This window comes from Pseudoliparis swirei, chromosome 20, assembly GCF_029220125.1.
Source record: "Pseudoliparis swirei isolate HS2019 ecotype Mariana Trench chromosome 20, NWPU_hadal_v1, whole genome shotgun sequence".
NCBI classification, from domain to species: domain Eukaryota; kingdom Metazoa; phylum Chordata; class Actinopteri; order Perciformes; family Liparidae; genus Pseudoliparis; species Pseudoliparis swirei.
Genome location: NC_079407.1, coordinates 13,164,648 through 13,308,106, shown reverse-complemented (window position 1 = coordinate 13,308,106; position 143,459 = coordinate 13,164,648). Strand labels below are relative to the sequence as shown.

At 43.7% G+C, this 143,459-nt stretch overlaps 6 protein-coding genes and 1 long non-coding RNA gene across 12 annotated transcripts; 3 read left to right on the top strand and 4 right to left on the bottom strand.

The window, feature by feature from the left end:
* Positions 1-33,042: 33,042 nt before the first annotated feature.
* LOC130211024 (uncharacterized) lies at positions 33,043-40,357 on the bottom strand. Of its 2 annotated transcripts, XR_008834913.1 has the most exons (5): positions 35,021-40,357; positions 34,573-34,688; positions 34,433-34,490; positions 34,062-34,124; positions 33,043-33,971 (listed from the first exon to the last, which is right to left on the bottom strand). It is a non-coding gene; the product is annotated as an uncharacterized LOC130211024 (long non-coding RNA). The 2 variants fall into 2 exon arrangements; XR_008834912.1 differs by having other exon boundaries at positions 34,573-40,357.
* Positions 40,358-40,364: 7 nt separating this feature from the next.
* si:ch211-151h10.2 (uncharacterized protein LOC567699 homolog) lies at positions 40,365-43,354 on the bottom strand. Its single transcript, XM_056441260.1, has 6 exons — positions 43,217-43,354; positions 42,216-42,334; positions 41,954-42,128; positions 41,471-41,554; positions 41,300-41,395; positions 40,365-41,227 (listed from the first exon to the last, which is right to left on the bottom strand). Exons 1-6 carry the CDS (start codon positions 43,352-43,354, stop codon positions 40,856-40,858), a joined length of 984 nt encoding a protein of 327 aa, XP_056297235.1. The 3' UTR covers positions 40,365-40,855.
* A 1,959-nt stretch (positions 43,355-45,313) lies between these two features.
* prdm10 (PR domain containing 10) lies at positions 45,314-57,600 on the bottom strand. 4 transcript variants are annotated; one of them, XM_056441637.1, is made up of 23 exons: positions 57,539-57,600; positions 56,298-56,409; positions 55,838-55,999; positions 55,477-55,536; positions 55,289-55,393; positions 54,807-54,981; positions 52,847-53,088; positions 52,291-52,491; positions 51,520-51,592; positions 51,060-51,177; positions 50,854-50,974; positions 50,488-50,754; positions 49,795-50,139; positions 49,499-49,654; positions 49,226-49,405; positions 49,026-49,136; positions 48,741-48,941; positions 48,478-48,621; positions 47,633-47,803; positions 47,398-47,535; positions 47,128-47,302; positions 46,929-47,026; positions 45,314-46,504 (listed from the first exon to the last, which is right to left on the bottom strand). In XM_056441637.1, the coding sequence occupies exons 2-23, from the start codon at positions 56,349-56,351 to the stop codon at positions 46,316-46,318; spliced, it is 3,486 nt and encodes a 1,161-aa protein (XP_056297612.1). In that variant the 5' UTR covers positions 56,352-56,409; positions 57,539-57,600; the 3' UTR covers positions 45,314-46,315. The 4 variants fall into 4 exon arrangements, with proteins under 4 accessions (XP_056297612.1, XP_056297613.1, XP_056297614.1 ...); XM_056441638.1 differs by having other exon boundaries at positions 47,122-47,302; positions 47,642-47,803; XM_056441639.1 differs by having other exon boundaries at positions 47,122-47,302; positions 47,651-47,803.
* A 4,478-nt stretch (positions 57,601-62,078) lies between these two features.
* On the top strand, positions 62,079-113,614 carry aplp2 (amyloid beta (A4) precursor-like protein 2). Of its 2 annotated transcripts, XM_056440526.1 has the most exons (18): positions 62,079-62,368; positions 89,450-89,623; positions 91,022-91,154; positions 96,432-96,544; positions 97,995-98,227; positions 98,437-98,624; positions 99,288-99,455; positions 100,890-101,023; positions 101,577-101,651; positions 101,991-102,149; positions 102,942-103,070; positions 105,293-105,392; positions 106,117-106,290; positions 106,924-106,959; positions 108,565-108,647; positions 109,729-109,806; positions 111,202-111,357; positions 111,609-113,614. In XM_056440526.1, the coding sequence occupies exons 1-18, from the start codon at positions 62,297-62,299 to the stop codon at positions 111,708-111,710; spliced, it is 2,307 nt and encodes a 768-aa protein (XP_056296501.1). In that variant the 5' UTR covers positions 62,079-62,296; the 3' UTR covers positions 111,711-113,614. The 2 variants fall into 2 exon arrangements, with proteins under 2 accessions (XP_056296501.1, XP_056296502.1); XM_056440527.1 differs by lacking the exon at positions 106,924-106,959 and having other exon boundaries at positions 62,080-62,368.
* Positions 113,615-115,194: 1,580 nt separating this feature from the next.
* On the top strand, positions 115,195-127,024 carry st14a (ST14 transmembrane serine protease matriptase a). The gene is made up of 19 exons (XM_056441769.1): positions 115,195-115,555; positions 117,975-118,134; positions 118,703-118,833; positions 118,940-119,010; positions 119,267-119,433; positions 119,562-119,597; positions 120,151-120,385; positions 121,363-121,505; positions 121,597-121,700; positions 122,384-122,496; positions 122,582-122,718; positions 122,801-122,905; positions 123,003-123,110; positions 123,203-123,319; positions 123,497-123,619; positions 123,806-123,989; positions 124,943-125,214; positions 125,603-125,739; positions 126,088-127,024. The coding sequence occupies exons 1-19, from the start codon at positions 115,514-115,516 to the stop codon at positions 126,244-126,246; spliced, it is 2,544 nt and encodes an 847-aa protein (XP_056297744.1). The 5' UTR covers positions 115,195-115,513; the 3' UTR covers positions 126,247-127,024.
* A 1,290-nt stretch (positions 127,025-128,314) lies between these two features.
* Positions 128,315-136,361, top strand: dhx34 (DEAH (Asp-Glu-Ala-His) box polypeptide 34). Its single transcript, XM_056441605.1, has 16 exons — positions 128,315-129,324; positions 130,066-130,377; positions 130,677-130,931; positions 131,036-131,138; positions 131,410-131,627; positions 131,728-131,902; positions 132,059-132,252; positions 132,355-132,456; positions 132,567-132,830; positions 133,036-133,209; positions 133,330-133,435; positions 134,129-134,235; positions 135,001-135,267; positions 135,482-135,661; positions 135,773-135,920; positions 136,055-136,361. Exons 1-16 carry the CDS (start codon positions 128,632-128,634, stop codon positions 136,195-136,197), a joined length of 3,441 nt encoding a protein of 1,146 aa, XP_056297580.1. The 5' UTR covers positions 128,315-128,631; the 3' UTR covers positions 136,198-136,361.
* Positions 136,362-139,455: 3,094 nt separating this feature from the next.
* Positions 139,456-143,254, bottom strand: spred3 (sprouty related EVH1 domain containing 3). The gene is made up of 6 exons (XM_056441767.1): positions 143,244-143,254; positions 141,477-141,642; positions 141,145-141,313; positions 140,995-141,056; positions 140,755-140,913; positions 139,456-140,457 (listed from the first exon to the last, which is right to left on the bottom strand). The coding sequence occupies exons 1-6, from the start codon at positions 143,252-143,254 to the stop codon at positions 139,456-139,458; spliced, it is 1,569 nt and encodes a 522-aa protein (XP_056297742.1).
* Positions 143,255-143,459: the final 205 nt, after the last annotated feature.

The window sequence follows — 143,459 nt, the reverse complement described above, 5'->3', positions numbered from 1 at the left end:
TTATCTATTGTTTATATATTATATATGTATTGTGCCCCTACTTCAAACACTTTCCATCATTTGTAAGATATATCTCCTGTGTTAAATCTGTTCGAAAAGTAAAAACAGTGTGGTTGTGTGCTCCTCTCATCTACCAAAATGTTGATGATCTATTTATTAAATGATATATAATGTTGCAAGTTACACGGCAACCGATGTGGCGCTTATGATTCTAAAACATGCCAAGTTTTTCAATGATGGGTTGGGCAGTCACATGATCTTACTATTTGCACACATTGTTGCTGAAAGGTTATGTTTTAACCTCATGACAATCGAACCCTTCACGTTACAACATGTGTGTTTATGAGGTTAGAAGGGCAGAATAGTGAAACTTGGCAAAGGAAATGAATGATTAATAGAAGTTTGTAGGTTTTGACATTTTCACAAGGCCATTATTTTGTTGTGAATTATACTTATCTTGTTGTGTGTATTGCATCTTCTATAATAATAAAGAGAAACATGAAGAAACAATACAACACTGAAGAAGATCAGTCTACCTCTGTCTGCTTTGTTCTGCCTCCCTCTCCGTCTCCTCCAGTCTCCAATCAACAGCAATAAGTGTTGTGACCTGCATCCCCAGGTGTGGAGGTGAGGGGTCAGAGCTTTATGGTGGAGCGGGTGGGGGTCGGGACCTGTGCTCTGTGGAATTCTGTGGAATTTGGGTGTCACCATGGCAATCACAATGGGGTGGTGAGAATGACAGGTAGCCCCTGGGGGTTGTAAATAACAGATATGCTCCCATACTTATGTGAGGGGGGGGGGGGGGGGGGCTAGAAGTCTGGCGTGGCTCAAAACAGGAAATGAGTCCAAGAGGCAAGGACGGGGGAAACAAAAACAGACAAATAGGAAAAGATGATTGCATTTGAGGAGCAAAGGAATGCCACCGGCCAAGGGCAGAATCTCCTGGTCATTAAAAGTATAAATTCAAAAGTGTATAAGGACTTTTCAGCTCCAGTACTATAGTCTGTCAAGATTTGAATTAGTCTGAGATCTGTTTGATTGCTCTGTTTAGGCATGAATCACAAAACCGAGTATAGGAGAAAAAAGATGAATTGGCACAAGATACTTTAAAGCAAACAACATGGAAGTGAATTTGATAAAAATACGTCACAAAAAAGCAATAGGCAACATCAAAACAAAAACTCATGGTCATAGGAGTGCGTATGAGAGCACAATCATACGCTGTCTGTTATTTTTGAGGTCTGAATTCATCTGAGAAAACTTTCCTGAATCAGGTAACGATGGTAACACTTTTCTTTAGGATGTGGACGACTTAAAGAGATTACTACTAACGAGAAACATATTCCCGAAAACATAATCACACAAATGGACGTAATTCAGTTATACACAGGCGCCATTATGGCCATTAGATTTGTAAACTTATTTCCAGCTCCATAATTAGCGAACTTTCAATTGTTTCCATTTCCCCCTCTTTTGTTGGCATGCACAATGACTCCACACAACCGACTGTGGACTTCTTATTGATCCGTCTGAACTATCCAAAATAGAGCTGGAAACTGGATACTGCAGCTCTTTCTGCACTCTGTCAGTTGATCTAAGAAAGAATAAGGGACTCAGGTGTATACAAAATAAAGAGATGGGGAGGAATGGCCCATCTCTCAAAGAAGGGAGGGAGGGGTGAGTCCTTCACCCACCCCCAGGGGAGGTCACAGTCCCTGGCCTCTGACCTCCCTCTGAAAGAAGGGAATTTAGGGGAGGGAGAGAGAAACATGTTTGAGCAGAGCGAGTCGGACCAGAGGGAACAAAGAGTCGACACAAGCAGCACGTCACCTAACACATCTACATTTAAAGCAGGGCCATCAGAAGTTGGAGCAATCCTCAGTGTAGGAGATAATAACTTTGCAATAAAGCCTGAATTTAAAGCTTGGGAGTCCGATTTTTGCCTCATATCACAAATATAACCACAGATACATGATGTGTGTACAGCAGGAGTGTTTCTGTTAGTCCTGACAGCTCCTGCAGCCTCTTTCCTGTCTTTTTGTGAAATCAAGCCACCTGTCATCACATGTAGAGCTGAGCGATGCTGATCAGAGTATCGCTCTGTGCTGTCCAGCCTTGGAGCCACTTCAGAGGTTTGTTCGTCTCTGTTGTTCTTCCCCTTTCTTCTTTAATCTGCATTAAAGGGCCCGGGTGACCCCTGACCTCTCACTCATCTGTCTCAGAAGGCATGTGCCTTCCAGATGTGGACGTACCTGACTTTTAGACTGCAACGGTCCAAGCAATTCAATGAGGCATCAGTAGATGGCAGCACACAGAGTAGTGCAGAAAGCAGGCCATTGTTTGAAAATGTGCAATTCTTCCAAGTCGCTTGGTGCCCGGCTGCTCCGAAGGCGTGTTCAGTGCAAGGAGAATTTTAGAGGCTGCACTTTTGCATCAATAGATGCAAATGTGCCGTGGGCAACGCAAACTGAGGCGGAAACACATCCGCAGGGGTTTTAAATGTGTGAATCTGCTTCATAAATAAACAGAGACGAGAGGAAAAAGCAGAACGACTGGAAGGAAATAACAGAATCTACTGGAGTTCCTGGTATAAGGTCTGAGAAACACACACAGGCACACACACACACACACACACACACACACACTATTCACACAACGTCATGAACACAACACTGCTGCCTTGAACTTGTCTCAACCTTTCCCTCAAAGAATAAAAAGAATAAGGCTCCTCACTAATGTGGGCCTAAATAAGGCTCCAACCTTCTTCCTGCTTGTTCTTCTTCTTCACCCCGTGCTTCCCCTTCAGCTCTGACAGTGGATACAAGACGTCTGAGCTTTGCTCTCTCTCACGGAGGAGGAATTTCAACCCATCCTGATCTGTACATTCACCATACATGGATGACTTTTTCCTCCTTCCTCCCTCCTCCCCATCACCTCTCGTCACTCTTCATCGGGAAGCGGGTGCACATCTTCTCAGTCCCAAAGCTATCAGCGCTACAACACACTCTTCCCCTGTCCGATTAAGCACACTAACAAGCTTAGCCAGTGTGTGAAAGCCAGATTTACCGCCGTTCCTCTATGCCGGTAATTATTGGCAGAGACCACTGTAACAATTCTGGTTATAAAAGCGCTGACGGCTCGGTCACGGTCCACCTCCCCACTGACCTCCCAACCTCCATCTCTCCTTCACACCCTCTCTCTCCCTCTCTCTCTGGCCTTCTCTCTTGATCTCCTGCTCCCTCTCTTCCAGTTTAACTCCGGCTCCAGGCTTCTCAGCAGAGCCAGAGAGCTAAGAGAGCCAGAGAGAGAGAGAGAGCCCTCTCTTTATGGAGGGGGAGGGAGGGGCGGGGGGGGGTGCTGAGAACAAGTCAGAGTGAGAAAGGAGGCCATTGTAGGAGGCTGGCCTGGGGACAAGTCACCCATTCAGATGCGGCCAGCCGTGTACAATGGCTAAACTAACATCATTGACATTTAGAGTTGCCCAAACTTTAGAGTGAGAGGAAAGGGGAGGAGTGGAGGGCTTGCCATCAGGAGCGATGAGACTGGCGAGAGGAGCCGTGTTGGATTGGTCCTTCAGATGGACCAGCCATTTATCAAAAATGTATGTTAGCGACTGGGATCAGACCAGCGTGCCCTCTTCAAGCTTTCATGTCCTGGAGAAACAGGGGGGGGGGGCAGAAGAATGATATGGAGGAGGGGAGGACATCTGAGATAGTCACCTTTTCTAAACCCTCTCCCTATTGACCAGGCAGGGCCGACAACATAGGGCCACCCAGGACCCCCAGGGGCCAACTGAGTGATAGAGAACAGGCCGGTGCTTGATCAAAGCACTCAGATAGCGCTGCTTGTTACACACTATTGGTTGCCATGAGAGACACAGGGCTTTGATTAATGATAAAGTGGGCAGCCAAGTGGCCTTCATCTCCTAATGAGGCATTCAACTGCCCTGACTGATATGGATATGGCCTGGTATCAGTGACAGTGGTGCGCCAGAAGGAGATTTTCTGCTGTTAAAATTCCTGTGAAACGGTTTCAGCTAGTCCTGTTCTCAAGAGATAAAGTGCAGGTCACATGGTTCTGCTGATTACACCATTTGTCTGGAGATTTCCAGAGATATGTTGAAAAGTAAATCATTTTATTTATTTATTTAGTTACATTGTTCCGGCTGTTCCGTTACATTGTTATTTTATTATTATTATTACACAAACAACCATTTGTCGAACCCAAACTTATGCAGAAGTTTCACAACGTTAATAACCATGTGGGATTGTGCATTTCTGCAAGCGTGACTCAGGAAAATTTGAAAAGTATTTTGGGTTCAGAGACAGCGACATTGCACGTATACCGGGATTTATACAATGCCAAAATGATTTACAAGACTGGCCATAATATCTATATGTTCAGGCTTGCAACGAACAAAGATAAATATTTGAAGGTGTTTTTTGTATCAGGATTGTGTGGGTGTGATTGACATCTACTTCACGTTTCTGTTTTTGTTTGCCTCGAGGTTAAGTGTTGCTGCACCTGTAAAGGTTGTTTTGATTGTTATTAGATTATCACGCATTCCTCTCGTCAATGTAACCCAGATATTAATTAGAATAAACAATATATTTGCAGATCCTTTAGGTTTGATATTTAAATGATGAGATCTTTTTGGGAAATTAGGTTGCTCAAAATAATTTTAAACCCTTTAGCATTATTTTTGTTAGCCCTTTTTTCAGTTAAAATATTGAACTGTTTGTCACAATAATTTGGGTTATATTGGAGACTTTTATTATTGTTGGTTGCAAAACTATTTTACAACTTTCCAAAGCTTATAATTAACATGCTTCACATCCTTTTCACACTTTCGAGCATGATTTCAACAAGGATCACCTGTAAGCAACAGGTGATGGAGTGTGTATACAGTGATCCCAGAAAGAGCCGGCAGTACTGCGGAGTAAAAGAATGTTGAATCGTTGGCTGGAGCGTTTGACTTGAAGCACCAAATATTAATCAGGGCTTCCACAGAGCCAAGATTTTGATGCATTTCCACTATCTCTTTGGCCCACAGTTATCTGGTCAAACAACTGGGATGAGGGGTGCTGTGGTCTGAGTCCTGCAGCTGCAACATCTCTCCCTATCTGGAGGACACTGTCGATGTTCCTCCAGGGAAAGGCCAAATCAACACGCGCCTGCCTGATGACGTCCACGGGCTGAGGGAAAGCTTGTGAAGGAACCCACTCTGTTTAAACAAGCCCGTGCGTACGGCTGAAGGGGTAAACAGGGCTGGACCACCTAGCCTTTGCTGCCTTGCTTGCCAGCCTGAGACAGCTTGGTGTGGGCGTGGTTTGAAGAGAACGTAACCCCGTCTGGGTCGGGTTGTGGTACGTCGTGAAGGTCCTGAATCGTGTTCTGCGTGAACGCTGAGTCCCTTGAGGGCAACGACCCCCTCCCTCCACTCATGCCTGTGATTCAGCAGGGGCTCAGTCTCTTAAATGCAATAACAGCTGGTAAAAGCAACAAACTGTGAACCTGATATATACTCTGTAGAACTGACCCGTGCTCATGAATCAGCCCCTGGACAGGAGGTACTTTAGCATAGGTCATGAACAGAGGGAACCTTGCAATGCCCTATAGATCCCCTTGCCTAACCACTTGGCTATTTTTGGGTCACTCTCCATGCATCAAAAGGCCGCCAAATGTCTTTTCGGTGAAGAGAGAATGTCTTCGGGTTGATTCAAAGCAGATGATGTTTTGTGGGGGGTTTTGGTTCTGAAATTATATTGTTTTATGTTTTCATGTTAATTTTTGAATCCAGTCATTTACTGTTTTATGATATATCACAACAGCGCTCGGAATGCCTTGACACAACATCCCAGACCGATGCTTTCATATGACAGTCGAAGTACAAGATGAAGCTGTTGATGTGCTGCTATAGCTGTTGGTGTGTTTGGACAAGAAATGAGGCGTCCGCCCATATTACACTCGCAGAGATGAATAGACATATGCATGCTGCGTGTGTTCGGACATAACACACACTGCAACCCGCACGACGAGGGCCTGCGGTTCTTTCGTCATGCATTCCCAGGGTGCATCGCTTTCTGACAGCTGTGAGGGCCTGTTAACACCCCGATCGCCAATGTGATTATGACTCTTTTAAGATACTGAACCACACGCAGCTCCTGTTGGACAAAGACGGGCTTGTCCAAGCCGCCCGGGAGATCCTGACATAACCCCAGCTGGAGCAGGCGGTACGTTTATCTGGGCCGGTGTCCAGCTCACCTTCTGTGTCCTGGGAGGTTAGGGGCACGGGGAGCTGTGTTCCCCTTGGCGAACAGAGGAGGGGGGTGTTACAATTGATGCTCATACTGTATACAATCATCACTCATACCATGCCACGGTGGGCCACCCCCTGAGCAAAGGCCACCCAACGGACTTGACTTCTGGATACAGAGATTCGGGCTGTTATATGTTTTTTCCATTAGTTTGGTGTGTTTTTAAATGTCGGCAATCTGTGTGTGTCCTGGAGATTTCAATGTGCATTTTCAATTTAATATCAGTGAGTCCACATGGGTGATGGGAAATGGGTAAAACATCCCTGTCCTTCAAAATCAACGGATGTCTTGCCAACACCTCAGTGCATCTGGCAGAGACATTTCTGCAGCAGTGATTGAATGTATTAAGAATCATGGAGAATGTGGCCACAGAGACGGGGAGCGATTCCTCCTGAGCATCTCTTGTGGTTTATTGCACCTGAGACATAACTGAGGGTTTTATCTGCTACAAATGGAAAACAATGTGGGCTGCTCTCTGCTCTGATGGCCGGTCAACACTAACAGCATGAAGTCATTGACGAAAACTAAGTAGAACAACCAAGAAACAGTCTGTTCGAAACAATGAGTTCCATTGCATTCTGGACATGAAATACACACCTGAGCACAGTTGTTTTCTCAAAGCTCAGGTCTCACCTTTGACCATTAGCTTTCACGACATCTCTGGGAATATCCGCAGCCTTGAATGCATCAGCCCTTCACTTTCTGTGTTTCGGCACATAGAAGATATCGGAGAAACAGGAAGTCGCCTGGAGCAATCCGAGAGATCAGACATATCGTTCTATCTGTCCTCCTCTCTTGTCTCAGGTTCATGCAGACCATCTGTCCTGAACTGCACTCGCCTTGGCTGTTCCAACAACATAATTCAATTGTCTTTTTATCCACAGGCGATGAATAACCTCTGAACAGTTAATCATTGCTGTGGCGTCTCGCCTCTGGACCAGAGTCCACAGGGCTCAGATTGAGAGAGACCGAGCAGGCTCCATTACATCCTATTTGTGCAAATCGAAATAATAAGCTCATCCAAAAGGCTCAGCATGTGCTCAAGTCATTTGAGGCCCTGTCTAGAAAACACAACCCTGAATCTTATCCATTAATTGACAGACAGACCAATCAAAGGTATCTTCCCATCTCAAGCACAGCTTCTCAATCTCACGGTCACTGGTTGCACAATGTGTGAAGACAATGGACGAGCCAGTCAAACGTGTGTATGTTTTACATTCATCTGTCGTTGCATTAACGCATGAGAAACGTAACGGGCCAGTGAGAGGGTAACACACTGCATTTCAAAAAAAGTCAAGATACAAGAAAGTGGCATATCAAAATACAGTGCACATACAGAAAGGCTTAAAACTGTAAACACCACAAACCAAAAGGTCTTGGCCACCGTAAGCATACGTGCACCGATAACTCTAAACAGAGTTGAGCCTCTATATGTAAATGAGCGTGTTTGCATATGTATGTAATGAAGGGGCGTGTCTTCCAGCAGCAGATGTTGGTGTTTTTAAAAAAATAAATTGGGGAGGGGAGGTTTCATGAGCTGCACAAGACCACAGCTGGGTTACAGGTGTGGAGAAGGGGGAGGGGGGATTGGGGGTAAGAGTGAAACAGACAAAACCTCGGTCTGGGCCAAAAACAGCCAAAGAGTTAGAGGTGAGTTTTTGATGATGAGTTTATGTTCTTCATCATCTTATGACCTGTTACAAATAGCAATATGGTCTGGCTACACTCAGAGGCTGCTCACCGTCCGTTTTTCCTATGTTTTCAATTGAAAGCGTGGACACTGACCAGAATGTACTCATGCTTAGAAAAAAATAAAACATAATTCTGTTCAGCTCTGTTTTAAAGTATATGAGGCTACAAGAGAGAAAATACATTTTAAAAAGCAAGCCATACGGAGTGGCAATTACCTCAGCTCTTGGCATGGGCTCTAATTAAAACCAAGCTTGTTTCCTTCAGTGAACAAACATGACAGGCGCTGAGCAGAGGAGCTTTTTTTCCACTCCTGCCAAAATATTAAGTGAGTGCAGGTGCTCAAGGAATGTCTTCAAGGGAGGGGGCAAGGCAATGCTGACCCTTTTCGCCCTCTCTCTATTGTGTATGTGAGTCTACATATGTGTGTTGACTTGTGTATTTGCTTGTATGTCTTCTCCCCAACCCTGACTGTTTTCACGCATGCAGCAGTGTGTCTTAGCGTCTCTCTGCAGCTTCGCTGTGGTAGAAAACTGGAGCAAAAGCAAATTATTGTTTAGTTATTCGGGAGAGGCTGGGGGCTGCCCTAAGCAGGACCAGATGCAAGGGTCCTGGCGGCTCCTGGACCTGATTTAAGGAGACTCGGTAGCCCCAGTGGAGCCTCTGACAGGATTCACAGAGGCTTGGCAGGCGGGACAATTTCCTCTCTGCACCTTTTACACCGCAATGAATACAACAGTACCTGATCACAGTCCCACAAAAGGATTCTCTGAGAAAGATATGCATCTAAAAAGACCATAAAGGGACATATGAGTAACACCTATACACCTTTTGAGATATTTCCATAGAGGAAGAATCTCATTATTTTGCTCAAAACTACAAGGCCATTAAAGAGGCCATCAGCTACAGAATGGCACCCCAATGAATCTTACTGTCTAACGTGATTAAATTCAGGGCTTTCTAATCACTATGCCACCCCACTGCCCTAATAATGCTTCAGGATTCATTATTAATATCCGTTCAAGGCAATAACTCCTGCTCATTAGCGAAGTTGGACAGTTCCGTTCTTGGAAGTGTGCGGTCACTGTAGCATATCTTCCAGCCATCAGGGGTGGAGGGGTGCAGGTTAGAGGGAATACAGGCCTCCAGTGCAGGTGGGGTGTGATATGTTGGCAACTTCCTGTAGATCAGACAGGTAGAAGGGGGGTTAAGGGACACCTGGTCCAGATTGACACCTTGGCCTCAGGCGATCAGGTGAGCTGCATGAGGACAACTGGCTAACATTTGTTTGTACTCTTCGGTTCAAGAGGAAGAGACGTGATTGGAGATTTCTATCTGTTGAGCAGATGAAGATGGGTTTTTGAAGAAGCCTTTTAGAAGCTACAGGACAGCCAGAAAAGTACCAGAGGGACAAGGGACAACACAGTATTTACATCTGACACTGAAGTCAAAACACCAAAATGACATTGGCCTCTTCCTAACCTTCAGACTTGTTTTCAGATATTGACATGCATACTGACTACAAGATAAATGCATGCATACATTTACATTCACTGTTGACTTCAGCGAAACATTAATTGGAGGATTATAAAAATGCGTTTTTGGTAGTGAATTGATTTTACTCTTTTTAATTTCCCAGAATCTATTTTGGTGAAATTTGGCCACAGCCAACATCAACACACCTGGTTGCATTGAACTATGATCCAGCATAAAAGTTTCTTATTCTATATTTCAAAGAAGTACTGTTGCAATATGTGTGTTATGCTATTGAGTGACACTTCAGTTGTTGAGTCAGTAAAATAAATGTAATATCCTGGATTTTTACATATAGGTTTTATTGACTTTGATGGAAACATCACACCTTTTTTCATCACAAAGAGAAACCCTTGGATTGAAATGGAGCGCCCCTTCAGGACGTGCCCCCTCTACCCTCTCTGGCTCTCTGGCTCTGGTTAAATGCTGGCACTCCTGGTCACGTCTGCCTCTCACATTCCTCCTGAGTCCCGCCTCGTAGGGCCAGGCCTCTTGGCACAGCACTGATGGGGAATTTTCCACAGGTCGACAGTGGAGGGGGCACACAGGCCTACCTTTGTCTGTGCCCGCGCTCTGCCTCCTTCTCTGCAGACCCGGCTCTCTCACAATCACACACACACACACACACACACACAGTATTTGCCATCATTCAGACTCATAAATACACTGGCACACATAGCAAACAGTGACATTAAGTCAGGTCCAGATGTTGGCATTCTGAGTCTACTGCAGCTTGGCCTCCAGCTGTGTTTTGCAGCCATGAAACACAAAGCATGGTCATGAATGTGCTTTCATAAGACTGCACCTCAGCATCGCAGTAAAAAAAGCTAGAGTCTCTTTGTAATCACAAAAGACAATGCACAACGTTAAGCGCATAAAATCAATCACGGTTACAGCTGTGCTCTCATTGTGACATCAAAGCAAGAATACTCTTTTTTCTGTCCACCTGCTAATGATCTGTCAATCATTAGCAGGTGGACAAGAAGATACACATAATGTAGAAGTAAGCAGACAAAGAGATGTTCCTCTCTCGAGCACTGAGGTCTGCTTTAAACAAAAATGGTGTCACTTAGGCAACAGACAAACAAACAACCTGTGATACAGTTACACTCAATCACTCACTCACTCACACACACACACACACACACACACACACACACACACACACACTAAAAATACTGCTACGTTCAGTACAATGTATTCAAGTAACATTAAGTAAAACTGTTAAATAGATACAATATATAGCACCTTATGCACCACATAATCAGCAACAGGACCCATTATGTCCAAAACCTCAGACCAGTCCAACAATTGATTATCAATAAATATGCAACTGACTTTGTTGTATCACACAGATTAAACCAAAAAGAGACCAAACTCAGCTGCACTATGGTGTAGTGGAGAGCACTGTCGCCTCACGGCAAGAGGGCTCTGGGTTCGGACCCCGGTCTGAGCGGTCCTTCTTTGTGGAGTTTGAATATACACTTTTATTAATCCCCAAGGGGAAATTAGTTCTCTGCATTTAACCCATCCTTAGTTATTAAGGAGCAGTGGGCTGCGGTGAAGCGCCCGGGAAGCAACTGGGGGTTCAGTGCCTTGCTCAAGGACACTTCGACTTGCAACTAATGGGGAGAGCGGGGATTGAACCCACAACCCTGCGGTTGCAGGACGGCCCTCTTACCCCACTGAGCTAAAGCCGCCCATGTTCTTCCCACGTCAGTGGAAACACATGCAGGTTAGTTAGACTCTAAATTGCCCGCAGGTGTGAGTCCTAATGGTCAACTGTCTCTCCATGTGCTTTGATGGACTGGCGCCCTGTCCAGGGTGAACCGTACCTTTGCCAAATGTCAGCTCCAGCGCCCCACGACCCAAGAAAGGGTAAACGGTTTGGATAATGGAACGGAGACCAAACTCAGACAATTAGAAGACAAGATGGGGACATTGTCTGAAACTAACATGAAATAAAAGACCAAATGAGCCAACGTGGACATGTAAAGAATATAAACTCAATCGAGGCTACGGCAACAAACACACAATCAGCCAAATGTGCCCCTCCTCAGACCCTCAACCCTCAACCCTCAGGACTTCAATGACTTCACCTGGTAAATGGTTGAGTATGAGAGGCTGACACATTCACTTTGTGACATAGCACGTAATCTCACAACATGGTGTGTACAATTGTGGGTTCTTACTTGATATGTGTTACTCCCTGATTTGAATGTATACCAGGCTCTTGTTTTAAGAGATGAGATGTAATTATCAAAGAATCAATTTACCAGCATGCCTCGACTGTACCGCTCAGGATGAAACACTTTTAAAAACTATAGAAATATTGAAACAATGTGTTTATGGAGGGCTTAATAGAAAGTTGTGTAACAAAATTACGTCAGTGACAAAAAAGAGTTCAATCATTTGTTTTCAGTTTACACGGTAATGTTCTAAACCTTTTAAAATGTTAACAAACTAACGTGCAGTGTGCACTAAAGCCGAGCAGTCAGGGTTCAAATGGGTCGTCAGTGGTTAGTACAACTTGACCTGAAGAGATGGGCTCAGGGATTATTCCCATGTAAAGAGAGAAGCTTTTCCCCCGTTCCCCATTTTTTAACCGCTGGGCCGCTCTGAGGCCCCCTGGTGGTGGGGTAATTAAAGTACCATAGCCCAGCCAAGCTGCAGTAACACTCCCAAATCCAGAGAGAATGACCGGAGCCGTGGGTGCTCCTAATCCTGTTTGCGGCCATCGGGAACCACTCCAGTCCCAGCCGGAAGGTCGAGGACAGTGGACAATAGCCCGGCAGAGGGAGAGGCAAGGAGGGAGGGTGGGAAGTGGTGTGAGGGACAGCCAACCTGTATTCACCCTCACTCCACGTCACCCTCTGTTTCACTGCTTTTGTTGATGAAAGAAAATCTGCAGAACCTCCCTCTTTCCCATTGATGCATATCTAAAAAGCTCAACATCCATTTTCTTTTTTATTTATTTGGTTAATTGAACAGGAAAGAGAGGCCGTAAACAGCGCTGCAAATGAACTAGCCAAGGAAGGTTAATTTTCTTGTTGCAGTCGACTTTAGTCCCGCAAGTGTTTCATAAATTTCATGTCATAAAAATCGTATTTGTACAATTTGTTAGCACTCTTTCAGCGAGCAGAGATTTACCTTTGAGAATAACTTTGCACGAGTTCATGGACGAACGTAATGGATATTGTGGTTTGAATAGCAGCAGCTGACCTACACTAGATTATCCCATTTCCAGTCGCTTTCAAAGCAGAACGTGTGTAACCTTGCATGACCTGCTCTTTATCTCAACAAGCTGAACTTGTGAAATGCTCTCTGACCAGCCTCCCAGCTCATACGGACAATAATCCTGCCTTGAGGAGACAGAGCAATAGAGAGAAAAGGGCACAGTGGTAATCCAGGGCCCAGGTTTGTCCTCTTCATCTCTCCTCTCTTCAGGGGGTTCAAATAAGCCCCACCCTTTTCCTGAACGCCCCGGCACCAAACCATAAAATCCAATTTGACTCCTTCGTTAACAAACCCAGCGGGAGAGTTACAAACAGGCTCAGACAAACACATGGACACACACACACACACATTGGGATTTGCACCTGTGTGTTCACCCACATTGTGAGGTGCAGACAGGGCCGAGGGTACGACAAACGCTTTCTGGAGTATTTTGACTTATTTCCGACAAAGGCCTTTGAAAACTTTACAAGATGTCCAGCTTCGTACAGGCATGAGCTCTGTGCTCTGTTTTCCATGATGCAATGCTCCCCAATGGACAGACCCAACACTATGTCTCACTGTGACACCCGCTGACATCATGTGCACTACCTCACTGCTCAGGAACCCGCTGCTCAGACTCTGACCACCCTCTGACTGACTGGACTAAGAGTAACCAGCAGCAGGGTGGTTAGAGTAAATCTGTGCTTGGAGAAAATCTACACACAATTGCATTATCTCATTGACAAGCTTGCAATATCTCTGCTCTGACCAACAATGCGGCTTGCTTTTATATATTCTACTGTTGTTTTAATATATTCAATGATGCTTCTTAACTATCAAGGCCTTTGGTCAGTATTGCTGGCTCAGTTGTTAATCTTGGATTTTTTGTGTGCACTGGACTGGAGCTGCAGGGAAAAAAAGGCTGAGGCATGTCAGTAAGTTCAACCAAAGCGCTCTCACCCTTCACTCTTAAGTCCAGCCTTTACGCTCTGGTTCTTCTGGTCAGGAGAAAAAATTACAAGCATCAATTATTTCAACACCAATGTGCAATAACGGGAAATCCAGTGTAATTTGTAATAAATGTAACTTTCTTAATCACTTTCACTGAACCATGACCTGTATCTCTCATGTGTATAGTTTTTTATGTTTTGTTTTCTATTCATGTCGAATAAAGATAATTCCCTTCTTGAACCTTGAGGCTTGCATTCTCATGATGAGGCGTTCACTTGGCCAGCACCTCGGCTGCTCCTCTCGTAATCCTGCAGTCTACGTCCAACTTTGGCCCAGGAGAGTTATCAGGGTGGGGGAGGCTGCCGGTGAGATGGCAGCTTGGCAGTCGGCTTTAGGGTCCCCACAACTGCAGCTGGCCAGAGTAAACAGGGCCTGCAGGCAGCCAATCTCCACACCCTCGGACACCCTGCTTTCTCCTTGTGTCACATTTTGCTGACACTCCAAACATTAATGAAAAACATGTGGTCACATGAGGAGTCAAAGGGGAGAGAAGTGTACATCGGGCGTTATTGTTCCCACAGTGAAGGATACATAATGCTTCCTGCCTTTTCTTCAGACTCAGCCCTTAAATGCAAACTGATGCATCCCTGCGAAAACACCAGGGAATATTTTTTCTGAAGTTCCTGATTAACTGTCTGTGGCAGCTGTGTCTGATTTGGCCTCGGCTGCTGGTGATTGGCAATCACTCAGCAGCCGAGGCCACCCTTATAAAAGCTCCCACTCGAGAGTGGAGAGGGAGAGGTGAGCAGAGACGCGTGATTTGCGGTCTGCTCGGTGTCGTGTGTGCGGAATAAAACATGTCTTTGAGTGAAACCTCCCGCTGTCTTGCGGATCCTTGGTGCTGGTGGGGGAAACCCACGGGTGGCGGCCTCAGGCGTGCTACACTGTCACATAACTAGTCGAGCCCGTTATGGAACCTCTCATGTATGTCTAAGAAAATATAGCGGCTTTGTCTGAGGGGTCACATTCGGTCAACTTCTGAAGAACTTCATAGCTCTACATGTTTGATTGCTCCATTAAAGTAATGTACTCGGGTTGACACATACAATTGATCACATTTTGAAATAATGATTACACGCATGATGATAATGATAATAATAATAATGCACATTTAAAGTGCTTCACAATAACAGCTAACAAAGAATAATATATGAAGAAATTAAATATTAAACTGATGACATTCAAATGAAGTGTTTGTGTGTATTTCCTTTTTTCTGCACACTTCAGAAACACTGTTTAAAGTATTCATTTCACTCCAAACCAAAATAATACATTTGAGGAGGATATTAAAGCAGAACTTCTTCCTCATGAAGAAGCTCAGCCTCTCATCCCTTGAATCTCTCTGCGTCAGAGCACAGAGACTTAAGATAGTCCTCCATCTGAGGAGCTCTCTCTCTCTCTTTCCCTCTGCAGCAAAACCCATATATTCCAGGAGAAATCGCAGAATCAACAGGCATGAAATTCATTTCTCACATGGTCGCATCCGGGCCTCCTAATTATAACCTGGACTGACAATTCTATCCAGCACTCCATCGCCTGCTCCCTCCTCCCAGTCCGGCTTCCCCACTCACTCACCCGCTCTGTCACCCCGAAACGCCCTCACCTTCAACCTCCCTAATTGCATTGCTCCAGCCACCCCCGCCTCATTAGGACCACCACAAAAAAATAAAAATGAACAACGCCAACTTTAATTACAGTAATAGCCATAAGGTAGCTAGTGACCTGGTTCCTTGCCACAACTCCATCTAGCCAACCTCCCAGCAGCACACCCACCTTCAGGCCTGTGTGCTGTGGAGCAAGGTGTGGCGAGGCTGGGGTACCGGAGGTAGAGTCAGGGTGTCTGAACTGACTGACTAACGGCTGGTCGGAGCTGGTGATTAGTCTGGAAGGCGCTGGATGGCGAGTCTATTTGGTCCCAAAGCAAAGTGTGTTTTCTGGGCTGTTACAGCAAGGGGGTCGAGGGGGGGGGGAGACAAACACTCCAATTCATCATCTGTGTGCCTAGAATTATGTAAGTGATGAATGTGTAAAGTCAGGTAAAAGGCTGAATTAGAGAAATGGCTCATGACCGATGACAGCAATGTACCCTGAGCACTGCTAGAATTATATATTACAGGTTGCAGCACATGATGCAGGCGGATCCCAGATGCCTGGGCCTGCGTATGAGTGAAGGGGTGAGATGGGAGTGTGGCAGGAACTGGTCTACGAGAGCACGACCAAGGTAAGAACTCTTGACTTGATGCAAAACACCAGAATAGGGATGAGGGAATAGAAATTGAAGGCCCAAGACCAGAGGTGTTGACTGAAAAATACCAGAAGGAAATAAAAATGATATGTAATATATTAAGCATCTCTGTGATTCAAAGCCATGATATTAAGAACTACTTAAAAGATAATCACCAGAGTGTGGTCCCGGAGACACTGGCTGTACCATGACCGACCACAGACTTCTAATCTGTGGACAGACTTCGTCACTGCGATAGACTCTCAACATTGTAGGATGTTGTCAAAAAGCTTTACAGGTATGTAGTTTTGATCAAAATGAAGATCGAGTTCGAAGATGGGTGGTGTGGTCAGAGCAAGAGCGGTAGAACTTAGGGGGTAGGAAGTGGGGAAGGGGCCATAAGCCCCCCCCCCCACTTCAGGTTCTTGGCCCGGATGCTCTCCAGTTGTGGTTTATTACAAGATAGCTCTCATTTTTCCTTACGTAATCTTTGAATTGAACGAAATCATTGGAATTAGCAAAGTGATTCGTAACTTCCATCTTTCCTTGCATCTCGACTTGCACTCTGCGTATAAAGATGTGTCGCGGTGTGATGTGTGATGTGTGATGTTGCTCATGCTAAGTCAAACCCATGCTGTACACTATGAGTCTGTTAGTGAGTCTGTACGGTGGGTGTAGTGTAGCGGGCGTCAGTTGAGGGCGGTCTGGCAGCACTGTGCTCCAGGCCCCCTCGCTCCCTCGATTAATAACGATTGTTTGGGAATGACTCGGAACTCTGGACCACACAAGGAGAGCGAAGGGAACGCCGACCTGCTTGAGGCGGCAGGAGAGGGGAGCAGAGGGGAGTCCGCAGAGAGATTCTAGCAAGCTCCCTGCTTCCTCTCACTGTCTCTTCCATCACCGCACACACTAGTACACACTCTCTTTTGTCTAGCACTCTCAATCTGTGTGTTTCCTTTTTCATTCACCCTTTGAAAACCAATGAGCTGCACTCGTGCCTCTGCTTTCCTGAGGTCAAGATGAAAACGCCACATCCCTACCTGCCCTGCTGTGCGTGTGTGTATGAATGTGTGCGTCTGTGTTTGTTGTGTTCTGTTGGAGGTTTGAAGCTCAGTGTGGGAGCGAGACGAAGAGGACAACAATTCATCAAAAACATAGGCGCTGAACTCCTACTATGTGCTTCGCTGGATTTTGGTGGGAGTCAATAGAGAGGGCCAGAGCTTCACAGCAGAGTATATGCCTGGCGAAGATTGCTTTGTAAACACGGGGGAGCGTACCAAATATATTTCTTTGCTACATAATTAGTTTTGTCAGCAAGTAAGCAAAAGTCTCCCACTTCCTCCAACAACAAAGGAGGATGCTGACGGGGAGCGATCTGCCTTATCAGCCCGAAAGATGAAATTATGTGAACGAGGAGAGAAAATAAAACACGAGAGCTGGCAATGACAGGAGACACAAGACTGGCAGCTGTGTTTGGAGAGCAGGGTGTGGGAGGCGGGAGCCCTGCGAAATCACTGCATCCAGAAAATGTCTCTCATGACCTTCCCAGATGCTCGCTGCGACTGGATAGCGTTCATGCGAGAGCGCCTTATAAATCAGGCAGGAGCTTGATATCAAATGCTTTTTATTCACTGTCTGGAATGACTAAACTCACAGTCTGGGATGGTCGGTGTTGGGTTCCCAAAGGAGGGACTAAGTACAGTATGTGTGTGTATGTACATCATTGGGTCTCTTGATGGAGGTGGATGGGGTTAATCTGGGGTTGAGCCACAGGTTTTATTTTAACTGTGAGATGAACACAACACAACACAGGAAAGTCTCGAGGGTGTGAGTCAGTGAAGTTTTGGGAGCGGGGATGAGAGGGGTTTCAGCCGGAGCAGTGTGTAGTGTCTGAGTGTGTTCCTCTACATGCCCCTATAGAGAAAGTATAGTGGCTCCTGCTGTCTCCATGTCCAAGTGTCTTTGAGCAAGACATGACCCCAAGTTGCTCTCCATTTACACACTAGACATTTACACTCAATAAAAGAAGCACAGGTATTACTCAATGGCTCTGTTGTATCTAAGTGTCCTTGTAAGCTGTGTGTAACAGAGCAGAAAAGTCAGCAATCATTTTATTATTTACTCCTGCAACTTTTCTAAATTTCCAAACATCTTCTTTGACAAAGGCAAACTGTGTTTAAGATATACATTTCTTTTTTTTTATCAGTGTGGAGGTTTTTACTTTTCACGGCAGGAAAATCGCAGGATTAATAATTCATGTTAATTAAAGGTGTATTCCCATGGCTCATTTTGAATTACTTTACCAGAGCTATTGTTACTGTTATGAAGTACTTACATTTTAATTAATTAACTAGTGAGCATGTGGTTGGTGGAGACACCGATTGTGGACCGAAACCTGAAAGGGCCTCTGCAGCAATTTCTATAGTGATTGAGAACATTTGGCCCAGGTGCTCCCCGCCAGGCCAAATGGATGGCCCCGCCTACCAATTACATGCACCTGCAAGAGAAGAGCAGACAAGGCCCAACGCATCGCAAACATCCAGTGCATCGCAAACAACAATGAGAGTTCGAAGTGAAAAAACAAATGTGATTTGATTTGTTATTCTCTTTTTAGCATCACTGTCTATTCATGTTAATACACATCCCAAAAATATTAAATGAAGAGTTGGAACACATTATATAGGAGAAGCAACTTGGTATGAAGCATAAAGCCTGTGGTGTTCCCGGCAGGAGGTCTGGTCATGGCTGACGGACTGACACTGACACCCTGCCTTCCTTTCACAGATTCCACCAACCGCAGGATGGGCTCAGTTCTCTTCTGCTGCTGGTAGTGATTTTAATCCTACAGCTGTGTAGCAACAAATGCAAGTCCCCAGTTTTCTTTTGCCCACATCCCTCTTTCCTCACTCCTTCCATCCACCTCCCTCCTCATCTTAAGGTGACTCCCCCTGCCTCCCCCTTGTACACAACCCCAAACACATCCCATCTACCCCATAGGCTGCCTCTCTCGGCTGCAGCTGCCAAGAATAAGACGTGGGGGCCCTGTGGGGGAGGCCCCGCGCTGGTGAAGTAGTGATTCTTCAGCCTGAGCACTCACTCCGCTGAATTCATCCACTTGGCTCTGTTTATTTAATATTCAGTCAGCTGTGGGGAGTGGGGTTAGCCACAGCTTATAAAACTCAGTCAGCATGACCAAGATATAACCCCTCCCTCCTCTTTCTCCAACAACCACATGCACCCTTGTGCGGACACAGATACATACATGAACATGTGCTCTGTAACCTACGAATACATTTTCTCCCATAGGCTTTATCTTTATGAGCACAAAGTGTAACAACACAATCTAAGACCTCCTTGGTTCGATATACTGTATGAACACATTCCCATGCAATGACTATAATAATAACTTTTGTTTGAATGGCACTTTTCAAAGTAAAGTGTTTCACAGAGAAAACACACCTGAAACATAAACTAATCAAATGGGATATAGCATATAGAGCACACACAAAAACACTTCATTCAGAAATTGCACCTTTCTTTAAAGGAAGTTACTGAGGTAGAAAGTCTGGCTCTGACAGCAGATGTGCAATCTCCTTTAAATTCAGGACTAAACAATAAATATATGCAACAATAACACAAAACAGTAAAGCTTGAAAACAAACACCATACATGGCCAGACCGCTGAGAAGAAACAAGCAGAGAAAGAAGTAGCGGGTTGTCCTTTTATTGCATACTCATAAGCTATCACACGTTGTCCCCTCTGCACATCAAAGCTGAACTCAGAGATGTAATGAGTTTAACTCTTTGACTGGTATTAGGCCGACTGAACAGAATCAAAGCAGGAAGCACAACTTCAGCTCAGAAGTGCATGAAGTGGTCGACTATGGATTTGTGAATGAGAAAGGGGGGAGTGATGTAGGCCTTAATAATTCTCTCAGCGGCCCGTATTCATTACCCTGTTGTGAGCAATCCCAGCATGCTCCATCTATGCCTCGACTGGAAGGCTCCATGGCAACCTCCGGGGTCAGGGGTGACAGGGAGAGGTTGCTTTTATCTGCTAATGAGGTCAGTACCTGTGGCTCCGTGGCTCCCCGCCTCTGTCTCTCCGCCTCTCCCCCGTGCAGTCCGAGGCGGGGGAGCGGCGGCTATGAATGCCTGCCAAGTGACACCAATGCCATCTTCACTCATCTCCGCCCGGGCCTCCGAGATGGGGCGCGATGTTGCGAGGGTGGGGAGGGGTTCAGGCGTATTAGGTTCTGCCCTGTTGGGAAGATAACAAACGGCTCCTCATTGCTGTCCCCCCAGCCTGGCTCCTCATTGTGAAATAAGTGTTCACATGCAAATCAACAATCGCCCACGAGCCCGGTGGATGCTCGTCCCTGAACCTTCACTCTAGGAGTTTGATGGATCGCCTTCGCACCAACATGGTTTGTGTAGCGCCGTGCGTCCTCTTCAAGTGGCTTGTGATTGATGTTATGTTGTTTTTCTTCTTACACACAAATCAGCTGTGCTGAAAGAGTCTTGACAGGACAGTGCAAACAAACCATGTGATTAACACTCACCTTTTTTAAATCGCTCACAATCCATAGAAAGTCAGTTCGTCCTCTGAATTACGCACTGCTCAAAACAAATAGGTATTGAACGAGACACTGGGCTTTGAATGGTGAAGCGGTTTAATGCCCATGGAAAACCCACTTTCAAGGCCAATCTGCTCACACTATATCACACAAGGCTCATTGGCCCATGTGCCCCTTCAATGGGGCAAACAGGCACCCTCAACAGCCCCCGTCCCTCTCCCACTCCCCTTTACTCTCTCACACACGCCCCCTGTCATGTTCGCGGGACTGAGGAAGGAGTCCATTAACTCTGATTTAGTGGCAGTGTCATGCGGTCCCCTTTGTGAGGTGGTGACATTCGGTGAATAGGAATCAGAATTTGCTCCCCCTCCTTCTCCATCTTTCCTTCTCTTAGCTCCATGCTCAGGGCAGCCTATGTGTCGCTGGTCGGAGTGTGAGGCGTTCAGAGTTGTGCTTGGGTGGAGGGGAGGGTTGGGGGGGGAGGTTCTGCCACATGTCTCTGAGTGGCGGACTCTTTGTGCCTGGGCCAGCCTGTTTGTTTAGCCTTTCCTCAGAGAACTGCTTCACACATCGGTGCCTCACACAGAGGACTGAAGGGACGAGCTCCAGTTTTGAGAGGTGAGGGCTCAGAATGAGACGGGGAACCAACAACAACAAAAGATCAGTGTTTAAAAAGCTGGTCCATTTTCACAAAATCTGACAGTTACATTGCATTTGCTATTAATGGTCAATTAATTGACGGAAGTCAATGAACGGAGAAGATACATCAGTATTTTAAGAGTAACCTTAAAGTCAAGATTAGTGCAGAATGAGTTCAGAGCCACAGCATCTTTGTTGCGGATGCCGGCTTAGAATATGCACAAAAAACTGTTTTCCTAAATCAAACTCTCGGTACACTTGGTAACTGTACATTACAAATGAAAGATGAAAGCCAGGGGATGCAAAAGAAACTGAGATTTTGAGGCCATCGTTCTAAAAAGCTAAGAAACATACTGGGCTGGAAGATTTAGCATGTCATATTTCAAAGTTGCAGACAGCTCTATCTGGAAGAGGTTTGTGAGATTTGAAAGTGAGTGTTATTCTTTTAAATGTATAGTGTCTCTCATTTTTCAAATATTCACTGCAACTAAACCTTATCAATCCATGATCAAATGGAATATTAGCAAATAGATTATATCTGACAGAAGGTATTTTTGTCTTTGCTTGAAGTTTAAACATTGGCTGTGCTGAGTCTAAACTGGCCCCACAGCTGTTATCCATTGGTATCCAGGCAGTTGTTCATGACCTTTGGAGGGTCCATCCATTCCTGACTAACCTCTCCCACCAGCCAGCGACGGGTCACAACGGGCTCCTATCTCTGGCCTCCGGCGTGTCGACGCAGAAGGTGAGCCACCGCCATGTGATGAATAGGAAACAGGAGGGCAGGGAGGTCAGGCGTGATTATTTTAGCCTGCTCTCTTGGAAAAACAAAATAAGAAAATGTTTACACAAACAGGAAGCTTAGAATTTGCTCATGATTGGAAACATGTTGAGCCTATTTGTGTCTCACTTAGATTCACTCACACACACACACATACACACACACACACACGCACACATATGCACATGCACTGAATGCCGTAAGATTTAGAACAAGAAAAAGTGAGTCAAGCTTTCTTTGACAGTAAATTCTGGATAGTGGAATGTTTCAACCCAAACTAAAAGCCCATTAATGTTGTTGAGTGTGGGCTCCCCTGCAGCAATGTTAGATCAACCATAATAACATGTGAGTTTATGGACCTTTGCTCCCCAAATGTCTACCATGTTGCTAATTGCGTACATCTGTGGCTGGTGTTTTGATGTTTTGTCTCAATGTGCAGCTGTCCGTTCGTTTTCCAACAGCCTTTGGTTGAAAGTGGCATGGCCCTCGGGTATCTGTGCCCAGCCCTCCAATAGAAGGGACGCGTTTGGTTTGTGATTCACCGGGAGGTAAAGTCGTAAATATATATACAGTTCTTATCAAAATAAATGAATTTGCAGACATCCAATGGTTTTATGTGGACTATAGTGTCGACAATGTGGTGTTGTTCAAGTTGGACACAAACATGTTTCACAACGAGATTTTTTATTTCTATTGAAAGCAATTTCCTCATTAAAATAAATGTGAATCCTATTTGTTAGTATCCGGTGGACTTGTACATGAACCATATGTTAGAACAATATTTTGGTTCTCTATTCAGCATTTGGTACCTCTTGCTGATATTACAGCCCCTTAAAACCATCAAAACATAAATGTACACATGAACAAAATTGTAAAGAACAAGATTTTCATCACAAACACCTTTTCTCCTTTTGGTTATTGTTGTGTCAAACTGGTTTGCGACACAACACAACATCTCATTTGTATTCATTTTTGACGATCTAATACAAATAGACTGGTCAGGTGTATTTTTCTTTAAGTTACTATGTTGACGTATATTGAAAATCTGTAAAACAAAGGAAGTTGTCTCGAAACAGGATGTAAAAAGATATTATTTTATCACTTTATGTGTTTAGGTGTTTTCTCTAGTTTTACTAAATGTGATTGTGACAATTTTAGGTCAGCTGCTTTACATCTAACTGCTGCACACACACACACACACACACACACACACACACTTATTTGTCCACAAACTACCTTTCTACTCAACAGTTTGTTGAATAAAATTATGCACATTTACACTGTGCATTTACAATGTGCATAATTTTTAACTAGCATTTAAAGTGGATTATTTAACAGCGCTCTCAGGTTTTGTGACACGTTCCATGGGTTTGTTTATATCAGATAGCAGCCGTCCACACTACTGTATGTGTCTTGCAGGGCCATCAGAGGAGGGATCAGCACAAATGTGTGCTATGTGTACACCAGTGAAACCTGATCTTGAGTAATTGTCAGGATAAGGCAAGGGATTGACCTCTGCCATGAACCATATTTTCTGAAACAACACACACTTGAGCTAGCTTTGAAATGTCTTCTCCTCCAGGACTAGAGTGGCCCACGAGGAAGCTAGTCATCAATGTTTTAGTGTAACTAAACAAAGCATGTGGTAATTTCATTAGCGTACTCTTACATTCAGAGCGAGCAGATAGCTGGTGGGCGCCCTGCTCTCCCAGACGCTGTCCCTCTGCTGGTCATGACATCACACGCCAGCAATGTAAGCAATGAGTTCATCTGGACAGGGCCGGGATGAGGCACTGTTTTTCATTCAAATGTAATAGAATTAACTCCTAATTCTTCTCGTCATTTATCCAAACACTTAATAAATCAATTTTAAAAGTTCAGTTGTTGTCTTTTGACTATTGGACCTCAAAGCAAATGTGGTCACTGTTATTCTAGGTGGGCCCCCCAGCACTATTATGTTCTGTGTCTTTATAACTGATTTGTGAAAAATTTTACATATTCATGTAACATAGATTTTTGTTCATGAAAAGCTCTTGTCACTAACTGCGCGTTACCAAACACACATCATCTTTCCTCCTACAGTGTTTATCTGTCCAGACATGGTGTGTTTATGTCTTTGGTGTTGTGACAGCTCGAATCCTGCAGCGTTATGCTTGCATTCCTTTCATCCCAGATTCCCCAGTGGTCTTACCCACCTCTTCCAATCACTGCCCCAGTGTGAGGGAATTGGACAGATGCAGGATCAGGCAGATGGTCAGCAAGTTCATGGTCAAATATACAGACTCACTACAATTAGCACATAACGGCCGCAAAGTATTAATTGATTTTCTACCAGAAACTCTGTTCCGTGCGTCCAGAAAAGTCAGGATATGGTTAAGAAAGCAATGTCGACTTCTATGCCATCAGTTTCGGAGCTGCAGGGTAATTGAATTTGGATCAAAGACATTCATGTCTTTCAAAAAAGTCCAAAGGGCTGCTAAGTTTTTAGTAATAACAGAAATGCTTCCGGCATTGACCTCCACTGCCCCCTTCTACCTTCCTCTCCCCCCTCTGCCCAATAATATCCCTGCTCTGAAAAGCTCAAGCCATCACAACCACTCGAGATAGAATTTTAAAAATTGTTCCGGAATACTAAAAAGTCTGGGATTTCTTAACCTGACACCTATTCCCAGTGCACATTAGAAGAACATGTTTCTTAAATGTATATAGCATGCTTCTTAAATGTATAGATGAATACAAAAACTTGTTTTCACTTTCACAACATTGATTAAAAGAGTGGCACCATAACGAAAAAAACACATCATCAGATGGATGATGCAATTAATAAGTAAATAAAACATGTCCAAATGTCATTTAACATGTCTTCAGACACAAGTTTTGTCTGGCTGTTCCAATCTTGGAGAAACACATGGACCATATGGTTGAGAGGGCTGTCCAACAATGTCCTCAAATAAAGTTGATTAAAAGGAAAAGGTCTGGGCAACGGTCCCTTATTGCAGACAGAGATTATATGTTATTACGGTATATGAAGCGTTTGATATCATGATAAAGTGTGTTGAATAGGTGACGTGAGATGACAGTTCATGTTTGTCATAACAGGTAAAAGTGTGCCCCCTTGTGTTTGAAATATTCAGTGAAATGAATAAAGCTGCACACTGTTTTAAAAAATAAAAAAGATAAAGCAAATACATTTTTACCTTCGCATTGAAAATGCGAAAGGTTATGTTTTGATCGCCGTGTATTTGTATGCGTGCGTGCGATCGGGTCAAAGGTCAAGATCAAGGTCATGAAAAAGGTCAAAATCTTCTTGAATCGCATGAAATGTGGTGGGATGATTGGTTGTTATCCGGGGACCATTTGATTAGATTTTGGGATCGACTAGGTCAAAGGTCAAGGTCAAGGTCATGAAAAGGTCCAAATCTTCTTTTTACCATAGCGCAGTCAATTTATATCCAATTGGCATGCAACTGATGCCAACATGTTCATAATTCAATGCCCAATCTTGTGATATGCGAAGGCATGCACTCTACCGAGTGCCCGTTCTAGTTTAATTTGTAAGCATGTATCTGGCCCTCTATCCTTATCTGGCTGACTAACTGTAACTAAACCAAAATACGTAACTTTAGTTTTACAATATTGTACTATGCAAACCGTGAAAGAATATGAAGGCCATGGGTGGAGTGGGTCCGTGGGTATTTCATTATTTATTATTATTATAATTTGTAATTTAGTTGTGCCTTTTTTTTTTTTTTTTCTTTTTTCCTGTTTTCTTCTTTACAATTGCAATCTGATTGAAACATACACACACAAAAGGAAAATACTTTTTATTTGATCACTGTATCTCATATTGTGCATTATCAATAAAGTATATATAAAACACATTTAAAAAAAGGTTAATATTTAGATGCATACGGTTTACCACCAGGTGGTGCATTGTCGATTGTCGTGTAAGTGAGGAGATTCAATCTTTTACCAGAAACAACAAAGATCACAATGAGATAGTGGCTCTTGTGTGTGTGAAAGAGAGAGCCAGCGGAAAAGGGAAGAACTTACTGACAGGGGCAGGACCTTTTTTGCCAAATTGGGACTTGAAGTGATTCCAGAGGAAGTTGGTTTCCTATTGCAACTTCAATAAAGAAGTATAGTTTCGGTTTCCTCGTCCGTGAACCATCTCTTTTATATGGCTCTGATTTTGATATTCCAAGTCACGATATACCTGACGGACTGGCCGAGCTCCGCCAGTGAAACATGTTGAAGAATTGGAAGACCTTCTTTCTGTCCACTCAACAACATCTCTCTGATACATTAAATGTCATGGGCAGCACCGTCCCTTGTTAACCCTCCTATTACCAATGGGGTCAATTTGACCCCATTTAAAGTATAACGTTTCTAAATAAATAAATGATTGACTTAATTTTTTTGCTTTTCATGACTTTTCCTAATTTATTGGGGACAACTGAGTAAACATAAAATTCACATGATGATATGTTTTCAATGTCCTGTACATATCTTGTACACATCGGTGTTCTTTGGGGTCAATTTGAGCTCAGGCTGTTTTTCACTGTGTAAAACATATTAGAAATATTAACATTTTACACACATTGGTTTTGGTTGTTTTGGATGATATTGAGGTTATTATATCAGAGGGCCCTAACCTTACTTTATCAAGTTCAGTCAACATGAAATTTGTGATTCTTGATTTTTGTTTTTACGCAGGCCATTGGACCATTAACATTTTGATGACTCTCTAAAGGGACGGATGTAATATGAGGCCTTTTGTTGTTGTTGTTGTTGTTGTTGTTGTAACGACTTCCCTACCGGATGACACATGATGAAGTATAGTCGTTGAAAAAGAAATATATATATATATGGCAGGAATTGGAGGGACACCATATGCTAAATGGGAAGTTGTCATTTTCACTTTTTATGCGGAGTACACAACAGCTGTTTAAACGTGGTAATTAGTGAGCATCACAGGTGCAGGGAGGCTGACTCTGTTACCATTGGTCAGAGCCTTCACTGTAAGAAAAGTACGTAGATTTTACAATGAAAAACCGTTAAATCACTACAGTAAGACACCGTTAATTGACAATAGGTTATATTCCGTTTTTACCACATTCAAACACCATACATATATATACCAGCCAAAACAGTAAATTAAGCATGTATTTCTTGTAAAAAACACAGTTTGTTGTTATTAATTGTACTAAACATTGCACTGATAACGGAAATACATCGTAAAATTAACAACAATCCATACCGTAATTTTTACATTCATAACTTTTTTTAAATACATTTTATCACCGTTAAATGTACAAACCACCGGGCTCAGAACGGACATAACCTGAAGATCTATTTTGGATTTGTTGTCTTATTTTCTGTGGCTCATCTCTAAAACCTTTTCACTCGTCTTTGTGTTACTTTCAAGTAAATGCATGTGGAGGTATCGCCAAACTTAAAAATCGGTATCCCAGCGATCTATATTTACCTGCCTCTTGTTTAAAACACTCTGTGTTTGATTTGGTGTGCTAAACTTGCAATCTATGCGAAAGCAAGCATGATATACTCATCAGGCAGGTCCTGGTGATTGTCAATGTCTGATTGTTATTGGCATACCCAGCACGTCATATGATATATCTGTCTTCACGATCCCCGTCTCCAGTAGTCAGCTGTCTTTGCTTACGTTGCATGCGAGATGTTGGGAAATATTTTCGTTCCAGATTTATTTAAACGGTTGCTTAAAATCACTTTGGATGGTAATTTGACCGCCGAGGCCGTCGGCTGAAGCTCGGCTCGTGTCTTGTGTCCTGACATGTTCTCTTTGACTAACATATTTTCTGTGGCTGAGACAAGTCTAACATGTGTGTGAGTAGGCGGAAAAAAACGGACTAAAACTAGGACAATGTTGACTAAATATGACAAATCACCACATTCCCTAATCAGAAGCCATGGATGAACAGGGAGGTCCGCCTTCTGCTGAGGGCTCGCGATACTGCGTTCAGATATGGTGACACCCAGGCCTACAGTTCATCCAGGGCTGACCTGAAGAGGGGCATCAAAAAGGCCAAGCTTAGCTACAAGCTAAAGATTGAGGAGCACTTCAAAAACAAGTCTGACCCTCGACGCATGTGGCAAGGCATCCAGGCCATAACGGACTACAAACCCACCAACACATCCCCCCAAACCGGCGAAGCATCATTTCCTGATGAGTTAAACAGCTTTTATGCACGCTTCAACAGGGACAATCAGGAGGTGGCCATCAATACTTCCCTCAGTAACTGGATCCTGGACTTCAGAACCAACAGACCCCAGTCTGTCAGGTTAGACAACAAAACCTCCTCAACCCTCATCCTGAACACTGGTGTCCCACAGGGCTGCGTGCTGAGCCCTCTCCTCTACTCCCTCTTCACCTACGACTGTACAGCTTTGCATGGTTCCAATACCATCGTAAAGTTTGCAGACGATACAACGGTGATTGGCCTCATCAGCAACAAAGATGAGTCGGCCTCCAGAGAAGAGGTCCAGCATCTGGCAGAGTGGTGTGCCAACAACAACCTGGCTCTCAACACCACGAAAACTAAAGAGCTCATTGTGGACTTCAGGAAGACCAAAGGTGGCGCATTCACCCCGATCTGTATCAACGGGACGGAGGTGGAGCGTGTCGCCAGCTTTAAATTCCTGGGTGTACACATCTCCGAGGACCTCTCCTGGACCCTCAACAGGCAGCAGTAGTCAAGAAGGCTCACCAGCGTCTCTTCTTCCTGAGGAGACTGAAGAAGGCCCATCTGTCTCCTCAGATTCTTGGTGAACTTCTACCGCTGCACCATTGAGAGCATCCTCACCAACTGCATCTCAGTTTGGTACGGCAGCTGCTCTGTTGCGGACCGTAAATCACTGCAGAGGATAGTGAAGACTGCCCAACACATCACTGGTTCCCCACTCCCCACCATCGAGGCTGTTCAGCGCAAACGATGTCTGCAGAAGGCGCGCAGCATCGAGAAGGAACAGCTCCCATCCCAACCACAAACTGTTTGCCCTCCTCCCCTCAGGGAGGCGCTACAGGGCCCTCCGCTCCCGGACCAGCAGGCTCAGGAACAGCTTCTTCCCTGCGGCTGTCATCCTGATGAACTCTGCACCACGGTGTTAGCCCCCCAGTGACTGCATTCCCCCCCCTACCCTGGCCTGACTGCCACTGAACATTTGCACTGTATTGTTCATTTATTTAACCCTCCTGTTACCTTAGGGTCAATTTGACCCCATTCAATGTTTAATGTCGGTGTTCTTTCGGGTCAATTTGACCCCAGGCTGTTTTTCACTGTGTGAAACATATAAGAAATATCAACTTTTTTATATATTTAAAGAGCTATTTAGGTAGTCAACAAACAAACATAAGGTACCTCACACTTAAACTTGGAAAACAATATTAATTCTAATAATTTTCTGGAGGTTTTAATTGCTGGGGTCAAATTGACCCCAAGGGTAAAATGTCAGTAAATATAAAGGTAACAGGAGGGTTAAACATTGAATGGGGTCAAATTGACCCTAAGGCAACAGGAGGGTTAATACTGTTGTCCATATTCATAGTATTTATATCTTATGTCTCCTACCTCATCTATAACTTCATAACCTCTACTGCCACCTTCACCTGTACTTCACCTGCACTTTACACATATCACATATCGATGTCACACCGGCACTTTTATCTATATTTATATTACCACTTGCACATACTCTGCACTGTTCTGCTTTGCACTTCTGGTTAGATGCTAACTGCATCTCGTTGCACCAAGACTTGTACTTTGTGTAATGACAATAAAGTTGAATCTAATCTAATCTAATACCTCCATGGACTTTTGATCTGAGGACTGTGTGTGAGCGTCAACACTTTCATCAGCACACTATAGAAGAGAAGCTGATGTGCTTTGGACCACCAACAGAATGGCAGCTCGTCACCACAGTGGTCTCCACTGGGCGCGGCGCTACTGACCTGGACGTTCCTATCCGCGGTGAGTAAATGAAGCTCGCCGTGCTACATGGTTAAGCCCAGCTGGGTAATTTAAAGGAGAGCGTGAGATCCAAACGTTCTATTCGGTCTCTAGTGAATTGTAGGCCATAAACAGCAAAATGGGACACAAGGAAGTGAAACGCAAAAACACAATGGTTCTCCACGCAAGATGTAAGATGGGTTTTAATGTTTTTTTTCTTCTATCGTAGGCCTAGCTCCATTTGTTTAGATACAATCAGGTGATACATTGTTTAACACCTACACTTTCCCAAAAAACAAAAAAGCTTCATCACAAATGCTGCAATAACGGCTTTTTTATTGTCCAAATGTTGTGTGTGTGTTTAAAAAAAAATGATTTTATGGTGTCTTTTTGGGTGGAAAATGATCCTAGTAACGGTTTGAACAAAATGAAAATGAACTGGGAGTTATGTTTGAATATCTTTTGGCAAATTATGTAAAGAAATGCTGTGAAAATCCTACATTATGAAGACAAAACCACGCCATCTGTAATACAAAGACGTCCATCTGGTTTGGGATATTCTTCATTTGCTATCTTCTGCGTTTTGGTGCAGGCAGAATGAGCAGCATCCAGCGTATGATTTATGGACACCATAAACTGATGAGAATGAAACGCTGCAGGGAAAATAAGTAGGCTTGTAAAAGAGAGACGCAAGCTCTTTTTTCCCCACTATTTCCTGAACATCGTCTCCGGCGTGGAGCAGAGGACATTGACCTTGTAAAATCTTTAGGTTTACTTTTGTGCAAAACTATTTTGTTGCCAGCGGATACATTAGATTAAACGGTGGTTATTAATCTAATTCAAGATTTGTGTTCAAAAATAAATTTAAAATCATCTGTTTGGAAGGTGAGTTATAATCCTAAGTAGCTAAAAAGAAACCGACTTATTCATCAAACGTTAAAAGTCTCTCAAATGTATGAGCATGGATTAATATAGGGATGCATGGTTATGGTAAATACATTGGATTTAATGTGTCCTCTATAAACAGCGTGAGACGCCCACTCAAGTTGTTCCTGAGTGTGTTAACTCCTTTGCTCACTGAGCTTTACAATATCACGGCCAACACCAACAAGCCTCTCCAGATGTCAAGGCCTCTGGGAGAAATATACCGTCCCCCCTCCCCCACCACCACCACGGGCGGCCTACATTCACGCAGCATTGGTATTGGGATGTGTCTGGATCTGCCTGCATGAATCAATCGTTGTGGAAGAAGCTCACTGCACGTTGCTGCTGCCCCCGTAGGCACCATGCAGAAAAGAAAAGTGTGTAGGTCGGCTTTGCTCCAACAAAAAAAAAAACCTGCATTCATAATGCCGTCCGAATGCAAAAGATGCACTCGGTTCCCACCGTGCTGTGCGTGCTTTGACACGATCAAAGGGCCAGCACATGTGCTCAGGATAGACAGATGTAGCCGTATGAAGAGAAACGAAACAAACAAACAAACTGCAGGAGTTGAGGATGAAGCTTGATAACGATGATAAAGAGGGACCCGACTGGCTGCGGGGGGGGGGGGGTCTGATTACAATGGTTTAAAAAAAGAGCGTCAAACATGTTTGTTCAAAGTTCACTCTTACTCTTACATGAGCAAAAAGTATACATTATGCAAAAGTGGGCAAAATCAATTCCTAGTTAAAATGTAACAGAGGTTACCAAAAACAGGGACTTGGTTGACTGGAAATTCAAAAAAGAGTAACGTCATTGGCGAGTCTGGGACGTGGCTCCTGCACTTAAATCCAGTTTAGAGGTACTTGTGCTCTTCTTAAATAATTCCATTCCCACTTTTTATTGGACAGCTTTACTTTATTTTTCAGATTGAGAATAAGAATACCAACAAATAGGTAATTTTTATTTTTATAAATGAAGTTGCAAAATTAAAGTGATTCTTACATAAATGCATTGCGTTGATATAGTGATGATATAGTGATGATATAGTGTTGATATAGAGTTGATATAGTGTTGGTATTGTGATGATATTGTGTAGATATTGTGATTATATTGTGTTAATATAGTGTTAATATAGTGTTGATATTGTGATGATATAGTGTTAATATAGTGTTGATATTGTGATGATATAGTGTTGATATAGTGTTAAAATTATGTTTATATAGTGTTAATATAGTGTTGATATTGTGATGATATAGTGTTGATATAGTGTTGATATTATGTTAATATATTGTTAATATAGTGTTAATATAGTGTTGATATAGTGTTGATATAGTGATGAGATATTGATTACTTAGACAATGATTAATAATACAGGTGCTTATGTGAGAGCTGTGATTATATTGGAGAGTGTTAAAATGCAGTGAGCGCTGGTTGAGTTCAAGGCGGTGCAGAATATATCTCATGCAAAGGGACTGGTGCTCTGCAGAATGACCTTTGACCTCAGACAAATGGGTTTCAACTAGATAGTCTGCAGCAAAAAGCTGAACACCAACATTTGTCTTTACCTTTTTCCAGCAGTGCAGCCTCGCTTCCCTTTATCCCCAAGGCTTCTGATTCATCAGTATTATTATATGTTCCTGAACTTGTATTACCATCATCACAGAGAGTACCTTTACCAACCACTTCTTTGTAAGGATTTGTATAATGTTCCCGTGGTTCAGTTCCATATGCATGTTTTACCTGAACATTTCCATCACGTCAGCTTTTACTTCACTGAATCATACTGTAGCTTAGGTGTTTTTAGTCATTGGAAAAATGGCATTGAAAGCGTTAATCGCCATCAAGCGAGTACAGCACAGCATTATGCTGTAACAACAAATGCATTCAGGAAAACGCCAGTCACTGTCTAAATAAAATTCAGATTTTTATTTTAAAACTGGTAAAAGTTGTTTTTATATATATATTGGATATATATTATGATGTTACTGTATATTGGCATTTTAGCAGAAAATGCCTTATTCATTTATTTAATATTATTATTTATTTGGTGCAGAATACTGTTTTGTATTCAAACTAAGTTTGTATTACGGTTATTGTTTAAATCAGTTACACAAATGTTAATGTATTTCCAATAAGGGTTTGATTTTACTGTCATGTATGTTGTGCATATCTTTAAGTTTAATACACGTGTTTTTAAACAAAATAATCAAGAGACAGGAAAAGACTTTAGTGCAGGGAACAATTTAAGATTTATTGGACAGCCAATGGCTGATGTACTTCCAATAAAATACATCCATCCATCCATCCATTAGGGTCGCAGGGACAAAAAATACAATTACAGGTAAATACAATACAATACAATACAATGACAGAAGAAAACAAAATAATACAATACAATACAATGACAGAAGAAAACAATACAATACAATACAATGACAGATGAAAACAATACAAAACAATAAAATAAAATACAATATAAGATGCATTTGAAATACAATACAGTGAAAGATCTTTTTACAATACAGAAAATGGAAGATGTATTTCAAATTCAATGCCATGTAAGATCTATTGCAAATACACTGGCTGATGTAATTGCAAGAACATACAATGGCAATGAAAATGAAATACAATACAGTGGAAGATCATTTCATAATACAATAAAATGGAAGATGTATTTCAAATGCATCACAGTACAAGATTAAACAAAAAAATACAATACAATACAATACAATAGAAGATGCATTTGAAATACAATACAGTGAAAGATCTTTTACAATACAAAAAATGTAAGATGTATTTCAAATTCAATGCCATGTAAGATTTATTGCAAATACACTGGCTGATGTAATTGCAAAAACATACAATGGCAATGAATATGAAATACAATACAGTAGAAGATCGTTTCATTATACAGTAAAATGGAAGATGTATTTCAAATGCATCACAGTGCAAGATTAAACAAAAAATACAATACAATACAATACAAATACAAAACATTAAAATATATACATCCGGTCCATCCTGGGAGTCGATGTTCTTCTTGGGGCTCTCCTGTCAGGTCCTGGGCTGTTCGGGCTGTTGCATGAAACAAAAAGTAGTTTGAATCTTTGAATCTTGAGACTACCACAGTAAATCATTCATACAGGGAAGTGATGCACCACCTACCTTATATGAGACGTCCTCCAAAGCCCTCTTCGTCTCACGTCGTGGCTAATGTGCAGAATGAGTCTGAAAGAGGGAATTTGTTGATACACTTACATAAAGCTAAATAACACGTACATTAAATGTATCATGTAGTTGAATCAAAGGATATTCAAATCCCCATGTGTAGAATGATAAACACTTATTTAAATAATGTATGTTATTACTGCCCCTGATTTCAAATGAAGTGGCATTTATCTTGTTTTTGTGGAACACCTGAACACATTGCTACCATTGTACATGTTGTCTGTTAGCCGACTGCATTGATACCTTTTACAGTTATGTAGAGGCTGAGACAGATGATGACAACTACATTGATATAAGTATAGACTCACCACTTGTCCCACGTGTTCCTCTGTTTTCCGCTTGTTGGCTGGTCCGGGGTTGTTTGGGCTGTTGCATAAAACAAAAAGTTGTTTAAATCTCCAGACCATCACAGTAAATCATCAATACAGGAAAGTGATGCACCACTTACCGGCGAATACCCTGGAGATTGACGTCATTATAGGTCCTCTTGCACCCAGGTGTAGGTGCAAGAGGGGGTCTGGCTGTAGTCTGGAAGCTGAAGCGAGCCGCAACACTAATAGGAGTCTAAAAGAGGACATTTTTCCAACATTTTTAGACTGTCTTTTATTTAACCATAAACAACTGTCAAATAACACGTACATTAAATGTATTACTTCGTTGAATCAAAGGATATTCAAATCCCCATGTGTAGAATGATAAACACTTAGTGAAATAATGTCTGTTATTACTGCCCCTGATTTCAAATGAAGTGGCATTTATCTTGTTATTGTGGAACACCTGAACACATTGCTACCATTGTACATTGTGTCTGTTAGCCGACTGCATTGATACCTTTTACAGTTATGTAGAGGCTGAGACCAATGATGACAACTACATTGATATAAGTATAGACTCACCACTTGTCCCACGTGTTCCTCTGTTCTCGTGCGCTTGTTGGCTGGTCCGGGGTTGTTTGGGCTGTTGCATAAAACAAAAAGTTGTTTAACCCTCCTGTTACCTTTAGGGTCAATTTGACCCCATTCAATGTTTAACGTCGGTGTTCTTTGGGGTCAATTTGACCCCAGGCTGTTTTTCACTGTCAAACATATAAGAAATATCAACTTTTTTATATATTTAAAGGGCTATTTAGGTAGTCAACAAACAAACACAAAGTACCTCACACTTAAACTTGGGAAACAATATTAATTCTAATAATTTTCTGGAGGTTTTAATTGCTGGGGTCAAATTGACCCCGAGGGTAAAATATGTTAGTAAATGTGAAGGTAACAGGAGGGTTAAATCTCCAGACCATCAAAGTAAATCATCAATACAGGAAGTGATGCACCACTTACCGGCGAATACCCGGCGGATTGGCGTCATTATAGGTCCTCTTGCACCCAGGTGGTTGTGGTGTAGGTGCAAGAGGAGGTCTGGCTGTAGTGGGGCTTGGACCACCAAGGCCGGGGCCAGCCGCACCATTGATTGTCGCCTGAAAGAGGACATTTTTTAATACATTTGTAGACCATCTTTTATTTAACAACTGCCAAACACAAAACATACAGTCTAATAACACTCAAATTAAATGTACTATTTAGTTGAATCAAATGATATTCAAATGCCCATGTGTGGAATGAATACACTTAGTTAAATAATGTATATGTTACTGCCACTGATTTTAAATTAAGGGACATCTTGCAACATTTTGTGAAATACCTGATCAAATTCCTACCATTGTACATTATGTACATTGTGCTGCTAGCATACTGAATAGTTACATTGTTAGCTTTTACAGTTATGGAGAGGCTGAGAAAAAAGGCCAAGAGATCAATCAGGGTTTGCATTTTTTAAATAAACATCGGTTCAGGGCCGGTTTACGCACCTGTATGTTTTAAAAGTACCGGTTTAGCACCGGTATCGGAAACAAGTATCAACTGACTCTAATTTATATGTGAAATTAACCGTAAGTAAACATTAAAATGATTTTAAATGTACATTGTGAGCAGCAGTTTGACCATGACATTTTAGAAACTATTTCAATGAGTTTGTCCTTCGACAACAAATACATCCACACATTAATCAACATACCATTTGGGCTCTTAACTTCTTCAAGTTCAGCATATTTATTCAGAATAGCGGTCTGAAGACGTGTGGTTGAGTGTCTTGGCTGGTGTCAAGGTCAAAGTGAAGTTAAATGTAAAGAGGTTTACATGAAGGAGTTTGATGGAACATGATGACATCACAAGGTTCTGGGACAGGGATGTCTACGGCAACATGATGACATCACAAGGTTCTGGGACAGGGATGTCTGTGTACATATTGTAAAGCCGTCTGAGGCTAATTTGTGAGAATGGGCTATACGAAATAAACTGAATTGAATTGAAAATCATCACTTGTGGGACTCAGTGACTTGTTTCTACAACTTCTCCTAATATTCAATTGGAGAAAAAACAATAACACAAATAATCTACATACAACCTTCAAAGACACAAATTGTCTTTCGTGAACATACCTGAGCAGGATTGTATTAAATATCAAGACACCACTTGTTTGATTTAATTATAACTGTAATACTTCTTCATATTTGGTGTATTCTGATTGCACCTCTCAGCCGGGCTGATAAAATAAAATGAATCAGCCTCCTAAGCAGGACTGCTTAATACAATGCTTAATTGTGTGGTGCTCATATTGTTGTTATTCAGCTCGTGTTTGTGTGTCTGGTGGAAACATGCTGCATTACATTTCATTTTATTAAGTCAACACAATCAATTTGATGTTAAAATATTGTGGCAACACGGGGGACTTGGAGGCAAGATTTTGAACAAAATCAAGAGATCCAGAGACAGTGGTAGAGTAACATAAAGTGACCTTTAATAAAACGGAGAGGGAAAAGGGGGGATGGGTGTTGAGTCAACAAACGGTTCCTCCTGGTCGGGGTCTTTGGCCTTCGGTCTCACGCCTGGCGTGACACGGCTCCTTTCTCCTGTCTGGGCCGAGCAGAGGAGAGTGTCCATCCTGGAGAGGGATCCTCCTCTGTTGCTCTCCTGAAGGTCCCTTCCCTTTTTTCCCTGTGAAATGTTTTTTCTATTTTTTTTCCTGATCCGATGTGAGAGGTCAAAGGTCAGGGATGTCGTATGTGAACAGACTGTAAAGCCCTCTGAGGCAAATTTTGATTAATGCCACCAAAAAAGAAAAGCGATATCCAAAGTGTCTTCACCACCCAGAGGAGAGGCTACATGTAGCTATCAAGTAGCCCAGGTCGTTAGTTAACATTAGCGAGTAACGTCAGAAGGCTAACTGCCCACACAGTGCGTACCGGCGTCATTTTGAAATGCATTCAGGAAACTCATAAATCCAGAGCAGATGTAGTGCAGGCTGAGGAAGCAGCAGCTGGACCATCAGAACTTAAACTGATTGTGTGTTTTCATCATGTCTGACAGTGTCATCATTGTCTACCTGCTTAATGTGAATTATTATGATGTTAAAACATGCATGTGCAGACTAGGTTAAGTTATCTTTGCTCTTTCGGGAACAGTCGGTTTAAGCCACAGAGTGACTGTCATGAAGTGAGTGCAGCAGTGTCCTGGACGTGGGGAGTGACCAGTACCAGCCTGATCCGAAGTTCATCCAAGTACAGCGCCTTCAGCACAAGAAGTTACGCTTTCAGGCAAAGTGGTACAGTCAGTATCTGTGGCTGCACTACAGCCCTACATTGGAAAAGGTACTTTGTTTTGAGTGTGTCAAAGCATACACACCATCAAAAAGACCACTCTGGAAAAAAAGAATGACCCAGCCTTCTGCTTAAGGATGAGCAGCGTTTGACCTCAGGTGACCTTTATATGAGTCTGCTGAAGACAACCTCCATAGTGATGTCTTACTCAGCTCTAACAGGTATTATACCAGCAGTTCAATATAATTGACTTGTATATTTGAAGTGAATGGTGTAAAAGCTGCATGGCGCGTGTCTCATCAGAAGCTCATTTATTATACGTACATTTATATTATTATTTCACATTAATAACAAGGTGAGGTTAATAGTAGCCGTCTTATTAACACGTCACATGACGCTGTGTTATTTGATGAAAATACACAAAAGGACAAAGTGGCCCTTTCTTATTTATGTGTAATTATCTGTGTGTGTGTCAGTTTAGTGTCCAAAGCTGATCATGATGCTGAGACCTTGTGCGGTCGACTGTTGCTCCACCTAATCTTTTTCCAACCAAAACAAAGGGCACCCATCGGCAAAATAATTTGTATATTGATCGCTGTAACTTGAAGTTAGCAAGTAATTGAAACACATTGTGTCGTGAGAAGACATGAGAGCTAAACAAAATGAAATGTTTTCTATTAACAATTACAATTAGTTTTTATTTACAAAATGATGAGCGAAAAATGCCATATAATAAACAACTTACCAACCTCGAACGCTCGGTCATGCCGTGAAATATCAAACCTCTGTAAAAAAGTTATAAAGCCTCAGTCTGTTATTTCCCGACATGACCTCACTCTGGGTTAGTTATTACAAGTGTTGTTTTTTCTTGCGTTTACTCTTTTCACCCTCTGCAATGCTCATACAAGATTGATCTTTGTAAAACTGGAACAGACAAAACAAAGAGAAACATACCACATAAAACAATGTGGTACAAGCATGTCGGGGCGAAATTCTCACAAGAACTCAAATAAATGCCTCGTCGGATATCAAAATACATTTGGGGGGACTTGATGACAGAGAGTCATTTGTATTCCTAAATGCTGATGAATGGAAACAAAAGGGGCTCCAGGGCCCTTTTCTCATCCAGGGCAAAAGGGCTGGTGCTTGAGCACCACTAGGGCTCTATCTGAGCACGTGAGGCTCTCCTGACATGTCCTGCTATGCCTTCATTTACTGGAGCAACATGTCCAATGCAGGACCCTCACTTGTAACCTACTTCTTCCACCGCTGCTCGTCTCGGCGTTTCTCTTATATTAGCTGTTACATTCAGAGGTTTAAAAGGAAGAAAAAGGAGAGAAAAAAAAGCAAAGTATTTCCTGATGGTGTGCCCTCTGGGATAAAAAAAGTCCAGTATGAAGCACATCGAGGAGGCATGTGGCACATATTCACAATAACCTGGAGATCACGTGAAGCATTTCGATGACCTGTGTGCTTCAAGTTCAACCCCATGCAGCGCCTTCAGGTTTCAGCTTGTACTTTTTATTTAAAGGCATGGAATTTGGATCTGTTCTCTCCAGCGCGCGTGCCCACCTGCGCATGCGTCGCCGCGTTGAGAGAGAGAGAGAGAGAGAGAGAGAGAGAAGGATACAAACACAGCCCGGGCCTCAAATTGGACACACAAACACTCCCGCTGTCACTCTGAACCAACTACTCCCTAATTCAGAACGCAGCAGTTTCGTTTGTTGTGAAACGTTGTATTTTTCAGGACGGGGCTTGAGTGGTTGCATATTGGGGATTAAAAATCTGCAGAGCATCCCTGTGGTGGTGTTAATCGATCACATGGTTTCCGCTCCTTCGCTGTCTCCAAGTCGGGGCGTGCATGTTCTACTGGTAGATTTACTGCGGTATTACGTTACTATGTTGGAATGGATCAAGTGCTGATGCACACACACACACACACACACTCAAAATAGCGATTCAGCTTTGCACTCCTTCAGTTCACTATTGATTTTCAGTGAGGGTCCGGCCCTGAAGCCGTGTCATGCATAACGTCTGTACAACTTTTTGGGTGCGTTGATGCCTCTGGTCTCCCTCTGAAAATCATGAATCAGGAAGACAGCGGTTAAGATGTGCATTGTGCATTAAGTAGTCAGATATTTGTAATGTTACAAATGCCTTTTAATCTGGTTTTAACTCTCCGAAGTGGGATTTCACATATCCCTCATTTCAGGGAACAAGTGTTTATCAGTCAAGCATGATCCTCTTAAACTGATCTGCCTTCATCTGCTGCCCTACTCTCTCAGCTTCTCTCCCTCTCTTTTCTGTGGCATCTCGGTTTACTCCATCCTCATCTAAGCCTTGTCAAGGCATCTCATCTGTATGTGGGTGAGGGTGTGAGATGATTACAAATGACTTATCAGCTGTGCATTTCATGTTTCGGAGGTCCCATTCAAATGAGAGAGATCTATTCATATGATGTTTGACAGGAGGTAGTGTTCAAATCATTCTTCTTCCTTTCTCTATCCATCACCCAGGATAACCACATGCACTGTGTAGACATGAGAGGACCCAGGAGCACGTGAAGATGTCCCAGAAGACAACTAAAAGTAAGCTCTTCCACCATTTGTATCTGATTATTATGAATGGGACTTTCCCTCTCTTGGTATTCGCACTAATCTGATCTGTTATTACCTTCACATTGAAAATGCGGAAGGTTGTGTTTTGATCGCCGTGTATTTCTTTATTTATTTATTTGTATGCGTGTTACTCGCATAACACAAAAAGTATTAAACCAAATCGCATGAAATTTGGTGGGATGATTGGTTATTGTCCGGGGACCATTAGATTAGATTTTGGGATCAATCGGGTCAAGGTCAAAGTCATGAAAAGGTCAACATCTTCTTTTTACCATAGCAGTCAATTTTTATCCAATTGGCATGCAACTAATGCCAAAATGTTCATAATTCAATCTTGTGATATGCGAAGGTATGCGCTCTACCGAGTGCCCGTTCTAGTTTTTTTAAATGTCAATGATGCAACCAGCAAATGATCTCCATTGTTAGTTCAAACCTTCTTTTTTTTAACAAACTTTCTGGGGTAAATATCAAGTATAGTCCGGTAAAATTGACTTCCTCCTTACAGATTTGCGCAGGCGTCCAATGGTGGAGGTGAACTGCAGAGCCGACCTCTCACACAGTGAGAGCGGCCCGTCTGTTTCTGTGTCTGTGTCTATTTCCATTGAGGACACAGATGTGGATGCGGAGGTGGAGTTACGGTGCTGCTCGTGAGTTGCGCTTCCATTCTGGAGACGTTTGGAAATCTGTGGAGAAGCTGAGCTGAGTGAATCGGCCCTGTCGGCGTGATCGAGAGGTCCCGAGGGTCCCACCCGATTCTCCTTTCCAAGTCCCTCCAGGTGAGCCCGGAACGTAGAGGTCTGTTGTTCCAGGGTGATAAAACTCTCCTGCACCTTGTCAAACTGCAAAGGGAGAAGACGTCTTTAGTCCTAGCAGGTTGTTAAACCTGTGAACAATGTCGGAGTTATTTGTACCTGCTCAATGTTGGACTGAAGCAACAGCTCTGGCCAGACCGACTCACCGCTGCTGCTCACGCTGCTGCTCGTTTGCGTGTGACGCCACATTAGCTCCTGTGGAAGGGATTTCTGAGTGAAGACAGCCGACCATATCAGAAGTTGACTCTTCTTGCATGAGGAGAACTTTACCTGCAGTAATTGTGTGCTGTCCTTCAGGTGAGCCTGGCAGCACTGAAGTGTGTTCCCGTAGTGACTCAAGACTGCAAACAAAGTCTTGTCCAAAGACGTAAGAGTGTGACAAATAACACTCAAGGGCAAGGAAAATGTCAAAGATTCATGGTTCTTAAAAGAAACTCAAACAAGGAAGACAACTGTTATCATTGTAGGATTATCCGTACTTTTATTTATACTTTCTTCTTGCTTCATTTTGTACCACTTTACCGCTCTGTGTAGGATAATGTGTTCTATAAACAGAGTTGGCTAAGGCAAAACTTAATGTGAGAAAAATGCCTAAATATATTTATTGGTTAAATAAAAAGTAAACAGCACAACATTTAAGAATTTACCAGTGCCTGAAAAACAAGATTTTTGAGGGGGGTGTCTCCCCAACAAATCTAATGCACTATAATGCCAGAACCACACACCTGCAGAGCGAGCTTCACACCTGCTTACCTCTGTGTCTGTCTGGGTAGAGGCCAGGTCTCCGTGACTCCCCTCTTTAGTGAGGGTGACCCCAGTGTGGAGGTCCTCCAGCTGAGCCCAGAGGCCTTCTAGGCCTAGCAGCAAGTCCTTCACTCTGACGTCAAACTCCCCCTGCACCTGGACCAGTCTACACAGGAAGCTGGACCTGTCAGAAGGAACTGTCTGATGTTAATCCGACCGAACAAAGTTTCCAAGAAAGCCGCTGGCATGTACACTAGATGTGGAACCTTACCTCTGCTGCAGGTATGTGTGGACGCGCTTCACTTTGTCTATCAGTGTAGAGTCTCCGCCCACATCCTCCAGCGCCACCTCTGAGCCGATATCAGCCTTCTCAAGTGTGTGACACACCAACTACAGCAAGAAATAGAGAAGTGAGCGGGCCGGATGTAGTTTTGTGGGTTTGGTCGAGGTACTTGACTCTCACTTTTGCAAAATTAATTTTCATTTATAATTCTGACAGATAAAAATGTCGAGAGATTGGGACAGTGTTGCGGAATATACTTGTTGGATTGTAAATACATTTTCCAATGAAACATCTGTTGACACATGCAACTGTCCAAATACATATTTTCATACAGTAGAGAAATATTCCCAAACAGATAAAATCAATACTCATTTTGCAATCGTCATTTAAAGAATAAATGTTTGGAACATTTAAAAAAATGAAAAAGGGCCGCTCCATCTAGTCAAAAGGTTTTGAGTCTCACTATAGTGGCTTTTTGAGAGTTTAATGTGCATGGCACAAAAAGGTACGCCTGAGGCGAGGACGCGGTTCTTAACCCAATATGACAGCACCTGAGCGAGCATTAAACTCACAAAGTTTGAGCAGATTTCGGTCATTCGTCTTTGATCAATTCTACCACGAAAAATATTGACCTGCAGCCTAAATTAAATAGCATTAGACTGACGAGCTAACACACTTGCTGACGCTGCTATCATACAGCCACATTAATGGTAAGGGCTAAAATGCAAAATAATACACATTAAAATGTCTCTCCTCTGCCAATCTGGTTGAATTGGAGTGAAGACGACAGCAGCAAGGTGTCACCTCGGGCTAGAATATACAAGCTCTGATATAATACCATCAACAAAGACTTCACACTAATCTACATTTAAAGAGGGTGTGAAAATCCTGGAGATGACAGGTATTGCTGGAGGCTGCTGTGTGTGAGAGAGGGAGAGAGAGAGAGACAGAGATTTTTTGCTTCTTCAAGGTGGTTTTCTCCCTCTTACCTCCATCCTGGAGAGGAGAGCCTGTATGTGGAGCACACTGGGGTCTGACAGGGGCTCCTGGAGCACACACAACAGCAGGCTGTCCACCAGGGCAAGGGCCAGAGGAACGTGGGGGTCCCCACTCCTCGACTGGGACATCCTGTAAGAATAATGCAGAACTGTGATCCTGCCTACAGATGTACTCCAATTGTTTTTAAACTGTACATATTAGCACCTTTCTTCTTGTATACACTACTGCCTTCTGTATAGTGTATTTGTTTATATTTTGTATTTTTTCTTTCTTATTTCTAATCTGATGACTCAGAGAGCCCTGCACAAGATTTCCAAATATATCTGGACTGTTGGTCTCGCCACAAATGCCAAATAAAACCTTGAAACCTTGAATTTTTGTTTTGTGCTGTGAGCTCTTGGCCAATGTGTGGCTCACTTGGGGCAAAGAAATGCCTGATGCTTACAGTGTTCGTAGATAATGTCTGGCCTATATGGTCTTCGGTGCTTTTTACACCATATAAAGCAGGATTTTACTTTAAAATGAAGTCCTACCTTAAATCATGGTGATTGTTGTTTTCAGTAACAACCTCCTGCTGGATGCTCAGTGGAAGCTCCTCCTTGAAATAAAGCAAACTCACCACATAAACACAGAAATCCGACAACAGGGTCAAGTGATTCACATCATGCCGCTGCGCTCACCCGGTTCTGTCCTGCCCGCAGGCAGCACTTCAGGGCATGGACACAACCTCCCAGAACCGTCCACAGCAAACACATCCACAGGAGCCTCCAGAGCACATCCACCAGTAACAGAGAAGGGTGCAGCGTCGCCTCCACCTGGCAGACTGACCACACTACACCTACTGGAGCAAATCTATACCAGCCTCGTCTCAGTGTCCTCAGAGTCTGGAACCGAGATGTTTGTTGTGGCTGATGTCCAACTGGTGATTGGCTGGAACAGCTGGCGTCATGGAGCAACTGAGAGGTGGACAGCAAACTGTTCAAAGAGCAACACAGAGGAGTGAGAACTGCTTTTTTGGAAATTAAAGAGAACACGTTTCATTGTTTGTTATAGCAACACTGTGACATGAGGTGGAAATTACACATCGTTTTACTTTTGCTTCACTTTTCATCCAGTTTGGTCAATTCTGGGATCCACAAATAAATATAGTTTTGAGCAACACTCTGACCGGCAACATTCATTTCTAATGACGGGTCAGCTGTTTGTTGCATCCAGCTGAGTCACCGAGATGTCTCCCTAGTCAGTTCAGTTCTTTTTGCTCATTTCTGGTAAGCAGGTGGATGTGAACCCAGAGGTGTACCATGAAAAATAATTAAAACAAAAGCATTGCTGTCAACATAGCTGAGCAGATTCCGTTCACACGCTAGTGAAAGGTAAGTTGAATGCCACAGATCTACCGACCTCTGCCGTGTTTGCCGCCTCCCCTCGTCCATCCATCTACAGGCCAGGCCCGGGCCCCCGTCTCCCTGCTTGTCGACTTTTGGGATGGCAAACTGTCAACCACGGCATGGGAGCCACAAAGAGCCAGACCCGCCGTTTGGAACTGCTTCAGAGTAATTCGTTGAACACTCTACACCAGACTGGTATGTGATTAGTTCAGCTTGTTAAACTGGTTTTATTGGAGGATGGGTTGAATCTAGGTGACGTTTTCTTTTTTCTTTTCCCACCTTCCATCCACAAAGGAATGTGTGAAACATACTGATCACAATTGTGTGCTGGACAAGCCCTGCTCCACCCAGGTGCACCAGGAGTCACGGAGCTATTATTAAATCACACCATGTGATCAACCATGTTAACAGCTTATTGAATTGCATTACAACCACTAGTTAACATTTAGGTTTACAAATGGATTAGAGATCGTTTACACACAATTGAGGTCGACACTCATCTGTTGGAACGTTTTAGTCACTTATAAGATGAGGTAAACCTCATTTGTGTTTTCTGTGGTCATGCTGCCATCTAGCAGTGTGAGGAGGAATAATATACCGACAGATCAAGACCGCAATAGTTTCTAGAAATTAACCTGAATGGGCATCGCTTGCCCCCTAATTTCAACACCTTTGGAATTAATATAAAAGAAAACAGTGGGCAGATATAAATAATTTAATTTCTCAACACATAGACAAAGGACAAAATCGCCACAGTCTCATAATATTCCTGCAATATTTTTTCATTGTACAAGTCTATGGACTAATATAAATAATGGGCACATTAAAAGCATTTTACAATCGCTTACATTGTGTATTAACCCATGTTGTCTTTATAGGTAACTTACGTACTTAATGAAAATCTAAGTACCAGAAGTAATGTAATACTATAAGTTCCAGCTCTGTGCCTTGCTCATGAACACACAGTAGCCAGGTGATTGCTATCACAAGGTTTGAGCGCTTCCTTCTGAATAACTTCCTCTTTTCTCACTTCATTGAGAAGGAAATATGAGTGCCGAGTAGCAGTATCCCCTTCTTTACCCTCGGACACTGTGCTGTTCTTTATCACCAGTCCCAAATGAAGTACTTGTAATATTGTCTGTATTTTAATAAACAAATACAATGGAAGCCGTTTAGACCTAATAATAATATAGTATTTTTCAGTTCTGTATTTCATTACAAATACAATACTTAAGAAATTAACTTTACAAATATGTAAAATGGGCACTCGAATGTGTGTCAGGACTGAGCAACAAAACAATTCCATTCGCTTCGCTCACACAGCACGACTGTAAAATATTTGCTTTTAAGGTCCATACTTCCAAAATGTGACCCTGTATTTAATACAATGATATAATGACCCTGTTTTCAGCAGTTTCAATGGAAATGTTTTCCAGTGCTGTTTCTTTAAAGCAAGTTCAGTTCAGTCTTTGTTCATATAGTCTGTTAAAAACAAAACTTTGCATTTCTCTCTCCCGTAACTTTGTTTTCTCACAAAGTTCTGGCAGCTTGCGACTCCTTCATCATCTTGCAGACACATAAAACTGCGCTGGTCCTCAAGTCATCCCCCATTTAGCGCTGCATGTATCCATGTGCGTGTTCGTTAATGAGCATACGAGCTGCTGAGGTGTACATGCTAGATCAGACTGTGGTTGGTACAGTTCAGGGTTTTGTGATGTGGACTTCACTCGTGCCGCTGCCATTGGTGGTTGTGGTGATGATGTACTGAGTGGTGGCTTGCTGATTGGCCGGTTGCTGCTCCAGATGTTCCACTTGGCCCTGGGTTGTACTCTGAGGAGCAGTCTGTTTAGTCTCCAGCTCAGTCTGACCCTCGGAAATAACGTAGTGGGTCTGCAGGACAGGGATGAAAACGTCTTTAGTTCCACAATTAGGGGTTCAGTTGGAACCATAAGCCGCCATGTTCAATTCAGAATTTCTGCTAATTTCTCATTTTTATTGGATGAGATTTAACACACATCTGGCAGCACACTTGGTTTTCAAAAGATGTTTATGCAGAGCAGGGGCCAAACATGGCCAACATCTTCTATCCCAGTTTCTGTCACGGTGACAGTGTACATAACAATGTTCTGGAGGTTCAGTTAAGAAATCATTTAAAATAGCCGTACTTCATCACATTTGATTATTGCAGTTGCAGGCTAAGCTTTACCTAGAAGAAAACATGGTGGGAAAAGTGAAACGGCATCACAGTGATGTCATCAATAACAGCCTAATGGACACACTTTAATCAAACAGGTATCAGACAGCATTCACTCACCGTTTTCACCGGGTTGCTGTTGACTCCAGATACAGGAGTGCTGGCCTCAGCGATCACATATTGCGTGTGAGGTAGAGCCATCATCTGGATCTCAGACGCTGCAACAGGAAAGAAGTTACATATTAACCCCAGAGTAAAAATGTACAAGTCGTACAGTCTGACAGGACGACATGGGAGCATGTGCCGGACTCACAGTAACCTCGGTAGTTCCAGTTCCCCGGGATGTAGGCATGCTGCACAGTCCCCTGCTGCTGCTGCTGGGTGCTGCTGGCCTGCAGGGTGTGGCTCTCAGCTAAGGGCACAGGGGTCAGCTGGGTGGGACTCAGCTCCTGACTGGGCTGCTGGGAGGTGGGGCTTAGAGGCTGACCGGTGACCTAAAGAGAGTAAAGAGATGCAATAGTCCGTTATGAAGCTTCACATTATGGGACCCACAACACGTGTTATCAGAATCAGAGGGTTGAGGATTTACCTGGCTGGCTCCTTGTCCAGTGCCTGAGGCCTCGTTGACCTGGATGTGTTGTACCTGGATGGAGTGCTGGCTGTAGCCATGAGGGTCATGCAGCTGGCTCACATCGACTGTCGCATGTTGGGAATGTGGGGGGGAAGCCTGGGAAACACAGAAAACAAGTACTGCTTTCTCGCATTCACCTCAATCTACCATGGAACAAGACGATCTAAGTCCTAGATCAGGTCCTGGATCTTACTGGAGCCACCTGCACCACCTGCAGCTGAATGTGTTGCGGCTGGGACAGGTTGCCTCCTGCCTGAGACACTGGGATGTACTGGATCCTCTGGTAGTCTCCCTGCGCCGTGCGGTAGTCTGTGGTCAACGTTTGAGAAAGCTCAGTCATTGCCTGGGTCAGCAAATCTGTGGTCTGTGAAGAAAAGAAAATCCTGAAGTTATATCTGATGTATGTTAGTTGATCTTTCTTCTTTATTGATTCTGCTGCAAAGTCCAGTTTTCTTTGATATTTACATACACTACCGTTCAAAAGTTTGGGATCACTTAGAAATGACTTTATTTTTCAAAGAAAAGCACTGTTTTTTCAATAAAGATAACATTAAATTAATCAGAAATACACTCTCTACATTGTTAATGTGGTAAATGACTATTCTCGGTGGAAACGTCTGGTTTCTAATGAAATATCTCCATAGGTGTATAGAGGCCCATTTCCATCAACTATCACTCCAGTGTTCTAATGGTACATTGTGTTTGCTAATCGCCTTAGAAGACTAATGTCTGATTAGAAAACCCGTGCAATTATGTTAGCACAGCTGAAAACAGTTATGCTGGTGATATAAGCTATACAACTGGCCTTCCTTTGAGCTTGAAGTTTGTAGAACTAAATTAATATTTCAAATATGAATCATTATTTCTAACCTTGTCAATGTCTTGACTATATTTTATATTCATTTGATAAATAAAAGTGTGATTTTTCATGGAAGACACGAAATTGTCTGGGTGATCCCAAACTTTTGAACGGTAGTGTATATTGCCACACATTTTAAGAACACCACTGAGCTTTGGTAATTTGTTACTCTTTCTTACCACGATAGCCTCAGCTGTGGTACCGTCTGCACTGATGACGGCAGGTACACTGCTGATGACAGCCGTGGTCAGAGGAGCCTGGATGGTGTTGACGAGTTGGGCAAACTCTGGATGCTTCTTCCTGATGTGCTGAACCATCTTAGTCTGAGACACAAGCACAGAGAGTTATCAGCCGATGTCTTGGACCGTCCTGGCATCCAATTTTGAATGAGGCGATCTTTGTAGAAGTATTCCTAATATTTCTGACAGTGCTTCATCCTAACCTTGCTGCTGTACTGTTTGGCACAGTGTGGGCAACAGACCGGTGCAGTGGCGATGGTGCCAGTCAGCTGTGTGTGTGTGCTCAACATGGGGTCTGGTTCACCAGGAGCAGCCGGACGCAACTTCCGGATGCTGGGAGGCAGTTCTGCCCCGGGGTGGTTCTTCAGTATGTGTGCTTTCCTCTTACTGGCACTCTTATACACCTGCACAGAGATCCATCAGATTGATTCATTGATCGACTGAAAGCTCAGGTTCAGAGTTTGAGGTGAAGCGGAAGTTTGACGGACCTTGTCACAATACTGGCAGAAGTAGTCCCTATTGGGCTTGATAATGGGCAGCGTGAGCTCAGGCACGTCATCGATACGCATCTCCGGGTGACGCTTAGACAAATGATTGACCTGGAACCAGAGGAATAAAGCAAAGGTTACCGGAATATCTCCAACTCCTTTATCGACAAACAAAAAGCATTCCGTGTCTTGTAGCTCACCAGCATTCCTCTGCGTCTGAATCCCATCATGCACACTCTGCATTTGAACATGAAGCTCTCGAAGTCTGTGGTGGGCACCTTCAGTTTGAGGGTTTTGGAGCGGTGGATTCGGTCTGCCTTCTTGGCCTCTCTGTCGGGATTGTGCATGCGTTGCATGTGCTCCCTCAGCTTATCTTTTCTCTTCATGCCACAGGAAGTGAATTGTCACATTAGAATTGAGAGCTCTATTTACTAGGTCATGTTATCTGTCAATGCTCCATCTATTCATATTACCTTGAATTGTTTGCCACATGTTGAGCACAAGAAGTCCTTGCGGTCAGAGTGGCGTAACATGTGCAAACGGAGCTTGTCCGGCCGGCAGAAAGCCTTTTCACAATCTGGGCACTGAAAGACCTTCTCTGAATGGAAGCAGCGGATATGCTTCTTCACCTAAGGAAGAGTAAATAAGTCAATTACTATTTAAAAACAGAATGTTGCTTTGTTTAATTCTAACCAGCTGTATTGAAGAAGACTCGAAACTAGCAATTGAGACATAAACTCATCTTTACACTTGGGCATTTAGCACTAACCTGGATGAAGTCAGTAAACGTCTTCTTGCAGGAAGGACAGGTGAAGCAGCCGTTCACAGCATGCACCCCGACGTGGTCTTTGAGCAGGTCCAGCCTCTCAAAGGTATCCGGGCATAGGAGACAAGAGTAGGAGCGGTTTTCCGTGTGCACCAGCAGATGGTCCTCCAGGGCCGAGTCACTCGTGAAGCTCTTGCTGCAAATGTGGCAGGAAAAAGCGTAGGCGTCCCGGCCGTGGACCCGCAGGTGCTGCTCCAGCTTGTCTTTGTCCCGGAAGGCCTTTCCACAGTGGGTGCATTTAAACGGACGGAAACTCTTCCTAATGAAAAGGTGCTGCAGTGCCGCATTCTGGAGGTGGACAAAAGAGAGGGAGGAACTACTAGCAGGATATCCCAACAGTGTTTACTGACATGGCTCTGCTCTGACATGGGGTGAGGCTAATGGATGGAGTGTGCAAGGAGGTTCAGAAATGTCACATGAATATCAACACCATGGAAAATGACAAAAGGAATCTTTGAAGCACGTCGATTTTTTTCTGCCATCCCCCTGGTCCTACCTACCTGCACATCCATCTTTGAGGGATGCATGCATTTAGGAAAAAAGACACACTGTTGTGACGCAAACGTGGCCACTAGCACACCGAATAACTAATTGATCTAAAACGCCGATGCATTTCGCTGAACACAGCAATCTTACCCGTATCCTCTTGGCACGCCGCATGTCCTGAGTTGTGAGGTGGGCGTCCGATTGGCTGCTCTGTCCTTGATCCTCTTTTAGTGGAACAGGCAAGTACGTGTCGGAGGGCAGGGTGCAGGACTCTGAAACCGGCTCCTCTGCGGGGGGGATAAGCTGTCCCTCTGCCTTAGTCCCCGGCGCTGCCTCCGACTCCATCTCCACCACCTTCAACCCGTTCTGAGCTCCCTCGATTCGCTCCTCCAGAGGCTCTGTCAATTCCAGCATCTCCTGATTAAGAAAAGGTAAAAAAAAGAAGGTCCATCACAATTTTTCAGAGCCAATCAACTCATCAATAATCAACACAGCGCACATTAATGCGTCTCTTACCGTTGTCTTTTCCCCACCAGTGTCAACTGGTGGATCAAGACGTATACATTTTGGTGGGCGTCCCGGTCTTCTTCCTGTCCCAAATCTCTTCCTGCCTCTTCCTCGACCCCGGCCTCTGGATCTGAGAGAGGAAAGAAACAGTGAATCTGGTCATTTGGGCTCGGATATGAGAAAATGTTAAATAGTATGAAGAAAGGGGGATTTACCTAGTAACAGAGTTTAATTTGTCATCATGCATGTTGAGATGTTGCTGCAGTTGTTCAGAGCTCACGAAGCGGCGGTTACACTCATAACAAGGCCAGTTCTTCTCTTGCTCCCGGAGCACTGAAGGAACAACATGAAGTGAGAATCTTACTGTTGGCACAGTTTGTAATGGGACACAAGCTCAACAAAGGGTTGCTACAGGTTAAGGCAAGTTGCATTAAAGGCTTTTTAATGCTTAATCGAAATCATTCTAATAACTAAATTTAAGAAGAAAAAAATTGAACCACTGGGAGTTTGAAACACCACCATGCCTTGTAATAACAATCTTAGACAATTGTAGCCAACATACAGAGCTCTGCTCTTAGCATTATGGTTCTGATCTGTGATGTTAATGTGAGAGACATTCAGTAAATACGTAAATAAACAAGAGATGGTGTTGATATATGATGTGCAGCGACTCACCTTTTCTCTCTTCTTCTGTAACATTGTGGATCTTCTGGTTGACAAACTCTGCATACGATGCCGCATACCACACCTGCAGAAGGAAATATCATTCAAAGACACAAATCACTACAGACTATTCAAATATCCTTTATTCACTCTCCTTTCAGCTCTGAAAAAGATTCAACTAAACTAAACGTCCTCACCAGCTTGTCTGCTGTTTGATGCTGGGCAGGGAGCAAACAGGAGTTACAGCTTTATTTCATTACTTTGCGCACACAGCCAAAAGGGGAACGTACTACATATGAAGCCAGAGATGCACTGATCGATTGGCCACCGGTCAAAACCAGCTGCAGCCGATCGATCATCATTTTAATATAGCAGATTTTTTGCCGGTCAAATCTACACACATTGTGCTGCATGAGCGTTTTAAGTCGTACACACAGCAGCAAACTGTAATGTCTCACACACACACACAGATTCGCACACACACAATTTGTATCACCTGAAAGTCAAAAAAAAAGCCGTGGAGGAACAACTTTTAAAAGATCATATAACTTGTGCATTTTGAGAAAATGTAATGCCTATTAAAAAAGGTCTTTAACTGGCAATGTTATATTACGAACTTTCAATTGAATTTAAATGTTCATACATATCTAAATATATTTTTTTTAAACTTACAATGTGAATTACAGCAGGTCAGACATTGTAATCAAGAAAATGCCATTGTGTGTATCTCTATATTACGCAGGACAGACGCACAACGCTCAAACGGCCCGACCCAGGACTGACCTTGAGCTCTTGTTTGGGTTGGATGTTTTTGATGGATGTGTAAAAGATCTCCGAGCCGTACTGGTAGGCCACCAGGTTCTGCTCCAGGTGGTTCTGAGCAGGTCTCACAAACATCATCCAGTTACAGCCGTCTTCATCAGAAAGGTTCAACCACATGTCATCAGACTTCTCTCCATCTTTCTCTGCATCCAGCATGCACAGCTACGACAACAACAACATAGAGACCAGAGAGAGAGAGCACAACCTTAGACCACACAGTACACGATGTTTCCCTCGGTTCTCACTTTCCTAGAAAACCCTCTCATTCGCAGAAAACTAATATTACAAAGTCTACCTTTTTATGATAACTTTATTCAGCAACAAAATGATGAGCGACACAAAGACAGTTTGGTTTCCAATATCAGAATGTCCTTTTTAAGAGCAAATATTCTCTTCTTCATACAGAAGGTGCCAGGTGTACATGAACATTTTACTAAATACCAAAATAAAAACTACACAACCACAGGGAGCTGCAAAGCAATCAAACAGAGATCCGTCATGCAGAGTGCCGTTTTACTTTGAGATGAATGAAGTGGTCCTGCAGTTCACCCTGAGAAGCCAGGGGTCCCTCCACAGGACCAAACTGTGTGCGCTTCGGGATGCGCCTCTTGGTGAACACTCCGCCCAGGAAGCGATCAATGTAGAGGACCAGAGGCAAACTGGCCCGGGCCTTGGACATCACAGGCCGGTTGGGGACGGGGTGCAGAGGGCCGTGCAGAGGGCACACAGAGGGGTTGGCAATACTACACTCGTCACACCCTGAGAAGCCAAAAAAGAAATGAGATCAATAAGATAAAATCAACACATCAGCTAAATATTAGGGCTGTGAAACGATTAACATTTTTAATCGGGTTAATCACAGGATTTTGTGGATTAATCATGATTAATCACATATTACCGATATTCTCGGTATATTTTGTGAGAACATAGAGATTTATGACAAAAGACGGATATATACATTTATACATTCTTCAATACAATGGTGCTGCAACTCAGCAGTTATTTAGCAGTTTTCTTCCATATGGAACATTAATACATCTTCATCCTAAACAGAATGTTTAACCCTCCTGTTACCTTTCGGGTCAATTTGACCCCATTCAATGTTTAATGTCGGTGTTCTTTGGGGTCAATTTGACCCCAGGCTGTTTTTCACTGTGTCAAACATAAGAAATATCCACTTTTTTATTTATTTAAAGGGCTATTTAGGTAGTCAACAAACAAACATAAAGTACCTCACACTTAAACTTGGGAAGCAATATTAATTCTAATAATTTTCTGGAGGTTTTAATTGCTGGGGTCAAATTGACCCCGAGGGTAAAATATGTTAGTAAATGTAAAGGTAACAGGAGGGTTAAACAGAGCATTTTTCTCTTGTTTGTCAACCATTAACTCCACCATGATACAATCTAAAGGCCTCTAGTCTTCCTCTAGCAGCTGCTGAGGCAAACTGACTGTGTGGGTTTTCTTCATGAACTGGGCCATGATGAAAGGGACGGCGGGGACACCGCTGCAAAGCTGAAACCTCACCGACACGGACACGGACAGGTGGACAGATTGACAAGTGACATTTTTTGCTCGGTCGATGCGCGCGCACGGAGCTCTGTGGCGCGAGGCGGAGATCGATAAGTGTTAACGCAACGAAGAGACAGAAATGACATGCTGCTGTGGAGATACGATCAACAACAGATGTTTAGTTTAATAAAAGAACAAAGACGTGCTATAGAGAACATGTCAGGGGGCGGGCCAATCTTTTAATGTCATGCGATCTACCAACACTACGCCGCGATCGACTGGCAGGTCGCGATCGACGTGTTGAGACCCCTGATCTACAGGAAGTAAAAGTCGTAACAAGGTTTCCGTAGGTGAACCTGCGGAAGGATCATTACCGATGAACAGACCGTCTGCATGAGAGCGGACAGAGTTCAGATTGAAGTGGTGTATTGGAAGCTCATTTTGCAAGTGACTTTTTTTTCGTCCCGACGACCAACAACAGACGGATTGGAAGCTCATTCTGCGCATGCGTTAAATGCGTGAAAAAAAATAACTAGTTAAACCTGTAATTGAATTAACGCGTTATTTTTAACAGCACTACTAAATATATACAAAATGAATGGATTATATATGGTCATCCTTGTTTTTCTATTTAAAAAAAAGTTTCCACAGCCACTGGACATCGAATGTGTGATTTCGGAGGGCTACGATCATTTCCATTGTTTGAATACATTTTCCATTTGGCAGATTTGCCACTTGAAAATTATAAACCCATCAGATTACATTGCTTATCAAGAAAATAACTCTGTAGGACAGAACTAGATCAGTTCTAATATTCTATATAATGACTTGTCATGTTATGTGGTTTCTGCAAGTCAGTGAGTGAATAAAGCTTCATTTCAAGTGAAGACACGGAAAGAGACTCAACATCCTCTGCTGTCTGCTCTACATGAGTGACTCCTGACAGGCCGGACGACTTCACTCACAGAGGCTGTGAGGGTTGAATGATTGAGGCAGACGAGGTTCCCAGTCATCCATCTCAGAGTCTTCATCCTCATCTTCATCAGAATCATCTGTGGAGTCTGTGGCCCCGAGGGGACTAAAGGGGGGGTCCGCAACGTCCGCCATGGAGGAGAGCGAATTGGACACCGACAGCTGCTCCTGTGTTTGACCGTTTCACAGTTTCAATATCACTCCATTTATCTTTACATGAGAAACACTAATCAGTCCTCATCGCCAGGTCCACATGGAACAGTGCGATCAATATGTGAACAAAGGAAAGATAAATGTATCCGGCAGAGATTATATATTCCCTTATATTCTGTGCATGCAAAAACAAATGTTGCAATTGTCAAATCAAGGAACATTCATATATTAGAGTGACATCAATCAAAATGTTAACCTCTGATATTTCTGAAGACTATTTTTCTTCATCATATCACATGCCGTTGTCATGCCATGTTCTCACCTGGGAAACTGGCTCCAGGATAGCTTGGGGAGCCTCGGCTACATTACTGAGAACATGCAGATTGGCTGCATTTATGTTCTGTCCACTGGGCAGCAAAACTGTGACCTACGAATGAGATCACATTGCTGAGAGGCTGAAGAAAAGCAGGTGGCACACAGCAACGACATGACGGCACCTGGTAAACTTACCTGTTGCGTTGTACCATCCTGCTGAATGTAAGCCACTTGTGGCTGGTCAGCAAATAGAGTCTGAAAGAAAGTTTAATGCCGAGCTGTGATCAACTCTTGCGAGGCCAAGTGCATGCTAGGAATTGTATATATTCATTCATGAATACGAAGCACATTTGAACCAAGACAGTGAAAATAAATCAAACTCTTGAGAGAGTTAATGCTTATTTTGGGAAAAATTTGCCAAACATGTGGTCAAGAATGACGATCGGGGTCGACACCACACAATGTGCCACGGCATCCTTAAACACAACATTGAACCCCGGCCGCCCAGCAATGCATGCTGCTCTTTTGTCAGTAAAAAAAAAAGATCTGTTGTTACCTGAGTGCCATCTGCAGGGTGTATGTAAACCAGTGTGTGCTCTGCAGACTCTACAGAGGTATAGGAGTTCCCGTCTGCTGTATAAACCACCTGCTGCTGTGCCTGGTCCATCTGATCGTCACTGTACACGATCTGGGCCACTGTGCCGCCTTCAAAATGCACCTGCAACACATGTGTGGTACACAAAGCCCCATTAATCCTCCATATGAGTGTTCAACAAATGATGGTGCATGTTTGTCCTCAAGTCCTTTCTGAGGGTAAGGAATCACAACTTGGACAATCACACTTTATTCTATCAACTAGAACTATGTTTTTTGATAATGAATGTTGAGATACAGTAGAAACTATGGGGAGTGGGTAGAAGGATGCATCTGGTCAGTGTGTTGAACTTCTGATGTATCAAGTTTGCTGTATTCTGCAAATGACTGGTTGAATATAGCTTTTCAGGTAGAGTTCAGACCTGTGTGCCAGAAGTCTGACTCCACACAGCCGATGATTCCTGTTTGGTCTCCATGGCAGCAGTTGCCAGGTCTGTCGCCAAGACACGTCACTCTTGAGGCAGCCAAAGAGGCCTGTAATGCACAGACAAGATACAAGATGACTGGGGATGATAATAACTATCATATCAATAATAATAATATTAATAATGATACATTGTGATAACAGGTAAGGCAAAGTCAGATATGGCTGACTTGATTTCAATATGTATTTGAGACTGCCAGGTGATGTATTATCTCAATAGTCATGGCACAACACTGTGATTTCTAACAATGTAAGGGAGCATTACATTACAGGTTCATCAAAGTCATGTTATGCACTCAACACAGAAAAGCTTTTTAGCTGCAATAACGAGGCTTTGCAGAAGCTTCTCTTTCAGCAAAGTGACAGAGTTCAGCCCCACGTCAAATATGCAACACGGATATTTGTGGGTTCTCCAGACACAGTTATACTCGGCTGACAGGAGGTTCACGCCAAAATAAAGCAGCGTGACACTTCGGGCTGTGAGCGGTCACACAGGACTCTCCGCGGGGGTACGAGGGGAAACCAGCTCAACGTTAGCTCACGAGGCCGCCCGGGAAACGGGGTCTAAATACAGCCACATGTCGGCACAAAAAACACCGGGGGAAATCATGGCTCTGTAAACTCATTCAGAAATGGTGTTGGTATAATCAATAACAAATTGAATTCCCCCCTATTTTAACCCCGCAGGTTCTAGGTCCCAACTGGACCATACCACACAAACCAGCGCTTTAGAAATGCGGGCATTTACCGCAGCGCAACATAAGCTTTACGGTCGTATCTTGCCAAAGTAACACCGACCTGCGAGCTACATAATACTTGACAGAGCCCAGGACCTGGGCCGCATTCTGCAATGTTTCACACAGTTGGATTTCAAGCTGCAAACGACCACATTATTTGGGTACACCCACCCGTCCCCCATTTCTAGTTGAGCCCAGCCCTTCAAGACTACTGTGAACAAGGAAGAACGGGCTCCATTTTGGGTGGGACTAACAACAACCTCCACATCGAAGAGACCCAGCGAAAAAACATACATGTAATACTGGTTGAAATGCGCCCAAACATCCTGGTGATTTAATGTATATTAACATAACTACTAACGACGAGTCAAGCTACTGAAGTAGGATTGAAGCAAATCCTATTTGTCTTACATTTAGTGGAAAGCGTACAAGTTATTCTTACCTCAGAATGGTAGCTGCAGAGACGGTTGCGTTGCATATATTAACATAATCTTCCTAGCAACGCGCAAGAGCGCGGCTTCTGATTGGTGTTTATTTTCTCATGGGCTAAAAAATATCGGGGTATTTTTAAAAGATGATCTTCAAAAAATAGTATAAGCTGCTGTCAGGATTCAACAATATAGTGAGGCGGGTAGCGAAGTTACTGCCAATGTGTTTATTAATTGGGAATATGGCTTAATGGTCACTTTAAGTACAGCCAATTGGAAAAATGGAACATCCAAGTCGTCCAATTGAATTAAATCGGCAGCAGTGCAGGGATGACGTAGGTTTTGTGGGCCATCCAATGGGACATTTGAGCCGGGAGAAGCTGTCCTGCGCAGAATCGATCGCCGGCGATCCACAATGCATGCTGGTTGGATTTGTGTCCGACTTGATCCCAGCTTGCTCTGACGTCTTGAACACGTGGTCAAGGATAACGACACGAGATCGAGGCGCCGCAGTCGCTCTCCACCGACTGCATAGACACAATGCATGATGGGAAACGCCTTACTGTCTTCAAATCAGAGAGCTCATTGGCTCTAAGATTTGACAACAATACCACATTTTGTTAAATCCTTATTTTCGGTGTATTTTTAATACTTTATTAATCCTTGATTGTTGGCTATTAGTCTCAAGTTTAATCTAAAGACAATATTATTAATAATGGTGCTTACTTCTTTAACACATTTTAAAGAGTAGCAATTTCTTCACATGCAGACATAATAAAAATCAAAAGATAACATACAATGCACATACACGCACATTTCTACATTAATATATAATTACAAACAGGTGAATACGTCCAAACGCAGTCTGCAAACTACAAGTAGCCTACAGATCGGATCTTACAGGAAGTCAATGTTACTGTGACTTCCTGTTCTTTATACGAAGGCAGCTGAAAACTGTCCGACTTGACTGCAGTTGTTTGTCATCTCCACCTGCTGCTGCCGCCTGCTTTCGTCCCCTTTACAGAGAAGTTCACCTCGATTGAGCCTCTTCACTGAAGTCACGTGTGTTTACTCCCCTCCAGTGGCCACAGAGAAGAACTGCAACAATAACACTAAGTTAGCGTCAGTGCAGACATGACAGTATAGTTCTGGTACCTACTTTCAAAATACAGTTATTAAACTGAAGCAATAACTAAATTAGATGGCACGAACGGTCATCATGTGATCGTATTTGTTAAAATAAATTATCAATGTAACTTTATGTTCAGATGTATTTATGAAAACAAACAATTGTGCTGGAACAAATTGTATTTGTATTAATATTGTAGAGACATGATAGTATTGTGTACAACAGCATAATTCATTTCCACTGAGAATATATATATATATATATATATATATATATATATATATATATATACCGGTGGTCAGTGAGGGGAACTGCAACATTAACATCATCAAATTTGTCAACGATGGCCAAAACTAGCAATCAGAACAGAAATAAATTGTCTAACTAGTATCAATACAGATAAGAATCTATTTCCGGTAAATATTTTAAAATGAAATAAACATGCAATACAGAAATACTTTTTTTGTTTAATGCCAGTTTAGGAATACAATTAAGTAAGCAACTACAATTATTCTCCACTTGCGGAAGCAATGATAGTGTCACTACTTTTAGATTGAAAGTAGTGTATACTCGTGATGGAAGTAAAGAGTCTCAACTACCCAATAAAATTATTATAATATTGCTTAAGCACGATTTTTTAAAACACTTTTGTAAAGCACCGCACACAATTAAAAACCACACACACATAAATGGGGACACCTCAGAAATCTGTCAAAATGAAACACTTCATTTAAAACGATACAATAATTTACATTTGTTCTAAATGTCACCGGCGTACACACAGTTCGTCCAATCTAATTTAGTTTGAACCAGTTACACACTGCTGTGCTCAATCTCAAATCCTTTTAACATTTCTACTTTACTAATGATAGACTGAGTTAGATTTGTCAGCAATATTGTTAGAGTGTATGAATACAATGACCAAACACAGCACACAAGACTAATAGCTACTGCACACATATTTATTTCTCAAGTCAATAATACTAACAGCTACATATTTGATGAAACAAAAAAAGTAAACATGAATTTCATTTTTTTCTATTTATTATACACATTTTTGCAAACAGGATTCTAGTTGTTCTGTTGGTTTCCACTGTTGTTGTAAGGAGGTATTTTTAAAGAGCGAACATCCTGAATTACAAGTTGACAATCAAACAATTAGGTGTTTGGCCCGGTGGCAATTGTATTGGCCAATTGGTCCATGGGTATGTTATTTTGAATGTCAGTCTTTGAAATGCAAAACAAGTGGCTTTATATCAGATTCCTGTGTCTTCAGTCGACAAATGTGTGCAGTGTGTTGAATTGCAAATTGGGTAAAAAGCAGAAAATGTGAGACCTGATCTGAGTTTTTTTCTCTCTGGCTGTCAGTCACAATGATGGTGCTGTATGTTTCATTTTAGTGCGAAGCAATTGAACAAAACTGTGAGTCAGACAGAATAGCTGAGTTTAAGGAGTTGATGATGACCGCATGGTACTACTTTAATTGGCATTTCCCCATAAATCTCAGATACTATCCATCCATTAAAAATAAATGTACTCATTTATTAATCCCCGTGGGAGAAATTCCTCCCTGCATTTGACCCATCCTTAGTTATGAAGGAGCAGTGGGCTGCAGTGAAGCACCCGGGGAGCAACTTGGGGTTCAGTGTCTTGCTCAAGGACACAACATGACAAAGGAATGTGTCTATAATACACACTATGAATAACACTGGACACAATTGTACTACTTTATTAAACTGAATTACTCCTATTGTGTTTGTTTGGGATCAATGTGCAGCTACTTAGTGTCTTTTGAGAGAAAAGTGGTGTTTGATACCTTCAATGCATTTAAATGAGCAGCCACATTGCAGCCTATTTGTTTCCTATAGCCAAAGAAAAGGCTCTCTTCTATATTTGTTTGTCCCATGATATACTCGACAAACAAACAGGTGCAAATTCAACTTGTTCAAACACGTCTATTGGCTGATTGATTAAAAAATGAATAACCCTTTTGAGTGCCGTGCCTGAAGCAATGACCAAATTTGCAGGATGCCCGTTTAAATAAGACGCCAGAGAGAAATACGACTGACAATTTACGAAGAAAAGAAAGGAGTTGGGGACGACATAAAATCACAAAAGGCTGATGGTGTTGTTTGTGTGTGTGTGTATCTGTGCATTTGTGCAATATCCCCATTTATACAACCAATTGAACAAAGAAAATGAGCTCTTTGTCCATTACAATAGCTTCTAAGCAGAGCAAATTATCCCCTAACATCCAGAATATGTTAGTTCTATAGAAGGGAAGCCTAATCCAAGAGTTAGAATCCCAAAAGAAAAACATGGCATTCAAACAGAAGTGGAGGAAGAAGTATGTGGACTTTTTACCACATTATGCATTATTAAGACACTCCATTACAAGTAAAGGTCCTGCCTAAATGGTTACTTAACATGACAATCAGAGCATGGTTGTGAAGGCGGCTGGATAACGCTCCAAACTCAGGCTCAACTGAGGAAACTGGCTTTGTGAGTTCTGGAGGGATCTCATGACCTCGTAAATGTGAATTCTGGTCAAAATTCAGTTGTTTTCATTCAGCCTAAATGTGTTGTTTTCTCCTATGCTAAAACAGGGTATGGATTTGGTATGACTGGAAAACCGAGAGTCTAAAAGCACCCTTTTATTCAAATGTGATGATGTTAGTCCCCATAGTAGCCAAATCCAACAACACATTTTTTTCCAACTTGATATCACTATTTCAAATGACCTGCTTTGACCTCTAGGATAATTGCAGTCTCATGAAACTTTACAGCCACAATAGAGACCGAGGGCCTTCAGAGGATGCATGGCTCCCCTAGGGGTTGAGTGACAATAAGGTGGTTTCTGAGCAGTTTACACAACACTGTGCTTACTGTCTCAGAAAAAGGCAATTCTTTCCAAAAGTTTACTGTAAACTGTTGAGCAACTATCTCCCCATAACCCCCCACACACACACACACACACACACACCTAAAAAAGAAGAGAAAACAGATCCGTGGGTCTTTTAGAGATACCTGTATTTTACTGCAAATATGTATTTGCTTAAGTCTAGTTGTTGCTCTCTCATAGGTTTTTTATTGTCATCCTATTTACATGTTTAATGTATCTTTACCTCCACTTCTATCTGTCACCGTGATTCTGCAACCCGCTGACGTCAATAAAAGCGGATCTTCTTTTCCTTTCTACTACTTTTTTTGCAGCCTGTATCTTGAACTTCTGTTTATTTCACATCATTTCCCTTCAGAATGTATTTGTTGAGTAAAACATCACATGCAGTGACCGCAGCCGGCCGCCAGGTGGCGGAGTATGAGCCGCTGCGGGTGATCCGCTGAGCCGGAGATGAGGGAGGAGGCAGGAGGCAGGAGGGAGGAGGGAGGAGGGAGGAGGCAGCAGAGTCGCCACAGACCATAAACTCGCCGTCCACATTTACAGAGGACACCGACACTCAGTCTGCCACCGACATTCTCTCTCTCTCGAGCTCGGGTAACAAAACAAGCGGAGCAACACTGGGAGAGACTCCCACATTATTCCCTCCGGACTCGTTCTTCTCCCGGACGTCAGCTCGCGCCCGGAGCTCCCCCGGGATATACAAGTTATTGTAACAGTCGTTACAACCAGAGACCGTGGAAGATGGGTTCAGTCCCGGCGATATCCGTCCTGATTTTGGCCGTTGTGGTCCCCGCGCTGGCTGGCTACATCGAGGTACGTGGTCTGACGTGGTCCCTGCTGTATTCTGGGACTGTTAGTCTGAAACATCAAATCACCAGCGTGTTTTTCTCATGCAGAAGCAAATCTGTTCGGCCTGCATATTTGCCCTCTGCTCACATGAGACATGTGTGGCATGCACTGTTTTTCCTCTTCCTCTTCCTCCCGATGAGATTCCCACACAAGTAGCGGAATTGATCTGATTGATTTCCGTTGATGGGCTAACGTCGGGATCCGCGCAACACTTCCGTTACCTCTCCGTGCCCGGGGTGTAAACGTGCTCCTGAGCTCATGGAGCCGGAGCTGGTCCAAGGGGAGTTCTGCTTGGCTCCAGGTCCTTCTCCTCCTCCTCCTCCTCCTCTTTCTTCAGCTCGGCTGGTAGATGGGAGTTGAACAACGTGCGGCCGGAAGGTGCTCTACCAGAGAGACCGCAGGGCCTTTGTCAGCCTTCTGGTGGCACGCAGGACCACACACTCCTGCTCCGTGTCACAGTTGTGTCCATCATGCAGTTTATTTATCAGACAGAGAGGAGGAAATCCTTTTCAGAGGTTTTCAAATTCCACCCTGACCCGTGTCAACAGGTTGGCCCCCTCACTGTGTCTGTAATGGTCTGTAGGCCTAATTACAATTCAAACACAGGCAGGTCCTCCTGTACACACTCACACACACACACACACACACACACACGGTCACTCACATGCATTCACACACGCACACACACTCACCCCCTCTCACAGGCACATGCACACACCAGCACACGCACACTCTCTCACAGACACATACATACACACACACACACACCAGGACTCACACTCTCACATACATACACACACACACACTTACACTCTCACACACACCAGCACACACACTCACCCCCTCGCACAGACGCACACACTCACTATACCTGATGTGTTCCCGCTGGCTGCCCAGCTATTGTCTGTGGACACTGATGCCTGTCGAATAACAATGCACCCATTTTCATAGCACCCCCTCCCCTCCTCCTCCTCCTCCTCCTCCTCCTCCTCCAGGGTAAACATAAGTGTTCCTGCTTCACTGCTGACGAAACATTTGAACAAGACGTCTCCTCCTGGCACTGAGGAGTGCTTATCGTGGCAACGTGTGGCCCTCTCCCGCATTTGCAACAAAAAAAACCTCGGCCATTTTGAGGCAGTATGTTGGGCGGCATTGTGTGTGGGGAGAAATAATGGTTATTATGTCCCCAATAAAATCTATGCAGCTGCTCCACTCTCTCCACAAAGACCTGTGCCCTCGGCAATAATTGCCTCCTCGCAGCCTTCCTTCCTAACCGCACAGACGTGCTGATGCTGGACAGACTCTCCTGAGATGATTGATGGAGGGAATCAATGAATTTTCCTGATCAGTCACCCAGATGAAATTGTTCTGAAGGGCAAAGCTTTTTTTCTTCGTTTGATGTGGCTTTTCTATTTGCAGTAAAACATCACATGCAGAGAATATGGATATTCATATCCTTTCCTTTTTTTCTTTGCACACATACCTCCAAATGTACAACGAAACTGAAGGCTGAGGACTGAAGGGGAAAGAAAGAAACCACTGTTTGGTAGAATACAAATATGAACACCTTTGGAGTTAGAGAAAGAAGACAACAAATCCAAAGAAACGACTGTATACGTTAGATTTAGGTCAGGTTATAGTCCCACCAAATCACAGGAGTTGAACATTAATTATTAGTAATTATTATTGGTTATTTTCTCAGCCAGGACGCAAATGCAGTCAAAGCCTTTCATGTACATTTAAAAAACAACAGCCTGCTGTTTGTCAGTGAAGCTGCTGCTGTGTGCTGGTGTGCGTGTGGACACACGTGTGCGTGTGGACATTGCGGTGCTGACCGACTGCGCTGCCCTGGACCTTGAGCTTGAATTTGCGAGCCGGTGGGAGCTCCTCGCTGTGGGCCGAGGATGGTTTATTCCCTCTCCTGCACCTCTCTCCTCCCATTGTGCCCTCACCGAAGCGGCCCCTCTTGTTTTGCAGTTCCTCCTTTTCAAGCGTTTTGGGATTAGCCGGCGACCTCAGCTGTGTAAACGGTTTTGTTTGGTCAGATACCTGCGAGAGGGCCCGAGCTTTTGTTTCTTCAGCTGTTTCCCCCCCCCCCCTCTCTCTCGTCTGACTCTCTCCGTGTCGCAGGCTTTAAAGTCTGTGGTGGCTCCAAAAGAGGTTCAGCCTCGCTGATTTCTAGCTCTTGCCATATCATTTCATATGCCTCTTTGAAACAGTGAAAAACTAGGATGTTTATTTTCATTTCAATTTCACTCTCCTATGGAAAATCAAGGGTGAGCGCTACATTTTTTTTCCGAAGCTAATTTAGAAACTGGGCTCAGGCAAGAACCACATGGCAGGTTTACCCAGAGAAGTGTCTCCTGCTGAGGCCTTCGCTGCCCCACTGGATTAATGGAATACTGAAAATCTGGATCAATCAATGCATTCGGCACAATTTATGCTCTGATTTAAGCAAGCACAGAGATTATGACGGCCATGATGCACAGTGTCGGAAAGTAAAAAATATATACACATATGTATGTCATATAAACAGCCTGTATGGAAGAGACTTGTAAAAAAAACACTGTGTTAACTTGTGCTGGTGGAGTGACTTTGACTTTTTAGGGTCTGGGAGGAGCGCACAAGCTCATCCAATCAACCAGAGTGCAGAAATGCTGAATACTGAAGACAGGAAAAAAAATCTGTTCAGCACAACCTAAAACATGACTTGGTTGCTGTGCTCTTGCACTTTGGTTGCAGTGCTCTTGCAGCAGCAGTTCTCCTCTCATCATCGTACGTCTGTGCGTGCTTTGCTGCAGGCGAGCATTGATATTAAAAGTTGGCCTCCCATGTCTGTATTTGCTCTGGGAAGGGAACAATTACACGTGAACGAATGCCCAGAGCTGGTTGTGATTGTCAGGGCGAGTGCTGCGGAGTGATTCCCCACGAGGGCCTATCGGGCGCCCCTGAATAGAGGTGATCAAGATACTGTTGGCGTGTAACAAAATGAGATGCCTGGTCATGGAATAATTCAGCCAACGACCATCTCTCGTTCTCTCCTTTCCAACGGGGGAATTTGGGACTACAGATGAAAAATAGCCTCTTGGCTAACTCTGGCACATTTACTGCAAAGTTTTTATCAATGTGCACTGTCCCTTATTAAATAAACCATTATAAAAAATATTTAAAAAAATATTCTCTGATTACACGTAAAATATAAACTCGCATGCAATCACAGCGGGAGTCCTCTCCAACAACACATGTTGAAAAACCCCAAACGGCTCTCCAAGCAACCCACATGTCGTGACGTCATCCTGACCTTGGACCGGCGCTCGTCTGCTCCATCTGCCCACCCCTTGTCACGGGGGGGGGGGGGGGGCTCGGCCGCCCTCTCTCATTGTAACAACATGATAACAAGTGTTTGTGTGAGGCGAGTGCCTAGCTTGGAGTCATAATATTTCTTATCAGACACATTTTTCATCTGCTCTGTGATGTTGTTCTGAATTTGCCGGAGCTTGAACACAACAGTCCCTTCAATAATTCAGTTTTATATTATCGACACCGAGGTGAGAGGAGGACAAGGGCGTCTGTTCGCTGACGAGTCCCGCCTGAACAAAGCCGAGTCAACAGCCTGTGGCACTTCCATTTGATAATGCATCCTCGTGGGTGGTCAGGGCACCAATAACGCCCTCCGTTTGTTGTTCCTCTCTCCTTTAAAGCCGCAAAGATTACTTCCTCTTTGACTTGTGCCGTGTCAATCAAGTCAAAGGCAGCAGCATGCGCTCCGTCAGCGAGAATCAGCCTCACTCTGCCTTGCATTTGTAGATTAGCGCCTTAAAACCTTGCTTTCAACCGTTGAGTGGGACAGCCCCATATCCTATTAAATCCTCTGAGCGACAAGAAACTAGGGAGGGAAAGGTGCTAGTCCCGAAGCCCTGCCGTGTGCTCGCTCGGTTCCGTCGGCCACTCACTCGGTCAAAACGGACTTCGCGGTGATACAGAACAACGCGAGTCACCTGCGCGTAATATCAGTGGCGTTTGATCTGTGCTCTGGGACTAACCGTAGGAAGGGATGTCTGATTGACGTCTTTATTCTCCGGCCTTACATTTGCTCAGAGACGCCTTCCTGCCGCTCGGTTCATCTACAGTCTGTCTCTCCGTCTTCTCTTCGTTGCCGTGGCTGTTTCTTCCTCTAAGCCCGTGCATGTCTCCTGGAGCGATTCCATCGACGGACACGCTCTCGGCTCATCCTGGGGATTTAAATAGAGAGGCCTCATGGCGAGCCCGGTTCTCCCGATGCCGGGCTCTGCCTCCCAGGGTCTGCACGCGCTCTAATTATCCAAAGTAAGCTGAGTTGCGTCCTTTTCTTTTTCTACTGGAAATGCACGTTTTTGTCTCACACACTCATTCACATTGTTGAGTGTGTGTGTCTGTGGTTTTGTCTACCCAAATCCTCTTCCAGCTCAGCTCATCACGTCTTTAGTCAGTTCTTTCTCAGCGAGGGATCCTCGGCGCAGAGTGAGTGAGTTCAGATCGGCACACTCATGGCTGCACGCCGCTTAAAGGGTACCTGTAGTGCAAAACAACAACGTGCTACATCCATTCGGCGCATCAAATAAATCATATTTACCCCGCCGCTATTGTCAACAAGTCACGCATAGCCCGAGAATTTACATTTCTTTGTCAACATTCCGAGTCCGTGAACGCTTCAGGGCGCAGCCATTTTGCTAGTTATTTACTCATGTCAAAGCTAACTATGTCGTTGAAAGGAATTCAGCCCATCCGGAGCCACTAATACACGCGTTGCTTCTTGGGATAGATCGGTGGCCTCAAGAATTACACAATCTATATCAGGGGTGCTCAATACGTCGATCGCGGCGACCTGCCAGTCGATCGCGGCGTAGTATTGGTAGATCGCATGACATTAAAAAAAATTGGCCCGCCCCCCTGTCACTTTCTCTATAGCGCCACATTACAGCAGAAGCATGTCATTTCTGTCTCTACGTGTTGCGTTGACAGTCCTCTGCCCGCCGTCTCGTGCGCCGCGGAGCTCCCGACACCGGTTTGCGCGCATCGGGACGGACGGAGCAAAGAAAAAGTCACTAGCACCCCCGAACATGTCGGCCGAACATTGCATCAATGAAAGACATCTCCAGCGCTGGCTTATGCGCGATGTAGCTATCAAGCTCACGCTTTTGTGTAAAGCAGATGAGGTCTAATGACACTATATCATCGGACATAAGTTTGTGCTCTTTACAACAAATGCACTCTATGTCTGTTTTTTGTGGCACACATTTCCCACAACTGCACCAAACGTCCGCCGACTTGCGTGCACGGTCCGCACGGTGAAGCATCTGGACCGGCGGTCCTTCGGCATCAACTTCATCAGAATCATCGCTATCATCGCTGTCACAATTCACTAAATGGGGATAGTCTGCTTTTAAAGGTTCAAACAAGTATCCAGTTGCTGAATCAGACAATCTTTCATCGTCCATATTATCAATCTCTCAGCATTTGTTTGCGAGCGCTCGACGTTGTTTATATTGGTATCTGAACACATCCGCTGTGGCTGGCTGTCGATCTCTCAACGATGTGACGTCACACCACCCGCGACATATTCAAGCTCCAGTGCAATGTCGCATGTCGGAGTTCAGGACTTTGAACAGCCTAAACTACGTATTGTTATTGAATACTGGACCGTCAGTGCATGAATAACCTTTAGAAACACATTATCTTTTGATCTGGCTACATATTCGCTTTCACTACAGGTACCCTTTAAGTTGCACCAGGCCTCCTGCCATATGTAGGCCAACCTGCACCGCCCCACACTCCCGCTCCTGTACACACGGCCAGCGTGAACGCCACGACACCCGAGTCTGTGTTGTGGACTATAGCGTGGCTCAGCACGGCTGCGAGAGAATTCCTTTTGTCGGTTCTCATATGCCAGAGCGCTCAGGAATGCACCGCCAGAGGAACCAACGGCTCGCTGTATTGCGCAGCGAGCGGCTCTCTTCCTCTGATAGAGAGAGAGAGAGAGAGCTCAGTAGACAAACACATCTCCATTAAATCCCTTTGAAAGAAGCCCTGCCATCTCAGACTTAATTTTTTTAATGTGCTTTCTGTTTGAGAATGAGAAGACAGTCAACGTAGGTGGGTTAAACCCCGTCACCCTCCTCCTCAGTGTGTGTGTGTGTGTGTGTGTGTCCCTGTGGCTCCGTGAATCACTCTTGCTGCTTGGGTTTTTCTGCCCATGAATAAAATATCTGGTGAGCTATCTATCTCTAGTTAATGCGCTCCTGCACCTCTGCTTGTGGCGCCGCCCGTTTCTTCCTCAGTCCCCCCCGTCTGTCCGCATGTGAGGAAGGCCGTGTCCGCTGTCCGCCTCTCTGTCTCCTTCAGCTGTGCAGCTCTCATTTTTCATATGTAAACTCTGGCGAGACCTGTGCACTGATGTGTGCCTTTTGCCTGCACACAAAGGTCAGTCGAATGGAGGCAGCTGATAACCAAAGTGCCAGTTTAACGGAGTGGCAGACATTGTTTCCTGCGGTTTGTGTGAGCGTAACACACTCGAGGGTTGTTTGAACCCATCTTCAATGGAATTGTGTTTCTACTTGAGCTTTTGAATCAGACACAGTTTTCCAAACTTCAGTTATAATCTTTACGACTGCTCTAATGTGCACCCGCTGCTGTGATCCTGCCGTTTCCCCACTGTGGGACTAATAAAGGAATATCTAATCTCATCTATAATAGATGTGTCTGTTCTTAGAACTTCGTTGATCTGCTTCTTTGCTTCGTGTGCGGAGAGGTCCGTCTATCTTTGTGCGTCATACGTGTCCGTTCTTATGTCCTCTGCGTGTGCGTGAGCCATTTGATGTTTATGTTTTCTGTCCTTGGCGTCATGTTCAGCGCGCTGAAGGATGATTGAGGATAGTCGGAGCCGCAGGGTCACGTTTTTGTGTTGATTTGACAGCCAATGGAAGTCCCCCTCTTAACGCATCTGCTTGTCCAGGTATAAACACAGTGCCAGTGTTATCGCAGAAGGAGATAGTGCTTGCCTTGATAAGCTGGCAGGCTGCATGGCGTCGTGCCGTGTTTTGCTGAGCAACACTGCACAAACGCGGCATGTTCGTTCCAGCTCCCTCTCTTTCCATCTTCCTGCTAATGAAGCTTCCTTCCTATCCCTCCTCTCGTTACCCCCGCGCCTGGAGTGGAGATGGTATCCTCCAGCCGGGATTCAACGGTGGCACAAAGTCATGTTTTTTTCTTCTTCTACAGTTTATCTTTTATTCCCCTCAAGAGAGTTGGGTGAAAGGAGATTGTCAGAAGGGAAAGAGGTGGAAGCAGTGCAGCGTAACGGTGTAGCCCCACAGTGGCGGCCTGTTAGCAGCCTGTCTGAGACGGCACTTTCTCAAGGAGAAGGTGGCCAAGGGCAAACGGCAGCTCTGAAGGTCGGTCCACTTGAGACACAGACGGAACAAGGGGGAGATGCTAGCATTCCACGTTGAATGGCCGAGTGCGAGCATATTTTGTAAGATGAATTTTATATTTTTTCTTGTTTGAGTTTTCCCCCTCCTATTCCTTAAACTCCTACTTTAATTAAATCCGGTATTCAAGCATGAAGAGCTAACGGTTGCATATTCCCTCCCTGCCCTCGCAGATAATAAAAAGAAGGGTTGTGTTTTGATGATTTTTTCAGTCTAAAATAGAAAACATCCAATGGCTGATGAGGTGAAATTAATGTTGCTTGAATGCCAGCAGGAAAACTCTGGGAAATAAAGGGCACACACAGATCGTGACTTGTATATTTTCACTGAGGGCATGCGCTACAACTCCCTCATCCTTAGGCCTTTATTTCCCCTCCATCCACTGCATACGTTTCATTAATACAGTTTTTTGAAGGTGCAGGAGCAATAACTTAGCAGGAATCATAAATGTAGAATGGGCAGTTCCAGTGTTATAAGTAATGATGATTTTCACCTCTGACTAATATGTTGAATATTCACTCACTTAATTGTCACAAGGGATTATCACAAGGAACTAGAGCCCACGATTTCTACACAGGTCGCTTGTTTTGTCCAATCGATAATTCTAAACCCAAAGATATACAATTCATAATTGCAATCATGAAAACAGAAAATCCTCCCATTTGAGAAATCAGTAAATGTTTGGCCTTTTTTCACTTGATCAATGACATAACGGGTTAATCAATTATCTAAATGATCAGTTAATTGCCAGTTCATTGATTAATATATTAATAAATAACTGTTTCCGTATCAGACTGTTCACCAAGCCATCATGTGTATGTCAGTTTTTGAGTGTTACTGGACGCTCAAGGCCTAATTTTTGCCAACATAGCTGCACCAGACCCCCCCCCCCCAGATCCAGCATTGGCTGAGCTATGACCCTGATATTATTCTTGTCGTATGACTCGTATCTCTCTTATTAATTCTCCAACTAATGACAACTATCTGTCACAAGAAGTTATGAGAAGACCATTTGCACTTAAACATCCGTGGGGACGAACACCGATAGCAACAATGATGTATGCAATACTGCATCAAACCATGAATTATGAGCTGAAGGAGCAGTCATGTCACTTGTCATCATGTGTACGCGTTTGGTTTCCATTTCCACGCATCCACATCATAGTGCCCTAATATTGCTCTTTTTTTTAATGGGGTTACAAAGCTGAAGCTCAGGAATGCTGCAGCAATGCAACTATCAGCCATTTAGATCTGAGATCAAAACCAATCAAGCACTCTAGAGAATTCCATTAGTTTGATGAGATATGAAGAGAGCTCCAAGCATAAATCTGAAATAGACTGCTGTTTTCAGACAAACCCATTAAAAGTCATTTGATCTTCTGCGGCTAATTATAGAGCCTTCTGAGCACCGAGCCGCCTTGACCGGACACCACCCCCCTCCATTCCCTACCTCCCCTCCAACCGCTCCCTTCAGTGTTCATCCCGTCCTTGTGTTTCAGGAGCCTATTTAGCGCCACTGCGCTATTATTGAGGTCCTGGGAGCTGACAGGCAGCCCAGTCACACGAGGGCTCAGGGATTCGCCCGCCTCACAATCGCTGTCATTGTGCTTATTTGGATCTGGGATTCCTCCCAGAGAAGTGGTAGCATGCAGCAGAGGGGTCCCACTTGGGCCATACGCTGTGGTCGAAAGACACAGAAGGTGGGGGAGCAAAATCAATCGATTGACAAGAAGCGAGTGTAGTGGACGGATGCTCCTGCGGTGAAGTCTGTGTCCTCTCCGTAGAGACATGACTGATTAGCTGTTGGCCTCAGCACGGCTCACTGGAGTTATACCCCTCCCCCGTCCCCGAGAGGAGAGGCTCGAGGGAGGACAGAGCTGGGTTTAATGACAGATAAGCATATCTACATTACATCCATCACGTTCCCCTGGTGAAGATGGCCTCCTTTGCATTGCCTGGAGCATCAGGGGCTAATGCAGGCGCGTGGGCTGTGTGTCTGCTCCACTGCTCGGTGTCTGCAGGGGAGAAAAGGGAGCGGGGAGCTCTTCCATCAGAGCACAGATTCATTTCAAATCTGCTTGGGTGGTCTTGGCCCAACTCAGCTGCCGACTAGAACTTATTTCCATTTGGTAATCAGAGTGGTTGAGTGTCATCACTATAGAACGGACAATTTTTGTAAAGCCGAGTCCGAGGGTGCTGGAAAATTATTTTTTTCAATTGAAGAGAAAGATTTACACGTTCAATATATTCCAAAAAAATGTCTTGTGCTATCAAACTCATTTCCACATCACCTCCACAGGGCATTTAAGTGCAAGTGAAATTGGATCATGTGAGTAATAAGATATGTCAAATGTGCCGAAAAGATTCAATGTTCGTGCTGCACATTTAAAACGACAAACATTTGGTTGGTTTATTACTGAATTATAACTGAAACAATTATCGAACGTGTTGATACATTTCCTGTCGATAAATCCTTTCACCAACGTGGGTTGCAGACATGTAAAATGTCGCTTGATGTTTGCACCTTTTTTGCTGTGGTTTTGTCGTATCGGCAGTGAGTTCAAAGTCAATTCCCTGTTATGCCAATACGAGCGAGGTCAACCCGTTTCTCCTCTTTCAGCGTTCCCATGCAGCACATCTGTCACCTGCTATCATTTCATGTTGTCAGATCCTTGACACATTGCATGTCCTTGATCCCGCGCTCTCTCCTGCAGTTCTCTGGCGGCTCTCCTGCTCCAGCGTGCCCTCGCCATAACTCCTGGCAGCCTTATAGCGACTGAACGTGATATTTCCATGTTGTCCTTGAAACTGCTTTCCACCGCGTGCTCTCAATGTCAGCGCCCATTGTGCAGCATTCCCCCCGCAGTCCGTCTGATTTAGACACAGTGTTCTTGGCCCCCTCTTCTCTCATCGCTGACTGTACTTTTAGACTGCCGCGCATTTTAGAGGGGGAAAAAAAGCCTATTTAATATTTTACTTTGTTTGCTGGAACATTCTGCCCTTGTGCTTCCCACACACTTCTCTCCCTCTACTATCCCTCTCTTACACCTCTCACCTCATGGCCACTTTTTCCCTCCCTGCCTCCCTAATTTCTCTTCTGCGTGCTCATTAACTCAGGGGGTCCGGGCAGCTGAGAGAGACGTCAGTGACGGGGCTGAAGGCCTCGCTGAGAGGCCCCGTTACTGTTGTTCCTTTATTGACAAGTATGCCTGCCTGGTCCAGAGGAGCAGCCGCGCGGTGCTGCATGCTGATGAGCGTGGAGTCATCCAGCAGGGAAATGAAAAGGCGGGACTGGGAGTGACGGAAGGAAGGATGCGGCACTGTGTTTTCACTCAACTAGGAGGGTATAAGAGGAAGAGAAGCAAGAGAAGTGAGCACAGGTCATTTCTTCCAAATCCCCTCAGCGCCAGAGATTAGGAGGCAGTGCTCTCCGGCAGTCGAGAGAGGCACACTCCTGTGTCTAATCCTCCTCTTTTTAACTGCTGAGTGCAGTACAAAGTGGGGGAAGAGTCGGTGTCCACAGAGCGCCCCGCGGAAAACACAGGCCTGCAGTTCAAAACAAACTGAGCCTTGCCTAACAATCGCCTGAGCTCTAAATCTCCTGCACAGCCAGAGCCGAGCCCACCGTTAACTTTTTCCCACCCAGTTATTGCTTGCTTCCCCCCCCCATCCCCATCCTTCATCTCACCTGAAATTCCACCACAGAAAGCCAGCACTGTCAGAAATACCCCTTGCGTCCCTCATGAGCTTTATATAAATGGACAGGCTATGGCCAATTTAATCATGCTAATGTGTACGTTGCAGTGGGTTGCTTATCTGCTATTTGATCTCCATCTCGGTTGACTGGAGAGAGCTTTTTGTGAGGGAAAGGAAACAATGACATGAAGGAGAGAAAAAAAGCTAGTCAATTTAGTTTCCTGAACAATGCAATGAAGTCAGAAGATGGGGAGCTTATGAGGCTAAATGGAATCCATCATATTAAAACAGAGCAATCTTTTTAAGCTTAAATGGCGTCAAGTTTGGGCTAAATGTTTAGCTTGCCTTCGTGATGAGGATTGTTGCTATGTCTATTTTAGTCATAAACATCTGGCACAGTGATGTTAAGAATGTAAGCCGCTCTCGGCCACGTGGACGGTGAGCCCGGATAATGAGGGCTGAGAGGGTCGCCACAGCTCACATGGCTGAGAGAGAGAGAGACGGGCTGAGAGTGTGAGAAGCAGGTGGAGAGAGGTACATGTATAGAGGCAAGAGGAGTTGGGTGCACCAACAGTTGTCCAGAGTGCTCAGAGGAGGGTGATGGAGGATTGAAGGGGTTGCTCATGCAAAGGGCTTTTAGTGGGCTGAAGGAAAGAATGGGTGATTGTGCTGACAGGAGCTCTGCAGAGAGCGGCATGCTCAGCCCGATTGCAACCACACCATGCAGCTGTGAGGCTGCCGCAAAAATATCACCTGAAAATGGATCTTGATCACAATCCTCGAAAAGCAATTATCTTCTTCCTGCAAGAAATAGTTTTTACACCCCAGCGCCTTACTTATGCAATCATGCACTTTACGTAGCTTAGCAACTAAACAAGCTCTGGGTAAAACACATTATCTCTTTATCACTGCAGTACACAGTTATCAGTTATCAGTTGACTGACTTTAATTCGTATACCAACCGTCTCTGCAAACAACCGCACACACACCGTGAGACGCCGACTTTTTGGCTTGTTTGGTTTGATTTTTTTCAGACATTTTATATTGGCTAATACTCGAGCCTCAAATAAACCCATCAGTCAGAACTGCTGCAATTAGGTAGCTGTTCACAATTCACCGAGGCTGGCAGTGTTTTTGTTTCTCTTCTTCCTGATGTTGTGACAACACAATGTGATGAACAAGCGAGCGCCGGGATGGATAATTATTGAGATGGCCCAGAGCAGAGTCTGTGCTTTAATCGTCACACTCGCCTGCCTTGCCTCTCCCCTTCAGCTCATCTGTATTCCTGCATTCTTTGCCTCCTTCCCAACAGGACGTGACAGTGATTGGACTCACGAGGAAGCTGAAGTTAACCCCTTGCTCTTGACATGCCTTTCCCCAAATTTGACATGTATACACTGCAAATAGTAAACCCGGAGCAGAATCGAAAGACATGTTTTCTCGTTCGCTCCTCCCCTACATTCCCTGTCCTCTCTGCCTCTTGCTCCTCCACCAGCCAGAAACCAATCTGCTCTTTATCTAATCTAACCAGGTGGACAAGGAAAACCCAAATCTAATATTATGTGACCCTAAAGGCTGGGTTTGATGGGGATGGAGAGATGGAAGGAGAGGAATAATATTCCAAGGAGATGCGTGCAACTGAAATCTGTGTCGAGAGGGGCCCAAGGGGAAATGTCTCTTTGGTCCCCTCCTGCTCCTCCCTCAGTATAAAGGAGTCATGTTGCTGATGTCGGCCGTCAGGCATCTGAAGAGCAGCCCTGTGTCTTTCGGAGCGCAGAGAGCGGCTTCGACAAAGACGGGGAAAGCAAACACAGTCTGGACAACGATGGGTGTGTGAGGAAAGGTGTCACAAGGGACAGCTATGTAAAGTGAGGGAGGGGAAAGAGGCGCAGTGAGGACTTTTGCCCTGTGATGACTGTGGCTTAGCTATCTCTACCAACTGATGTGTTGTTCCCTTGATCACTTGGACCTGCGTTATAAATATGTGAGCTGCACTTTGCATGAGTTAGTGAGTTCTTTGATTTGTCTCTGTAAAAACGCTCTTGCAGTAAAACCTCACTTGTGAAAATAGCAGGAGCATAACAGTTCTCTAGGATGCCTCCCACGAATAAGCTGTGAATTCACAGTTCAAGAAACAACAAAAAAAGAAGTTAATTTCCATTATAGCTCAGGCACCAAGCCAACTCGGCTGTGTGGTTTGTGAACAAGTCAACACACTTGAACTTTTCTCAGGGTTAGCTGAGGTCCCGAGCGCCCCCTCAGTAGCAGTACCTAGTCTGCCCTGTGTGTCCCTCAACAAATGCACTTGATCTTGTGCACAGGTGTGAAACAGGTGGTGGCTCTCGTCCTTGGCGCTACAACTATAACTGTAACTGTTTCCAATGCAGAGGGCTCTGGCAGCAACAACATGTCTCAACTTCTGCCCGATTGCAACACAAAGATATTTAGCAAGGAGCTATGATGGACAATAAAATATGTGCAAACGCACCTTCCTTTGTTGCAACTTGAACGCCGGACTTTTCTTTTTACATAGGGATTGTTCAAACAAAAGATTGCAGCAGTGATAATTTTCCAGAGCTGAGGAATCCTATGTCCGTTTTTTATGAACGGACGTGCAGTGTTTCGGCACCTTCAACTTGTGGATTTATTGCTTAAACCAGACTTCATGTCTCACGGTACCTGAAGCTCAGACCCTTCCTTTGTTACAACAAGCTGGTATCAGTGGTGTTTGTATAAAGGCCTCCTAAAGCTCCTCACTGGCAGATGAAAAGAAACGACTGTCAACACCATGCGAGCTAGCACACACCAACCAGGGCTTGCATAAGTCATTCTGTAAATATTACCAAAACAATGGCTGCACTACTGTTTAGGTTTTCACTCATCAACATTACATTTATTTAGCACAATTAATACTACGACATTTTATATTTCTTGGTCACAAAGTAGTTGCATGCAGTACCTTCATCAATGTTACCATGCAGGCTCCTGCACTTCCCACCATGCTAATTCACGCAGTGTGAACCCGCTGTGGCAGCACACCATTGCACATCAGAATCACTGTGAATCTTTAATTTGACATACAAAAAATGGCTGCCACATGAGCAGGTTATTACCTTTTTAATGAGTCGTCTGAATTTTCCATTAAATAGGATAAAGTATATTACCTTCAGCTCAATTGTACCTTAAAAATTCCACCTGAGCTCTCATTTATAAAACCTCTTAAGATGAAGTAGGGTTCTAATTTGGATAATACCACTTAACAAAAAAAGATGGCAGTTGTGTTAATGAGGGTTTATTTCTTTAAAAAAAAGCTCTATTGGGGGGGGCAGGCCTAGAAGACAAGACTCCACTGGTCCACCAACTGGAGCTTATAAATAGGCCAGACGCACCTTCTTCCTGGTGAGAAGGCAGTGTGCCAGAGGACAGCAACAATTTTATTTGCTCTAATTAATGGTGTTTTTTACTCTTCTCTTGGCCTAGTATCTCTCCACTTCACTACATTTACAATTACATGGCAGGCTTTTAGTTGACGCTCTTATCCACAGCCACTTAAAATGAACTTGGGGAATTATTACGAGATCACAAAGATGAGTGACAAAGATCCTTTAAGAGAGGTGTGTCAGAGATATGTCAAACCCTTCATTTTGTTATGTGAGCAAGCAGGGAAGAAAGGTTACAGAGAGGATGTGATTGAGCAGTGAGGGTGGCATGAGGATCTTCTTTGAAGAGATGAATCTTCAGGCTGAACATGTGAAGTGACTGAAGGCCCACTAACATGACAGTACAACACTCACTGGGAACTTTGTGTGAAATTGGTCGTGTGAGATGAGCGTAAGCCCTTAAAAATACGTACACGTTTTTCTTCAATGCTTGCTCTGGGCCACACAACAACCATGTCTTTTAAGAGCAAACATGAGTCAAATAAACAGCCACAGTACTTTGGTCTTTAACACGTAGACATGAACTATTTACCTTGTGCCACCCTCTCATTGCTCCTCCTGATCATTTTAAACCCTCATACCAATGAAAATTGTACAATAAGTTGATGCATTAGCTTCACAAAGTGACAATGTGTATTGTGGAGCTGGTGTGGACGGAAAAGCCAAGTAAATCTCAACTGGCCCCCAAACAAGGTTTGTGGGCAGATCAGTAGAAGCGGTTTCTTTTTTCCTTCTTTTTTTGAAGTCCTGCCAATTGTGCTCTCTGTAACTCACCAAAAGCAATAATCAGAGATGTTTTCTCCCTTTGACAGCTCAAGTGTTGCTGCACTCTGTTTCTTCTGGCCACCAAAAGTAACAATGGACGTTACCAAAAAGATTGGCACAATATATAGGGGGGAAAACACAGGTGTACTGCATGAGATAATCAAGGAGACAAGAGTGGCTGATGGCAGGTGAAGGGAATGAAACAATCAAGGGACAGGAGTGGCTGAGGGCAGGTGAAGGGAATGAAACAATCAAGGGGACAGGAGTGGCTGAGGGCAGGTGAAGGGAATGAAACAATCAAGGGACAGGAGTGGCTGAGGGCAGGTGAAGGGAATGAAACAATCAAGGGGACAGGAGTGGCTGAGGGCAGGTGAAGGGAATGAAACAATCAAGATGGAGGAGACACAGAGGAGAAACAGAACAGGGCATTACAGCCATGGACTTATACAATTCACGATATCATTTTTGACTTGAAGTGCATAACAGTATGTTGTTTCATTGACTTTGTTTCCATTTATGTTTTCACTAAACATTGTCTCAGGCTCAATAATGCAACAGAACGTTAGTATTTTCCACATCTGTAACCAGCTCTGGTTATTGGGTAGGTCAAACCAAGATCAGACATTTTCTTGTGTGTTATTTTTTTATTCTTACATGTTGCTTTATGAAGCTTAGTATCTGGTTGTAAACGAAGGTTGTGTATTCATTTAAGGGAGAACATTTGATGTGGATGGTAAAGTTAGAAAAGAAAGTTGTTTCTTTTGTCGTTACAATTTGGGAGATATATTGCGAGTGCATGGAACAACACCTTTCGTTTCAATTCCTGCTTCCCACAATCCTTCACCTCTAAACGCGCAGACGCAGTCACCAGTGACTGTCACCCAGACGCTGGTGTTTCAGGCTTTCTGTGTGGCGCCAACCTGCCGTAACACATCCAAAAAGCCACTGGTGGCTTTCACTCTTCCTCCTCATGATCCCTCTGTCAGAAGTCAAGCTGTGACTTACTGTTGTAAATATTTTAAAAGAAACAAGCGGCAGTTGGCTCACGAGGACATTGCTGAACAAATGGATGCGCACTGCCATGGCAATGGGCACCGTTTGTTTGCTCAGGAGGGGACTGAGCAGAGGCACGGCTTTGTGTACTGTGTGGCCGTTAAATGTGGGTGTGGGTGTGTCAAGGGAGATATTTGCAAACCTATGGAGCTGAGGGTCATTTTTGTGTTTGCGCGCAAGGACACGCACAGTGTTGTAAATGCACCAAGCAGGGCAGCTGTTATTGTGAGTGTTGTCCTCTGTGCCATATTCACACAGTGCTCATTACTACGCCTCTCTTCTCCCTCCTTGTCTCATATGCCAGTCTCTCACAACTGTGGCCTCATTCCCTCTTTCTCCAGTACATTCTTTTCTTTTTCCTGGGATCACTGCTCTTCTTTTTTCTCTCTATCCCCCGCTGTCGCTGTTAGCTTCTGATTATCTAGCTCCCTGCTTTCTTCACCCGCCTCCCCTCGTTCTTTACTGCTCCACTTCTTCAATCTGTCTCTCTCTCTCTTTTTCCCTCAAGTTTCCCCTCCTCTCTCACTCTGTATCCCTCTGCCTCTCAATGTTCCTCTGTGTGAATAGCTGGGATGCTTTTTACAGAGGTTTCCATAGTGACGGGCCATTTGAACAAGTCTGCTCGCTGTAAGCTAGAGAGAGGCCATGTTATCTCCAACTGACACACAGGCAGACCTACAACACTCAATCAGCGCAACTATTGACTTGGGAGCGAGCCGCTACCCATATTCTAACCGGAGCTTGATTACAAACATGTCTCTCTTCTGTTCACCTCCCTTCACTGAGCATGGCGATGTTAGGGCGATGCTCGGTGACATGACGTTGCAGCTCAATCATTGTTCGCCAGGTTTTCTCCATGGTGGAACATGTAGACTATTAACACTAGTAAGTAATTACTGTGAAAAGGAATACCATTTTACTTTGCAGTTAATACACAACCATCCTCTGTTTCACTTTGCCGAGTTAAAATAGTTAAAGCAAGAACTGTTCATGACTTTATGCATCTTTTTGCTCTCTACAAACACCCTCCTGTAAGATGGGAATCACAGAGAGTTCTAGGGGATGGAGTTTACCTTTGGGGAAACATTTGGATCGTTTAATCCGTCTGTGTGTATTTGAACATCGGAGTGATAACATCAATGTGTTTTCTTATTTAAATGCAGTGCAAACTGCTTATAGTGATAATTTTATCCGCAATCAGCCACTTATATGGCTCATAAAGCTCAGCCAAACTTGGTGATCAAGCAACAGTCATGGCCACGAGTGATGGAGACAAAAGACAAATAGACACGGGGAACACAGCTGATGTTGAAACAGCTGAAGCTGTGTTAGAAACTATTAATACAATTCTGTAAATAGCAAAGCTGTCCTTTCCCTTACCTTGTGTGAAGTATACAAAGGGGAATTAGATGGTATTCTCCATGACAAATATAGTGATCAATTTGACAGACATGATCACGAAATGAGGTTTCCACTGTAGTTTATCATCGTAATAATATTAAGATATACATAATGTATAAAATATATATAATGTAGTAATTTGTGTTGTTTGTCGTAGCATTTATAGTATTATTAGTTGTAGTTGTGGGAGCAATATATAGAGTGAGGAGTAGCATATTCAACTCATTAGGTCCCATTTGGTTTCTTGTCTTTAAGGTAGACCTGCTCAGGAATGCAGTCAAATATACATGTGCTTTCACTTAGCGGTACAGTTGAAATCAAATGATACAAAACTCAAATTGAGTTGCTGAGAAGGTGGCAAGCTAATCTGATAACATTGCACTGACTATGTAGAAATGTTTTTTTATTGAGTCAGATCCTTCATCACTTTAACCTCTCCTGGCTCGATCAACTCCTTTTCCCCTCTGGAATAGTGGTAGTGGCTTGAGACATGAACATAAACACAGGACACTGCTGCATCAATGGTATTATGCAGTGTTTCTCACTTTGGATCATTTCCACTCAGTCCCATGAACAAAGGCATGTTCAATCAAGCACAGGTTTAGCAGAAAGGATTACAGATCTGAACCGAGGCTGGTACCGGCAAGTTGGGGCCGTGCCAGTGTTGTTCTGCTCCCCTGTGACAGTTCGAGGTAGAAGGAACAGCAGACCTTCCTTTTCCACCTGGTCTCGTCTGGCTATGATTGATGGGAGGTTAATGAGGCAAGCAGAGGTGACTGCTAGTGAACAGAAACATTATGTTTAGCTTTCTGTGGGGCATCTCAAACTCTGACAAACCCAGGACACACACACGCTTACAAATGAACCTCATTGTTCCCTTTCAAGCAAGGCAAGTTTATTTGTACAGCACATTTCAACAACAAAGCAATTCACATAAAACCATTCAAAGCATCAAAACATTATGCTAAATAAAACAAGATTTAAAAACAATTAAGAACATTCATTTATAACCGTTAAAAAGCAAGACATATAATAAAAGTTTCAATGTGGTTAAAGAAATAAGATGCAGTAGTGAGATGCAGAAATTAATTGATATCCTTGAATATGGATTTAAAGGAGCTGAGGGTCCCTGAGGGTCCCTCAGGGTCTCAGCAGACCTGCAGCTTTCAGGGACCTTGTTCCAGATATGTGGAGCAGAAAAACTGAACGCTTCTTCTCCGGGTCTAAACAGAAAGTAGACCAGTCCCAGATGACGTGAGGGGTCGACATGGTTCATCAGGTAGCAGCAGATCACAAATGTATTTAGGCCCTAAACCATTCAGTGCTTAATAAACTAGCAGTAGGATCGTATAGTAAATTCTTTGTTGCATAGGAAGCCAGTGCAAAGACATCAGAGCTGGAGTGATGTGATCCACTTTCCTGGTCTTAGTGAGGACTCAGGCTGCAGTGTTTTGAATCAGCTGCAGCTTTCTGATTGACTTTTTACAGATACATGTGAACACACCGTTACTGTAGGCAAGTGTGCTGAAGATAGATGCCTGGACAAGTTTCTCCAAATCTTGTTGAGACATAAATCCTCTAATAATCCTTGATATATTCTTCAAGTGATAGGAGGCTGATTTTGTAATTTTCTTGATATGGCTGTTCAGGTGAAGAGCTGAATCCATAACTACTAGATTTCTGGCTTGGTTTGGGGTTTTTAACATCAGTGATTGAAGCTGAGCACTGACTTTCGATCGTTCGTCCTTGGGACCAAAAACTATTACTTCTGTTTTATCTTTAATTAATTAAAGAAAATGCTGGCACATTCGGTTGTTGATTTCTTCAATGCATTTGCCCAGTCCTTTTATGGGATTATAGTCCCCACAATATAGTTATATAGATGTGTGTGTCGTCTGCATATTTATGATAACACACTTTTTTGTTTTTCATAATAGGAGCCAGTGGAAGCATGTAGATGTTGAACAGAAGAGGGCCCAGTATTGAACTTTGGGGAACGCCACATGTCATCCTAGTCAGCTCTGATGTGCAATTAGCTGCAGACACAAAGAATTGTTGATCCTTCAAGTAGGATTCAAACCAGTTAAGTGCTGCGCCAGAGAGACCTACCCAGACTTTTAGTCTGTCTAGTATGTCATGATCAACCGTGTCAAATGCAGCACTGAGATCTAGTAATACTAAGACTGAAGTTCTGCCACTGTCTGTGTTTAAGTGGTGTTGTTGAACCTTAACAAGAGCGGTTTCAGGACTGTTTTTAACACTTTAACACATTGTTTTCATACAATTTATGAGTTTGAACTGTGTGAAAAGGCTTATGGGAACAAAGGACACTATTATTTACTTTGTTTCTACTTAAATATCTCTGCACATTCCCCTAGATTGTTATCTTTTAAGAGACTGGTTTTCCAAGAAGTGGAAAGGGTCTTTCTTTAAAGAAGAAGAGGAATCCCACAATGGCTTTACGTGCTACTGTCAATTTCACAGATTTATGTTTTCTTTGGCAGTAATGTGGCACTTATTGGACTCTGCTGTTCCCCAAACTGTGGGAGCCCTGACTCAAATAGGGTGTTTCAAGAGCAGTCTCAGGACACTTCAAATGGTGAAGACAAAAGGCCATTTCACTGACAAAGAGGAGCTCATTTGCATTACAGTGAAGGGTTGCCCTTTTGATTCAGAGTCTAAGAACATGACACCTTTCGCCTTTTATTATTCTGCTTTAACAGTCTGCCCTTTTGAGGGTGGGAGGTGTTTGGTCAGGAGGAAAATGTCTGTCGCTGAACGTCCTCCCCCTCTCATCTGCTATTAGTCGCTGGTGAGCTGGTTGGGTAGTGGTGGTTTCAGTGGCTCAGGCCCTGGCCTTTCCATCGGCTTTACCTCTGGGAGGAGTCACACCAATGGCACACAACCTCACCAGGCATGTGTGGTCTGGATATTGATATATAAGACTACTATTTGTCTCCATCGCTGAGCAGGGCAACATGGTGGCCTGTAAAAGACATGAATATAAAAAACACTAAGATTATTCGTAAAAGATCATGACCAGAGACACATTGGTATGGGTATACTAGGTATACTGTATGACTAGCAATACAGTGTGTCAGACGGTATCGTTTTACATTTGAGTGACTATACCATATACGTCTTGTTAAGTCTCTAGTTAACTATTCTAGAGCTGAAACGCTTAAATAAGAGACCTGCAGAAATTATCAATATCTATGATTGTAACCAATTCATCTTTCAGCTATTTACCCAGCGTAACTAGAGGGTAAAAATGCCAAACAATATCTCAATATATCTTCTCAAACGAGAAGATTGACCATTTTATATAATATTTGATTCTTGGATTGTTGGTTGGACAAAACAAGACATTTGAAGATGTTGCCTCAGACAAAAGGAAGTTGCGAAGTGCATTTGTTCACACTTTTTATTGAATAGGTTGGTCCAAAGAAATAATCAGCAGATTAATCAAAAATGAAAAATGTTAGTTGTGACCAAAGACTGTTCAGTCAATGAATTGATTGTACAATCTACCTGTAAGGTTGTCAAGTAAATCTTAAAAATAAATATACAGGAACTAATCACCCAATGAGAAACAGGGAGATAGAAAACAGTTGGTAAAAAAGACAAACATGGGAAGTAACATAAGACATTGCACATGAGGAGAGTGACTATCAAAATAAAACAAGGACCATGATGCATGTGCTTTGTGATTGAATTATTCTGTGATAATGTGCTATTCACAAAACAAATTGAACCAAAGTCTGAATCACATTTTCTTCACTTACGAGCAAACCTTGGCAGGAGGCTGACCCACATCCTTCTGTACAAATGTTTACCCAAAGTAATGTTTGAAACACATGAAAATGTCTCCTTTCCAGCATCCAACAGTTGAAAATATCAGGGCAACCATTGTGGGGTGTCTTTAGACAATCAGAATTCGTAGCACAGGTATTTGTTGATACAACCTTTATCATGATGTGTCACGGAAGTCGCCGAGAGAGAGGACCCAAATGCCAACATATTCTGCAAAAACCAACATTTAATCTCAAACAACTAACAGGACGACAAACACGCAGACCAAACAGTACAAAGCCACACTGGGAATGAGACGAACAGGGTTTAAATACACAGGCAGGTGGAGGTGATTGGACAACGGGGAACGAGACACAGGTGAACACAATGAGGGCGGGGCTAGTAATCACACAGAAGGAAACAATCAGGGCCGGGGCAGACAATCACAGGGAGACAGACGACACAAGGACTTCAAAATAAGACACAAAACGAGACACAAACTCCAGATCATGACAACCTTTGCATGCATACTGTGGTTATTTAGATTTATGACACATTCAATCATAAACATTTTTTTTTTTAACTATCCAACAGGGAAATTTCGTTTTTAAGAAGCAATAAACACAAGACTCAATAAAAAATAAGCTTGCTATTCGAAAAGCAACGATTTAATGAATCCCTCATACACATCAACATTTTTTATTGCAAGCAACAAGAAAAGGAAATCAATGTTCACTTTGTGGCGACATATATTGTAAATACAGATCATATACAGAAGTACATGCGTGTGGCTTTATGACCACTGCCTATCTTGTTTAACTAATAAATCACCACAGGGATGGATTAGTTGGATTAATGATGCCAGGCATTTCTCTGCAGTCACATGGACACTAAGCATTCTGGGAACCCACGTTTGTTGACCGGTGCCTCATTCTGGAGCTTTCTAAGGGACAGACTGTCGGGGTGGCTTCACCAGACTCTGCCAAAGATTAGTCTAGTTGCCACCAATCAGTGAGTTCTGTAGACGAGTTCACAGAGGAGCTTCCTTTGTCTTCACTGCAGCCGATTTACCGGAAGTTATGTCTGTCAGAAATGTCAGCACAACCACCAGACCTGTTCATTAGACTGTGACGGAGGGATTTGGTGTTTTGCCCTTTCAAAGTCCCCGTGTTTGTTCTGGAGGTTCATCGCAAGGACTCAAGCCCAGGTGTTTTGAACATCATGGCGCTTATTTATTTATTTACCCTTTCCCGCTATCCTCCTGCAGTTTGTCCTGAGTTCACACACCGCTAATCATGCTGCCCTGGGTGATTGACCTGAGATCACCCACACACACACACACACACGCACACACAGATGCTGTGTGGTGGGTCATAACTGACCCGTACTGGTCCAGGAGGATAAAACAAAAACGTATTAAGAACTATTACTTGTGTTTAGTTTAAGCCAGTAGTTGCAGTGATTTTCTATTATTCTTTGCTGTTGGCTGCATACAATCAGCATAATAGAAAGATAAAAGACATCTGAGGCAGATTTTGGGGTATACCAAATAAATTGAATTGAATTGTTGAAGATACCATGATTAATTTCCTTCATTTTGAATCTTTTAGAAGAGACAAAGCTAAAAATGTGATTGTCGAAATCTCTCTGATACGGCATTATTTCATTGCACCGACGTTCAGCATTCTCACATGTTGATTGCATTAATTTACACACTGCTTCCTGTAAATCATCCACAGGCCAAAATGAATTGTTCAGGAGTTCAGTTTGTGTGTACACTCGATGCTCCATGTGTTTTGTTTTTCTCCTGACGAACACTGTCGTGTCTAAGCTTGTTTCATGTGAAACTTGGCTTGGACCACAGAGCAGGCTAATAAAACATGTTTGTGTGCTTGAGGCAGACTGGGAAAGCAGCAACAGATATGTGTGTTTGCAATAAAGAGTCAAAACAACCCACATAGCTTTTGACGAGCGTCTGTGGCGGCAGGCCCCGTCTGTCCTGCGTTCCCAGCGTTCTTTATTGCATTACACTCCCAGCTCATTTGAGAATAATATGTCAAGACGGGACGTAAGCCAATCAGCGCAAGTTGCCTGCTGCCATTTTCTATTTACCCTATTAATCAGTCATTCCCCCCGACTGACTGCCTCTCCCTTTTCCAAACTTCCACTCCTTCTTTTGTCTCTCCCTCCGACTTGCTCAACCTCCACACAGCAGCAGGTGTTCACACTTACACATGATATAACATCTCATGGTGAGTCAGTAATGAGAGATGGGTGCCCGATGACGATGCTTTTTAGGTGTGGTGGCATACGTTTCTCGTACATGTGTGTTTGTGTGTATATATGCTGCATTTGAGACCAAAACAAGAGCTTATCCAGTCTGTAAATCAAGAAAAAGCTAAACAGTCCATGAAAATACATTGTTGTTACCCATTACTTTTTTTACTGGGAGTATTTTTACATCCTACCCTTCTCTCTTCCCGTAACCTGTCGAAATGTTGATGATGACTCATCTTTTTGATCCCAGTTGGTAAAATGTGATTACCGAGCTCGGGGCAATCCACCGAACCCTTCTCGTCACATGAAAGCTTCACGCTTGACTGGCGCTGACGGTTACATTGAGTCTTAAGGTGTCTAACTAAAAGAGAAGTGGTCCTCAGGAGCTGTTTTAGGTGTGTGTGTTTCCACTATTGAACTTTAAAATGAAGTCTCTCCTGAAGCTCCGTTTCATGAGGAAACTTGGCAAACCGTCCCTGAGTTATTTCATGTGGCCTTTACGGAGGAGTTCAGTCGCATCGAATCGCAGCAAAGAAGAAAAACAAAACCAAATCTCTGGTGTGCAGCTTTTACTGTGGCCTCTGTATTCATCGAAATACTTCTATTTATTTTCATTTCTTCTTCTGATTCCATCTCAGCGACCTCCGCTGGCCCACGGAAAAATCAGTCTGGAATTATGTCAAAAAATACATTTGTTTTTGCTCCACTGGTCCTGAAATACATTTAATTTGTCACCGCTGTTCAAGACTGCGTCACGGCCCAGGGGGAAGCGGTCAGCTTTGAGATGAGGCCAAAACTCTGAACATGTCTGAAGTTGATTGTCCAGTCTGTTTTCCTTGGACCAGCCATTGCTCTGGTTCAGGTATTGCTGGTGATGAGACCGGGACCACAGATAGACTCATTTCTTCTGCCCTGTTCCCCCTCAAGTGTCCTCCGTGCCTGTGTGCGTCACTTGTTTTGCTCTTGGCTCCCTCCTCCAGTCCCCATGGCGCTTTTCTTTGTGCAAGTCTCTTTTCTGAAGTACGAAACAGGCATGCAACTGCAGATTTAAGGCAGTGGTATAAACCGCCTCCTCTCTGCCTCCACTGTGACGGTTGTACTTGATGAATTCACGACACACTGAGACTTTATCTCTCTCGTGCAGTCAAAGGGGCGTAGAAAAGCCTCCAACACTTGTTTTTCCCGACCGCAGAATCTCGTTGTGGTCAGACTGTCACTACCTCCCTTGTCTTCCTCCTTAACGTGCTTCTCTGTGTCCCTCATTTCCTCTCCACCTCCCTTCTTCTCACACACCCCGAGCCAATCTCACAAAGGAATAAGAGGGAGGCGAGCAAAACAAGCCTGTGGTGGTGCAGAGAGGGAGGAGTGCAGCACAGAGACATGGAGATGGAGGAAGAAGGGGGAACGAAGTTGGATCTGAGGCTGTGCCTCTAGGACCAAATCAAGAAAGTCCAGTGTGTGCGTTCCCTTGCCTACATGAATGAACATGTGTAGCTGTGTGCATTGATTTTTATGGTAGCGTGTCATATGTTGTTTGAGCGGGCTCCAAAGAGTTTGTGCGGCTGAATATATGCATGTGGCCGGAGCTGTATTCACTTTATGTGAATGCGTGCAGACTCGGCTCTGCGGCTCATCACGCGCTGCAGCCAACTGCTGATGACACAGCACTTGTTTTGTTCTCGCTCTACCCTGTTCTGTGCCCATTATCAGCCCGGGAGCCTGCGCAGAATTAGACGGAGAGCTTTGTCTAATACACTGTTCCTCGAGACTCCACTTCAGCCGTTTCCTCCGTGGCTCTGCGCGGCAGAGGACACCTGTCTGCGTCTCAGGTCGACATTTGAGAACAACACTCGGCGCTTATTCCCTTGATCTCGCTATGGGGCTGAAGCCTGTTTACCCAGCCTGATGACATTATGACAATCAAGAGGGGATCAGTTCCGTTCCACTTCCTGTCTGGAGGCTCCCTGGTGTGTTTTTTGCGATAGTTTGGCATGCAGAGCCACATCGCCCGACTGATTCACAAGAGGTCCCTGCGCTGTCACACCGTTAGCATGAGGCGAGTGTTAGCACGCCGTGACTTATTGTCTCAATGAGGAGCTGAAGAGTTGCCTAATGCAAGCACTGCCCTGTCATTTGAAGGGCAACTGTGTCAAAGCTGATGACGCAGTAGTTTTGGACAGTTGGTGCCCATTTTCTATGCAGGGTTGTTGTATATTGAAGGATGTTCCTGCTTCCTGCGTCCTGAAGGAACCACGAGGGAAGATAGCAGATTTCCTCTTGTGTTCAGCGGGTTGGGAGGTAAACAATGACGGGAAATTCTGGCAATAAATCCGAGAACTTCTTCAACAAATCCTATAGTACCTTAGAAGACATATTATGTTACATTATATATATATATATATATATATATATATATATATATATTGCTGTTCACATGTAAAGCAGGAGTAGTAGTTTAGTGGATGAAGAACCATCAGTGTTTCCCTTAAAGAATAAAATATCCCTTCTTTGTTGAAAGACTTTGGTCCCAGGAGACCCGGATGAGCGAAGCTCTGCCCTCAACTAGGAATGTCCTGGTTTGTGAGGCATGACGAACTGCGTTTTTTTTCTACTCCCTTTCGCTCTGTGTGCAGCCTCTCAGTCACTCAATGGGCAGCAGAGCAAAAAGCCTTGTGCACGAAACTAATCAAAGCCGTACTCATGTAACCATCAACCACGCCAAACATTCCCGAGGTGCAATTCACGTGTCTCCTGTCTGAGCGCCTCTGCTCTCGGCACTGCAGCGTTGAGTCACTGGAGCAGCCGAGCGTTCACAGGCAGTTCTGACGTTGCTCCATCACATCGAGCACAGTTACCCGTTGAAGTACATGAGCCTGAAAGTGTTTTTAACATTTTTTTTACTGGGTTTTAAGGGACAGTGCACATTAATAAAAACATTTCAGTAAATGTGCCAAAGTTAGCCAAGAGGCTATTTTTCATCTGTAGTCCCAATTTCAGGCTCCTAAAGAAAAGTGAGCCGGGCAGACGGTGTCTCTGAAGTCGAGTTCGCCACAATACTACCCAGCTTTTTATGGTCTCTATAATTATTGACTGCATTAACCCCCCCCCCCTCTCTCTCTCTCTCTCTCTCTCTCTCTCTCTTTGTCTGTCTACAGGCGCTAGCAGCCAATGCAGGCACAGGGTTTGCCGTGGCGGAGCCACAGGTGGCAATGTTCTGCGGAAAGCTGAACATGCACGTCAACATTCAGACCGGCCGGTGGGTACCCGACCCATCTGGAACCGAGAGCTGCGTCGGAACCAAAGAGGGCGTGCTGCAGTACTGCCAGGAGGTGAGTCCCTGTGACACAGACACATCTCTAATCTATAATCCATCCACTTTAGCAAAGTGGTGATATTCAAGCATCGCAGCCAGTTATAAAAGGGCAGAAACAAATTGGGTTGTCATCGTAGTTGCAGCTAATTAAATTACTTTTAGGAGAATTGAAGGTGGAGGTCCTCGCCCATGTACAGAGGTGCAATTCTCATTTTATTCCATGAGCTTGACATGAGAATGTTTTGGTAATGTGAGATTTACAAAACTATTTTGCTATAGAAGTACATTTTAATATGCAATATTTATTTTAAGGTCCTAATTGTATGATATCTAGTTGAGTATTAAGTCTTAGGACATGCTGTCTAGGCTAAATGGACTGGACCTTTATAAAGCACTCAGCTAATCTTCCGATCACTCAAAGCGTTGTACAGTGCATTCACACACACACACACACACACACACCTAGGGATTATATTTATTTGTTTATGTGCACATGTATTTTTCTTCTTCTTTTTGGCGCTCAGCACTTTTAAACAAATTTTTAAAAAGGTCACAAAGGCATCACTTCATAACAACACTAACATTCACTGGGAGGTGAAGACCGGTCTACTGGTTCAGTGCCCTGTGTTTGTTTGACCCGTCCACCTCCCCACTCGTCTAACAACGTTTTTCTCTGTGTGTAATATTACCTCACCAGCTCTGGCTGTTGCATAGTCATGTGGAAGCATTTAATTTGTGTGTCCACCCCGAAAAAGGATCCTGAATGACTTTACAGTGGCATTGTTTTTGTGTTGCCAACACGTAATGTGTTGGCAACAGTTCGGGACATTTCATGAAATTCTGTGTGACCGGGCTGATTGCATTGAGAGGAATTGGCCACCACGGTGAAAGAAGTCAGTTTTCATATCACTGTCATTTGTCATGTGAGAGACTATTGAGCTGTTCCGGAAAGACCGACAGGATTTAAAGTGTAGTGGGTGGCATTTCAATTAGCAGTTCCTGAAACTGTCATTTCATCTAGCTGCGATCTCTCTTTCATGACATGTTTTTGCATGACACGGATATTCTGGCTCCTAATTATCTGTTCCCACTGCATCTGCTAAACCAAGAGGCTGCTGGTATCTTTAGTGTATTATGCAGCTGTCCAATAAGAAAAGCAGTGTTGTATATTTTCAAGAAGCCATCCCCACAAGCTTCAGCTACATTTATTGATGACATTTCGATGGCATTTGGAGAAAATGCCATAGTAAATTGTGTGCTTTTTCATGGTTGGGCAGATGGCATCTATAAACTATAAAGCGGGGTTTGAAGAATCCTATTCAAGCTCCACTTATCGACTCCCTCTCACTCTTGCACACACATGCAAAATACCTCTCTTATTATTTAGTACACACTCTGCTGCTTCTTCCAACAGATGTATCCCGAGCTGCAAATCACAAACGTGGTGGAAGCCAACCAGCCAATTCGAATTGAGAACTGGTGCAAGAAGAAGGAGAAGAAGGTGTGCAAAGGGCACGCCCACATTGTGGTGCCTTACAAATGCTTAGGTAAGCTTTTACTTTCATAAGTAGTTCAAGTGCTGGTGGAAAAAACACTTTGATGGCTGTAACCCTTCATATCAAGGGTGTCCCATCCCCCTCTTCTATATTGCGCCTTCAGTCAATGCAGAGAAAGAAGACATTATGATACATTTGAGCTATGGGCAAAGAGCAATATCGGGTCTGATGTAGATGACTAATCGTTGCCTTCAGCTGCAGATTAAGCCGATCCCGGCTGGACAGGAGCTAATGTGAATGGATGCCAAAGGGGGCGAGGGGGGTGCATTATTGCTGGGAGGCTTGTTGAACAATAAAGCACAATCTTATTCCCCCCCTCAGACAGTGGCCATAAACTCACAGAGACACACAGTCAGCGAGGGAGAGGTCTGTGAGGAGGCCTGCTTTATTGCTCCCTATTTCTCTATTCGCCTGTGCTATCAGACACACCTCTCTCCCTCCTTTGTCTCCTGCAGCCTCGCTGTAATCAGCAGTGGCAACGTGACTATATCCTGGTTTATTAAATGTCAAATGGAGCCTCAGACTTTGCAGGCCACATGCCTCTGTGCTCCCTAACTTATGAAACCACAGCACACTCCTGCTGCCTCTGAGGATTGCAATAACAGAGAAATGCAGCTCTGTAACAAGACTCCTCTTTGTACGTGTCCAGCAATGTCAGGAAGGAAACCGCATCTTCCTCTCTGCTGCAAATATACTTCCCGGCACCCTTCCTCTGTTCGAAAGCCTCTTGCGGATTCAGTTGTGCCGTTTTCTGGGGGGAAAGCCATTAGCAGTCGCACTGGACTGTGAAATGGGCGACCATTCAAGAGAAGTTTTGGCAAATGCATAGAGGAGGCTTTTGGGAAATTCATGGGACAGCAAACCCCACAACTGGAGTGGCTGAGACAGGAATACAGATGTAAAAAGTTCACATGCAGAACCGGACTTCCCTTAGTTTGCGCTCATCTTACATCCTGAAGCTATTTCCCTCCTACCTGCCACACCGGATAGCCTCTGACTTCACTGTTGCATCCATTAACAAACCAAGACGTCGGATCCCGATTCTGCAACAGTTCCATGTAATTAAAGAATCAAATAACCTAATTGAATAGCTCCATCGCTTGTTCTTGCACATTGTTTGTCATCGTTGCTAACGGTCTGTGTACTCGTGCCGCATCACATCACAAAGGCCTCCTCGGCTGCTCTGCTGATTCGTAAATGAGGTGTTTGGACAGAGAGAACAGAGAAGACCGATGGAGAAGAAGAAATAAACATAAGGAATTTGGCGAGAAGAAGGCTATTGAGAGGGTTTCTGCTTAATTATGTAATGTAGCGTATGAGGGGCTTAATTGGAGGGCTCTGATCATATGCTACGAGCCACGGCGGGCCTCGGCCACCTCACCATGCCTCACCTTTGCAGCTCAGTATTTGTCAGGCCTCTATCATATTAAGTGCAATGAGGAGTGCTTTTGAATTATTCATTATGCGTGATGTTCACATAGTGTTTCAGAAAAGTGGACATGAGAGGTTCTGTCTTATATTCATCAGTGTACATTAATTATAGTAGAATCAAAAAGAAATAAAATAGACCAATGGGAGGTGGGCTCTAGCTAAAAGGATGTGATTAAAAAGGCCGGACCAGCACCCATGTCACAGTCATAGTTTAATAGGAATAATGGAAGCACAAAGGAAGCAGCTCAGTATAAAAAGTGAGAGATGAGCTGTATCCCATCTTTACATGCAGAGGCTCAGTCTCAGAGCCCCAATCCCTCCCCGTTTCCTGGCCCCAAACAATGGATTTAGTAGAATGCATTATTATGATTAAATGAATGGGTTTTTGTGCAACGGCACTTTAATCCCTGCAGCATGATGTCTTTGTCAAACAGCACGAGATTATTGTGGAGACTTTTTTTCTATTAGTATGTCTAAAATGGTGAGAACAGTCAGTGGCAGTAGTGTGACTTTTAAATTGTGGGGGAAATGCACGAGGACAATACAGATTGCAGCAACTTCTTGCTGAAAAATGGCGTGTGGGCAAACAAAATGATCTGGGTAAATACAGATTTATATCGATCTTTCAAAAGACATATTTTACATTTAAATTGTGTTGCTGTATGTCTAGAACTATTGCTATCAGCAATATGTCCTAGGAGGCATATTCTTAGCTCTGATCTTGAGCTACTTTCTACCCCGTAGATTTTTTCAGTGACGATGTTTCTTCAGGCCGGGTTTTGATAAGAATTGAATTTGTAACATTTACAGATATGACACATACTTTGCTTTTCCTGTTGACTAAGCCTGTTGAGTTAATACAGGTGCAGTGCACACAATGACGACTCCTGATATCATCAGAGGGGCTGGGTCTTGGGATTGTAAATACATTGATAATAGATACAAACTCAGACATGTTTTAGGAGCTTTTCAATGTATTCACATTCCTTCACAATTATAAAATGATGCGTCAGTATCACATATGTGAATGGTTGGCTAAAGGTAAGACATAAGGCAAGTGCTACAGTCCTGGTTAAGGCTAGGCATTATCCATGTTTTAAAAGTGTTTAAATATATAAAAAATATATTAACATGAGCTGGAACCCAATGCAAATGTTATTTCCATTATGTAACATCAATCTCCAGCTTCTTCCTGGTTTTAGTCACGTCTCCCCCATTTAGTCCTTTCATGGTGGGGATCAGATGTCTTTAAAGATGCAATTCACGATGCAAATGTAACCAAAAGGGTAGGCACACTGTCCAAGATCAAAGCACAGGACTAGAATCGGCACTAGGCAACAAATACATCACATTAACGTTTCAATAATATTGAAAAAAATACTGTTTTACTTTTTTGACATCTTTAGTGTTGAGAACCAAAAACTATATATTATAAAATCCATTACAGATTAAATCATTGAGTGCACTTATATTTTCAGATCTCTCACTGATTACACTCAATTGAATTACAGCGGGCTTCCTTTGGAAAGTCCTTGAAACACAAGAGCCGTTTTTGGTTGGTGCTTAATTTAATTCCCCGCCTAAGGTATCATTGGTGCATCGGGTGTATTTTTACCTTCACACCAGAGCAGCCATTTCTGGGGACTGGAGAGCATTTGTGAGGGTGTCTGATAGGTGGAAGTTTAAAGGAAAGGCGGATGAATAGATTGGGTTGTGAGGAGGTTACAGAGAAAGAAGAGTGTGTGTGCTCGCGTGCACACAATCACACATGCACAGAAACCCACCGAGAAGGAGTGCTTGCGCAGCACAGCTGCTCTCCAAACACCATCATCCATCACCGACTGCATATGGCGTTGAAACACACTCTACTACCTCACAACCAAAGCAACCTGGGAAGGAGAGAGAGTGAGACGGAGATGAAATGAAGATGAGTGAATGAATCACTCAGCATCCGGTGTGCAGAATATGGAGCTGAAGGTTACTCGGAGTCAGTTGCTCTCTCCGTCTCTCTACTTTTCTCAGGATGTGAAGAGAGGAGGGAGGGAGGTGGGCACCAGGAGACATTTTCTGATTTGTTTACTTCAGCAAAAGTATAACAATACAACCACGTACAATACAACCACGTACAATCTACGCAATCAAAATGTGACTTCTATAAATGTAAATAATGATTCTTATTCAAACTAAAAGCACACATGCAGAATGGACACTTTCAAAGTGTTTTTACTCTATTATATGATGCTATTTAAATGCCACAGCAAGTCAATATGGTGGTAATTCTAGCTCAATATACTGTTATATAACTGGTAGTTTAGGCAAGCTATAACCATGCATCATATTGTATAAGCGTGTCATGTTTTAAACAGTTCAAAGTCTTAATTTGCAAAAATATATATACCTGCCAAATAAATGGAATATATATACAATATTACCCGCTAAAGTGTAGTGAATTAAAAGTAGGTTTAGAAGAATGTGTTGCGTGTTTGGTTAGAAAAACGTTTATCACAATTTTGACCATGGAGACCTTTTCAAATGTTTTGTTTTAGTCCTAAACCCCAATATATTCTATTAAAACAACAACAATATAAACTGGATAAAAGGCTGCATTTTCTTATTTGACAAACTGGAAAAAAAACATAGTTGAGCATTTGCAATGAGAACATGTGTAGCTGTATTCAAGTACAGTACTCGAGTAAATGTAGAAAGTTACTTTCCACCAGCGGTGGGCACAAAGCAGAGGGATAAGAGAACGAGGGTCTGGGGGGGGGGGGGGGGGGTGGGCATGAGGGGGTTACTGTATCTCATGGGTGGAGATGAGAAGCAGCTGCTGAGCCTTTTGCTATTTCCAGCTCCCTCCTCTTCCTATCCTACCCTCTCATTTTCCCAAACATTGCTTTTTCACCGTGTGCCGGCCTCGCCTTACTCATATGAAGCAATCCAGCAGCTCTGGCTCGGGCCGAGGTCACGGCAAACCACTAAATGAGCAGTTATAGGACGGCCCCGGCCCTCGCCGTGAAACCTTTAGACCCTCATTTGTGGGTTTTCAGTCTGCCCGTTTCTAAGCCACTTGGATCTGGACTTTGCCCCAAACCTTCTATTCATCCCTTCCTCTCTCCACCTGGATTTCCATCTGTTTCTGATGGCAGTGTTTCTACCTGAGCTTCTCGCCACACTGCCAGCCAATAAGCAGTCGCCGTCCTTTTTAATCTTTCTTATGACCCCTGCACCATATGCTTACACACACACACACACACACACACACACACACACACAGTGTGTTCAACCTGTAGCCATTCATAGGCATTCACAAGATAACTTTCATGTCATTTATTTATTCCCAAGATCTGCTCTCCGTCGACTCGTTCTATGAATAAAACATAACCGAATGAATTGAATTCATCAGGCAAATGATCTCACTGACCTGCAGGGAGAGCACCTTAAAAGAGACACTGTGAAGCTGATTTTCTCCACTGCCATTTTGATTGCAGTTATAGGTTTGGCTCCAGAGGAGGGATGAATCCCTCTTGGCTTCAGGTGCACTGGCAGATGTTCAAGTGTCAAATGCCCTTTCTGTTATACCGCGGTAATGAAATGTAAATGACAAGGCATCTATGAATTATTGAATCGTGCCCTTTTTTTCTACTCCTCTCGTCTGCCATTCCTTTTTTTTTTTTTTTTTTTTTTTTTGGTCCCTCGAGACGATTTATTGTTTCTAACTCCGGCTCTGTTGTGAAGCAGTGACCTGTCAGAGGGTGTGGGGGGGTTATCCTTTCAGTTTCTGGACAGATTTGTGGTGTGACTAACGGCCGTATCGCTCCGTGTGATTTGCTGTTACAGTGGGCGAGTTCGTGAGTGACGTGCTTCTGGTTCCAGAGAAGTGCAAGTTCTTCCACAAGGAGCGTATGGACATGTGCGTCAGCCATCAGCAGTGGCACGGTGTGGCCAAAGAGGTAAGGAAGGAATTACTTCATAGGAAGCAGTGAGAGGCTGAATGTCCGAGATAGCAGTGCGATGGAAAACGAACGTCATGTGGGAAGAGGAAGTGTTGAGCATCAATTTGACCTTTAGAAATGAAACTAAACAGATTTCTGGTCCCTTCTCACTGTCCTGCTGGTCCCATTTGTATTGCTCTCCAATCTTTCCTATTCCCTCCTTACTATCGTTCCACCTGCCTCTGAAGGGGTTCAGGCTGGCTGGGAGCCCTCACAAATCAGCTCCTAATCAAATTAGTGTTTTGCCTGTAATGCAGCTAATCCCCAATGGGCAGCTTCATAGCTGGCCCCTGGGGACCACTCAGACGACGACAGTCTGTTCTTTTCTCTCCCTTCCCTTATGCTTCCTGACTACTCTCACAAATCCGAGTATCATCTGTAGCCTTCGATAGTGTGGCATCCCAAGCGACCGACGTTCAATAACACATTTGTTACAGCCGAGCAGTAACAAATCTCACCGGTGGGGAAATCTGGGTTAGAGAAATTACTTCAAAACAATGTCAGCTCCCTCACTCTGAGTTCTTAAACAGGCAGTTTCTCGGCAGCCATCAGCTGCTATATGAACTGCAGCATTGTTGAAAAATAGCACATCAGTTAAAGGACTGCATGCCATTTTGAAAGTGTGGCCCATTAAAGGTTTGAGAGAGAACTCAGTCCTCAATCATCTTTGTTAGTATTCTGAAGGTGGATAAATGCAAGAGACGGACACGAGAAGTCCTCAAATAGACTCTGGTTGCCACTCTGCCACAAGATAGCGAGTATAAATACATACACCTGTCAGGATTGGTGAACCTAAAACATAACGGAAGTTTAAATACTCCTCAAATCCTTTTGAAAGTTCTGCACAGGTATAAAATAAAGAATACCGACTGGTTGGATTATTTTCTCCTGACTTTTTACTTGACTGGATGGTTGTGATGTGTTTATACTTCACTGGTTTTTGCAGCTTTTTTGGTTGAAAGTAAAAAAAGTTGTTTCAAAAGCTAAAGTCCATATTTAATGTGTAATTGTCAACAGGCAGGCCAAACTACTTAAACAAACAGGCAGCCTTGTTTGTTGGTTTGATAATGTTTGTTTTTTGTTTCTTTCCAAATCTTAAGTCTTCATTTTGAATAATCAGTTTAACATTATTTGAATAGTATTAAGAAAATAGTTGAAATTTGGGTAAAATAATAGAACACAGGACAATCCCACATTTGACTTTAAAGCAACTTTACGTGAACCACGTTTTGTGCTTGGGACACGAGGACATCATTTACTACTAACGGAGATGAATAATTTCCGCACCAAGTTTTATACTGGGGTATTTTTGAGAGGCCTAGAAACCACAGCAGCTGTAGCCGTCTGGAGCGCCGTGTGCCCATGTTCAATGGATATCCTCTGCAGCTCATTCCCTCCACCCCGTCAGGCCTGTGCCAGGAGCTCCACGGTGCTGCACAGCTACGGCATGCTGCTGCCCTGCGACATTGACAAGTTCCACGGCACCGAGTACGTGTGCTGCCCCTCCTCTCGCGCCGGGGAGTCCCCCAAACCTTCCCTGCCCTCCCACGAGGACGACGACGAAGAGGAGGAGATCGAGGATGAGGAGATTGACGTGATTGACGAGACCGACCTGGAGGACGAGGATGCCGTCGAGGACAGGTGAGCAGTCTGCGGTTCTGCTACTGATCAAAGGCACAGTCTTGAAATATTGCGAGCGTGATATTCTGACATTACTGGCCATCTGGAGGAATTAAAGTGTGGTGACATTGACCTAAGGCAGCTGCTCTGACTTTGTTGATAAATCACTCCTCTTCCTGGCCTCCATCCCTTCACTCAATCACCTCCACCTCCCTCTCTCCCTTCCTCAGTGAGACACCGGCTGATGAGGAGCCCACACAAAAAGAAGAGCCATTGGACGACTACGAAGACGAGGAAGATGAGGATGAGTACCACTATGTCTATGAGGACGAGGAGGCAGATAAGGAGGACGAGTACGAGAAGAAAGAGAGCAGCAAAATGTCAGAGAGCCAAGATGAGGACCTGCAGGAAGTGAAAGGTTTGTAATGAGTAGTTTTTAATTATAATGTACTTCTCTCTCGCTCTCTCTCTCTCTCTTTCTATCTCTCTCTCCCTCCCTCCCATATTGGCTCTTTGCCTGCCACTACCACTTAAATATAATCAAACCTTTTTAACTTTTAATCTATAGGCAGTTATATCTAAATCTCTGCCAGACTGTAATCAGTTAAGTGTATGCATCAGCAATTCCCCTTCCTTCAGCTCACATTGATAAAGCAGCAGAGTACATCCCAGTATCCACAGTGCAAGGAAAAACCATGCTTCCTTATTTGCATCCAAGTCCTCTACATGTACATTGCATTACATTACATTACATGTCATTTAGCAGACGCGCTTATCCAAAGCGACTTACAATAAGTGCATCAACCATGAGTACAAACTCAGAACAACAAGAAAGTAACATTTCTTCAAGAAAGCCAAACTACAAAAGTACCATAAGTAAGTGACTTTCAAGTGCCACTAGAGTGCTAATCTGTTTTTCAGCAATGAACAAAACAAATTTTCTCCGGTGCTTTTTAAAAATCGTTTAGTTTCATCATATTCGTAGATGTTTACTGGTAGTTTTCCGAGTGTGTTGACATTGAGACTGGAATGAAGTGCTGCCCCTAGTGGCCGGATGATCTAACAAGCTGTCCCCTGGCAGCGGTGTGCACCCTGGAGGCTGAGACCGGCCCCTGCCGTGCCGCCATGCGCCGCTGGCACTTCGACATGAGCCAGAGGAAGTGTGTTCGCTTCATATACGGGGGCTGTGCCGGCAACCGCAACAATTTCGAATCAGAGGAGAACTGCATGGGAATATGCAGGCGCCTGAGTAAGTCTCAGCAGACAGAGGATGGTTTGACAACACGCCTCCCTCTCTCTCTCTCTCTATTTGTGTCTTTGCTGCAGACTCTTCACTTCAGAATAATTTAGGTTTAATCTGTCACTGATTTATAAGCAGAACACCTGTTCTGCAGTCTTCACCTGTCACTCATCACATCGCTGGTGTTCCCGTATCACCTCCACAACAACTGCATTCACTAAAGACTATTTTGATTTCCTATATTATTCCACACACACGTTAAGTGCTGCAACCAATGATCATTTAGTATAATTATCATGCATCAGTTATCTTTTATAGAACATGTTGCATGTTGCTTGCTTTTATCAGGGCAACAGTTCTAAACTCAGATATTTATTTGTAAATGATTTAAAACAAAGTATAAAATATTCCCATTTAATTCAGGAAGCATATTTGGTGTTTTCGCTTGAATTCATCCAAATTTTAGACAGTTGTGTCTTGAGGCCAATGTCTGTACAGCTGCCTTTACGTGTTCCATGTTACTCAAGGTAATGCATCGAAATAGTATTGTATCCTCACACCCAACCGTCATTCATACTACCTTTCAAGTTAGTAAATTAAAATGTAAATAAAAACTCCCAAAAGACTAAATAACAAAAATATGACATTCTACTTCCTTCTTAATTTGGTGTTCATTCATATGCATGCAAGAGTTTTGTTTTCTTCTCTGCTTGCCTGTCTCTGTTCTCCGCTGCCATGTGTTTCTTGTTCCTGTCGGTCTGCTCACAGAGCGCTGACACGACGTGTGTCACACATCACCTTTTGTTTTGCACCTTGCAATGGCAGACTCACATTTCATCAGTTCAAACGCAGTTCATGGCCAACACCTCTTGGTCTTTTGCACATCAGATCACACTACATTTCATAGGAGCTGCAGCATTAAAGATCCGAGCGGGAGCTCTGCGTTCATCCGTTGTCCTGTGCCTCCTGCTTTTGACGGTGAGGGGAAACAACGAGGTCTCGTCCTGTTTGCGAGCCTGGAGCGTGATCGTTGTTGTGAGTCCTGCGTGACTGTGGAGCGAGGAACCCAGAACAGAGCCCTCTGGCCTCGCCCCAGATGACCCAGCTATCAAAGACAGAGATATTTCCATTTGTGTCGGACTTGTCAGCAGAAAGTCAACGGGAAGATGAAAGGAATCCAAAAGGAAATACTGTCAGATTCTTTTACGTTCATCAGAGTTACTGAGGGTGAAAAAAATGGCAATGAGAGGAGTGCTACTGTGAGGATTTTTGTCCAACTTCAATCTTCTACTTTTAACTCTTTATCTCTCTCTCTCTTCCCAGCTGTCTTTGTCTTTCTGCCTACTTGTGCCACCTGTCTGTCTGTGTCTTTGTTTGTCTGTCTGTCTGCATGGTTGTCAGTTAGCAGCCCTGACCACTCACCATCTGTCTCTGAATTTGCAGCCATGCCACCGACTCCTCAGCCCACCGACGATGTCGACATCTACTTTGAGACGCCAGCCGACGACAAGGAGCACAGCCGCTTCCAGAGGGCCAAGGAGCAGCTGGAGATCAGGCACCGCAACCGCATGGAGAGGGTGAGTTATCGGGCCGAGTTGAGGGCCCCGCCCCCCTAATGAAGGAGGTAATATGTCAAATTTGTGTTGCTCAGTTGCACAATATCCAGGACACGGTTCTTGTTTCTGAGTTAAGGACACAATAATGCAACTTATGACTATCCTTTAGGGGTGCAGCTGAGAGAAGCTTCTGTCTGAGATAACTCACGGCGAATGAATTGAGCTAGTCGGTTTGCTCGCAATAATAGTAAAAATAATAATATATTGTATTTGACTCATCCTTAGTTATTAAGGAGCAGTGAAGCACCCAGGGAGCAACTGGGGGTTCAGTGTCTTGCTCAAGGACACTTTGACATGCTTATGGGGAAAGCGAGGATCGAACCGGCTACCTTGTGGCTACGGGACGACCACTCTCCCCCACCGAGCTACAGCCGACCAAATATTCATTTGTGCATTGGACGCTTTTTTTTTCTCCATCATCTACATTTACAAAAATCCCTGTTAGAGGCACTTTGAGAGAACAAGTGCAGTAGGAACATTTTGCATCTGGCTTCATTTCCGTCTCTCACTCCAGGTAAGAAAAGAGTGGGAAGAAGCTGATCGCCAGGCCAATAACTTGCCCAAGGCTGAGAGGCAGACATTGATTCAGGTAAGACACTGATCCTTCCCGCCCGGGAGTCCCTCCTTTGTCCCATTGTCTGGGTGCGATAAGACGGCTTAGGTCTCTCACTCCCCGTGCCTTTAAACATTTTTTTTTTCTGGCTGCTCTATCTTTATCACGCTAAGGCTAAATTAGGGCACTGTCTGAATGGAGAGACTTCCAAATGAGTCCTCAACTCTTGACAAGCCTGAGAGGCGACATGAGTGCACCCCCAGAGATGTATTTACTTCTTTTTTAATATATATATTCAAAAGAGCTCCGTTATGCCACACTGTTTACGGTGCATATTGTATACAGATTTATATAAGTGTATGCTTTTGTTTGTAGCACTTCCAAGCCATGGTGGAGTCCCTGGAGGAGGAGGCAGCCAGCGAGAAGCAGCAGCTGGTGGAGACTCACCTCGCCCGGGTGGAGGCCATGCTGAATGATCGGCGCCGTCTGGCCCTGGAGAATTACCTGGCTGCCCTGCAGGCCGACCCCCCCAGGGTAAACACCACACACTGGCCTCTGAGTTCATCTTTCATCCTCTCCTCACCTCTCTACCTGTCTCTTCTTATCCAGAGAAACACACATCCCCATATCCTCCATGAACACAAAGTCAATCACATTTGAAACCACAGGGATAATCTCTGTGTTGTGTTTTTTAATATATATATTCCTCTTACTTAATATTATTTTGATCCTTTTTCCAGCACACAGTTTGGTAATCTGTGGCTTCTCTAACCACCGGTGCTGGGCTGGTCACCCAAAGAGGACTCAAACGTTGATGTTTAAAATGTTATAACCTGACCTAAGTGCAGTAACCTCTAATCCGGCTTCTGTTGCACTGAAAAAATTGTGTAATTGCATCATCTTGTGGTGTTAAGATTGTACGTCATGTCATATAACTGATTTTGCTTTACAGACTCATTTTATGATGTGGAGTAAAATGAATGAGAATAGTTATTTTTCATGTCTCAAAATGTGCTCATTACTCAGTGTTTTTTGAGTCATATCTTTTTATCGTTTCATGGTTTATTAGTTAATATCAAATAAAACCTCAAATCTGAATGAAAACATGTCTATAGAGAGAGCAATAAACATCACTTTGATAGCTATGAAATTAGAAGAGAACAATTGATTGACACAGCTTCAGAGAAGTATATCGACACAAGACATCATACTGATGTCCCGGAGAGTCAGTATGATACAGAAATGTTTTTTGGAGGCTGTTTCACCACCCAACACTATAACCCCCCCCCCCCCCCATGTTTTCTTTCCACTCCATGTTCCCCTCAGCCCCACCGCATCCTGCAAGCCCTCAGAAGGTACGTCCGCGCAGAGAACAAAGACCGCCAACACACCATCCGCCACTACCAGCACGTCCTGGCTGTGGATCCTGAGAAGGCTGCTCAGATGAAGTCGCAGGTCAGTGTTTATCCACATTTTACTTTGGTGGAAATGACCAGGGCCCAAGGGGATGTCTCGATGTTCAATCCCTCCATCAAAAACTCCCAAATATTCCATGTAGAAAGAGAGAAGAGCAACAAATCCACACATTTGATAAGCTGTAACCTGCCAATGTTTGGCATGTAAACTGGAATTAATTATCTTAGATGTATACTGTACATTTAATATATTAACTGTGAAGTCCTTTAGGTCTTTATAGTTCAATTAGTTTAATTGTTACCTTCCAATAATTTGACGTTTTGCATCATTCCTACACGAGTCTCAACAGACTCAATGAGAGGCTGCGTCACTAAATGTGAAAGCTCATGCAGAGCTACTCCAGATCCTCCACTCCTCCTATTCCCTCTCAGACAGGAGAGGGATAATGATGTCTCAGCCTGCGCCGCTCTGCCCTCTTTCTAAGTGTGTAGGAGGTAGAAAGAGTGTGTGTTTCTCTGAGTCGAAGGGAGTAGGCTCAACCCACCGAGGGGAGGGCGAGTGTTTTCATCCACTTAAGCCTCAGCCGAAGATTAACATTGCGCGGGTCTTGTATAATGCTGGACTCTGAGCTGCTGCGTAGGGATTTAGCTGGTAGCTCCTCTATTAGATGTACTCGCTTGTTTGTGTCAGAGCCCTTCAACACCATTTTTAGTCATCCTCCATCATTACAGATATCAGGGCAGATGGATGAAACTGCATGGACAGGAGGGGAAGGGGCCAGTGCGTTACTATTTGGATGAATCGTAGGATCTGGGTGGCCGGGAGCCTCTGTGCTCGGTCATGGGAAGCCACTCTGTGTTGTCGGGTTCTCACAGTGTTTACTTGTGAAGCTCCTGTGCATTTCTTCACCCAATCAATCCATCAGCATGTTCAAATCTGCATTTTCAGTTTTTGCAACTGTTTGTAGATTTGACATTTGACAGAGAAGTGCATTACACAAAGACGCCTTTGTAAATAGAGCTCGTGCTGGGCTTTATGTAACTGTTATGTGGGTTTCTGGGATGATACTTTGCTTTAATAAATCCTGACCTATTTATTCCAGGAGAGGTTTCCTGATGCATTGATATCTGTACTCCAACACTAATGGGGATTGTTTGTTAAACGTCAACGTGAAGATGACGCACAGGCTGAGTCTTTCGGGCCTTTAATGGGGGAAAGTGCATCGTTGCTCTCTGTTGCCGGCTGCGGTGGACTGCAGCCATGTGTTGGAAGATTAAAACAGTCAATCATCACATTGGGAAATAAACACCAGTTACCTGCCAAGAGCTGGTCAGCTTGTTCAGCGGCTGGTAGTTTCTCATATTCTGCCAAATGTAGAAATTGTCCTCTTTTCTTCACATCATATTGCGAGTAGAAACCATATTTAGGAGAATGAAGAATTGTTGGAATACATCAAGTTTTGTATCTGTGTGATCAAAAGAGCTTGTTGTTTTACCCAGAGCTCTGGGGATCATTGGGACTGACAGGCAGTAGATCCTGCCAAGTCGGTTCAGAGACTCAAGACTGATTTGAATATTACATGCAGCAACTCGTTTTATGTCTGCAAGCTGCGAGCGAGCCTGAGTTCATCTTCGGAAAATATGCTCTGAAGCAGAAAGCACAGTTCTGACGGTTCTGTTTACATTTGTGAACATGTACGACTCTCTCGCTTAGGAACATTTATATTCTGGTCAGAGAACCGATGCTCTCCGTTTGTATTTTCTCTTCCTCCTGACACCTGTTTCTGAAGATGAATTAAAATGTTCTCATATGCATTATCTCATTGCACCACCATGTTTTTACTGCTTCTCCCTGCACATCTCCAAACATGAAAGCCAAGACTGTAATCTGTGAATCTATTAGGTGGCACAACTTGCATCCTCACGAGTAAGCCTATACACTTTTTCAGCAGGGGTTTCTGGGATAAGTGTGTATTTTCTTATTCATTCATCTTTTATCTTTCGGAACTTACAATGTGCATTTCCCCTGTTTTATGGCATTCTACAGACTAAACAATTCATCTGTTAAAATATAGAATTAATTTTGATCTAAAATTAGAATAATTTGCTGCAGTCTTGGGTGTAAATGATAACATTGTACATAAAAATCGTGATCCTTTTGTTTTGAATTGTCCATTAAAAAAACACAATTTCTGTCATCATAAAAAGACAGCAGGATTTTGATTTACACGACACCCTCTTTGTCTGTTTCTCCAACCCCAGGTGATGACCCACCTGCGTGTGATTGAGGAGAGGATGAACCAGAGTCTATCTCTGCTCTACAAAGTACCGTATGTGGCCGAGGAGATTCAGGATGAAATCGGTGAGTCGTGTTCAGCCAGAAGCCCCGAGGCAGCTCGGAGGAGGGACAGTGTGCTGTCATAAAAATGAAGTGAAATGAAAACAGTGATGGAATTTGCACATGTGCCAGACAGAGAATGCCAATACATCACATGGCCTCTAACCCTGTCTTCTTCTTGTGCAAAAAGAAACACAAACATACCTGGAGACTCGTAGACAGGCTTGAGCGCTGCCTGGAACCCAATTATCAGAGACACAGACAACAGCGTTGTCTTTTTCTCCCTATGAATTTGTGCGAAGGAAATATAATACTGCTACGCATTGATTTTTAGGGTCTCTGCTCACCCACCAGCTCTCGTTTTTACAATTCGATCTGAAGCTGGAAACTGTATTTGGAATCTATTTATCGCCAGTGGTACAATTTAAAACTGGCAATGTGCGGCATGTTTTAGGAATTTGGTATTTTGATTCCAGCGCCGATTAAAGTGAAGCGGTGACAGAACTGGGTCACAGCTTTCACCGTGCAACATCCTTGTGGGAGACGTGCAGATTTCCACGGAAATGGCTCAAAGAAAAATAGTAATTGGTAGTTAGCAGAAATGAGAACAGACGTCTCTCTCTTGCAGCAGCTCTGTTAACAATAATTAGGGAAACTCTCATTTGACACGTTGCTGCCATGTGCCGCGTTGAAAGGCGTTAGCATGAGCCAGGCCATCTCACACTCTGTCATTTGCCCTGTTCTGCAGACGAGTTACTCCAGGAGCAGAAAGCTGACATGGACCAGTTCCTGTCGTCTATCTCCGAGTCACAGCCAGACGTCACCGTGTCATCAGAGGAGAGCGTGGAAGTCACTGGTCCCGAGGGGAAACCCTACCGGCCCTTCCAGGTCACATCCTTGGGGTCCCGTTTAGAGCCAGAGGGTGAGCAGCTCCAGTCACACGCAGCATCATGAACAACACTGTGGCTGTGTGGAGGACAATAGGGCCATGCACACGAGTCTCTCCAAAGGAGATTGGTGACGAAGCGCGCCAGAACTGTTGCGCAGTTAGGGAGAACAGGTTTACAAAGTGGAGCCGTGGGTTTGGACTTATCTGTGCGTGCACAGTTCCTGTGGCCTTTCCCCGCAGCACCACTGTAGTGCAGATAAATGCCCAAAGCCTCAGGCGTTGGTGCTGAGCTGGAGCCAAAAGCTTTGGGTCATATCGGAGCAGTTATGGCTCTCTTCTCAGTCGCATCTCTGCCAAACAAAAGATTGAATACTCAACGAGAGAGAGAGAAACGCCATGGATCGAACGCTTCCTGCGAGATGGAAGGCAAATTATTATTAAATCCCCAAGGAACATTTTATATACATGCCAACACCCCGGAGAGCCAGCCAATTTAGAAATTGCTCCCTTTTTTTGGTTCTTTTCAGACTATTTCCTGCTTGACTTTTTTTAAATTCAATTAACACATTTTGATAACCCTGCCTTTTCTCTTCTCACTTAAGTTAACTCTCTTTTCTCCTTCCCCATTTCTTTTCTTTTTTTCTGTTGCTCATTTCTAACGCCAAGGCGATCTATCAGACTCCCCACGTGCCTTCAAGAAAGGTTGGTGCCTCTGTTGCGTCTTGTTTTTCTGAAGCCCCCCCCCCCACTCCTTCCTTCTCCCTTCTCCCATCTTCTTTTTTGTTCCACTCCTCTCTTTTCCCTTGCTGCAAATTGGGATCCTCTCTCTCCTACCATTTATATTCTATCAAAAGCCATCTGCTGGTTCATTTTCTTCTTCTTCTTTTTTTATTGATGACTGCGTGGTTGGGTTTCAGTTGCTCTTGTGCTTTTCATCCTACTAGGATTATCACTTCATGCTGAGTAGCGAAGCACTGGTAGAGAACGGTCCCAGCCAGCTGCCCCTCGAGAAAAGAGACTCTCCAGTCGTGTGTTCGCTGTCATCCCGTCCGCAGTACATTTGTCAAGCCACCGTGTCTAATTATTCCTCCACCCGCACATCGATTCCCCTCATCAGTCGCCCTCTTTCTGACTGATTTAGTGGCCCTGTCTGAGGCCCAGCGTTTCCGCTGCTGACCCACGGCCCAATCGTAATTGGCCCAATTTGTCCTCTAAAATCTGAGAACGGGATGTGGTGACGTCACCTGTTTCGTCTGATCTAACTCTGCGATCTTACTCGGGGAACACGGAGACGCCTTACACTCATCCTGCTGTTTAAGTTTTTTTTCATAGAACTTTGTCCCTCTGCTGCTGTTTTTGCATTGTTTACCAGTCCAATGTTACAGTTATAGACAACTAGATCGAAAAAGCAGCAAGACTTTCAGCATTCTGACCCAGTGAATATTTAACACGTGCTTATAAATGCTTCATTGTCGATAAATAGACTGATTGTTTCAGCATTTTTTTTAAATCCGTGCAGATGAGAGGTCACATTGCTCCCGTAGAGGTCGCTCCCATTGTGCTGTGTTATTGTGGCTGGCTGCGGCAGCATGTGCACCCTGCAGTACCAGCTGATAACCTGCCACAGTTTCAGACGTCACTCGCGCTTGAGTGAGGATCGCAAATACACGTCATTGTTCCTCGCTTAATCCAAAGGCAATTGTACTAATCTTGAGCATTTCGCTGAGCAGCAACAGCAGCAGGAAATAAGGCGACTGCTGTCCGTTGATCAGGAGGACCTCAACCCCGTTTGCTCTCTCTTCTCTCAGATCATCATTTATTCATGGAATATATAGTGTGTGTGTATATTAATAGATGCTATCCCTATTCCAGAACCATGCACACTGAAACCCACAGTTTGTTGTTAACTATGAAGGATTTTGTCCATGAGAAACTCTCGTGATGCAGAGGTTTGAACATGAAATTGGATAAAAGTGAAGAGTACAAGATACCTGGGGGCCCCCTAACTAATTAATTGAATTAGTCGATAGAGCAGATTTATGCTCCGCCACTTTGAGAGGGCCTTTGTAGAGAATGTACGGTCAGTGTCACGTTGGCGTCACAGTGCTCACACTGTGCAGGATGGAAGAAAGGGCTTTGTTGTCCACGGTGCACGCAGGAGACTGACGCCACATTCGTGAGGAGAAGAGCTGGATATCTATGTGCAGCTGTCCACCATCAACGCCACCATCCCTGTCTGTTTGATTGTTTGTTTGTTTGTTTCGTGCTGCTCTGCTGTTATTGACTGCGCTCCTTCACCTCCTGCAGGCTCTGCCATGTCTGGTTTAGACGGCCTGATTGGTGCTGAGGAGAGAATCATCAACAGCAAACCCAAAATCAGCAACAATGTGGTAAGAGCTTCGCTGTCGCGTTCATTATTCTGTTTGTGCCTCAAAGCTTTTCCTTTACTTTCCAACTTGCTCCACATGGGAACTGAGAGCAGCATTGTTAAAGCCAGAGGAATTCTGTCAACATGTATAATTGTATTTCCTTTGCTAAATATCTTAAAAAGATAATCTCTAGATGAATTGACTTCCCTCGACATCTGACAGAGGCAATGAAGCAGATGAAGAAGATGATTGAGTTATTAATTAGTACATACAGCACTTTCACATCGCTCTTTTAAATTCAGTTTTTAATGAGGCAGATTATTTTAGTAACCATGTTGTCATAGTTACAACTATCTCTAACTGGGCTATTTGCATGTATCCCTTTGGCCTCTGCCAAGCGACTCTCATTCAGATCATCGCATGCTATCTTTCTTTGCCAGACACGCTATTCCTCCTCTTGGCTTTTCAGACTACGCTTGGCTGCCGAATGCGTGCTCTGTTTCGCATGCTAATCCAACCCCATCTGCTAAACTGTGTGTCTGTGTGAGTGTGTCTGCATGTGATTCGTGCAAGTTTTTGAATGCATGCATGTTTTCTTTTTCTTCTGGGACGAAACGATGTGACGTAAAAAATAATAAAAAATACTAAATGGCGGTGACAATGAAAATGTATTTATCGTGATAAAACCCTTTTTGTTGTTGTTGTTGTGGGAAACAGACTCTGCACTGCTCTGTCTCTGTAGACAGCATATCTTTAATTCTGCCTCCTGAACACACCCACTTCCACGCACCGCGCTTCTTCTTCTTCTTGAGATGAGAGCTCTCGCTAATGAGTGAGACATGTAAACTGTGTGCCGAGATGAGAGTCTGTTGTTGCTTGCAACCCCCCCCCCCCCCCCTCTCTCTCTCCTTCGAGTCTGGACAAGACAGCTCCAAGTTGTCCCATCACCGAAACACAGATCATCTTTACAGTTTACTCCGTTGCACATTCACACCCTCTCGCTCTCCACCTGCCTATCTGCCTATCTCTCTTTATCTCGCACACATGCAACCTCACAGTGCTGTGGTGAGTGTAACCTGGGCTCCCCTGTCTGTGTCGACAGGTGATTGATGAGTCTCTGGATGTTAAAGAAGTGGTTTACAGTGCAGAGAGAGTCAGCGTTATGCGTGATGATGAGCTGGTGAGTACAGCGGTGCCCTCCTCAGGGCTCTTTGGGGAACTGTAGTCATCAGTCGTGGGGAGAGGATGAAAGAAGGAGGGAGTGTGCACAGATCCTAGTTCTGCAGCTGAATAAAAACATAAAAAACACAGATTGGGAACGGATCACAAATCCGGGCTAATGTTCGGGCTAATATGTTTTGGTTATTTCTGCATGGGTGCATGTTTGTTATGTGATTGTATCTGAATGTACACATTTAAAATGTTAATCCACACAAAGTGAGTGTGCTCAGTTTGTGTGTGAGAATGAGCAGTAAAAAGACAAGTGGCTGTCTACATATGATTAGTCTGTGTCATATGTGCCAGATCACATGATGAAGATGAGTGTAGGTGACTCGCGTGTTTTTACTGAATTGGCCAAGATCCTCCACAAAGACACATTCCATGCATGTGTTCACATTCCTTACATTGGCTTTCATTGCTTTGAAGGGGAATACTTGTATTTGTCAACCTGGGTGCTAATCTTATGTCTTTTTTCATTGTGACTATTGATCATAACTATTCACTCACCGACTCCCTTGGTGATATTTGGGAACACAGATTTCAGCAAGAACACTATCGATCAGATTAGAAGCAGCTTCGCAAAAAGACTTCAAATGAACATTAATCCTTGCAAAGAGTTCTATTTGAGTCTGGCTGAATAAACACAGATAGTAGCGCCTTAAACATCCCTGTGGCTGTTGAAGGGAGCTGCACAGCGAAGCAGATCCACGTCATGCAGGTATTTTACATAAGAATGTCGCCAACGGGATGCAGGAACAAGACCCAGGGTTTTAGACTTGGCATATTTGTATTAACAGAGCACAGAGTCACATTTTATTTATCGTTATGGTTGTGTGGTTTTATTTTAGAGATGTTTTATTTCTTCAAGATATTTTCCGATATTTTGTAATTCCAATGTCTTCAGAATTAAAAGTGAATTTCTCTTTGAAAGCAACGACTGGCATTATTATGCTTTTAATTTAGCATCATATTATTGGCATAAAATCTCAATAAAATCATTAATCGCAATTATTTCTGGACAATATCGCCCAACAAAAGTAGTTATTGCGACAGGCCTCCATTGTGTTATCAAGGTTGTCATGCTCCTTGGTCATAATGCATGTTAAAAATATGAAAATAATAGTGCACATAGATTTTTTGGGATGGCTGAAGCTTCATTAAAAAGTGTCATATAACAGAAGGATAACAACAACTTGAATGTCCATTCAGCATAAGAAAATGACCTGATTGAGGTAACAACTGTAGTATATGTGGACTACAGCTCAGATGACTGGACTGCATCAGTGGTTAGCTGCGCATATATTGTCTCCTCACTGTTCTCCATGTCTCCCTCGTCTCCATTTCAACCCATTAGGAGTCCTACCGCCCCCTGGGAGAGGACTTCAGCTTCGGCAGCAGTGCACTGATTGGCTTGCTGGTGATCGCGGTGGCTATAGCAACTGTTATTGTGATCAGTCTGGTGCTTCTGAGGAAGAGGCAATATGGCACCATCAGTCATGGCATCGTGGAGGTAAGCCACCTGGTATTTGCAGCAGAGTGTGAGGACTTTGAGCCCAGGCCTGTGCTCTTAACGAACTGCTGTCTGTCTTATTTCAAGTGTCAGATTTACAGTACTTGATCAGGGGTTATGTAAATGAAAGGTGGGATAATGTGAGGCACATTAGGTTATTATATCTGAAGCATTTGCATACAACACACACAGCATGTTGTTCTTAGTGTGTATAAGTCAACCATTCAAAGAGTGCTGTGTCTGTCTCGCAGGTTGACCCCATGCTAACGCCAGAGGAACGCCACCTCAGCAAAATGCAGAACCACGGCTATGAAAACCCCACCTACAAATACCTGGAGCAGATGCAGATCTAACCAGAACCCACAGAGGGCGCTGTGCAGTCGTACAGAGGACAACAACGAGGGGGAATATACTACTGACCAATAACACATGCTATTGTTAAAATCATTTGCATACATCCAAACTCCATTTACTGGTTTGTTCAAAACAATCCTTAAATAATGCTACTACTTCTACTACTGCTACTATTGTACTATAGAGCTCTTTTTGATCATGTTTCTTTTGAGAAGGTGATGGATGTATCTGCCATTTTGCATTATGGTAAATGTGATTCTGCAGATTTCTTTGTAATGATCAATACAGCTATCTCAGATCAAGGTGTATAACATTTCTTCAGACGTTTTCTTTATTTTTTAAAGTGAAAGGCAAATTAAGCAAAATGTAAATGTTTTTGAGTGGCCATCATCAAACCAGCATACCAGACGCTACACTTTAGTTTCATGCCAGTGTCATTCATGCAGTTTCTGATGGTTTCCTCAAAAATAATTGGTGTTTTATTTTGTTCTTCTTCCTCTCAATAGATTGCTTGTATATGAAGGTTCTTTGTACCGATTAAAATGTATAGTGAAACAACAAATGAGAAAAAAAATGAAATCATGAATTATTTACTTTCTGTTCTTTGTTATGATAAAAAAAAAACTAAATATACATATACAGTTCATATATATATATATATACTAGATATAAGAATAGATGTTTTTATTCCGCCTTTTTCCCCCAGGAAAGAGGTGATGGGTTTAGGGTTCTTAGCTTAGTGGTCATGACTCGTGTTTGCAGGAACACTGTTAGCCAGAGTCGGTGAAGCTGTGCACAGACCCCCAGCTCGGACACATCACACAAAACCTACTCTGACCCCTTACTAAGTGAAGGTGATAATATATCCCCTCCTACACACAAACACAACCTTTTATCAATAAATATATATATATCGATAGATTAACTAATACCTATTGATGTGTTGCATAGTTGAGTTTAGCTTGGAAGCTGTTTTTCATACTTTGTGTCTGACAGGCTCCTCTATGGCTTTGATTTGGAATACAGTGTCACAAACTCTCTGATATGCTACAAGCAAGTAGTTTTTGGGTTTTGTTTTTTCCTGCACAAATTATCTCAAGCAAAATCCATGTAGCAGAAAAAACTGCTTTGAAATCTATTTTGGGGATAATGTGCACAAACTGTTGGCTTTGCTGGTCATGAAGCGTAGAACAGTCTGATGGATCAAAACAGGGCCGGCACAGGGGCACTAACAACTTAAACAGTCACCCCAAATTAAGTCGAACTGTTCACAAGGTTGTAGATTTAGGGGTGCTATGAATAATTAGCAAATAACAACAGATGCCAAACAATGAATGGTAGTTTTTTTTCTAAACCTGAATATATCATAAATAATTATGATGGGCACTAAACACCTTTTTGAAAGGACTTGGGGCACCTGGAACAAATCTGGATATATGCCAACTGAAGGCAACTTTGAGCTGGAGGGCTGTGCAGGCAGACAGACACGTAGAAAGACAAAGCTTGGAGAGCTGGTTTCTGCAACAAAAAAAGCTGACTCCTCTTTCTCTCTCTCTTAATATTGTCTTTGAATGCCTGTATAGTTGATGTTGCAATCATGGCTTTTTTTCCAGAGGATTACCTGTGGTGTGCATTGTTCTTATATGAAATGATATGATATATATATTTTTTTGTGTTCTTGTTTCCTATTGTTTCCTCTTCCTGTGACAGTATCTCTGTATGTGGCTGTCTCACTATGCACCCAAACGGCTTCAATCTTGTAACCGCCTGCTTGATTGTGGGAAGGGACTGGGAACTAATATAATATGCATATTAGTTATTTCCCCCCGAAAAGAGATTGACACCAACAGAAACAGATTTATGGTTACAGGGGGGATACACATCAATAAACTCACAACTTCCATATGGATGTGTCATCTTTTCATAAACAGAAACAACAAAAGAAAATCCCCAATATCTCAAAGCTTGCCTTGACATACTCAAATTACTTGGTTTGTTAGATCAACAGTCCCAAACTCCAAACTATTTAGTTTACTATCAGCAAAGACAAATCGAAAAAAGACAAATATTCGCATTTGTGAAACTGGAACCGGAACAGTTTGGGCATTATTTAATAAAAATGACTTGATGGAGCACGTGATTATCAAATAGTTGTCTGTTGATCAATTAGTTAACTAATTATTCCCTTAAGACTAGTTTTCGTTTCAGAAATCATTTCTTTATTTCAATTTTTTTAGGGATGTTTGGAAAGACTCATGGTGGTCCTGCATCTTGTGAAGAAGAAGTAGTGCTGCCTCGTATCAATCCGCTTGTTTTTCGCGGAGTAATACAGTCTCTGAAATGACTGACAGCTTAAAACCTTCTTGGCCTCTTCTCATGTGGATGTAAAGGGTTCCGACTCAAAGGCCCACCCTCCATGGCCAGCTCACCAATGATGAGGCTCAGTGTGGGAAAAGTAGTTTGTTCCATGAAAACTAAAATAAACAAATAGTTACCATGCGCAATAATGGAAGATGAGAAACAGACCTTCTGCTGGCAAGTAGCCTACTAACGGACAAATAGTTGCCCCATCTAAACTTAAATTGCACTAATTCAAACCAAAAATGATCTCGTACAGGACAGACTAGTGGAGCTTTAATATTACTAAGGCATACCACACAATACTTGAGCAAAACACATACAATACAAAAAACTGTAAACACTAGAACATGGCTCATACAGAAATATGGATATATTCCCCCACAGATTAAAGGGGATTCCCGTTGTAAGGGGGGATGCAATTTCCTTAAACAAATGTATGCAGGGCTCTCAAATTATGAAGACAGGCAAGAGTGAGATTTCCATCAATGCGTGACACTTGAGAGCCCTGCTTATGGCTCATCGTGAATGCAACAGAAAGAGATGATTCAAGAGTGAGTCATCGTATCGTTGCACAAACTGTGATGAAGAAGAAGCAGAAGCGCGGATAAGGTCACAGTCCTGATACTCAAAGGAGGCAGGATGAAACCTCCGAGATCGATGGCGTGGAATTAGTCTCAAAATGCTCACAACTGTATATTATTTTATGATATTTAAATGAAAATTTGATTTGTGCGTAATTCTTGTGCGTAATTCTGGCTACTCACACATGCCTGTTCCAATAGAATAGCCTACCAAGCGATCCAACACGCACGTTCACCCATCGCAACATGAAGACATATTCAGATATAGGTAGCTACCGATTTTCAACGTTTGTAACGTATTCAATTAACGCTTTTGAATTGAGTCTAGAATGAAATATAATGTTACAAATGCTCCAAGCACACTCAGTATTATAATATCATTAATGGCGTGCTTTTATTTATTTCAGTGTCCCATATAAGGTCACACATTCTTCTTCTTTTAAGTACCTGTGCAGGTAAACAGGAAGTCGCGACAGGTGCGGGAGACACGCCCGCAGAAACCTGAAGCTCTCGGAAATAGTTTTTTTCTTTGCAGTCTCGTCCGGTTTCTCTCGGTAGAGCCACACTCGACATTTCGGTTCCCGACAAGCATTCGTGAGCAAACCGACTGGAGAGGAGACTTCTTTGATCATTCATATTATTCGTTGTAACCAGACTGCTGTATATTTTTATTTAGTTAGTATTGTAGTTTTTGTTGCTCGTAGTTTGACTCCGTCTCGCGGCAATCAAAGGCCTGCAGGTTCACCGCGGAAAAAAACAGCCCTTGAACGCACCAGGAACCACTGCGAGAAATAAACAAGACGGGAGGAGGCGTTCAGGTGCTGTGAGGTCCCTTTCCTTTTAATCTGAGGTGACCCTTGATGGACTACATGGACAGTGGACTGAGATACACCCCGAATTCGGTAAGATACTTGAAGGACTTGTGTACAGCTCGAGGCCAAGCGACGCGGGCTCTGTTTTACCCTCTTAAATATTGATTCAGTGTTGTGTATGTGAGAGAGACAGTGGCGAGCGTTAAGACAGGAAGTGAACAAATCTGATGCAGAGACATAAAAGATCAATCAGAGTTGGTGTGACCTGTAGGTGAATTAACCGTCCAGTAGCGAGACTGTCATGTGTGAAGTAGAAAGGTCAAATGTGTTTTCATTCCACTCGGGACACACGACACTGTATCCAAATCTACCTTCTTCTACTTCTCTTTTTAAACATCACTCGTCTCAGCCAGGCTTATCACCAGCTCACGGTTTTGCCTCAGGACAAACATGTTATGAAGTTTAAAAAAAAAAATCCCGCAAAAACTAATCCAGCTGCTTTGACTTCCCAGCCAAGCTTCTGGTTCCGAACTGATTCGAGGCTCCGCCAGGGGTTTGATTTTATATATTTATGCCAGAGCTTTTAAACTTGTTGTTTGAATGTGAAAAAAAGCCCTCAAATTTCATTTTAAGATTGCCTAATACTAAACAACTCCTCAAAAGTGTCATTTTGATACAAGGAGCCAATAAAGGCCAACACATCGTGATTCATATTTATAGGAAACATCTGACAGGTGTTTTTTTTTTCTCATTCAAGCTTATAATATCTTATGTTCAATGGTATAACTTTTTACCATTTTTTCTTTTCTTGAGATATCGTGTGAACAAACTAGCCCTTTGAGGCTGCTCTCGCCCAGCCCATTTTCTCTGCATGCTGCTTAATTTCGAAGAAGAAGAAAAAACTTATTTAGTCATCTTACCACCTGCAGTTTGAAGTAAGTCATACTCCAAAACCCTCAAAAGAACAACTCCCAGCTTTGGATAAAACCTTTTTTAATAAGTGATTGTAGAACCTCGGTGAGCTTCATCAGTGAAGTCCTCAGAAAGCGAAGCATAGATGCCTGAATTCCTCCAAGTTCCTCTGCCCTGTTGTGACTTGTTCACTCGAGATTACTCCACGCACAGCATCAGAGCATGGTGTAAACATAAATGCATAATGTAGAAATGCCCTCCAGATTTCTATCGGAGGATGTGTCGGTACACCGTGTGGCATCTGAGTAAAGTTGCTGTTCTCAGCGTGTTGTGGTCATTGACGGTAATAATTTATTACATGGTTTGTGTTTTTAGATTGACTTTTCAGAATATTAAACAGATTCCTGTCAAAGGTGGACACTTTAGGTAGTTGACGTTTTAAACAATGTAATTTAAGGTTTAAGGTGTGACAGATTGTTTTTTTAATTGTCGTTGTATTGATTGAACTGTAGGACTACTGTTAATAAGCCCACGAATGATGTATACTTAATCAGTTCATCATTATGGTTATTAAACACAATGTGTGTTGCCAGGAAAGCTCCATCTTGTTTTTAGGTAGATTGGGTGTTCTGACACGTTCTCTCTGTTTCTTGAAGTCAAATCGTTTCCTTGAGCAGTAAATGTGTGAAGCACATAACAATGTGTTGGTGAACAACCGACTCAGAACCACGCATATTTATTCCGCAGACTGCAACGAGCCTTTAAAATGAGTGACCAATGTCAAACCTTCTCTTTTGAAGACAACGCTCGCCATCATATGTGCAGTGTAATTAATCCGTGTCATTCAGCTGGACAATCAGGTTTTCACAAGTAGAGACTGTGTTATCCTTGGTTTATAAATGAGTAAATGGAGTTGTAGTTTTGCAGACAATCTTCTCATGAGGACCGTTTAATTGTTAAACTTGCAGGCCCAAAGTTTATTATCTGATCTTTTGTTTGCCCGTGAACTTTTACAGGGACCTTTAGTTTTCTACTGCAGTGCAGTGAGCACACACAAACTTGTTGTTCCCCTAAAGATCGGCAAGTGGTTTGTTCCCAGCAGGTTTGACAGGATTGTTCATGGTGAAACCTTTGTACTCCCTCCCCCCTCACCGTTTAAAGACAACCACGGGGCCGTGACTCACGCATGCAGTTTCCTTCTAATTCATTTACTGTCACTGAAATGGTTATTTCTGTTTTGGGAGTAGACTTTGAATGAAAATCAGCTCAGATTTCTTCCCAATAAAGAAATAAATTCTTTTTTTTCCATCAGTTAGAACAGAGTTTATCTGGTTGAGGTCTTTAGGTTAGCACTGGCTTGGGGCATTCCTGAACTACTCAACTACCTACTTGCCATCTGCTGCAGTCACTTATCTACACGCTGATTTTCCGCTCCGGTGGACTGGAAACTTGTCTCTTTGCAGCGTTATATCTTCCCGCTCCTATGACATGTTTATAATTCATATTTTGAGGTTGTCGTTTTCTTAATATAGACCCTTCAGTTGTACGTGTCCATCATTCATTCCTCCATCCATACAACTGTCTTTCTGTCTTCTAGGACAAAGACTGGGACAACTCAGTCCAATTCCTGCCAGCATCGGATAACAAAAAGCTTGAGAAGAAAAAGGGTCCGGGGAAAGTTGGGGCTGTGATCGGTGTGGTGATCTTTGCCGCCGTTGTAGCTCTGATGACCGGACTGCTCGTCTGGCATTTCCACTGTAAGAACTTCTTCCTTAATGTTTATTTCATAATAGGACACAGTAGCAAACGGTTAACAGGATTGTAAACGTTGAAGTTTAAAAGTTAGTCATTTTTACTGAGTACAATTAGTTTGGATAAATTGCACATATGTACTTTTAACTCAGTCCTCATTCTTCATCGACGTTTTGAAATACATTATTTAAAAAACAAGGACAAACTATGAGGACTATAGCACGTCCCTCTTCGGTGCAAAATACATGCACGTTTTGGTTAAATGTTCTTCGGGAAGTTAAATTCTTGCCTGACTATTTGCACATGCAAATGATTGAAACCTAGAAGGAAGCATTCACGCTACATCAGTTGAAACAAGTACTCCTGGGGGACTTAACACTTTCAAATCAAAAGATGTTTGAGATGTTAGTGGTCAACTTTAACAAAGCCTCAGCACCGGGATAAGACAGACAAATGTTCCCCTGGGGATAAATAAAGTCTATATGTATCTGTGTATCTATAAGATACGCTAAGATCGGTGTGTGTGTGTGTGTGTGTGTGTGTGTATCCTCACTTGTCTGTGTGCTCCTGCAGTCCGTAATGATGTGCGACTCAAGAAGATGTACAGCGGCTCCATGCGGATCACTAACCAGGTGTTCGAAGATGCCTACGAGAAGTCCAACAGCTCCGAGTTCAAGGTGCTGGCGAAGCAGGTGATCTCACAGGTGAGACTGGCCTCCACACCACTGCCCTCTCCTCAAAATGAAAATGGGAGTTTTCAAACCGCATTCGTTTCACTCTCTGTTGCGATGATGCTCCTGTGTCTTTCAGCTTAAATCCATCTTTTCCAAAAGTCCCCATTTGGCCAAATACTATGTTGGCTCTACAGTTCAGGCTTTCAGGTAAGCCTCCCATCAGAATGACTTCTTCCAATAGGGCCATGTTTCCTTTTTTCAGTTCTGTGTAGTCTGTAACATAACATGTGGGAAGAACACACAACAAAAAGACCATTTTGACAGATGGGGTTGCGAAGAGAGACCGATTTCCAGTATTATATACGACTAATAAGAATACATCTGTCTGACCCTTGTAGTAGAAGTAACATTTTAGTTTTTTACTTTACTCTGCTATGTTCCATCCTTGCCTCATTGCGCTCAGTGAAGGCAGTGTTATTGCCTACTACCTGTCCGAGTTCAAAGTCCCTGCGGGCCAAGAGGCATCCGTCGACAAAGCCATGTCTACGATGGGAAAGCTGGTGGACAAAGAGCAGCGCTTCATGTCCCGACCGGCCAACTCTCTGGTCCTTGAAGATGTGATCTCTTCAGGTAGAGTCAAAGCAACTGAAGCCCAAACTGGCCTCGTTTGTCATTCAGTCCATAATCTATCATGCTGTTTTGTTTATGGTTTGTTGTCAGCCTCCTCATCTCCATTATTTATGTGTGTCATCTCACAGCACTTGATTCCCGACTGACTTCAACATCATTCAGTAGTAAGTGCTCATCTTCATCTATTTATTTTTGACAACTCATTCATGTAAGTAGAGCGCAGCAAACGTGTCTTCACTCGTACGTCATGGGGTTTGAAACGTGTCACCGGAGCTGAAATCATTAGAGATTATCGCCTCTCGTTACATTTTTCTGACATATCTTGAGCAAGAATTAGAAATATTGTAATTTTTTACAAAAATAGTCTGACTGGCATGATTTAACATGTCGTTTAGCCATAGTTGGGAATGCTATTTTTTCTTTTAATCTAAAGATGTTAGGCGTGTACAAGTTTGAAACTATTCTCGATATTTGGAAAAAGTCTGTGTGACTTGTTTACGATAACTCCAGTGTTTCATCATATTTCTAAAATGTTCTATATATATATATATGTATATACAAATTAGACAGCTGTTGAAATTGAGCATGCCCAGTGATATCAGAATAAGTTAGTATAATAGGCTGTAATTGTATTTGCATTGAGTTAAGTGGGCGGCTGCAGTCGTGTGATTTACAGAGATGATGAGGAGCACCCCTAAAAGTCATTGTGTCTCTCAGAATTTTTAAAGTATTCCGAACATACAAAGACCGGAAAAATGGGGCAGATCCAGTCGCCTGGCTTCCCTAACAGTCCATATCCCCCCAACACCTTCATCCAGTGGCAGCTGAGAGCAGACCCTAGCTACGTCATCAAGCTGGAGTTTGATACGATGAATCTGGAAGAGAACTGCACGAATGACTTCCTCAAAATCTACGACTCCCTGGTGGCCATCGAGTGCCGCGTTATGGAAGAGTGAGTTTTCCCTTTGGTCTCATCTCAATACAATTCAAGCCGATACGATACTCTCCTGCCTTCATGCAGTGGCACACTGTACATATGTTTAGATTGGGATGGAGACGACGAGTAGGATCTAGTATGGAAGGCCCTCTGCTGGTCAGATGCTGTGTTTCTCATGTACATTTAGGCCACTGCAACTTTGTATGCAGCATATCTTTGCCTGGGTTAAGACTCAAAATAAAGTTGAATTTAAATATGGGATGCCGTCAAAGCCACCAGGAGCTCTACAGGCATAATGTTCATGTGTGCATGATAAAATCATTCGTGGCATTCTTGCACAGGAGCGATAACATTCCTCGTTGGTGGACTGTACAAGAGCCACAACAACAAAGACTCCACATGAAACTTTTCTCATTTAATTTCCTAATTTATGTTTTAACTGAATCCGTATTCAAGGAACCAGCCTTTATAAGACTGTAATTTTATACTTTTTTGGGCCAAAATGAAATCAAGGTTCTATGAGAAGTTTAATGTTTTTACTAGCAGGAAGAACCTCAAGCAGCGTTCCGCACACACATATTGCCAATGGGTGTTTCAGTAAGAAATATGTTGTTCTGTAATCAGTTCAAGCCCATTACTGATTTATTTTATAATACAAATGGAATTTAAACCACATTAGAGACTCGATATCATCACACCAGTGAACAGTGCTAATAGAAAAGGGCGGCTTTAGCTTTAGCTCAGTGGGGTAAGAGGGCCGTCCTTCAACCGCAAGGTTGTGGGTTCGATCCCCGCTCTCCCCATTAGCTGCAAGTCGAAGTGTCCTTGAGCAAGGCACTGAACCCCCAGTTGCTTCCCGGGCGCTTCACCGCAGCCCACTGCTCCTTAATAACTAAGGATGGGTTAAATGCAGAGAACTAATTTCCCCTTGGGGATTAATAAAAGTGTATATTTATATTTAAAATGTATGTGGTCTGTTTTTTCTTCCTCAGGATGTGTGGGTACTACTCACCTAGTGAACCAATGACTTATCTGTCTTCTGGCAATGTCATGCTGGTGACGATGGCCTCAAATAAGGAGAAGAACTACCCAGGTTTCAGGGCACAGGTCTCACAAATCCGAAGTGGAAGTAAAGGTGGGGATTAATGTTTGAACCTCTTTGTTGGGAGCTGAATTATAAATGTTTGATCATTGGACAAATCCTGACGCAAACCCATTTGTAATAGGTACGACATGCGGGGGCCATCTGATGGGCGAAAAAGGCACCTTCACTTCTCCCAATTTCCCAAATTACTATCCTCCTCAAACGTCGTGTCAGTGGTCGATCCAGGTGAGATGACGGCATCTAATCGACATGTTATACACATGTTATACACAGCCGCATCACGTGTTTCTGTTCAGTTATGCTCCTCGGAAGGTCACGTGTCACCTAGGGCTGAAACAAGAATGGATAACAATCGATTATTAGAATAGTTGGCAACAAATTTCAGTATCGATTCGTTGTGTCGCACGATTATAACGTCAATCAATAAGTCGCGAAGATGGTTGAGTATAAAAAAAGAAAGAAAGTTAAGAGCAGAACGGAGAAACGGAAAGAAGAGCGAAGCAGAGGTCGAGGACAGACCATAATGCTGCGTTGCGAAAGTCAATCAGCGTTGAGCTGCTCCGCCGTTGGTGAATCTAACCGGCTGCTGCTCGAGTAGCGCTGGAAGCGGAAGTCATTCATACACAGTCGGTGTGAGCCTAAGGGGGATGTTATGCAATAGAGATAAGCCACGCCCCCTCTCAGGCTCGAATGAAACACAAATAGTCAGGCGAGTAAACTCACGGGAGTAAAGCGGTGTCGGTTCTGTTTTTGCATAAAGGGTTGGAAAATAATGGGTTGTTTTCTTCTTTTCTTCGAATAATTGAAAAAATAATCTCCAGATTAATCGATTATTAAAATAATCGTGAGTTGCAGCCCTAGTGTCACCATGCCAGTGAGGTTTTTACTCGTCTGTGTCGATCATTAAGGTCCCTGCTGGGAAGGCGGTGAAGGTGACGTTCAGAAAGTTCCTCTTGTCTGAGCCGGGGCAGGAGAACAGTAAGGGCTGTAGCAAGGACTACGTGGAGATCAACGGAAAGAAGTAAGTCCATGCTCGCATCTCTTAAAAACACATGGGAATTAATTAGCAGAGCCGATGTCTCACTACTTGTGCACTTCATCCTCAGATTGTGCGGAGAAAAGCCGGATGGAACGGTGACGGAAACCAGCAACAGCAACACCATGAGCGTGGTGTTTTCCTCCGACGCCTCCTATGTGGACCGAGGCTTCAGCGCATCGTACGAGGCCATCAACGTCAAAGACCGTGAGTGACTCCCATGATCACGGACATGTCCTGACGCGAAGGAAGTGTACCTCCCGTGTTAACCCCGTCACGTCATCCACAGCTTGTCCAAAGCAGTTCCAGTGCAGTAATCAGCGCTGCGTGAAAATGGCGCTCAAGTGTGACGGCTGGAATGACTGCGGAGACATGAGCGATGAATACAACTGCAGTAAGTACTCTGATTTCACTGGAGGAAGAGTAGTCAACATCGATTGGGTAATCTCGGCTTTGTTGGCACACTAAGTGAGTTCTGTGGTTTCCTCCAGAGTGCAGTACAAAGCAGATCAGCTGTAAGAACGGGTTGTGTAAGCCCATGTTCTGGAAATGTGACGGCATCGACGACTGTGGAGACCTCACCGATGAGCAGAACTGTGGTGAGACCCGTTTGCACTCATGGAGGCTGGGTTTCACGTGAGCTTTGACGGGTCACTTTTCTCATGCCCGTCCATTGCTTTTGTCATCGAAGGTGGATGCAAAACCGGACAAATGACGTGCAAGAATGCAAAATGTGTGTCCGAGAAGAATCGCTGCGACGGTACAGACAACTGTGGGGACGGGTCCGATGAGCTCAACTGTGGGAGAAGTAAGCCTCTCCAGACACAAGTCACTGAATCTAAGAACATATCCATTCACGCTGCTGTCTTTATTAGTTTGCAACGTGTGTGAAGAATGCATTTTAGGGAACACGTAATCAAGGAACGCATACAGTGCCCGTTTCCTAGTTTGGATTTGACTGTCCTTCCCTCCCCCCTCTCTGTAGGCACGGATGTGAGCTGCAGTGATCTCACTTATAGATGTAAAAACAATAAGTGCATCAGTAAAGTGAACCCCGAATGCGACGGGACGCCGGACTGCGAAGATGGATCTGATGAGCTGAATTGCGGTACGTCCCGATGCCGACCTTCAGCGGGAGCACGCACCTCGTCTCAGATCTTCTAAAAGTGTCTCTGTCGCCGTCTGCCTTGTTGAGCCCTGCAGGACGAAGCGGCTGCGAACTTCCACCCACTTCAGGCACAACGACGAGCTGCGACATGCCGGCCCTGTGACTAATTTATTGTTTACGTTGCAGACTGCGGGCGGAGCATGTTCAAGACGTCGCGTATTGTGGGCGGCGAGGATACAGAAGCCGGGGAGTTTCCCTGGCAGGTCAGCCTTCACGTCAAAGGTTTCGGTCACGTGTGTGGAGCGGCCATCATCAGTCCGACCTGGCTGGTCACCGCCGCCCACTGCGTGCAAGATGACGGCCGGACAAGGTATCTTCTTGGTTTTTATTTTATGTTTTCACTGGCGACAAGAAATCGTGAAGATTTAAAAAGATCTGAGCTCGCAGCTCTTTTAGAATAAGTGAGACGAGATGTTTCGGCAGCTCAACCACCTCCAGATGTCTCCGGATCGTTGAACTTTCATGTTGCAGATGTTTAGCGGATGCTCTGAACGTGAAAAGATTGCAACAGTAGATTGACATTTAAGTCCTCTATCAATGTATTCTATGCTGGACACATTATTTTAGAGCCATGTTTAGACAAATTAAAGTTGTCCCCACAATAATCCTTAATTTATGTCAAATATGTTATCCTTATTCGAGAGCTTCATTAGTCTTTTCAGTTTAAAAATAGAGATCACACAACAAACTGCCTCGAGAGCTTCTTAAATTCTTTGAAACATCAGGACAAAATATCGAATGCAGTTCTGTTTACTTGACTTTAATATGCTGTAAACAATGTGTCCCATGCAAAGTGAAACCTTCTGTGTTTTCACTAGCTACACAATGCTCGGATGTGTGCGTGAATTATTTAACATGTATGAAACCTTTCCAGGCCCTCGGTGCATGTTTTAGACCCCAGGAAGCTAAATGTAGAGCGGTCAAAAATACCATCCTGATATTTATTTTTTTCTACACGGAACTCATTCTGATGTTGGTTGATATTTATGCATTTTCTCTGAAGGTGACTGGGCTCTGCGATATTTTATATCGGAACAATGATTCTTCAACTCTTTAGTTATATAAAATATATTAGAATTTTTTTTAAAACTTGTAGTGAGTAATCACCTACTGTCCCATGCTTAATTTAATTTAACTGTAATGGTAAACAAGATGTGAACAGCCAGGCCTAACTCAGATTTTTCATACACGTTTTCTTATGTGACGCTTGTTATTCTAGATTGAGAATTCACTTTGCAATTTTTTGTTGGCGTACGTCTTCAGATTCTCCCAGCCCGGCACTTGGGAAATTTACCTCGGCCTTCACACCCAAGGGGGTGTTGGAAATGCCGTGCAGAAAAGGAACCTGAAGCAGATCATACCCCACCCGAACTACAACGCATACACCTATGACAATGACATCGCCCTGATGAAGCTGGACAGACCCGTCACATACTCGGATTACATCAGGCCCATCTGCATGCCAGCTCCTCAGCATGATTTTCCAATGGGAAACACTGTGTGGATCACCGGGTGGGGCGCTACTCGAGAAGGAGGCGAGTTCTCACCAAAAATCAAACCCTGTTTGATGAATACTTGTGCTGAATACTTGTGCTGAAACTTTTTAATAAATGTGAGAACCAAAACGTAAGCTAAACTAACTATCCAGTGAGTGAAAGAATATACAAAATAAATAAGTTTTTTATTTAGTTTGGTGATACTCTGTTATATACTGGGTATTCATCATTTGAAAAAAATATTAAAATTGTATCTCTATATTTGCTCCCAGATTGATGTCATGTAGGTGCTAATACACACCATACATATTTGTATCTCTATTCTCTGATGAAGGCCTGCCAATACTTTAGGTTAGAGCTCCAACCTGATGATATGTAGACCTGAACATAAGTGTAATGGTGTCCTTCTGTTGTTTTTGTGATTCAGGATTTGCTGCAAAAGTGCTCCAAAAGGCCCAGGTCCGAATTATCAACTCCGTGGTGTGCAATGATTTAATGGGAGGGCAGATCACGTCTCGGATGTTGTGTGCCGGAGTGCTGACCGGGGGAGTCGATGCTTGTCAGGTAATAAAAGTCCCTCGAAGCTCACGCCGCGCTGCGTTCTTTCATATCGTTTCAGTTTTCTCCCACACGGTTTGACAAAATCTGGCATATTTTAACATTTTATCAAGTTGCAAATTTGACAAATGGCTAGAAATGTAACTGTTGTCAATTATACTGAAGGTGATCAAAGAGTGTTATGTTTGGCAAGTTCATTGAATTCGTAACAAGGGCATGGAAAACACATTTCTGACTTGCTGAGAAGGAAGAGGTGGAGGAGGAAAAGGCAAAGAAAGAAGTAGAGAAAAAGGAAAATGCCCCACACTGCCCGATGTAGTAACTCTCACATGTGCCTGTCTTGGTCTCTGTTAGGGGGATTCTGGCGGCCCTCTGTCCAGTCCGTCCGGCAGTCGCATGTTTCTGGCAGGAGTGGTCAGTTGGGGCGATGGCTGCGCGCGCAGGAACAAACCTGGCATCTACTCAAGGGTCACCAAATTCCGTGGGTGGGTCAAAGAAAAGACGGGAGTGTAGACTACTGCGAACCGGTCCAACCAGGTCATAGAGAAATGCACATGGACTGATGACAAACCAAAGTACGGATTCTTGCTTCACCAATCGGACTTTCCAGCTGATGTCGTGGTGTAGACTCTTGCAGCTGCAGCGGAAAATGCACCGTTTGCTTAAAAAGCAATTGAAACACATTTTAAGACTTCTATTTTATGAGGGTGGGGTTGATGAAATGTTTTTGAATGTAAATAAAGCTTTTATTTGTGTGGTTTTATTTTGCCGTTTATTTTTTTAAAGCTTGTTTTGATGGAGAACAATGTTATGTGCTGCACATTAAATAGATTTTAGGCGTGATTATTACACATGTACACAAATGAATTGTGCATCTCTGTTGTCTTGTGTTTTATCAGTAGATATAGAAATGTCAGACCAGTTTTCCTTGTCAGAATTTTGTGAATTTAAAAAGCAAAATTGCCGCAAGCTCATTCCATCTTACCTCCTATGGTTTGGTATCTTATTAGTGATTTTTCGTCCAGCAGAAATCACTGAAGTTAGTGATGTGATTCTTCTTTGGAAAGCGTTGTCCTGCTCATCATGGATGGCTTTTCATATGTACAGCCATTAACTGCAAAAGAATACGTCAGCTTGAACACGGTTTGTTTTTTAGGTTAACCTTTCATGTTTATATGATATTTCATCCAGCACAATATTGGCTTGTCATTTTAATTCTTCTTGAATCTTTGTAAATGTGGTTTTATAGCAGATGTTTTTCAATAAAATAATTATAATATATAACCTCCAATTCTTTGCATTTCTGTTTTCATGGTCAGAATTTTTTTCATGACTACTTAACATCCAACATATTTGCATTGCGCCTTATCTAAACTGAATTTGTATTTGAATAGATTTGTTCACTGCAATATGTTCATTACAACTCTGTGGGACTACTTCAACAGGATTTTTTTCAGAACAACGATAATTTATAATATCAGTTATAGTTGTTTCCATCATAATGACATGCAGCATCCCTATTGTTTCGCAGTTCGTGCAGCAGTAGCCTATAAACTCATTTCTACCGCACACGCACGTCTTTTTAGCTGTTAGAGTATTTGTAGTGACTGATTTCTGCGGGAGGAGATCCTGTTCCTTACTCGCTTGAACGAGACTCCAGGCCGTTTGTATCGTTGGGTGAGGTTCCCGTTTAATGCCAGTTCCCGTGCGATCGCCATAGATCACCATCATAGGTTACATCTTTACCTCTGTCAGCACCTGTGCCCCATATATAAACTGACTGTGGTCAACTTGAGAGGCTCCACACTCAAACATATAATACGCAGACATAACTAATGGCTCTGTAGTAACCTATCAAAAGGTCACTATGGCTGCTTTGAGGTTTAGTTCCAAGGCGTGCAATAAACGGATGCAATGTCGTTTTTTATGTGAAAGGTTATTTATTTATAAATTTGTACGGCTTCCAACACACCAAAAAATACGTACCTCGTCAAGCCCATTTGTCTTTTCCGGAAAAGTTTAAGAAATCAAAATGTCTTAAACGGTGTGCTCCTGCCAATCGAGCAACACCTGGCCCTAGTGCTCCTCCAATTATATTGGCCTCTGTCTCAAGTGACAGTGGCCCTACGCCACCTACTGGTGGGAGGGCCAACTAAACAAAAAAATGGCTGTTACAGGCTCCTACAGTATTGTTATTATATATCATATACTATGGTCAGATACTTTGTTATCAATATGACAGTCATATCTTATGTATATCAGTGTTGTGTTCTTTTTAATCTTCTCTTTTTTGTGTGTGCAAATAAACTAAACTGAGGAAAGACTGGAGGGAGATCGCCACTATGAATGTGATGGACATTGAAATGATGGGATGTCAGAAAGAAGTGCCAATTTTGGTCCAGCTGCAAATTATATATATTTTTTGTAATTTGCGTTTTATACAAGTCTCCATTGTCCTCTCTTGAGTGTCTTTGCTATTCAGTTCTGATTTAAATCCGGAACTAAGAACTCTTGAATCTCACTTTTACCGGAAGATATTTAAGAACGGGGCGGAAGCGGTCCCTCCGTATTATTGTTCCCCAGGTTTTCGCAGCAGTCGCCATCATGATTTCTGTACATCAGTTCTTCTTCTTTTTCAGTCGTACCGTTTTATTGGCCAATAATCTAAGATGTAAAGGTGTAAAACTATGTTGAGGACTCGTGGACTCGTGCTTTGTCCGTCTCAGACACAAATAGTTTCAAAACATAAAAAACGGTTTGACATGGTGGTAGTTCAGTGTTTATCTAATTCGGGGCAGCGAACTTCTGCGTGTTTGCAAAGTCGGACACACATCGATTTAATGTATTCGTTGTGAATTATCTGTGTGGTGAAGGCGAGTAAGGTATTTGACACAAAACATGGACTCCGACCGAAGGAGGGACAGCCGCAGTTGGGACTGGGACAGCCCGCAGTGCCGAGCCCAACTGGACGAGATCTTTTTCCGCCGACATGACTACATCCAGGCGGGACGCCCGGAGCACAAAGAGTTCTGGTCTTTTTTTGACCGCTTCCAACGGTTTAAAACCAAGAAGGAAATGTCTGGTGCAGGAGCAAAGGGGGACAGCGAAGACGGGACAAAGACTGGCGCGGGAAAGGTAGACCTCGGCCTTCCGAAAGACTACGACGCGCGTTACCGCATCAACGTGTCCGTGTGCACCAGGGATGTGGAGGAGCGCCTGGGGACGTCGGAGCACAGAGGCAGGCAGAGAGCCTCGGGTCCGGGCAGCCAGGAGATCTCCGACTGCCGCCTGGCTCTCCTGCATTTCCTGGACTTCAGCCAGAGACAGAGTTTTGGAAAGCTGGCCAAGCTCCGCCGGGAGCAGAAGAGCCTGCCCATCTACAAGTACCGGGACAGGATAGTGGAGCTGGTGCGACGCAACCCTGTGGTCGTGGTGGCAGGGGACACGGGCTGCGGGAAGTCCACCCAAGTACCCCAGTATCTTCTCTCGGCTGGCTTCAACCACATCGCCTGCACTCAGCCTCGACGTATCGCGTGTATATCCCTCGCGAAGAGGGTCAGCTTTGAGAGTCTCAATCAGTACGGCTCCAAGGTTAGTCACGCGCCGCCCGACAAGGTTCCTACCTCTGCTGACTGCAGCCTTGTCAAGCACATTGTAAACAACAACCGTTCTATAATTATTCATCCAACACATAAGGCATCAAAGGCAAATCGCGTCTTTCTCAGTGGTAAATAGGAAATAACTACGTTTACTGAAGTTATGTACTTAATTAGGAGTGCTTATATTTTTCTGCTACTTCAAAACTCCACTTCACAATAAATCAGAGGGAAATATTAGAATTTACCTGTACATTTTGTTCCTAGTTACTTTAGAGATTTAGATCAATAATACAAAATAGAATCAACAAATAACATATGATGTATTATGATCGATTAGGTTGACTTTATTGATACCGTCACAATTTACCCGGCAGTATATCAAGTAGTTAAATTAAGCTCCACATCTACCAATTGTAACATTTAAGTGACAATTAATGCATTACCAATTATAATCCAATTATATAATATATGTATGATTCTGAAATGGGCCACTCTGAGTACTGCGTAATACTTTTACAACATCTTTAAAGACCCAGATGCATGTGTAGATATCTCCTTTACTCCACAATGTGTGGAAGGCTACAACAAGAAGTTCAAATAGATAACATACGTATAAAGTAATAGTACATTGTTTTACGTAGTTTTAGTCGATGAGAGTCCTGCAGTGTGATTGCAGCACTGACTCGATCGTAAATGCATAAAGCACATATCAAAATGAGCTCATGTTTTGCAGGTGGGGTACCAGATACGCTTTGAGACAACCCGGACCCCGTCTACCAAACTACTGTTCCTGACTGAGGGGCTGCTGCTCCGACAGATCCAGCAGGATGGGACTCTGTCTCAGTACCAGGTGTTGATCGTGGACGAGGTCCACGAGAGGCACCTGCACTGTGACTTCCTCCTTGGGGTCCTGCGCTCCCTGCTGTCTGACCAGCCAGACCTGCGTCTCATCCTCATGTCGGCCACCATCAACATCAAACTTTTCTCTGACTACTTTAGAGGTGCTCCTGTGCTGCAGGTACCGGGCCGGCTGTTCCCTATACAGGTAAGCAGAGGACACCGTCACTCACAGGTGTAATATGAATCTCACTTGAAGAAATTAGTGTTCTGGGCTTTGATGAGAGACTCAGTAATGGGCATGTGTTATACATATTCAGTATGTTAGTTTGATACATTCTGGGTAGTCCAGTGGTTTGTCTCTAATTACACATTTAAAATTGCGGCCTGCAAAACACATTCTAAGCATTCAATTTGGAAATGTTGTTCCAAAATGAAAACGTCAATGTTTTCCGGGTTTGGGAATATGTTGGATAATATTTCTTTTGACTTCCATATCTCCTGAAGGTGATATACCAGCCCATTCCGAATGAGGAGCAGGCCTCCCGCTCAGAGAAACTGGATCCCAGACCTTACCTGCGCATCCTGCAGGGCATCGATCAGCGCTACCCTCCCGAGGAGCGTGGCGACCTGCTGCTCTTCCTCAGCGGTGTTGCGGAGATCTCCACCATCCAGGAGGCCTGTCAGGTTTATGCCACGCACACGCAACGCTGGATTGTCTTGCCGCTACACAGCACCCTCTCTCTGGCCCAGCAGGATAAAGTACAGTCAGCTTTGTTTGGATTGGAGTGGACGTGCAATGTTTGCATCTGATATGTTTTGGTTTTGATTTACCAGTTCTAATTCTCTGTCATGTTATTCTTCAGGTGTTTGACATTTCTCCTCCGGCAGTGAGAAAGTGCATCATCTCCACCAATATTGCTGAGACTTCAGTTACAATAGATGGAGTACGCTTTGTTGTAGACTCAGGTATGCCACTAATTTTTTAATTTTTTTTAATTAGCTGTAACCTACCAATGGGTCAATTTTTACAGACCTAATTGTGTGCAGCCCATCTTTGTCCATAAAGATCCCAAAGGTATCAAAAGATACCAATTCTGTCAGACTGAATGTTGGGGGGGAAAGATGGTTTCTAACTTGAAAGAAATGTAAATAGTAAAGAAGGCGGGAAATGATACACAGCTCGGAAGTAGAATAACACCCAGACAAATGAATTGTTTTGTCATTCATTCTTTGACAGGGAAGGTAAAGGAGATGAGTTTTGATCCGAAGGCCAAGATGCAACGTCTGCAGGAGTTCTGGATCAGCCGAGCCAGCTCTGAGCAGAGGAAAGGTCGAGCTGGCCGCACCGGTCCAGGAGTGTGTTACCGCTTATACGCCGAGTCCGATTACGATGCCTTTGCACCTTATCCGGTGCCTGAAATCCACAGAGTGGCTCTGGACTCCCTCATTCTTCAGGTAACAATATCCCATAGAAAGCAGATAGAAATTATTGTTTTTCATTCTTCAAATTCTATAGTTGCAATATAGCCTTATTTATGCCATATTGTTTCTGCAGATGAAGAGCATGTCTCTTGGAGATCCACTTTCTTTTGTCTTCATCGATCCACCTCCAGCTGCTAGTATCCAGACTGCCATTACTTATCTGAAAGAGCAGGGAGCGCTCAACACTCACGCTGAACTGACCTCGATTGGTAATTTGCTGGCACAGCTGCCTGTGAATGTGGTCATCGGTAAGATTCCCTTCACCAAACTCCTATTGTAGTTGTTTTTTTTGTCATTGCTGACAAAACCGTGGCCAATCCAGTATAAATTACATCCATTTTAGGCTTGGTTTCTCTTAATTAATTAAGTAATATGTGTGTGTGTGTGTGTGTGTGTGTTTTCAGGGAAGATGCTGGTGCTGGGCTCCTTGTTTAAACTGCTGGATCCCGTGATGACAGTAGCAGCAGCCCTCAGTGTTCAGTCGCCTTTCCTGCGCAGTGCACAGCACAACCCAGACTGTGCCACTGCATGCCAGCCCCTGCAAAGCAACCACGGGGACCCCTTTACCCTGCTCAACACCTTCAATGCCTGGGTGGAGGTCAGTAATGGAAACGTTGTTTGACGTTGGTTATTTGGTGAACAGAATAGTCAGATTTGATATAAGATGGTCTTCATTGTACTTAAAACGGTTTATCAACAGGTGAAGGGGGAGAGAGGTGGTGGCTCCAGGAAGTGGTGCAGGAGGAGAGGCCTGGAGGAGCAGCGTCTCTATGAGATGGTCAACCTACGCAGACAGTTCAAAGTAGGCAACTGACACAATAGTTCACACATACAAAAAATGTAAAGCACATTTGAAAGATGTCTGATCTGAGAACACTTCTTTACGATATGAGCGTCCACTGTGGTTGAAAGGACTTGCTGAAGAGCCACGGCCTGCTGGAATCGGAGAGCAGCGCTCCCTCTGGTGGTGACCGCGGGCAGCGTAGGCAAAGGCTAACTGAGAGGAAGAAGCTGCATCAGCTAAAGAGAGATCATGAGCAGCAGGAGAGTGGCAGACGTAAAGTCCTGAGGATGAATGAGGGCCAGGACGGAGAGTTCTCCTCAGGATCCGACGCGGAGGGAGCCGGCAAAGGCCAGAAGGACAAGGGGGGATCCGGACAGAACTTGGACATACAGGTAACATGGCAGAAAATGGCTAAAAAGCAGCCCTCAACACCAGCGTTTAACACTCGACTTTAAACTCCGTCCTCGTCATTCATTTTGTGCCATTTTGTGGGACACTCGTGATTTAATGAGCAGAATACAAATGTAATTGATCCGCCGGTTTGGCACAGTCACACTAACCAGTGGTCTCTCTGTGGTTCTGCTTGGCCTGCAACAGGATGTGAAGTTCAAGTTGCGTCACAACGTGTCCGAGCTGCAGGAGGCGGCCAGCGTCAGTCAGGACATGTCCTCCAGCCAGCAGGTTTTGCTCAAGCTGCTGCTTTGCCGCGGTCTGTACCCTCAGCTGGCACTGCCCGATGAACACAACTCCACCCGCAAGGACTCCGACCAGGTCCGGCCTCCCGCTGCACCCACCCCAGCCTCGAAGTTTAGATGCAATAAAGGTGTATGTGTCAGTGTTTGTATAGTGTTGTATTGATCTGCTTTTCCTTTGTGATTTTCCAATGTTCAGGTGTTTCACACAAAGAATAAGCAGGGAGTGGTGATCCACCCGACTAGCGTGTTTGCCAGAGACCCAGAGGTGTTGCAAGTGCCTGAGGATGACACCAGGGAAGTTGGTAAAGCTCTCTAACAACGTCTTTTCAACATGTAGATTGTTTAGGTATATTCAAAACTCTGAACTCTGCTGTGAAAGCCAAAACTTTAAAAAGGTAACTGTCAGGGTAACACGAAGCAACAAATAATTTCCTATTTCTCCCAAGGGAAAGTAAAATGAGCATCAATAAAACATAACAAGAGAAGCATGTGTAACACAAAGTCATGCTTTGTATGTATTTACTGTTTATGAGAACAAAACACACCTTTAACTTGCAACGGAGATAAACTCTACTTATAAAATCCAACTTAAGATATTTAAACTCAAACCATTCACACTTTATATCTGAATGAATTTAAGCACTGCCTGAATTGTTGAAATATTAATAAGCTGCTAACCAACATTGTTTCTTTTTGGAAGTTTCTTTTAATTCTAGAGTTTCATCAGTTGTTTGTGATTATTCTTTGAAATTCAAGTCCATTTCTTTCAAAATATTTCCTCTTCATGTTGCAGAAACAGTATTTCCAACTGCTTGCTCGGCACTTGACGAACAGCGATGGTTTTATGTGTTTGCAGTTCAACAACTGTTCTGGAACATCTATTCTCTGGCCTCCTGATCCACGAATGAAGTCTTTTAGTTTTTTCCGAACATGTGTCTTCCTTTCACTCTTCTTATTGTGCAAGTCTCTCATCATGTCTCTTTGTCTGCCTGCAGCGCCTGACAGGCGGGACAGCAGCAAACACCAGCTGCTGGCCTTCGTCACTCTGTTGGAGACCAACAAGCCGTATTTGTCCAACTGCGTGCGGGTTCCAGCACTGCAAGTTAGTACCAGATGTGGGATGAACCGTTTCCCGCCACAAATTGCTCAATGTTTTAGTTTTTCTTTTAGTCGTCTTGGATTAACCCGTATAAGGTTATGTGTAATGGTGAAGTCATCTGACATGGGGATGGTTATGCTGTTGTTTTGGGCTTGGTGTGTTTACTGAGTAGGACAATGGGTCAAATAATTTGCTCCATAATCATTTCACTGGTTCCAGTATTGTTACATTGTTGATCCATCTGCACCAAGTAGCACTGCTTATATTAAATATGGAATACAAGTTTAACTTTTTTTTGTACTGTTGATGGCTAATTTTTACAGATGGAAACATATTAATTTCAGAAATATCTGTGAAAATGTAGTAAAATGATTAATGATCATTCTTATTGGGAAGATTCTTTTTTTCCATGTTCCGTGGGTATATGACACAGATGGACAGAAAATGCAAACGAGCCGTTTATTGTACAGCAGAGAGAGAAAAGGAAAATGACTTTAGACAAAGATCCCCTGCTGGATCCAAACTGGGAATGCTGCTGTAGTAGAACACCAGATGTTGTGTTTATAATCAGATTTAGACACAGATTTTTTAAATATTATTGACAAGTTACATAATCACACATTTCTATATTATGTGAAACTCATAGTGTGTCCCAGACCGTCATTGTTTGGGCAACATATTTTTTTTTCCATCATGATCTCTTCCATATTCCCAGTGCTGTACCATTCATGCTCACACAGTAGTATTACATCTCTGTGTGCGCATTAGGCTCTGCTGCTGGTAGCAAACTCCGTGGACAGTAATGCCGACTGTACGCGCCTGGTGGTGGACGGCTGGCTGGAGCTGGAGCTGAGGGAGCCCGAGGAGGCCCTGAAGGTGCTGTCCACAGCTCTTACACTCCGGGGTGAGTGGGAGCGCCTCCTGTTGGCCCAGCTGGGACAGAGCACAATGGAGGGACCTGCGGTCCAGGGGGTGTCCCGCAAAGTCTTGGAGAAGCTGAGTGAAGGCCTGGTCCGCTTCCTGCTCTACACTGAGGTAGTGATGCAGTGCTGGCCTGGTGATTACAGGATGATGCAATCCCAAAACAGGCCTGAAAAATAGATCGTACACAAATTCTTGATGCAAATAATACTGTTTGTATGTGTCAATATATTGAGTTGTTACCTCAGTGACTCAGACGCTTATTCTCATTTTACATTCTCATTGAATACACTCTTTGTAGTAATATTCTGCTTACCTTTCTTCCCAGATATCTTACAGCCTACGGCGACTCACAGCTCTCCAGACGCAGAACCTGTACATCGGCCCTCAGTCGTCTCACAACAAAGCTCCAGACGTCAACCCGCTGTTTCCAGGAGTCGAGGCCAAACCGGACCCCATTAAAGGAGGCCTGCGTGTCACCAGCTTCTTCAACTACAACTGTCTGGTCGTAAGTCTGTCTGAAACAGTGGCAGTCTAGCCAAGCGTTCTCTTAAAAGTTAAGAAGAGATGGAAGATAAATGGTACAGCTTCCAGGAATATTGTTCTTTGTAATTTGCAGGACTCAAAGGATCTCTACAGCGAGTGCTTACGCACTTTCTGGGACTGTCCTAACTGTGACCTCTACATGCCTCTGACTCCTCTGGAACGCATGCAGCACCAGGCCTCCTGCAGGCCAGCAGGAGAACAGCAGCAGCAGCCGGAGGAAGGTCAGCAATTTCTTATGTTGATGTTCATTTTGAGGTGTCTGTTGGTGTTGGATCACTTGAACACGTGCACCAGCTGACTTGACACTTGTTGAGAGATGAATTATGTGAGGCTAACGGTGGGTTTGTGTTTTCAGAGCCAGAAGGTGGAAAGGCAAGCTCCTCCTCAGTGTCCAGTCTCACTCGAGTGTATCACTGTGACGTCTGTGATGAAGACCTGACCCTCACCTCCACTGAGATCCTCAAACACAAAAGGCAGCACATGTTTTCTGCTCAGTGACTGACTTCAGCATCTGCAGAGCAACAGCTACTCACAATGTGTCTGTTCTGTCGAGGACAGATTTGATTTCATGGAATGAGGTTGTTCTACATTTGTCATCGTTCGTCTTCCCATTTGGATTTGAGGAATTTTATTAAATTGTTATTAGTTTCTTCTCACGGTCACTGGATGTATTTGTCTCCTGCCGCCCTCTTCGTAGTTCTATTCTTTTAGGAGATATACACATATGTCAAATCTACTCTCCCAAAATAATTGTTAAAATGCCAACCTACGTTACTCAAAAGGCTGCAAACAAAAGAACAAATTCTTATTTCTTCTCAAAATCATTATAGCATTGTTGAATAAATAAATAAATATAGATCTAGTGTGAGGGAGAAGGCCCAGTGAGTGAGTGGCGTGCACATGTGAGAGAGAAGACACTGATTTAAAATATAGAGTGAGGGTTTAATAATGATACAAACCCACGATATGTAACACCTCAAAGCAGCACATTGGCACAAAGTCAGAAGTAAGACAGCACGAAAAATAACAACCTGTCTCAAAAAAAAGAATCGGAATAAATATCTCAATAAATAAATAAACAGGTAATATCTCATTAATTACTTTGAAACTAATAAATACGTACATTGGAAAATATGCGCATTGACAGAAATCAATAACCAAAAAAGTAAATAGTACTTAACACAGTCACTTAAAAATCATAAGTTATTGATTACTCAAATCAAAAGGCACATTTATTAAGATGTAAGAATGGAGCCTGCAATTGTGACCGCATGACTCAGTAGTGTACCCTAATACCATTTCTTAACCAGAAGTAGCAAACTGTGTGTGTGTGAGAGAGAAAATGAGAGTGACAAAAGTTTAATTTAGGATCAGGGAATGGCAGTCTTGTGACTTGAGTTTGCGTCCTTCCACTGTGACAGCATGTCTTTTACGGGAATCAACATTGTTGGCAGGCTGGCCTCGAAGCGAAGATGACTGTCCCATAACCGAGAGGTCAAGGGTCGTTTTCATCAGCATATGTGTGTCCTGACTCTGAACCCTCCTCCCTGCCGGTTCACTCACTTTAAGTCACTTTGGATAAAAAAGTAATTGGCTAACCTTAGATGTAAATGATCTGGTGAAGCCTCTGAAAGGTTCATTCTGCAATAATTCAAAAGTTTACCAGGCGACTTTCCTTATACAGAGCACACTAAGTATTCTCAAATACATTTTTAAAGGATTTAGATCAATCCCCCCCACATATTCTCTACACTGTTAGGTTATCATCAATCTGTGATGTTCAGTGCATTTCATGAGTTATTTAGAATGTTTGTTTCAACGTCCAGGTCAATGTCGACCTGGTTCTTCAGGTATTGGAATCATTTTGATTTTATGAATCTTGTGCATTTTTGGTCAAAGAGCAACTTGTGTCTCTACCTCTTTTAAAATATATATATTTACCTTGAATGATTGTTAAACTCTGGTGGAGGCTATACAAATCAGATTAATTGACATATTGGGATTTTTTTTAACATTCTGTGGACAAAATCAATAGGAGCTGTTATGGAAATAACTTTAAATCCACCCTTGGTCCGTTATTCACTTAGAGTAGAAACTATAAACCACCAATCAGCAAAATAGACACAGAAATGCACGATACATCACCAGAAGAAAAAAAAAATTTGTACAGCTATAAACTGACAAAAACCTTCCTTGCACATTATTTAGCTTCCTCAACACCTTGAGTGGAGTAAGAACTTCAAGGATTGTTTGACTTTGCCACACCACCTCATCGATTACCAAGAGGCAGCGGGAAACTTTGAATGGGTTCGAACAGGACTTAAAATAGCAGTTTTTTGATTTCATACTTAAAGCAACATTCAGCAAACACATCTGCCACTGTGCCCAAACAAAGACCTACCGCCATTCATCTTTTTTCAAGTTAATGTGTCTCTTTTCGCTTCTCAAGCTCAGCAGACTACGTGTAAATGTCACACGTGAGCTTTTTGCTCAAAGACAAGTGTGTGTTCCTATCTGTCCTTCCTGCCTGATAGCAAACACAGTAACACACACTATTCAATTCCAACATTTTTTAGATTATGTTTTTCCTTGAGCGACGGGTACAAAAATACTCTTTCAATAAGACCGAGAAGCGTCAACCGATTGGTAAGCATGGGGCCCTGTTTTGTTTTTCTTTGGGGTTGGGAATGTACGCTCTCTGTGTACATCAGCTAGAATAGACTCGCTCAGAGGCCTCAGTGAATAAGCACCGTGACTGATTTAACAATTAGTGGTGGCATGGGATGTTTTCTATTATTAATATTGAAAATACATGAAAAGATTATCGAATATGTGTAAAGTGTTCAATGTTCGACACACATTCTTAATTTTCTATTCTTTTTCTCTTTTAGAAAAGAAAATAACCTTTTTTGTTTGTTACAAAGAACCCATATGAAACACATTATGACTTTTAAGCATGTGTGGTTGTCATTGCAACTTCATGAATGTTCCCTTTGCATTTGATTACCGTTCTTCCGCTGTGGTCTACTACTCCACCCGAGTGATCTCAGACGCTCATACCGTCTCGGAGACTGCGCTCATGCTCACTCTCTCCAAACCTCTCTCCCCTTCCTCCTTGTCTTTTCTTAAACAGGGTCGAGTAACATCTGAGGTAAAATTAGAGGTAACGGGTGACATCGGTTTATCTGACTGATAAACAGGCCAACATGAAACAAATAACTTCACAAGATCTGTTGTTTGTGAATACGTGATAGTGTGTGCCATCGGGGGATTCTGTCAATATCTTTTACATTTAATAAAATATACCAATTAAAATGATAACAATCATATATATAAACATCTTTAGTTTTTTGTTTTTCTTTCTAAATAAAAAAAACAGAAACAGTGTACACATCATTGTTGCCTCTGCCCCTCTCTTACTGTAATAAAGTCTATGACTGCTAATTCTAGATCAGCCGACCCTCAGTAAATCCACTACGAAGGCTCCAGATGACTCCCACAGAGCATCATGGTCTGGGTGGAGTGCACCATCACCAGGCAAGGGCCAGTGAGGAAGGCCCCCGGGTTAAAATAAGAACGAGCGGAATGCAGTGAAAGGCCTTGGGGCTCTGGAGGGCCACGTGGGAGGTCTGGGTCTACCGAGAGCACTGTCCCGCCTACTAAGCTCCACCTCCTGCATCTCTACAGAAGCTCTCCCTTCTCACCACCTGTAGACCCCCTTGGTCCAGGGAGCCGCTCCCACCCCCTCGCCTGCCCTCATCGGACCGCCTTGTGCTTCCCCCCACAGCAGCCACACCTCTCCCCGCACCGCAGGCAGGCGCGCAAAGGCACGTAGCAGCACATGCAGGGCACGAAGAGCGACAAGGCCAGGAGGGCCAACCAGCGGGCGCAGCAAAGGGGGTGCGGGTGGCCCCCCAACGAGTCCTCACACGAGCAAGGCTCCCAGAACTCCCCCTCGGAGTCCGACATGCAGTGGTAGAGCAGACTCTCTGCGCACCACACGCAGGTCCACTGGCGCAGGCAGTGCAGGGCCGGGTCTGGGGCATCTCTGCAGCGACCCCGCCCGTTCTCCGAAGAGCTGAACACGGAGCGGCAGTACACGCAGCGGGACGAGCACGACGACGACCCCTGAGGACACGGGCTGTCGTCGTCCGGGGTCACGACCCCCGGGTCGCTGCCGCCGCTGCTGGCCCCTCCTCCTCTCTTCCGAGTCCGCGAGCGGGGCGTGGCCAGTGAGGTGTGGATGCAGCATGGAGGGGGCGATCCTTTGCACGTCTCTTGGGGCGAGCCGGCCGCGGAGGAGGAGCCGGACACCGCGTTGGGCATGGACATGCAGGTGGGCGAGGACGAGGAGAGCCGCCGGGAAGCTTTGCTGTCCAGGCTCACTGTCACGTCGCAGCCGGTCGTCCCCACTCCCGCCAGATCCTTCTCAAAGCGAACCACGCACAGCTCTGACTTGTCCTGCAGACTCCCTCTTCCACTGACCACCACGCCCCCGGTCAGCCCCCCAATCATAGTCCGAGTGGCCCCCGCCCGTCGGTAGTCCTCATAACCTCGAGAACCCCACAGGTCTTTGCAAGGATCCACACTGCGTAGGTCCCCCTCCTCCAGCAGAGAAATGGTGGGTGAAAGTGGGGACAGAGGAGAGGAGGCTGGTTGACCCACAGGAGGAGTCGGTGGAGCAAGAGGTGGGGGCGTTGGCGGATTTAACAAAGCCGTCATTTGTGAGAGCTCGTGCTGTCCAGGCCTGGTGTGGATCTGTGGAGAGGGTACAGCATTACAGAGTGAGACAGGAACAGTGTGTACTGGTGCAGCAGTAGGAAGGGGGGGGGGGACTACTACTACTGTGTATTACTCTAAATAACTACATTTCATATATCACTGATTTTCGAGGTAACCCCAAAGACTCAAGGAGGTTTTAAAGAACTATTCTTAGTACTCAGCAGCAGGAGCATGGTGACAGATCAACTGCACAAAATGAAACATGTGGTTGTTCCTTTGATCATCTTTATCACAATCAAACACCAATAGTAGACTCGGAGCGGCAGATGTTACCTGAGCAGGTGTCTGAGTTGTGAGAGCATGGCTGGATCCAAAATTGAATTCTTCCGACCGTACAAAACAGGTAGATGAGGACTCGCTTGTCACTATGGTGATGGGTTTGGGAAGCATCTCCTTTCTGCTGTTAGACGACGACTCACTTCCTGTATGAGACTGGCAGAGGCCACATATCATCCAACCAGTAAACATTTCCAGAGAATCGATGCTCAACCGACAAACCGCTCAGATACTCACAGCTTGTCCATCGTCTTCAGTGTCGGCCTCTTCCGGTGTGGAGGACGAGGGCGAGTCAGACCCTTGATCACATTAATAGGGAAGATTTAGGCTTTGCCAATTCAAACGCAACATGGTGAAAGTTCTTATGTGTGACGTGTGTGTCCCTACCTCTGTTGAGCTTGTCTATGACAAGCTGTAGCCCTTTCTCAAAGGAGATGGCATCGGCAGGGCTCTGGAACGTAAGGCCAAACTTTCGATCTTCTACTCGCCAGTGATGGAAGATGGGGTTCACCTTATTGTACACCAACCCCCTTTCCACTGCACACTCCAACACCGGCTGAAGACACAAATGGCAATGGCAGCAACGTGAGAAGTTAGTTCCCAAGTCACGAGATGTATCCTTTCCTCAAACCCGACACAACATGAATCTACAGTATTTGGGTTGTGTTGAGGAGCAACATGACACCAAAGACAGCCAGAACACACACGCACACACTCACTGCTCGATCTCGCAGCCGTTCTCCACGTATGATGTGTTCTCTCCGCCCCCTGCCGTCATGACTCCGCCCTTTACATATCACCACATGACTGAGGCCGCCACCTCCAAGGGGCACCCAACCGCCACTGGAGTCATCACGTGTCATCACCACTGCGCGAACACGCACACTGCCAGGAAAGCCAAGAAAGTGAGCAGATGCGCAATAGTAGAGGCTACACTGTCAAACACGCGCAAATACGGTGCACTGATACGCACATTCATTCAGCTGGGGAAAAGAGATCAACTTGCACAATGCAAAACTGAAGTAGGCTACTAATTCCAGTGTGAGGCAACTGTTTCAGCTCTGTTGAACTTAGATTGCATGATGAAATTCACACAAAGAAGACATAATTGACAGTTTGGCATATGCATATTGCGTTGCAACATGTGACTGCGCAAAAGCCTATCATACAGCAGCCTTGTCGTCAAGGCAGTATAATCTACGATCACGTGATTGAGGTCAATACAATTTTAATTAGCATGCAGTAATGATAAACACATATGAAAGATCAAGAATAATTTGGACAAGGTGGTTTGGCTTTATCAATAGGAGCACAATTATGAGAATTAAACCTGCTGACGATATGCGCTGAGGATAAAGGAAGTATATCTTGAGCAAATGGATAGAAAGAAAGCCAGCGTTGAAGAGGAGATAAATGGCCAAATGGGAGGAGGGAGGAAGATGAGTGCTTCCCAGATAAATGTATCAATGAACGCACCCATTCGCCATCAGAAGCTCCGGCATTCTTGGAAAAAATAGCCAATCGGCTGAATAATGTAATGCACAGACGAGTCTTTTCGGTATTTTTTTAAATCACACAGATTTGTAAGTGTCGCAATTATTATTATCCATTCCGCCCCTGCTGCACGCACTCATTAACACCCCCCGATATTATATGTTATATGTTTTTATGAATGGGGTATAGCGCCATGACTAGCTTCGACATCGCGCCGTGGGTTAGGTGTTTTGCCGGGAATATGTTTAAGGCCTAAAAACATTGCAATCTCGTGTGTGGGGGAAAAAAGGAAGGAAAAGGGAACGGGATGAGAGGATGAAAACGGGAGATGGGGGGAGGCTGCCGATTAGAAAAGGGAAGGAGGAGAGGAGGGGTGAGGATAAAGGAGAGCGAGCGAGCGAGAGAAAAAAATCACATTTCATTCATAAAGTTTGGCTTTAAAAAATCATAATGAAACCCTGAGACACGTTGATAAAAATCCCAACGCCTCCATCCCTCCCTCGTTCCACTGTAGCCATGTCTTGAATGACGCGATGCTGGCCCCAAACTCGCCATATATTTCGCTTCCCCCCCCCCCCATACATTTTACACATTGACATATTTCGTGACTGTTTTAACCAATCTGACGACGCATTTATTTCTGAATTGTTGCATTGCTTCTGTTGTTTGTGTAATACGTTTTTATTGTAATGTGTTTGCGTGTAGGTTATGTGCCAGTCGTTTAAAAGCTAAGGTCCAAGTGTAGGTGGTTTAACGTGTATCACATATTGGCATGGATATATCGGAAATGGGGTGTATGCTGTGGATTCAAGACTACGTAATGGTGTTTTTATTATCGTCAGCCTGCTAAATTGAAGAGCACCGATTGTGATCATAGTGCATGATACTGGGTTGGTGTAACATTGATGGCAGTGGCGTTCTTTCTATCCGTTCTGGCGGATGGCTGAATATATATTATGTGCAATGTTAAAAATGAAAATGTAAGGACTTACTCGCCCTCCATGGCTCGGTGTTGCCCGCCGCTTGCAGCAGCCCACCCCAGGGTCTCCTCTCTCCCTCTCTCTCTCTTTATCCTCCTTTCAGGAAACACTCACAAGCTCACTCACATTCTCTCTCTATCTGCTCTCATTTTCCGAATCTTTCTCTCTTCCTTTCTCTCTTCCTCTCGCTCTCTCTCTCCACCTTGATGTCGTTTCGGTGTATCAGGA

Bases quoted from the DNA above. Each gene is read 5' to 3' on its own strand.
- si:ch211-151h10.2 (XM_056441260.1), bottom strand. From the start codon at position 43,354: ATGTCCCAGTCGAGGAGTGGGGACCCCCACGTTCCTCTGGCCCTTGCC. The intron at 41,555-41,953 runs GTAAGCAGGTGT...TCTTTGGACAAG, and splicing joins CTACCCAGACAGACACAGAG to ACTTTGTTTGCAGTCTTGAG. The intron at 41,228-41,299 runs GTACAAATAACT...CTCCCTTTGCAG, and splicing joins TTCAGTCCAACATTGAGCAG to TTTGACAAGGTGCAGGAGAG.
- prdm10 (XM_056441636.1), bottom strand. From the start codon at position 56,351: ATGGAGACCAAACAGGAATCATCGGCTGTGTGGAGTCAGACTTCTGGC. The intron at 53,089-54,806 runs GTGAGTGAAGTC...TTGGCTTCTCAG, and splicing joins ATTCAACCCTCACAGCCTCT to GGTGTGACGAGTGTAGTATT. The intron at 47,027-47,121 runs GTGAGTCCGGCA...TTCCTGTTGCAG, and splicing joins CTGGAACTACCGAGGTTACT to CGTCTGAGATCCAGATGATG.
- aplp2 (XM_056440526.1), top strand. From the start codon at position 62,297: ATGGGTTCAGTCCCGGCGATATCCGTCCTGATTTTGGCCGTTGTGGTC. The intron at 101,024-101,576 runs GTGAGTTATCGG...CTCTCACTCCAG, and splicing joins ACCGCAACCGCATGGAGAGG to GTAAGAAAAGAGTGGGAAGA. The intron at 105,393-106,116 runs GTGAGTCGTGTT...CCTGTTCTGCAG, and splicing joins GGAGATTCAGGATGAAATCG to ACGAGTTACTCCAGGAGCAG.
- st14a (XM_056441769.1), top strand. From the start codon at position 115,514: ATGGACTACATGGACAGTGGACTGAGATACACCCCGAATTCG. The intron at 123,111-123,202 runs GTGAGACCCGTT...TTGTCATCGAAG, and splicing joins CACCGATGAGCAGAACTGTG to GTGGATGCAAAACCGGACAA. The intron at 125,740-126,087 runs GTAATAAAAGTC...GGTCTCTGTTAG, and splicing joins GGGGAGTCGATGCTTGTCAG to GGGGATTCTGGCGGCCCTCT.
- dhx34 (XM_056441605.1), top strand. From the start codon at position 128,632: ATGGACTCCGACCGAAGGAGGGACAGCCGCAGTTGGGACTGGGACAGC. The intron at 129,325-130,065 runs GTTAGTCACGCG...CATGTTTTGCAG, and splicing joins TCAATCAGTACGGCTCCAAG to GTGGGGTACCAGATACGCTT. The intron at 131,903-132,058 runs GTAAGATTCCCT...GTGTGTTTTCAG, and splicing joins GCCTGTGAATGTGGTCATCG to GGAAGATGCTGGTGCTGGGC.
- spred3 (XM_056441767.1), bottom strand. The intron at 141,314-141,476 runs GTGAGTGTGTGC...TTGTGTCTTCAG, and splicing joins AACGGCTGCGAGATCGAGCA to CCGGTGTTGGAGTGTGCAGT. The intron at 140,458-140,754 runs GTAACATCTGCC...CCCTCTCCACAG, and splicing joins CAACTCAGACACCTGCTCAG to ATCCACACCAGGCCTGGACA.